At 37.0% G+C, this 144179-nt stretch overlaps 1 protein-coding gene across 1 annotated transcript; it reads right to left on the bottom strand.

Annotated features, from left to right (window-relative positions):
• Nucleotides 1-72996: 72996 nt before the first annotated feature.
• On the bottom strand, nt 72997-135732 carry LOC149775448 (nose resistant to fluoxetine protein 6-like). Its single transcript, XM_089943986.1, has 16 exons — nt 135610-135732; nt 130059-130628; nt 127289-127461; nt 120788-120887; nt 117603-117705; nt 112389-112579; nt 109923-110090; nt 107506-107599; nt 106830-106919; nt 103980-104178; nt 100305-100387; nt 96069-96170; nt 93702-93846; nt 86811-87000; nt 83006-83148; nt 72997-79574 (listed from the first exon to the last, which is right to left on the bottom strand). The coding sequence occupies exons 2-16, from the start codon at nt 130420-130422 to the stop codon at nt 79464-79466; spliced, it is 2256 nt and encodes a 751-aa protein (XP_089800112.1). The 5' UTR covers nt 130423-130628; nt 135610-135732; the 3' UTR covers nt 72997-79463.
• Between the last annotated feature and the right edge of the window lie 8447 nt (nt 135733-144179).

The raw sequence follows: 144179 nt of genomic DNA, 5'->3' as shown, positions 1-144179 counted from the left end.
ATTAGTCTCATTGTAACACATACTCTGGTCAACAAATATCGTTATTGGCAATAGAGGGAGCCCCTATATCTATAATATGCAACGTATGCCGGTTTATCGCCATGTGCTCATTGTGGCAGGACCGCTCCGGTGGCCTAGTGATTAGAGCCTCCGCCTCGGAAGCGGGAGGTCATGGGTTCGAACTCCGGCAGAGTCATACCAAAGACTTACAAAAATGGCAATAACAGCTGTCTCGCTTGGCGCTCAGCATTAAGAGGTTAGTGTTAGGACTGGTCGGCCTGGTGTCAGGATAATGTGACTAGGTGGGACATCATAATATGTGTCTGCGGAATGATGCCCCATTGCTAAACATCACTAAGCAGCAGGGAAGTTGTACAGACCAGGTGGCTCAGATAAAATTAAGCCTCCCACGCAATCTTTCTCCGTAGAAGCCTTAGATTTCAAAAATAAACCCTCCTGCGTAAATTAATCAGCGAAATTTCGACCCGGAGTGCAATTTTTAGAAACAAAAAAAAACAACAAAATTTAGGGGGGGGGGTAGTAAAATTTATGTGCGATTGCAAGGAAAGGACTGCAGATGCTAATTTTATCCCACAATAAAACAATATAGTTGAAAATAAGATGAGTCGGAAAACTAGTACAGTTGGAGAACCTCATTCTGCCAGATTAGCGCGAGAGCAATTAGCGGCATTAAAGAAGCTTATTCCGACAAAACAATTATTTAAGAGAAATGTTCGTGGTTACGAAGATGTACAACATGGAATTTTAGAAACGTCGGCAAAATGGTTGAAGCCAGTTACTAAAACAATTGAACAAACTGTATATGGTGACGAAAAATATAAGGAAGATGAGGAAGCCAGAAAACGTGGAATTTTTCGTGCGTTGAAAGGTATTGAGGAGCAATCACAAACATTACCCGATCGATTAGCAATAGCAGCAGCGGCAGCGCAACAGGGTGGACAACCTGCAATTGCCTTTAAAGTAGGTCGTAAGGGAAAAACTGAAGCAAGACCTAGAGGTAGAAAACCTGGAGTAAAAAAAAGAAAATTTGATATCGATGATTTAAGAGAAAATTTCACCGATGAGGGATGGAATATAATATCACAACCGCTATCTACGATATATAGTTTAGATCAATTTGGTCAACTTGCTGAAGATATGTTCAGTATTCGAAATGACTATTTGTCTGATATAGGAAGAGGAAGATATCCAACTCGTAAAAGTTGGTTTAGTATGTTATTTAGAATTTATGATGGAAAAACGCAAGCGAGTGAAAGGGATCCATCTTTTAGAAGATTTATGGCAGCAGCAGACGATAGATATGATCATAATAAACAAATGGCGGAAGAAAGAAAACAGCAAGAGAAAGAAAGAAAACAGCAAGAGAAAGAAAGAAAACAACAGGAGAAGAAAGAAAAAACTAAAACACGAGGAAGAAAAATAATACCACAGGAAGATATTCAACCGCAGGAAACAATAATTCAACCAGAGGAATTAGAAACTAGACCAAAACCTAAACCACGAGGAAGAAAAATAATACCACAGGAAGATATTCAACCGCAGGAACCAATAATTCAACCAGAGGAATTAGGAGCTAGACCAAAAGAGAGAATTTCACCTCAGAAAAAGGAAAGAAAATCGAAAAAGAAAAAAGATCAAAATGATGAACCGATAATTGTACCCGAATATAAATCATCACCGGCTAGTAGTGTGTTTAAAATTGATCCTAATATAACAGCGGATAATTATTTGGATACAAACTTGTTGTATTTAATCAATACCAATGAAAAACGAATTCAAATGGCTGCGGATGATTCTCTGGAAAATAAAAGATTATTTTTGCGAAAAAATATTGATGTTGATAAAGTTAAATTACTTGATTGGTATGCGATGATTTATTTTGGTAGTTTAGGAAAACCAATAAGATATTCTGATGAAGGTTTTGGGAAATTTTCATCGGATGTTGGTAATTACAGAATAGCGTTATTAAAAGGGGAAGCGAGAGCATCAAATTTAACAACACCTAAAAAGGTTAGTCCTAAAAAAGATAGTCCTAAAAAGGATATTCCTGCATCAGCATACTCCTACCTCGATCCATTACCTACAGATGTTTCTACTTTATTACAACCTCTTCCTCCTCGTCCCACTCCCCTTTCATTACCTACAGGTAAGGAAAGTTCGCCACCTAAGAGAGAGAGGGTAAGCCATTTACTTGATCCGGAAATTTCGAGAGGTATATCTGAATATTATTCAGCGTTGCATTCAGGCAGACCAATACCATTTCCATCACTTCGTCCACGAGAACCATATTCGCCACCTGAGAGGAGTGGTACTCCTGAAAAGGCTGTTATGAGCTCATATCTTACTATAAAGGATAAATATCCTAAACAAGATAGTCCTACAGGGGATTCGCCACCGAAGTCATCGTTATCAGGGTTATCGTCATCAGGGACATCTTCAACGCCGTCAGATGAAGTATTCTACGTAACGCCATTGGAATCTCCAGAACAAAAAAAAACAGGAAGTGGATATTCAGTTTGTCCCGATAGTGTTGTCAATGATGTATCTCGCCTCGAAGTATTAATCAGAGGAAAGCGAGCCGGAAATAACTCCCGTGAGATAGTCAACGAAGCATCAGATATTTGTCAGCGATTATTTCGCGGCGGTATCATTAATTCTCACATTTATAAAGAGTTTGTCGATGAACTCATCGATTAAAACAACACAATTGAAATAATATGATTGTTCATAAACATCAACGCAGACCTAATCAGGTCCGCATAGTAAACTCTCGATTGCCAGTATACAAATATATTCACGGTAATGGATTCGGCGATATCATTGGAAGTCTTGTCACGCGAGTAATACCTAAAATTGGACCAATGGTAAAACAACTAGGATTGAAAGCGATAGGAAAGATAGGTGAGACTGCTGTTTCTGGTATCGGTAATTTGGCCAGTAAAGGCTTCAACGCTATCAAAAATAAAATATTAAGTTTAGTACGTAAAAAACAACCCGTCAAATTACCCATTACCAGCGAAATGCCACCTGAAGTCAGTAAGGCCATAAATGATGCGGCAAATAAAAAAATAAATGATCTAGCGCAGGAAGTTGCTAATACAAATCTAGCGCAGAATGTTGCTAATACAAATTTAGCAAATACAAGTTTTGTTTCAGGTGATGGTCTTCGTTTTAGACGATATTATTAATAATAAATGTTCGCACAAGTGTCAAATGAAGTATTTGACATGGATGAACCAGTAGGTAGGGATACATCAGTGCGAGATTTTCAGTATTTCTCGTACGATGTAGTTGAGCCAGATTCAAGAAATCGGAAGGAAATTCAAGTCCACGATACAACAAGATATTTTCTTCCATCTGAGGCGTATATCGAATTTGTTGGTAAAATTGTTAGAACCAATGATACCAACTTTGGAGCAAATTTTAAAGTTGGATTTGTCAATAATGGTATTATGGCATTATTCAAGAATGCCACTTACATGATCGATGGAAAAGAGATTGAATCAATCACGAATAATGTTGATATAGCAACGACGATCATAGGACTAGCAAGATACTCGGATGATTTTACCAGATCAGCCGGTCCTAGTATGATGTTCGCGAAGGATAATTCTAATGAAGCTGAACATAATCGGTATAACATCGCTATACCAATGGATGCAGCTGGTGCTAATCCAGCCACTCAGATGGCTTTAATAACTGGCGTCAATGACGATTACAATCTCGGATTTGCCACACGAAAACTTATGTTGGTTGGTCCGAGTTTAAGATTTTCCTGCGCAATTCCGTTATCTCACATTTTTGGATTTTGCAGACATTTTAGAAAAGTTATTTACGGAGCAAAACATACGATATCTTTCGTTCGAGATGCCAATGATGACAGAGCCATCTGGCGAGATGCAAGTGTGGATCCCCTTGATATCGGTAAAGTTGTCCTTGAAAGAATTACCTTGTGGATGCCAGCGATAGTCCCATCGATGATCATTGAAGAAAAATTATTATCATTTATGAATCAAGGTGGAAAATCCGTTATGTCCTGGCTGACAACTATGACCGACTCCTATGATGTTAATATTAACGGAATATTTACCTGGCGAATTGCTTCACAACAAGGTTCTTCCGCACCTAGACATATCTTTGTTGCCCTTCAATCTGTAGATAGAAATGATCAACTGCATAGCCATATGATATTCGATCGATTCGAGGCGACAAACGTATCATTGAGAATAAACGGCCAACAGGAACCATCCGAGGAAATAGCCATCGATTATGTCACCAATTCCACGGCACGCGCGTATCATCGATTGTTAAGTTTCATGGGCCGCGATCAAAATATTGATACTGGATTGCAAATATCACAACTAGATTTTAATACACTCTATCCCATCTATTATTTTTCTTTGGAACATCTCGATTTGGTAAAGCAGTCGGTCGTCGATATTCATTTCAAAGCCAGAATTAACACAAGAGGAGGAAATGCAAGAGCAATTGCAGTTATTCTCAGCGATAGAACAATGATCCTGGAAGGCATCAGTGGAAGAATGAGAGTCATCGATGCACCCGTAGAAAACATGTAATAAATTCCAAATTTAGATTAAGTGATTATTAATATGCCATACGATCACGTCAGCGTAACTCTGACCCCGGGTCAGATAAAAAAACTTCAATCAGCAACAACAGCGCGGCGAGGTTTAAGTTTAACTTTGAAAAATAATCAACTTCACGGTGGACCTAACAAACTATCGTTAACTAAAAATCAACATGGACATTTCACCAGAGCCAGATCAGCAAATACTGGTGTTCGCCTGAATCTCTCAATAGGAGCAATCAGAGATATGATCAAAACTGGCGGTATTTTTCCTTTATTTGCCGCTATTCCGGGATTGATAGCTGCGGCGGCTCCCGCGATTGCAACGGCAGTAGGATTGGGTGCACTTGGAGGGATAGGTTCCGCATTAGCAAAAAAAGTTACCGGAGGAAGATATCGCAAAAAAAAGGGAGGGATATTCCCCCTTCTTGCTCCTCTTCTTCTTGCAAAAGCAATGCAGCAACGACAAGGATCCGGCCTTTATCTAAGACGACCCCCGTACGGATCCGGGTTAAGTCGAGCCTACCAGCCTCAAATTTAGATTTAATCAGTGAAGCAAAAAAAAAGAAAATAAAATTTTTCAGAGGTGTATTTATGCGAGATCAACTACCAGATAAACCGAATCGTACCGAGACAGGAATAATAAATCTTGATAAAAATTCTGGTCCTGGCACTCACTGGGTTGCTTACGCGATTAATCCTCGCGAAGTTATTTACTTCGACTCATATGGATTAGCACCGCCAAATGAATTTATCAAATATGTGTCAAAACTAAAACTTCCGGTTTGGTATTCAACGCTTCCAACACAAACATTAGCGGATCCACCAATATGCGGTCCAGAGTCAATTAATGTCCTTGATGCAATTTCAAAATCATCCAATCCTTATCGCAAAATTTTATTTGAATATACCGTAGATAAATATCATGGTTGACATTTACGGTAGATCTCTCTTCAGAAAAGAAAAAAAGGGAGCAGTCGACATCGATACATCAAAGTTTGCAACCAAGAGTGATATTAACAATCTTTTATCGCTGTCAGAGGTGGATCCTGGCGAAGTTGCTGTTTTTCAAAATACCGAAGGAAGATTACAAACCAGCAACGTCAAAATAACTGATATAATCAAGCGAGACGAATACCGCGATCACATTAGTCAGTTTACTCGCCAATCGGAGATGGTATTAAAATCTATTGCTGATATCGCCGATATTATAGCGAAGTTACCCCTGAAGGCCAATATCGCGGATGTGGAAAAATCCGACAAAGAGTTATCAGCAACGTTGCTTCTGAAGGCCGATAAAGCATTACACGACGATCTTCAGGACAGAATGACAAAAAGACTTAACAGGCTAAATAACGACCTTAAAAAACTTGACGATGCTTTAGCTAAATTTAGCAAAAAATTTGACGAGGACATAAAAACATCCAGCGATACTTCCTCCGCCACAAATGAACTAGCAAAGAAAAAAGCCGATCAAGCATCGCATGACGATCTCAGCGAGAGAATAAGAAAAATCAACGAGGATATCACTGAAATTCTTGCCGATATTACCAAAATAAATACCGCGATGGGTCAGAAAATCGATAAAACATCAATCGACGATCTCAGCGAGAAAATAAAAAAAATCAACGAGGAAATTACTAATATTCTTGCCGAAATTAACAAAGTAAATACCTCGATGGGTCAGAAACCATCAATCGACGATCTCAGCAAAAAAATCAACGAGGAAATTATTAAACTCGGCGATGTTGTTGTTCCTGAATTTACCAAGGGGATTAACGTGATGCAAGGACAAATATATGAGAAAATAAAATCCATCAACGATGAAATTAACGTGGTACGTGAATTGGCGCGTCAAAAGTTAGATATATCAACGTACGACGGAGAAATTCGAGATTTAAACACGAAACTTCTTGCTGCAACAGCAAAGATTGACCAATCCATCGATAAAACTGGTCACGCCACTGACGTAAAACAATTAGGTAGGGAAATTATCGAAACAACCACAAAAATTAACAATATCAACACAAAAATATCGTCAATGAACCTTGGAAGATTATCGCGAATTTCGATACCAACGGAGGTAGAAACAAAAAATATTGTCTGCAATGTGCCATTTGTGTTTAAGACATACAATTATGATTGGGACCCTGAAAACGGTAGTATCGGATTTTATTTCACCGTGCCAATTACCGGCATATATCGAGTATATGTTATTTCCAAGATAAAATTCAGCGTGATAATGGAACGTGGCAGTAGAATTCATGAATTCCATCCTGGATTTTTTATTATTTCGCTAGAAAAAGATGTCGGTACATCATGCCATCTAGAACCGCCAGATAGAACCACCACAGGACCGGTGGATTATTTTGTAATTTTCGAATATTTATCGGGATTGGGAACAGTTGGTATTCCAGGATAAACATGGTAATCCCGTAATTGTTATCGTAGATTAATAAATGACCGCATCTGATTACCGCTACAATCAGGCGCGATCATGGCAGGATTCGTTAAAAAAACTCCTCGACGATTATCAGATAAAAATAAAGAAATATCAGCGCAGATTAGTTACCATTGATGTTGCTGTGTACGAGGTATCTGCTGTGGTCGCTGGTGCAGGAATAATTCTATCCGCGGTAACAATGATAGCGCCAATTGTAGCAACAATAATAATCTCGTCAACAACAACAATTGCCGGTGTTTTAAATATCATCGCGAAAAAGATATCCTCGTGCACAAGTGAAAAGTTATCTTCGTACAAAAGTAAACTAACTAAGATCAGTGACGCGTACTCAAAATTATCATCGTTACTTTCGGAGAGTCTTAATGACGGTATTATATCCGATCTAGAATTTTCTTCGATTATCAGTATCTACTCGGAGATTGAACAAATGAATATTAATAATGTCCGAGCTAGCCCAGATCGTGACAAACACGACACCGCCGACAACAACGTTAATATCGTTAAGTTCAACGAAACCAGAGTTTAGCATTAATTTCTCAACACCAATCAGCGTCAACGAAATTGCATTAACACAATTGCGCGTCTACAACAGCTGGCCTAATGTTAGATCGAAATCATTCGGTAATTTGATGTCAAATAATTCACTTGTTTTTGCAAATAAAAATAAACCCGATGGAACACCTGATTGGATCGTCGTTGGTATACCAACGGGCAGTTATGAAATTGATCAGCTGAATAATGAGTTTATCACTAGAATATCAAATATAACCGGCGATGCTACTCCGGGAATAAAAATATCTGCGCATGAACCGACGTTGTCATCGATGATAGAAGTGAAATCACCGTATATTGTTGATATTTACCAATCATCGATTAGAAATATATTAGGTTGGCCCGAGGTCACACCTCTGGTAGAACCAAAAAAATCGGATGTTATTATTCCAGGTTGGTACGAGGCAGCTCTTCCAGAACTACCGGAACCAAAAAAGGAAGATTTTACAACCAACGAAGGATGGTACGGAGATATCAAACACAAACCCTTGATCCACAGCGCCATCAATCTCATGAATAATCACAAATTTAACCTAGTAATGTTCGCTTTCACTTTTATTAACGAAAGAATTCTCTCATGGCTGCCTCTTCCTAAAATCCCCCCAGATGTGAAAATCTTCGACGCTACCCACATTAACAGGATAATAACCCCCATAGACGGTATCTTGGTAAGAAGAACACTTGACGAATTTATTCAAGAACACGAATCACAATTAAATTTATTGCGCGGATCATTTCATGAATGCATCCTAAATAAATCTGGTTCATGTAGCGAAATTATAAAACACGTGAAGATTTTAAATCAACTCGCGAATGATATTGAATATTATCATGATATGTTTATTCGGGCGATAGTCGACGATATATCAATTGCCGACTATGTTCTCCCTATTAGCAAATTCGAGTTGATCAAAAACTCAGGAGAAAAACAAAAATTCATGAGAGTATTTGAATTAACCGAGGAAACACTGCCAAATTTCAAATTTCCCAATTCTGATTTTGATGCGATGAGAAAATCCGTCACTGATACCATTGATGATTTATTTCCGAAATTACATGCCGCATGGACTAAAAAAGTACATTCAGAATTGATTCTCAAACACAATAATGATCCGACTGGTGGCGGACGGCATATCTCGCCGGGTATCGTTAATATAACGGAAGTTATCGCGATTTATCTTCACGCGGATGTTGTTGAAGGTAGTTACAATGTTGATGCGTCAGAGTCAAATCAAGCCCATCAGGGTTTTATATTGTATTCATTTTCACCTAGCGCATCTCCTGGTTATTTGATAATCAAGGAACCAATGAATCCGTTTTACCTGCGATGTCATAATCGATTTTTGTCAAGAATAAATTTCAAACTAACGGATCAGAAAGGAAATTTACTTGATATACGCGGGGAAACTGTGAGTATCAATCTTTTGGTGAAATCGTGAGTGAGATTTTCAAATCTGTATCCCAGGGAAAAATGGGCGAAAAAAATAAATAAAAACCAGGGGAATGTTCAAAATTAATCTTTTTTTTTGTTTTGCAGAAATTATTCAGGAATTGGATGATTCCCTAATTTTACTTTCATCGACAAGTCTTTTCAACTGCCTGACACGCGAACTTGTAATTTTTCGTGATTCATACGCGTCTGATAAAATCAATCTAGCGTTTTCTACCAACATCGATAATTTAACAAAATCCTCGATGCGATCATCGCTGATTGTTGCAAGTGATTGATATATCGCAATTTGGATTTTCTTTATTAATTTATATTCGGACGGCAGCGTATATTTGTATTCAAGTTTTCCTTGAACAATTGTTTCAAATTCAGATCGAATTTTATTTGTGTCTAACTCCGATGGAAGATCTATCTTTTTCTTCAGATCATCAATCGCTTCAATGATGTCGTTTATTGTTTCTTCGTCCATTATATTAATTTTGTAGTATTTAATTATTCTTCGTCACTCTCCGAATTTAATATTATTCGAGTGTAGGAAAACTTGATCCACGAATTCGACCTATAAGAAAAAGTCGCATGTTGAATTCCTTCTGCTACTCGCCACACCGATGCTGAACCAATTTTATAATATTTCGCAGCTGCAGTCATCGACTCAAATACAAGTTCTTCACCAGTTTTTTGATTTACCGATTTAACCGCCTTAGCTGGTCGATATACGCCACTTATATTATTAAATCTTGAATTTTCACTCGGAGTTACCGCGCGAAGATTCAAGATTTTATTATTAAGTTTATTTCCGTCGATATGGTCAATAACCAAATTATTCTTAATGAGTCCGTGATAACACTCGAATATAAATCTGTGACATAAATAACCTGATTTTTTGAAAGTAAAAGCAAGATATCCCGAATTATTAACATTACCAACTTGTCTTTTTGTTCTGATGTGTCTAATATTACCATCCTCAGATGCTTCGTAACCTTCGATGGTTGGATGCGATTTATACTCGCATGTGATTTTCATTGTGGGAATCGTTGATTTCATTTCCATATATGATATTCTCTTTGTTTAAATCATAATTTGCTTTGAATCGATTAATGTAATCTTCTTCGCATTTTATCACTGACGAGGATCTTTTTTCATAATATCTCCGTAACTCACGATAATTTTTCCCTCCACAGGACAAACACAATCGTGTCTTTCCTCGAGTGCCAACTTGACAAACTAAACATCGTTGTGGTCCTTTACTACCTCGTCGAATCGCATATATGTGAGCGCCACAATATTCACCTCTGCAGGATTTATCGCATGATTTTGTTGATCCGACTGTTATCCATTTGCATTGCATTATATAATTTAAACATTTGTCTAAAATATAATAATGGATGCATTTGATCTTGATGAGGCAGAATATATCATTCCTGAGGTAGATCGTGCAAAGAAGGAATTCTTCGATGATGGAGCGATTCATGTTTGGTCAACTTGGAAAACTAATTCTGTTGATGCTACGATGAATTTGGAGCGAGCGAAAAAGATAATTGAGCATATAAAATCTGAACACAAGGAAGAGCGATTTATTTTCGGAATAAAATTTATCGCACAAATGCCTGATGACATTTGGATTATTCGCGATAAACGAGATCCAGTACGCGGCGGTAAGAAAAATGTTATTCTTGATAAGAATTCGAAACCAGGATTGTTATTGGGTATAGACGGTCCTTATTATGCTAAGGCGTATCCTTCTAGCGCTGTTGTTTATGGAATTTATCGGCTGAATAATAATCCTGATGTGAAAAACCTACCTACGATGAAGGAATCTCCGAAAATAAATTGCGTTGCCGAGCGAGTTATCGAACACATGAAAAACGCTCGTCGTGGATCTGGCTTGACTCAATTGAGATTGGATAAAATTAACACGTGGGCAAAGACAGTTACTGATGGCGCATCGATTGACGATGTTGCTGCGTTAAGCAAGAAACTTAAATTTCCTATCACGGTAAAAACATTATCGGGAGAAATATTATATTCATCACCGTATAGTTCTCGAGGAACACCAATCGAAATTATTGATCATAATTCACATGCGTGGACACAGTCGGTAATGATATTTCCACGAGATCGTGTTGTTAAATTTTATCCCGTTGATGGCGCAAAAGACAATTCCGATGCAATGTTTAGGTTTATCAAACTATTAGCCGCGTCTGATCCAATATCAGTCTGGTTATTTTCTAGTGAAGAAAAATACGATCAATTTATTTTGCCACGCGGAGATATTTACCGTGATGAAATATTACACAAATCGATGAGAAATATCGCGGAGAAATATTCGTCAAATCCAGATCGGTTACTAACAAATTGTTTTACTGTTCCATCTGTTGCCGCTCACGCTGCTAGAGAAAGAAATTCGTGGAAACCTACGAGGAATGAGTTTCTCAATGATATTCAACTTAGTTGTATCGAATACGGCCACGGAGGATTATGGAATACCAAGTATTATTTCGAGGATATGATTTCCGTTGACATGAGCGCGTGTTATCCTGGAAGTTTCCTTGGATATGGTGATTGTGCGGATTACTTTGCTAAATTCGGCCATCCCACCAACGAGATGACGAGAGTTGCGATTAACGGACCATTACCTGATTTTGTTATGACCGGATTCGCTCATGTTACCTCATTCGAGTTTGCTGAAAATTTGCATAAGATTTGTTATATTTGGTTTGGTCGGCATTTATCTCAGCGAAGATGGGTCCCTATAGTGCTGTTGAGATTTATGTTGGATTCGTCGATGTTAATATCATTGACGGTAAGTGAAGCGATTATATCCTATAGGAAACAAACCGAAGTGTGGTTGCCCACGGATTGTGAGAATGCGAAAGATATTGGAAGAAAAATCATTGGTAAATTTACTCAAGGAGGATCAGTTGATCATAAACACCGACACGCTAGATTATTTATTAATGATGCCGAGATGGATTTTATTATTGCCGATACGGTATCGCGTGGAATATTTTGCAATAGAGAAAATATTATTATTGATGGAGAAAAGTTGGGTATTGTGATTAGTTATCTCGATGGAGAATCGGCGCAGTATACGCATTTGCGGTCGTCAATGCTCGCCTATGTGAGTATAAATTTGCTGTCGATGATAAATAAATTTTCTGATATCGCGGTAAGAGTTGCAACGGATTCGTTTTATATCGATAAAAAATTTCAGTATAGATTGGAGAATTTAATCACCAATGGTTCATGGGGAACCTGGAGAATAAAAAACGAGGATATTCTAGATTATTGTGAGGACGCTGATGTAGAAGATTGCGATAAGTTTCATAAAGATAAATATGATGAAGTATCAACGGCCGCATCCGCATTTGATCCGATTTCACGAAATAAATTTGTATACATAAACGGTCCTGGCGGTAGTGGTAAAACAACAAGAGCGATAAATTTATTTTCAAACTCTGATATGGTTGTGTTGACTCCAACTCACAGATTAGCGCGAGAAATAAGACAACGCGGCGTTAATTCTTGCACGTATCACAGTTATTTCAAGTACAGCGGTGGATTGTGGGATTCGGCTCGAATGGGAAACAAATATATCAATAAGGTTATAATATTTGATGAAATTTGTACAATAAATTTAGTTATGTTAAAATTGTTTCTGGGTTGGCTAGAAGAAAAAAACACCGCAGTAATAATGTGCGGAGATCACGGCCAACCTGATCCTATTGATGGTGAATCTCCTCATAAATGGCTCAGAAACTTTGTTGATTATTATGAAGAAATTGACGCTGATTATAGATCTAATGATATTTTACTGACCGAGTTTAAAAAAATAATTCGGTTGCAACCTAATAAGTTTCAATGCGATGTAATGAGAAGAATAATCGACGAGACTTCGATGGATAATTTTCTAAATTTGTGGCGTCCAGATCATCTGATTGTTGCTAGTAGGAAAATTATTCGCGATGCTATTCAGGAAATGCTATTCAAACTTCATTGTGATAAATTTCCAACATTGCAGGTACCGTTGTGTTACAGGCCCATTGATACCAGGAAACAAAATATCAGTGTTACTTTACCCTGCGGAGAAGAAAAAATATTAGTTTTGAACGATATTATTTTCGTTGATATCAATCTTGTCAATGATGCGATAAACGCAGAAAGATCGCCATGGAAACTCGGATACGCAACAACGATACATTCATCGCAGGGATTGACTGTACATGGCCAGGTTTGGATCGTCGATGATAGAATTTCTTGGTCAAATTTAGTTTATCTAGCCGTGTCTCGAGTAAGAAAATTATCTCAGTTAGGTAGAATTAAATTTCACATTAACGACGATGGCGGTAATTGAGTATCCTTTGGTATTATTTGTAATTCCTCCTTGGTAAATCCTCGTTGTGGCGCTAATGAATCTAAGAAATAAATTGCTGGTCTTCCTGATGATCTTGTTACGGCTGATATTTTATGTGTCGTAACACTCCAAGTTGGATCAGTTGCTCTTTTTCTTCCTCCCTCGGCTTCTCCTTCCTTGTATAAATATCTAACCGTGACACTACCTAGCACAGGTGGAATTATGGAACTTCGCTTCAGTGGTATATTTGTTTTTGTAATTGCAATTGCAGGCTTCATTGCTATTGTTCGTGTTACTTCATTATTTAGTGCGTTAATCACGTGAGGTAATCTTGTTACCCAATCATGAGATCGTTTATCTTGAATAAATTCTCTCGCGTACTGATATCCGAATAATCTTTCTGCAAGAGTTTTATTGAATCTCTCAACGATAGCTTGATTGTGATGAACACCAACTATACCACGTCGGATTTTAACATTATTCTTCTTCATCAATGAATTAACCGCACCGAGGAATTCTCGTCCTGGATCAATCTGAAGAAGTTTCGGCCATGTTAACGGAGATCGCGAGTAAATTTTCTCAAATGCCTTTGAAACTTCTGTTGCTGTTTTATTTGATAATGGTTCTGCTTCCTTGTATCTGCTAGCAATATCAACAACCGTCAAAACATATTTGTATGTAACTCCGTCAACGGTATCGTAAGGAAGAAACATAAGATCAGCCTGATGGACTTCATTAGGGACGCTGACAGAGAAACTCGCATATGATATTTTTTTAGGTGGAGGAAGATAAATTTGCCAGGCCGCCTGCCTCGATAGCCACGATTCAGCGGTGGATTGTTTTACTTTTGCTGCCTTAGCAAGTTTAGCAATTGCTGATTTTCCTCGCCAGAATCCTCGCGGAGAATAATATATCTGCTCCATTATAATTTACCAGCACCGAGAACTAATTTACCTTTCATCGCACCCTTTACCAGCCAAGTTGCCAATTTCTCTTTAAAATTTTTGTTAGGAATTGCGTCTATTGCATGAATTAGTCTGATATCAGCGAGATGTCTTTGTTGTAAATCCCCGCTACGATACGCAAGATCGTGGTAGTAGCATGCGTTATCAATGGCGTTTACTGGTTCTTCACCAGGATTTGGTTGATCATTATCGTTGAGTCTCATATCTAGCCTTGTACCAGGTCCGCAGTAATTATATCCTGGTAGATGCTTCTCTCCGGGATATTTCGCCCAGGGAGCTCCAGGTAGATTTGTTAAGGAGGCAGCGATGTCTCCTCCGGTTCTTCTATCTTTTTTTTTACAAATCTAAACTTGATTGTCTTGCAAACTTCACATTCACCTTTGATTGCATTCCTGTTGTTGCGTGTAACGACTTCGATTGGATTTAGCGTAGCAGTTCGAGTGCGACACTTAACACAATATGAATCCATAATATTCTAATAACATGAATGTAATTGATTTTTCAGCCACAAAGAAACGCGAGCAAGTAAAACACACCGAGGCATTACCAAATTCGATTAGAATGATAATCATTGGCCCGTCGGGATCTGGAAAAACACAACTATTACTAAATTTGATAATGCGATGGCTAAAATGGGATAAATTGTATTTGATTGCGCCGTCTGTTGATGATCAGAGATGTTATCAAGTACTGAAGGAATTTAGCGATAATACTGAAAAAGGAACAATAGAATTTATAACGGATATCAATGAAACTCCATCAGTGGAAAATTTAGATGGCGATGTTAATAATCTTGTTGTTTTCGATGATGTGATGTTGGATAAACAAACTAACCCAGCTAGGATATTCTCGCGTGGCCGACACAAGAACACCGATGTGATTTACGTGACGCAGCGATATACGCAAATTCCAAAAGTGATTAGAGATAATTGTAACATTTTATCAGTGTTCAATGGCGTTGATACTCACACGCTAAGAAACATTCATCAAACTTGGTGTAACGGCGATATGGACATAAATAAATTCAAAAATTTCTTCAGTCACGCTCAGGCAACACCACACGGTTTTGTCACGATTAATCTTCATGATCCTCGTAGTAGGTATCGAGTCGGTCTTGATCAAATTTATTCATAAATTTGTAGCCTTTTCCTTGCAATCGCACATAAATTTTACTACCCCCCCCCCCAAATTTTGTTGTTTTTTTTGTTTCTAAAAATTGCACTCCGGGTCGAAATTTCGCTGATTAATTTACGCAGGAGGGTTTATTTTTGAAATCTAAGGCTTCTACGGAGAAAGATTGCGTGGGAGGCTTAATTTTATCTGAGCCACCTGGTCTGTACAACTTCCCTGCTGCTATCACTATCAACTGCCACACTGCAGACATCGTAGCGATATGACTGAAAAATTGTTAAAGCTACGTTAAAAATCCTAATCACACACACACACACACACTCTTTGTGACAGTATCTTTACTGTTATATTGTGTTTTAGCTTTTTGTCCATTATTATAGATTGTAAGGGTAGTTCGCATATAACATTTTACATACCTAACTTCTGTCCTTGGATGCAGATTACCGTAAGATAATGATCATTGTTAAACAAATTATTCACCAGGATTTAAGTTAATGACATTGTGTTTCCCTTGGAATAAAACACCTGGTCTACATTTGTCATGTAGTTTATTAAAATTGAGGGGAAAAAACTTGTTTACAACTTGTACTAGTCTGGAAATGAACTTTTGACCCACAACCTGGTCAACCTACTGTGTCGTAGCGTTTTATGCCAGTTGTTGTCGTCATAATTATTTATTCTTATTTTTTAAGTTCATTTGTGTTTAGTTTCAATTTGTGGTGAATCTTTCATTTAAATTATTCGTTGGAATTCAGAAGTGTTCATTGACTATTGGACTCGATCGCTATTTTGAAATGATTGTGAATTCTTTCAAGGGCATTCTGGATTTTATAACTATAATACATCAAAACTGTTGGCGCATTAGAATATCCAAAACTATTGGCAAATAAGCACATTCAATATTATTGGAATTCATTTGGAACACCCTATTTACGGACTTGTAATATAACTTTTAGGATTATTTGGGACTGAATTCATAACACTTTGTGTTCTAGGGAAATAAAATATGTGTTGAATTGTACTAAACTTTTGGTTTTCTTTTTCTACTACTTAGTTTAATACCATATAGTCGTTTTTTGAGCGAATACTATAAATGCATGTAAGTTAAGGAATGGATTTGTGCGTGTTTGTAATCCCGATAATGTATCCACCGAACTAAAATAAACAGAGGTTTCGATCTTTAACTTTTACAAATGTAATTATAATGACTTGTCTCTTACATGTTTTCTTACAATGTTTCACTTTTAGGTCTAGCCAGGCTATTTGGGATATGTAATCCGCATGAGAGAGTTTCGGTTATTCAGGGAAATGATTATTTTGATACGGTGCGTACAGCAACACACGAACTTGGACATAGGTAAGTTGGTTTCTGGCGTTGTCATTTCATGCATTTTTTTTAGTTCCTGAGCACATCAGCTTCCCGGAGTTGGTTTCTTGATTTCCAGACATGTAACTTTAAGAGACCGCTTAGCAATGGTTGGTGGTTTCTTCTTGGGTTTTGCCCGTTTCCCATTCCCTAAACACGAAATCAAGATACCACCGAGGCTTTCGGGAATATGTAGTATACAATCGACTTAAGATACTAAAAGTTAACAGTAAAATCGTCTCTCAGTTTCGTGGAAAATCCCCAACCCACTTATAATTATCGCTGTTCGATCAAACATTTGTTCTCTGGAAAAATTTTACGAGTCAAAACAGTAATCTGGGTATAAAGCGTGGGAGTGGATGTTCATGCTTTCACATTAATGAATGTGATAATAATATAAAAAAAAACTATATAACGGTCTTGCCAATGGAATAAAATAGTTTTGAATACTTCTAATGTAATCACTTTTATATACAGCAGTTTTAACATGCAGTTTTAGAACAATGGATACAGCCAGTTGTTTGTTTTGTAATGTGATCAATGGGATCATCTCAAAGTCCAAACGAATGAAAGTTTACTTTGTACCATCCCTCTCTCAATTACGTTAAACAAAATAATAAAAGACCAAGCCCTGTAAACTGGTATTTAAACATCCTCATTCCAGATTCATACACATGGTACGTTTAATGTTAATAAATGAAAGCTCAGAAGCGTTTTATCACAAATAAGACAGACAAATGCACAGACAAAAAAGACAAAATAAATCCCATATGCCGTCAACATAATGGCATGATATTATAAACGGAAATTTTGTTTAACAGGTCGTAACTCTTGTCTACTTCCCAAATATGAAAGAGGATTATCAAAGGAAAGACGAAATAATCTTTATAAGAACAAAGCATGGCTCATATGCTTAGATTGAAATAACAGCAAGAAATAGTAATCTGCAGAATAAACTTGGTTCAGCGATTTTTATCCTTTTTTGCATTAAACTGCAGGACTGTCCTTTTAGAGTTTGAGGGGGTCGGGTTTGAATATTTCGACACCAACTATTCACATTTCCAGCATACCTTTAACTTTTAATATTATTGTTCTATTTTGGGGTTAAAAAGTACATATTATTCCCATTTGTAATAGTTAATAAAATTAAGTAACTTGAGATAATAGAGAAGAATATTTCTGATTTGAAAATAAATCCATGGTACCCCTTTTCCACGGACAAAGTAATTGGTTTGTCTCTTACCGGACAATGTTTGGTTCTTCATATTTACAACAATGATAGAAAATGAGAAAAAAATATTTCTTTTATTTCTAAAGTTTGACTGAAATTTCTATTATAGATTTTTTTAAAACAAGTTTCTACCAGGCTGATATCAAAGAATATTAGCTGCTATTAAGGTATACAAACAACATTAATTTAAACCTGTCACATTTGAAAATGTCTTGAAAGTGTGACAACATTGAAACGAAATGGTTTTGAAGTTGTGCAGATTATGTTTCGCACCTGGCTATCATTGTAACATAATTAATATTTCTTCCAATACGTTAATAAAATTGTTGGATGGAGATATTAAAACATATTTTCTACCTGATTGTCAGCCGTCAGCAGAGTACTTGCTGCAAATACTGCTCGATTGTTTAACCAAATATGTGGGGTTTTTTAGGATCCGATTGTAATGTCAACTTAAAACTTTGTCAACTCATAAGATCCTGAAGGACATTTGCAGAGAGAGAGAGAGAGAGAGAGAGAGAGAGAGTGTGTGTGTGTTTATCTGACCATTTCATGCTAATATTATTCTATGACGGAAATCTTAACAATTTCCATGTTAAGTCAAGTTCTCAGCCACTGGGGGATAACCCCATGTCTGTGCCAAACGTATGTCTAATTTTGTTTCCTCTTTCCCCTCCAACCTATATGTAGTTATTGCCTGTGTATCTAAACAGTTTCCAAGTGATGGCCCAATAGCCTATCTCCTTCCTCATGTAATGGAAATTTGACTTATTCCTTGTCATATCCATCAATCAGTATATGCTTAGAAGGTGTAGATCTCAACCGTTTCCAATTTAGGGCAAGGGAGCAAGTTCACAACTTAAGAGCCATTACCAACGGTTTGTATTTGATATGGTGTTAGTTCTGTCTCATGTCCTGCAGACCCAAATATGGTTGTTAACTGGGGATCGCAACCGTGTTCAAGTTGTAAACCAATTAAAGCATACCATAGACCACCCCTGGGCAAAACCAGAGAGTATAACTCCAAAACCCAGCTAATATGTCATAGCTCTAGCATTAAAAAGACACTGACCAACTTTTAGATTTCCACCTACAATGCTTCAAATAGTTGGATTTTGTAGAAATATTAATCATCCATTTGAAACTACTGTGCATATTGAAGGTATATTCCCGATCTTATTCCAAAGTTTCAAGTCTGTGCCTTTAATGCTGTAGAAGATACACACATACTAAAGGAAAAACAGAAAGACGGGCAGGATGACTCAATTTCCATTTTTCTAGACAATGCACGGGGCCTACGCTAAGCTGGCATGAAATTTTTGTAGAACAATCGTTTTAAAGGTCCTTTTTGTGGCGTGACACTTTGAAAAATATAATGAATAAGGCATGTAAACTAAAACAAATTCACAAAGTATGATGCCCTGCTGAATACTTCTGTAAAGAAATGTTCAGTTAAGGAACTGTCTCTTTGCATTAAGCAATATCAATAATATTTTGTTTTGCAGATAGCATGTACTGTAGTCCAGCAACAATTAAAGATCAAAGAAAGAAAGTATATTTTACATCTTTGATTTCCATGTTCATTTCTAGTAACGATAATTTTACTCATTGTATCGAAAAGATATACATTCCTCCTTATTAATGTAAATTATAGTTGAGATTTAAATGTGATACAAGCATCTTCTTGAAGTTATGGTGCCATCACTAATATTTTGCATTAATAACCGAGCGTTATGAAAATGGCTTTGACACACCCTTTGTTCTCTCATATCAACTTACTTTCAGACATTTTCCATATTTGTTAGAAGCCTCTAGCTACACTGAATATTTTGTCCTGTCTTCCATTTTTTCTGCCTACGTTTTCTTAATCAAAATAATCCCGAGGAAAAAGGCAGAATTTCCGGAAAAACACATTCATTCTTCTGAGATGTGTGTTTATACAATCGTAATATTTACATGGAGTCGTTAGCTTCAACGGATGTTAAAATATGTAAGCTTCAACGGATGTTAAAATATGTAAACATTATTCCTGTTCGCGATTTATGGAAATATAAACCCTCATCGCCGTTAGTTCAGTTTGATTGATTTTTTTTATGGAGAAGTTAGACTTATATTAACTATGTCGATCCAAATGTTTGACATACATTATGGGGTAGAAATTTGTCTTGACAAAGACAACACCCCTTTAGAGTTTCCTGGAATTTTATATTTTTCATATTATGCATTAGTGCTCTTTAAATTTCTCCTAATGAGGCCCTTGACGGACAGCATGACTAATAATGTGATATAAGTGACGTGCTAAAGCTTTCGAACAGGCCGTTTGACACACCTTATGGTATTATATAAGTCGCAAAAGATTGACATTCCAGACAAACCGTTTGACCTACCCTAGGACATAGCATAAACCGCAACACTGACCTGCTGAGACACCTAACAGACCGTTTGACCAACAGTGTAATATAGTGTAAGCCGCAAAAATGACCTACCTTAAAGCAGTAGGTCTCTGTTAGGAAGCTCTTGGGACTGACATCTCGAAATACTATGTGACCTTACTGTTTACGAAAAACTGGACTAAACTTATATCATAATATATATTTGTCATGTGAAATCTAATGCTTGCTTGCATAACAACACCTTGAAATATTAATTGGGCATCAGTGGATTGGGAATTATTAGCTAGTCTTCATCCATCATATGTTTATGTGTATATATATATATATATGTGTGTGTGTGTGTGTGTGTGTGCCTGTGTGCGTGCGTGCGTGCGTGTGTGTGTGTGTGTGTGTGTGTGTGTGTCCTGATGGACTTAAGTTTAACCGACCCTAAAATATAGCATAAGCTTAAGTAGCTATCTAACCAGGATACTGGGGCCCCGAGTGGCCGAGTGGTCTAAAGCGCTCTCCGTTACGGATCACTGCCATCTCACCTCTGTCCGCGTAGGTTCGAGTCTCGGATTCGGCCAATGTGGGTATGTGAGAAAGCTTGCCAGTAGCTTCTCGAGGGTCGGTGGTTCTTTCCGGGGATTTCCCGAGTTCTTCCTCCACCACTAAAACTGGCATCCATGTATAGCCTATCGTGTGCTGAAAAATTGGCGTTAAACCCTACAACAACAACAACAACAACCAGGATACTGACAGACCTCTTGACCAGCCCTGTAATTTTTTACAAGTGTCTGTAGCGATTTCTACCGATGACCCTAACATACCGATTGACCGACTCTGCACATGTACAAACAAACCTGCATTTAGGTGAACAATTCCGACTTACAGGATTATTCGACTTGTTAGAGGTCCATTGAATCCCTTTATATCTTTTGAAACATGCCTCTTTGGCATTTGGCAGCAAGATGGTTTATATTGTAAATGTCGTTAAAAAAGAAAACTGTAACAATCTTTGAACTTGAATATCAACAAAAATTAAATGAAGAAATTCAGACGTCTTCTTCAGCCATGACATGGAGTACACAAAATAAGTTGCTTTTCAAATTAACAGACTGTGGTGGTAAAACACCGTTTAAATTCATGTGCTAAAATGGGAAATTATCTGTTTAAACTGGTCGATGCATGGATAATTCTTCACAAGAATACAAGAAAGGTGCTTTGTGATACTAATAGTACATACATGCATGCATACATGCATGCACGCACGCACGCACGCGCGCGCACACACGCACGCACGCACGCACGCACACACATACACACACATACATACATACATACATACATACATACATGCATTTTGTCTATATAAGCTGTACTGTATCTGATTTAGAGTCATGTGCCTTGCATGCTTCCTATTTCCAGTCTTGGAGCAGATCATGACGGTGAAGGCTTCTCTATAGCTTGTCCTGCTGAGGATTTATTTATAATGTCTGAAGATGTTCCTCTATTCGACCCAGGACAGACATACACTGCGAACCCATGGATGTTTTCTAACTGCTCCGTGATGACTTTCAAAAGGGCACTGAAACTCAGGTATGTACAATACATTTCGAGACATATAACATCACGAACTTGCCTTGATTTCTTAGTCAGATCTGCAATCATATCTGGGTACTTTGGGACTCACGAATCGGATTAGTTATTGGCGACTTATCAAATGTGATTCAATTGTGATTGTGTATGACGTTTCTATCACTATTGGAATTATCATTTATGAAGGTGTGTGTAATGTGAGAAACCAATGGTATGTTTTGTTTATTTTTACCTCTCCTTTTATAGCTTTGTTAGATTGTTTTACTCTTTGGCTTGGAAAGGCTTACTCATTAGTCATACAAATATGAAGCTAAAAAAAACATGGAAGTAGGAGAAAGAATGGGCTTCAGGCCAAATTCACGCATGATTTGCTGATTATTTATGTATCAAAACAGTTGCGTGTAAAAAAAATATCGTATGTTTATCGGTATAAGCGACAAAAGACCTTTTTCTGTATGTAATTTATATGATTCATACAATTTTCTGAAGGTGATTGGGTATGTGCGATTAACATATGTCAACGTAAGAAGTCCATTTCCTTTTTCAGAAAATGTGTGAACAATCCGGGTATTTACTTCAACAAAGAGCAATGGACAAAATATACGAAGAAACTGCCAGGAGAGCGGTATAACCCCGATGAGCAATGCAAGTTCATTAGAGGACCCACATCTTCCTTTTGTGGAGTAAGTTTATTGTGTGTGTGTGTGTGTGTGTGTGTGTGTGTGCGTTTGTCTGTGTTAGCGTGAGCTCTTTCCCTTCTTACAAAAGGGTATGCACGTTCAATTGACTTTCTTCCGTTTTATTTCTTTACAAGTCTGCTTCATAGGAGACTGTTCTAAGGGCATTTTATTACAAGGAAGTATATCTGAACGATACATAACAGGGTTGTATCTGTGGGATTAAAGAGGACCCATTGATACCCGTACAGTACTGAATAGAATGTCATTTTACAATGGTAACTGTAAAACGAAATCTAAAAAAATATAAACTAAATAAAATTTATGTAATCTTCAGGAAGATAAAATCTTTCCCAATAGCTGCAAGCATATCTAATACAAACAGGTAAGGTTCTTACCAATATAATAGCAATATAACATAAAGGTAGGAAAGTTCAATTTTCACACACACACACACACACACACACACACACATATATATATATATATATATATATATATATATATATATATATATATATATATATATATATATATATATATATGACTATCATACTGGTTAAATAATGTTTAATTCGTACTCTACAGAGATTCGATCCCAGGCACACACCGTCTTGCATGCGCGCACCAGCTCATATTACATCATGACTAAGCATACATCAACAAAAAATAATGTTACTGAGTCGATATAATCCAACTCGTGAGTAGCAGACACACTCGCATGTATATTACTGAGTCGATGTAATCCACACTCGTGAGTTGAAGACACACTAGCATATATATGCCTTCATGCATCCGAGATACTACTTTTCGATCGCCCACAGAAAAATAACTATTCACTATCCTCCTTACTCTTGATGACTGTTGCTTGTACATCAGCTTAACATTACCACACGATAAAGGTACCACAGCCTGCATGGATGCATGGGTTATTTGACCCGATCCTTGCACGCATGCGTAATATTTGGTCAAACGTTTAGCAATTTTGCATTCAACAACCAACGCATCCTGCAAATTATTGGAACGGCATTGAGCGCTAAAATGACAACTTCGAATGTCAATATTTTCATTGGAAGACCCGAGGAAAGAATCCACTACTAGGTACCATATTAACCCCGAAGCTGTTTCTAATTCAATCACCACAGAATTAAAATGGATCAAACGGACAAAACTTTCAAAATAGTTTTTATTTACCAAATAATTTTGTTCCTATGAAAAGTAACGACATAGTCTTTAAACAGGTGCAGGGTCTTATTTGGTATTCAGTCTACCTTACTAGAGTAGAATATATAAATTGAACATACTTTTAAACCATCTAACACCCCCAGTATCTAATGCCAATACAAACCGTCCCGGGCACGTGGCACAAAATCTTCCTTATGTCCTGTGCGTTCGAATCAATTTCATCTGGATACCTGTGATATGTGACTCAGAAAGCTCAGGGTGCGCCTTATTCGGCGATGATATGGAAAGAGATAATCTGACCAGGGGATTAACATATCTGCATTCCTCTATAGAGAAGCCTTCTTGAAATACTTAACCAAGAAACCAATCAGCGCACCAACTTTGCAGTTACTTTCCACCCGTTGTTATCAATCTTGGAACAGATCCTTCCGTAGCAATAGCATCAAATCGAATTGACAGAACGTGTGAAGGGCATATTTCAAGAAATTCCAATGACTGTACCGTGGACCAAAATATCTCACGGAACATCTGGTACATGTAAAAGATTCAACCAAGACAAAAAAAATTCTGGCACGTCCTGCTGCAAAGACAAACTTAAAGTTACGAACATATATATGTTCGAGAGCAAATCGTTCAAAGGTGGGACGACATGACTTAGGCTTACTATTAGTTTGATGTTTTTGTTAGGAAGTCGACTCAAAAATGTAATATGCCATCCCCAATCCACACCCATTCCCAGCATGCCACACCTGTGCCACTTAATGTATTGGTGAAACCGTAGATTTGAGAAAAACAAAAGAATAACAACAAAAGCCACATTTGCAACAAATTCAAAGCGAACCTCACCTACCACATCAACTCAGCTGGGTATTCAGTTGATTCCGCTAACATGCTACTACTGAAGCTAACTCGTGGTGGACCAATCTAAAACGCACAGATAAGAAGTGACTATGGATACTAGAATTAAAAACTCAAAGAGAATTAGGCTTAAATGAAACAACTTGATCAGAAAAGTAACTCATTCTAAAATATATTTTGCTATTCATTGACATTTATGTCTTAGTTCTGTTTACAGGAACCGATATAATTATTATGTGTATCTAAATGCCCCCTTACCACAAAATAATTGCAAAGCGACCTACATTGCGTTTTGATAGCTTCGATAATTCTTTCGAGGTTAACACCTGACAATGTCGATTTACTGTCACGCCAATATCAAAATACTCGATGACGGTATTGATATATGTTAAGATCACACCCTTACAACAACAAAAGGTCGTTGTGACATACATTTCACATTTGGGTGTTCAGGTAAATGTTTAGGGCTTGGTTTCATTGTTAGTATATCATGGATAGTACTGTTGTGCTTGAAATCGTGAATCTTAGCGATGTGCTTTGTCGTGATGAGTGCTGGAATCGTATCATACAAGAATGTCAACATGACTTACATTGCATGTTGTATTGCTTACGTTAAATTTGTGTCTTTAGATCGTTATAACATAGATTGTTTGAAGTAATCGTGTACATCCCGTGCTGTATTGCTTGGATTAATTCCTTGTGTTAAGCTGGTCACAAATTAGCTGGAATCTTGAAATCTATTTGATTTAGTGTGCCTTGCTAAGTGTTTTTGGTATCATCTTAAAATTATGTAAGCTATATGATTGCCGATCTCTCTCTTAGTACTGCGACCATACAAGAACGGTCAACTGGATCTACTTTCATAATTTGCTTGTTTATGTTAGGATTTCAAGAATCATATAACTTAAGAGGGCACCTTTACATGAGCGTTACTCTTTTATGTCATTAGAAAGTTCATATAACCTATATTTTACGCCACACTGATTCGGGTTAAAAATTTATATTCATTTAGCAGGCAGAGTGCAAACCATAATCTTCAAATGGACACTCTTTAGTTTTTGTAACAGCGAAGCTGGTAACTCCTTTAAACAAGGGCGTGCACGAATACCCTGCGATGTTTTCCACAGTCTCAGCTATATAACTGCAAAACCATTTTGCTTCTTTTGGGCAACTTTGACGTTTTTCTGCTGAAGTATCCGCGTCTTTGATCCTTAATATGCGCTCTCTGTACGAGAAGCATATTATTCATTTCAAGGACAAGTTATTTATCATTAGTAGATTGGTCATGGTACGTGTTTCAGAAAACTGTACGAAAAGCAACATGTAGAAAGGACCTCTAATAAACACATCATTGATTTTATGAAGCATTCTTTAGTTTGAGATACTGGAGCTGGTTGGTAAAATGAGGGAAGATAACTGTGTTCCTGTACTCCCTCTCCGTCCAAGGCAACATTTAAAATTTAATTCCTTGGCACATGGTAAGGTTCTCCTTACCGCACCTTTAAATATATTTAATGTATTTACTATACTAACATAATCAAGCTGAGTTTGTACGAAGGAAGATGTACCACTGTTACAATTACAATATTTATTGAATCATATTTATTTCTTTTAATGAAACATAATATTTGTTGTTCAGAACTCTTGTGTCTTCAATTTATTGGAAAAATAACTGTGCCTCATTGCAATAAATGTACTCCTTCTATCACTGTTTCTCTATCAGTAACTTTTGCATTAAACGTTAATATGTCGTTATTGAATATACACATTGGTACCTGTAATACGTACAATGTTGTCATGCATTTCATACATCTGGTCTGAGTAACAAAGAATGACGTAAAGTGAAGTAATGAATTATACATCTGACCATTATATTTGAAAAAGCTACCTTATGTAGGTCAGATTTGTATTAAATTTATTGCATCTTTTTGTAAATTCTAAGTGATTCAGAATGAGTGTACGTTTCTACTGTTGTAACTTCTTGTCATGTTTAGCTAAAGTTTCTCACCAACATTAATATATATATATATATATATATATATATATATATATATATATATATATATATATATATATATATTGCAAGCTTTTATCATTTCTTCTCTTGATTGTCTTGTCCGTTATCATTTTTGTTTCTCTATCTTCGCTCGAAGCAATTGTTGGTAAAGTGTTTGCAGTTGTCCAAGAGTTCCTCTTAGCACTAGATTCTGCTAACTTTAATGGATGCGTACTCTTCTGGCAAATTGCTCAATAGCTCACATTCAAGGATATACGAGGGAATATATGGAATTCTTAACTTTCTGTTTGGCATGTCTAGCCTAGGTTAGTACTTAATATAATAGTCTTGGTGTACGTGAACCCATAACTGGTGTGATGCATTTAATTAACAATATGAACACAGAGAAGAAATTATGTATCAAGGACCTAATTACTGTAGTGCTGCTTCGTAATTTGAAAACATAACATTTACACTCCTGTACAGATTTATGATATCCATCACGCCATCAACACTTATCAGGGGCTATTCGTTGAACGAAACGTAACAGAAGACGCACGCCGACTAAAACAGTCGTTGTTGGAAATCGTATCTGGTTCATCAGTTTCGAAGACATGTGCAAATACAACAGGATTAAAATGTTTGGTATAGAATGGCAGGCTAGTTATGTCATATACTTCGAGCTAATCGTCTACTTTTTATCTTTCAAGGCTTTGTCTGAAAAGATTTGTCTCTACATGCAGTGTATAGATCCCAAAACTAAAAAATGCGATCCGATACCTGTCAGTGCACATAGTGGAACCAGATGCGGCTCAATAAATATGGTAAAATATCTCACCTCTCTCACTTAGTATGGATTTCTTTCAAAGTTTTAACAGGCTATGTAATGAGTTGGCATTTTGTAACCAAAGGATATGCCGTAAGCAAAATAATTATTTTTATATTGTGTATAATAATATATTAGCAGGATCGATACGAAAACCGTTTAGTGTGCTCTACAGTGATTCATACTATGTTCAACCTTAAATGAATTTTTTCGGGAGCAACATTTATATCCTTGCAAATCAATCAATTTAAGAAACAATGGATTGCTATGACAGAATAAATCTTCATCGTTCTCATTTTATCTTACAAACCTATAAGAACCATGTTTCTTTTTGTAGTGGTGCATAAAAGGAAGGTGTGTGCCAAAAATGTCAAGATAGGTAAGTACATTTCCTTAGACAAGAACCACAGTGTCACTTTAGATCGCATGGGAAACACGAGATCATACGGACGGTCTAATCTTACAATGACCTCGCAGAGTCAGCCTCCGCATTGTGTCCTTTGGCAAGGCATTTGAGCTATTGCCAGTGCACATATAACCCTTCAGGCATTGATGCTCTTTTAAGCAATAAACCAAAAAAAGTAATAATCATGAGTTATTTCGTCATAAAGCTGTACCAAGTAACTTTTCAATAAAAGAAATGTTATAATGCATTGTTGATGCGATTGTATATGCGATGATGAGTACGATTATAGCAACGATGAAGATAATTAGTATTCAGTGCGATTGGCTATTTAAAAAGATTGAAATGAATGTTCGTCCATTTAGTTTAAGAATAAAATGTCGATCATTCACAACAGACCTTGTATTTTTCAGATCAAACTCGAGGTGTGTCACACACAGCCAAGTATGAAAACCGACAAGCTACAGAACTTCAGCGCTGCTTGTATCGATATGAAAACAGTATGTTCGGAAACTACGCCACGTATCAAAGAACGTTTCGGAATCATATGACTAATGAACTTGAGTAGTATTGTATATTACTTTTGTAAAAATATTTATATTTTCCATATATGATATAATGTTATCTAGAAAATATATATGTAAATACTTTTTCCTTTTCTATTCTCTATTTCATCTATTCTTTATTACCTTCCTTCCGTTTGTATTTTCCTTGCATCGTACACTGAATAAAACTAATCGTTTAGAATAATATACACGCTTTCTAGTGATTCAAATATTGTACCCAAATACATGTATTACATGAATGTATCATCTATCTTTACTTAAATTAAAATATACTATCTTGCCCGATGCAGGTGTCTTATATGTGGTCTTTAAAGGCTTGATCTAACGTAATGGGCATTTGCCCAAAACGGCTGTGATGGGCATTTGTCGCAATGAGGCCGGCTTGTCGTATCAGAAGTTAATTTTCGAGGAGACCAAAAGCTTTTGGATATTTTCCCTCTATTGTTTCCTGATTTGTGCAATTTCTAAATAAGACGAAATCGTGAGAAATTGGTTTAAGTTTAGATAATATGACGAAACTATTGAAATGGTTTTGGTCTTAAATAAAACAAACATCATGTAAATTACTGTTATATGTTTAGTGCTTGGAGGTAATTTTTTTCCTTTAAATTTATATTTGCCGTACATAGCAAATGACCATCTATGTAACATATTTTCCAAAAAATATAAAATTGAAACATTTACGTTTTGAGGAGAAATTAAGGTTGTCCTTTGGGTATAATGTATATGTAAATATACTATTTCAAATTAAATTAAAATTCCTTTTTAAAGGCATGATTCTTTATGATGATTTCTAAAATATTTTATCCTGTCCGGTATGTTCAGATTAGCACAATGGTTGATGTAAATGAACACTTTTGGCTTAACGGGCTCGAATCCCTTCGGAGTTCATTTATGCTTTTCAAAATTGTCATAAGAATACCAGCAAACCTTTACCGATCCGGTGGCCTAGTGGTTAGAGCGTCCGCCTCGAATGCGGGATGTCGTGGGTTCGATCCCTGGCTGAGTCATACCAAAGACTTACAAAAATGGTACTAACAGCTACCTCGCTTGACGATCAGCATTAAGAGGTTAGTGTTAGGACTGGTCGGACTGATGTCAGGATAATGTGACTGGGTGGGACATCATGCTACATGTCTGCAACATGATGCCCCAGTGCTGGACATCACTATAAACTGCCACAATGCAGACATCGTAGCAATATGACTGAAAAATTGTTAAAGCTACGTTAAAAAAAAAAAATCCAAAAATCCAGTAAACCTTTCGTTGAAAAAATAGATAATTATTTGTGTTTCAGCATGTTGTCTTTTTTATCTCAACAGCAGATTGTATAAATAATATAATTATGAAAACTGTATATGTTTATGCTTGAAAGCATAACACGTGTGCAGCCTTGTTACACGTTATTCCGAAGTGGTATAAACACACCTAAAATGTGTGTGTGTGTGTGTGTGTGTGTGTGTGTGTGATTTTCTGTCATAGCTCTGATAACTGCACAAGCAGGATACATATCATCGGGGACTTCATTTTCAATAGTTTAACATTTCGATTCAAAATAGGAGTATAAGTTATAGGTGGATTAACCTTGAACGTATCTCCAGCTTTCCCAAATTTCAACATTTAGTTCATCAAGGTAGATCCAGATATTAATTATTTCGTTAACTCTTCACATCACTATTAATTAGATTTGTTAAATCTTCAACTAACATGAGGTGTCTGAAGTTATCGTAAACTACACCAACCTTTTCTTACTGAGCACCACATATTAAATAGTTGCTCTGTTTCACTTGCAAGTACGATTTTGGTTTGTCAAGTTTCCTTTTTGCAGTTCCTATACCTTTGTCGACATGCCTCAGGTACCAACTCATAACTATTCAAGATACATTCGTTTAATACATCATAATCAGCACGTTGTTATTCCAAAAGTGACGCGTAGATTTAACTTGCTTCGCCAACAACTAGACTTTGTAAAACAAAGTCCAATGCTGTGTTCGCCATATAAGCTGAAAGTCGAACATGTGTGTAAATTAATGGACCATCATGCATCTATTGCAAGTTCTAATTGTTGTATTATATACTGTACTTAATTTTCTTCAATGTGTCTCTCTTCTTGCTTTTCATTTTCCTCTCTCTTTTTTTTTTTGCATCTACGTATCCTCTTTTTCTCTCCGAATTTTTTTTTGTATCTTCTCTCTTCTCTCTCTGCGTTTTTATCTACATTTGCTTCTCTGCTTCCACACTGAAACTTTTACAACAATCAATTATCTGTGAAGTTTAACCTATGTTATTTCCAATTCCATGTCGGTTTTTAACTGTAACTCACTTAATTTGCTATCCAGACAAGAGAAAGTCTTACCTATGTAACCATTCTCATCCAAACCTTCCTTTTCTACTAAAAACTGAATCAAACTATTATTGATCTTTTTTTTTTTTTTTGATGATTGTACTTTAGAAAAGTTTAAATCTCTGGCAAGCTTAACAATTCGTCCTTTTCATAGGCTCTAACCATCCCTGGGTAGGTACCAAACTTCACTACATTAGGTAACATTACAAATGCTTTCAGGTTTCATACAGATTTCTCCCTCTCAATTTTCTGTGGTTTCTTCATGAGCCCTCAATATTCACTGCTTACTCTTTGGCTTCAAAGCTTTGGTCAGTCAACAATAGATACCGACTATGTACTTCCAAGCCAAAGTCATCATCGACAGTGAACATAGGTTATACAACATCCCACTGAGTACATGGTCCCATCATGCAAGCTACTACTAAAATCACACATCCAAATTTCATCCACGTCCAGCCACATTCGACGGACGAACAGCGCTACAGCTGCCAAACATAGCCAAGCAGAAACAGTCATATATTCACAGCCAATCACACTGCCAAACAGCTGCAAGATAGAGACTAATGACTAGTTAAAGTGCAATCTAAAGCCAGAGAGTTTAAGTTATCGGTTTTTACATTGCAAACATTTTGCTCGTAGCGAATGGGGTGATCATAAGGCATTGTTTTGAAATAAGGAGGGCGGAAATAGACAACTGCCGGCCACATATGCACACGGGAACGAAGCCCATGCATATTTCAGTGTAGATATAATTCATATATATTTGGTATATACATTTTCGTGACAAGCAGATCAAACCTAAAAAAAACCTCTTCAGCTGTCATCGATCGTGAGGTCAATCCTAAAGAAACTTTTAATCGTCATTCGTGCTTTAAGCGTAGCATAATTTGGCTTGGTGATCACTATGTTTTCACCTTTACGACCGTTTTCTGTCATCAAACTATTACTTTCCTCAGCAACATCAACAACTTTGTATGCTCCAGGATTTATCGTTCGCTGCATTGCAGTACCGTTAGCGCAAATGAAAGACAAACATTCTTCCATTATATACATAATGACTGTGTCGCGATAACTCTATATGTGTGTTATTGTGATAATAAAGTGACTGTTGCTTCCAAATTCTGACTTAGAAGAAAAGAACAAAATTGTATTCTGCGTTATTAACGAGGTTTTCTCGAAGCAGTTGATCTAGTATTTCTATGAGCTCATTATCAAGTTTAGTTTCATCGTTGCCAGCTTGTTTGCTGCGAACATCCAACTTCTAATGCATAAGAAGCCCATTTACCCTTTTGTAGTGTTTCATTTCTGTGCACTTCATTTTTGTTTCTAAGAGATGTTTAATTTATCTAGGTATTGATATTGACAACGAAGTTATTCATTTAGAGGAAACATGTATTGGTGAGGCCTTTGATGAGGTCACTTTATTTCCTCGTTTGGATCAATCAAATGGTATTTATCAAAGTGATCCTCTTTTAACTACTCATTCTCTTTATTCTAATCAGGACGACAAACGGTAATCATATGCGGTCGAACATAAAAAGATCACAAGATTTCCTTTTTGTTTAAGAGGGCTATTATGGAAACTGAATCCAAAGATATACCTGTTTGTTATTTAGTTGACAATAATCCAAAGAAGTACACGTTTGTTATTTAGTTGAAAATGTGGTCCTTGTGGGAAAATGGAGACCAAGTCAGGTACCTGCAAGAGACGAGTGGTTAGTAAACCAATTTTTAGTTCTTCTTAAGATATCAAGACACGAAAGTTTTAGTCTAACCCATGATATTCTTTATGCTGTTCGTTTAGGGATCAATGAAACTTATAAAAATATATTGAATCACTTTTATTGCCCAAAGATTAAAAGTGATTTATGTAAATACTGGAGATCTTGTCACACTTGTCAAATGGTAGGAAAACCGAATTAGTACATACCTAAGGCTTTTGCAATCTATATTGCGTTTGACAATCCATTAAGAAGAATAATAGCTGACTGTGTCGGTCCCTTATCAAGTCAGGCAGCCAATACTTGTTAACCATAATAGGTGCGTCTACAGGATTCCCAAAAGGTAATTTCTTGGAGGAATATTAAAACTAAAACTATTGTAAAAGCTTCGAAAAAATTATTTTTGCTCAGTTTGGTCAGTCTAAATCAATCCAATCTGATCAAGGGTCAAATTTTATATCTGGAATACTCCATCCATTTATGCATGAATCTGGCATCCAATAGAATTATTCTACCTATAAACATGAAAGTCAAAGGGCTTTAGAAAGATTTCATCAAACTTTAAATATGATTCAGTCATATTGTTTTCATATTGTACAATATCGGGACGGATGTGTTTATTTACTGATTTTTGCTATAAGGGAATCAGTTCGTGAATAAGTAGGAACTAGTTTTTGGACATACGGTGTGTGGACCATTGAATCTGTTGAATGAGAAACTTCTTTCAAATGAAGATACAGAAATTAATCTTCTTGATCATGTTTTTAATTATAAATACAAGTTATGAAAATCTTGTGAGGTTAAAAGACCTAATCTGCACTCTACTCAGTCGGAAATTCAATCATGATATAACACAAATACAACGAAAGGAGTTTTCAGACTGGTGATATGGTTGTGGCTCTCTTGCCTACATAACCAGTTCCCCTTTAGATTAAGTACTATGGTCCTTATAAAGTATAAACGAAAGTGATTTACATTATATCACCAATAATCCTAATAAACAAAAACAAAATTAACTTAAACGAGCATGTTGACAAAGATAGCTAGATTAATCATGCAATCAATTTAGTTATACCTGTCCCACACAGTGATGATTTAAGAGATGGAATGTAATCGGATTGTGTTGACATCTTTTGAGTGACCATTCTTCGTAACTCAGACATTATGACTAATCTGGACCAGAAAATGTCAGATCTGCAGCAACAAGATAAGAAAGAACTACTTGTTTCCAAATTTTCCTGAAAGAACAAATAACTCTATCGTGACGCTGAAATTGTAAATTCCACACCTGTGAAACAGCATCCCTACATGATTAACCCTCTGAACAGGAATGTTTGAGAAAAGACATTCAATATATGCTGGAGAATGATTTCATAAACAAGTACAAGTGACTGGAGTTCACCATGTATACTTATTCCGAAACCAAATTATACTTTCCGCATTTTGACTGATGGTGAAAAGTGTAACTAAACCAGATTCAGTTCTTTTCTCATGAATCGATTACTACATTGTTAAAATTGGAATCGCAATGTCACCAGATTTGACTTTCTGAAAGGAATCTATGAAATTCCGCTGACAGAAAGGGCAAAAGGAAATTTAGGCATGCGTGAATCTAGATGGACTTTATCAATATAAAGTGATTCCGTTTGGGATGGAAGGTTCAACTTGTACTTTTAGACTGTTAATAAGCATGATATACATCTGGTCTAGATACTTACATCGATGTCATCGTCTAGAATGAGACCTGAAAACATCACGCAGAGCAATTCATAAATTCTTTGACAGCCTTACTAATGCAAATTTGAGGAATAATTTATCTAATAGTGAGTTTTGTCATACCTGTGTTACTTTTCTAGGACATATCGTTGGGCATGGACAAGTTATACGAATAGTTGCTAAGGTCAGGGCTATATCTGAATCCCCTGTGCCTAGCAGTAAAAAGCAAGTGGTGCGAATTTTAGGTATGACTGGATACTATCGGAATTTATTTTCCAATTCTGCAATAATTTCTGAAACGCTGACTTACTTTCATAGGCATGATGGAAAAAAATCAGAAATGATTACGGTAGAGTATGATGTGGCAGGAATACAATATTGACATTAGGTACGTTAAGGAAAGATCAACTTTAATAGCAGATGCACTTTCACGTATATAGTAATATATTGTTTCACGTATACTTCATGTCATTTATGCGATTTCACCTGATGTAATTTATCTATCCCTTGTATTAATAGTAAAAAGATCCCTCAAAGTTTATTACCTAACTGTCCTGCAATATTGATATTTGTTAATTCGGTAAACAATTAATGCATAGTTAAAACGTTCTCTATCCCCCCCCCCCCCCCAATTTACCTGGCGTAACTGACGTAGTCCAGGTTGTATATTTTTAGTAACAACCTTTTTAATTAACATTTCTTTCTGTAAACATTAAGATGTTTCTAGAAAGTCATTCTCCATTAGGTAATAGTTTTTTGGGGGGTTCGAAAATGATACCTGACGTCAAATAGTGGACTACAGAACTTTGTCACTAGCAAGATTATTCGTTCGTGCTTTTACATCCGAGCAGAATCAAGTTATTATTGTGCACAGTATTTGATTTGGAATTATTCAAACCATTTCCTCTCTAGAAATACAAAAGTGCTCTGATCACATTCTTGGAAATAGAGACCTGAATTTACATTGAAATTTCAAATAAGGAGGTCTTCTTGGATTGTATTATTGTATCCCAAAAACGGAATGTTGACATATCAACGATTTAAGTTTGATTTCAACTAATGTTAATCCAGACTTTTGTATTAGGACTTGTGTCTGCAATAATAATATTATTTGGGGATTTAATCATCGATACCATAAGTTCTTTTCTATAGTTTCACTTTGTTTTCTCGAGAGAAAATCGCTTTTTTTGTTAAATTTTAGAAGGATTGGTAATGTTCACTCTTTTCTATTACATTATTTTATAAGAACATGGAATCGTAATGAAAGGCACATATATTTGATTCCGACAGTGGTTCTGAACCATTAGCCTATGTTGCCATTTACTAGAGCTGAGCTAGTCGCCTTGAATGCAGGTTTTCTATGGTGCTGATTAGTTTTTACATTTATGTTGGATATTCACATGGTGACCCACCAGGCTGCAAGTCATACACTTCGAAGTCTTGTTAAAGTGAGAAAAGACATGATAGAGCGCCGGTTGATGTTGCAAATACTTTTCACAGCGGTTTCTGTGACTGAAGACATGTTATATAGTGCTATGCTCTGCTCTGGGACCTGCCTGTTCTTCGGCAATGATGTTCTCTGCTTGGGGCTTCATTCTTTTGAAGATGATATTTGGGTGACTGATGAGGCTGATTGATAGATATTTCTTCGACGGTTGTGGGTTCCCTTTCTAAGAAGGAATGATAATCATAACTGGATTCATGGGTTGGGCAATTCTTCTATTTGTCAGATTTAGTTGAAGACTGTTGTGAGGACATCTATCATGGATTTTTCTCTTGCTTGAGTAAGTTCTGCTGGTATATTGTCTACCCCAGCTGACTTCCCTTTCTTTAGTGAAAACATAAGAACCAGATTGACTACATCATGGGAAGGTATCACCCCCAGTCAAGCGTTACCATTTCCACCACGTAGCTGCTCTACGTACCTACGTATAATTTCAGCATTATATCCTAGTGTTTATAATGTTACACATTGAATTATATAGAAAGCATTTGCATAAATTTTTCTTTTCAATAATCCGACATATGTAATCATCCATGCCAAGTCAATACATTTCAGACATGTAATCTGCATATTTATGGACATTGATAAAATCATGTTTGCTGCAGGTAACATTGCATAAACATGGCAGCGTCGGTGCCACGAGAATAATCACGCGCAATCAAGTCAATGTAAGTGTTGTATAAAAAGAAAACAACACAAAACAACTCGCGTTGCGGAGAATATATGTATCATATGATAAACTTTTGCCAGGTAGATATAATTGCGGAGTATTTTTCTTGACAGTGTAATCCACTCCTAGGTTTTGTTTATGATGTCGCAGTCTACTTTAGTGTCCTTATCGCCATCTATGACTTCCACTGGTGTTATGTTATCTACCTTAAATATCGTAAACGTTTTTATTTCGCTAATAAGTGCCTCATCAAATTCCTCCTAAATCTTATGCCTGGAATGGATTTAGCGTGCAAACGATCATTTTGTCGTAATTAAGCCAGAAATAAGTATATTTGTCTTGTTTTGACCATAAAAACCAACAGTCATGCAGCGATAACCTGGAAGCAAACACTATTTCTCGATTATACGAGATCGTTTGAGTGGTAATTTATGATCCTCATTTTTATACAATATAGTTATTGAGCGTCCTTACAGGTTTTGGCACACCAATTGATTGTGGTGACATTAGCAGAACAACATCAGGTATCTCATTTGATCGGATTAATAAGCGCATGCTAAAAGTTGTTGATGTCATGCCCGAAATTGTAAACGTATCCTCAAACAAAATCACAAATTTCACCTCCCCAACGTATAAAAACGACAAAGCCAACAAAAGATAGTGTAGACATATTCTTTCGCAAGCGTTCCCGTTACTGATGTTCCATCCAGTCTCCCAAATGCAAACATGTTTACAAATCATGAAATGTTTTGCATTCACATCTATTGGCAATCAAAATTTGGAAATGCCTCCGCCAGGATAGTCATTGAAAGAGTGTACCATGTTTGATAACATTTAATATTTAAAGAACATTGAAACCACTTCAAATGACCAAGTGGTAAACAAATGTGGCGAGAAAAGGATTTACTAAAACCGAATCATGCTTTTTACGTGAACAACTTAAATATATTCGACTTGACCAGACACGAGTAATTAATCTCTGTTAAGCTATTTTGCATATAAGGGGCACCGTATTGCCTTGGTCTAAGTTACTTCATATTTTAGTGCTTCATGATGGCTTGTAAAAAAAAGTGATGTATGTCTAAGATTTGCGGAATCGCTATTGATTTTTACAAGCTATGATTTGCGAAGTCGTATGTTGACTTTGCCGAAGATGAGCCAGCAAAACTACTTTGCGCTTCAACTAATGTAATGAAGCTACCGTTCAGATCTACAAGGGTGAGTATTCCATTAATTTGTATTTTGTTTCTAATTCGAGAGCTGCGGAACACAGACCAAAAGGCGGTAACTATCTCACTATATAAGTGTTTTTCAACGACAAGGGTTCGATTTTACTAGATAAAAAAATAAAGGTACTGATAAACAATATGATTGATAACTTGCGTGCATCTATTGTTGACGTGACTGTCAAATCTAAACAAATCAAGATCAAACAATTTCAAACAAATGAAGAAGACGAAGACCACGAAGCTAACTATAGGTGTCAGGATCATCTTGTCAAGAAAAATATTTTTGAGACATATCCACTAGAAATAAAATCGTTAAACGTAATTTTGTGAGGCAGTAGGCTGCATTTTGATGCAGTATATATAATATTGCAAGCAAACTCATGTCCCGAAAATTAGGAGATGAACCAGAGCCGCCAGAGCAAACTAAACCAGAGAAGCCGCATGGACAACTAAAGGAAACTCTGTCAGATCAAACAACATACATCGATAAACAAAACACGGAGTAGTATTATCGCATCATAGAATACAAGTATCACTACCTATATTGCAAGCACAAGATTGCCACTGATCTTCAGCACATTGAAATGATAACAAACGAAACAAAATGATCTTGCATTTTTAGCGATAACAGAGATCAAATAACTGGTGAATATTTTGATAATCCAGAAATCACCTATGCTGACACGGGTAAGCATATTAACAACCGCCTGCTTGATGTGACGCCATACGAGGACTGTTTGCAGAAATTACGCCCTCTGCATTATCCGATTCTGAATAAAATGGAAATGGTAAAGCTAGCGGAGGCGCTTTACCATATTGTCAGGCATGTAAGAGTACGAAAATATGACGCTAGTTTTCTTTCTTCTTCATCTATCGTTGCTAAAGATAAGCTTTAATTTCTTGAAAATGTAGACATTTATACGATGGACGTCTCAGAAATTCCATCTTGCTACTTTGCTAGCGCACCAGACTTCGCAAACAAACAGCATTTAGAAGCCAAAGCGAAATTGCCTTTTCTATAACGTATAGCCACACATCGAAACTTAACTCACGTCAATCTCAGCCAGAGGAGATGACTGACTAATGTTATTTCACACGACAAAGGAAATCATAGGGTACAAATATTATAACGTTTCATGAGCAAAATCGCAAGCGGGGCTATTGTTTCAAACAATGTTATTACATTAACATCAGTTGTGTTTTTTTCTGACGAAAGTCTCTTTTGCGCTAACGGCATCTGCTGTAGCTCCTAGTAGCGTTATGTTGAATCAGTTTTTGTTATATTTAGCGCTTGAACTGCAATGCAGATCGGTTTATCAAAGCTTGAGACCAACATCCAGAGCAGAAACGCTCTGTGTTCGTACGCCTACATAACGTACCACGATTTACCGCTTAGTAAACGAACAGTTCTTTGCCTCTAATATTCGCTGTTGAGGGTGGTATTTTCAACGATAAAATCCAATTTCGCTTAGTTGATAACTAATCGTTGAGATTGCGGGTTTCGCAAAGAGATTTCCCCACGGTGTATCAGTCTTACTATTATTCACTAAAGCGTCTAGATTTATTCAAACAGTCTACGGTTGATATGCATTTCTAACATCGTTAGGCAGCATTACCAGCTAGTGTAAATGTGTAAAGATAAAAACAAACCGACGTTGACCGACCAACAAAACAATCACTTCAGCGAAACCAAACGCGACAATACTGGAGTGGAGTTAAAATTGTCTGATGTCGGATGTGAAAGCTATTTCAAGCAACGGTGAAACATATCCTTTTCAAGCAGCACTTTCAGCGTTAATATCCGTTGCAGCACCCGCTGTGGCAAAATCAGCAGCGTTATGTGCGGTTGGAACCAAAGCTGTAATGACACTTTAAAGGCATCCGAGCATGGAGTGATTGGACAAGGTCTTGGATTCGGACTGACAACAAATTACCTACAAACAGGCTTGTTCCTGTAGAAGTTGTTGTATTTCAGAATCGATTTGGACAATTAAAAACAATTATTATCAGGTGGAAAGGTGTTGTCTCCCGAATAATTGGATCGACCGCTGGGAATCTTCCAGTGATCAATAAGTTGGACAATTTAAAAATTCATGGGTGTCCCTGCAATCAATACGCGATGAGAGAAGAGCAGTAGCATTTCATATACATGGTATAAATTAACGGGCAAATTTATCAGAACAAAAACAAAACTGTATTTTTAGATGCACCAGGTGGTGACGACGACGCAGCTTCGAAACGATATATTGAGGTTGCAATAACTTGTATCGACAACAAAACTGATAAATTTACAATCGAATACATTAACAATTGACAGGACATGTACCCGATTGAGTAACTATTTGCCTTACCAGGATATGTACGCAGATGACTATTTTTGAAAATGGCCGTGGTCGGTAATAACGTTGCTGTTATCCACATGTAAGTTAATGATCTGGCCGGTGTAAAACAAATTAAGTACAAATGTGCGATCAGACGTTGACGCAATCAACACGATCCCAGGTCGATCTCAGATGTGATAGCGGTGCTACAGGTGAACATTTATCAAACACTTAACACTCGGCGACATTTGACAGAGGAATACTGGACATCAGCAATAACATACTTAAAATGCTCACGAACACTGACGGCACTGTCTACGAATTAGCAGCTGCATCTACATGGACCAGTGTTTCAACTCTATGGTCCTAAAATAAGTAATAGATAAATCAAAATCAATAAGTTTTGTAAAACTTAACAAATGTGTGTTTGTGGATTGGATTTTTAACGTAGATTTAACAATTTTTCAGTCACATCGCTAAGATATCTGCGGTGTGGTAATTTACAGTGATGTCTAACACTGGTGCATCATGCCGCAGACATGAAGCATGATTTCACACCCAATCACATTATCCTGACACTAGGCTGAATATTTCCAACATCGTAGAAGATGACACATGATTTAAACCATCCGATGGAAACTAAATTAATTCTTCTAAGATACCAAGTGACAGATTTCTCCTACGTAAGCATCTATTTATAAAGCATATGAAATGTTTACGTTCTCTAATATCTTTAAATACAACATATGCACGTAGGCCAAATCCAGCTATAGACAATCACTAAAATTACAGTCATGTATAAAAATTACAAACCTTTGACAAAATCATGTACCAGGAGTTACAAAAACATATATATTCGTAATACTAGCATGGATAAAACATACAGCTCAACTCGTACGACATTGTTCGATACGATCCCGTATATCTTTGTTTATTTAGAAATGATGCAGAATTTGGTTTGAATCAGTTTGTACTGCCAACGGAGGATTGCCAGCTTGATTAATAATTTTAAACGTTTAATCTCGGACACCACGAAATATACGTCGAAAGAATCGCTGATCGACGAGTTAGCGAACAACTATTTCACTGCTGCGTCGCATTTCGCACAACAAAAACTACAAATGGAAACCAACTCCGAACTGCTTTTACTAAGATACTTAGCAGCCAATACGATCATGGCGGATTAAGCTATACCCCGTATGATGCCAATGATATAGTGTAATTGACAAGGTGGCATGTTACACAACCAGTGTTCTACAATATGGAGAGTGAGGAAAGTGTTACAAACAATTTGTATATCTCACTCATGAACTCTAACGTCCATCTATCATTGGTATACTACCCGAATTCGATATAGCTGGATTCAGCGATATCTGTGCGTTTTAGGTTTTGCCGCAGTGTCCATCCGGTTATCACGGCTTGGTTTGGATGTCATTTTAATGCACCGCTAGCAACCAGCATGTACGGTTTCTACCGGTACTGTGGCAATTTATGCTTTATAAAAATATACTGATCAGGTTGACGATCGGCGAGGCCATCATCGTATATCAACCTCAGAATAAGTCTGGTTATCCAAACCTGAACCTTGAGCTATTAACAGCAAAATATCCTTTACCGAAGACACGTGACGAAAATAATCAGGCTATTTACCGCTGGAACTATATCAGATTGTAAACGTCGTTCGCAACGATTAGTTATCAACTAAGAGAAATTGGATTTTATCGTTGAAAATACCCTCAACAGCGAATATGCGGAACAAAGAACTGTAAGTTTACCAAGTGGTGAATCGCTTGGTCATATTTTCGAATATTACGATGGTTTATCGCCGCGATGCACTCACTTACAAAAAGTAATGCTCGCATATGTGAGCATAAATTTCTTATCGATAATTAATCGATTCCAATCAGAAACGGTCCGAGTTGCAGCTGATTTGTTTTATGTTAGCAAAACGCATTTGCTATAACTGATGACCTGAATTGACAATCTTTCTGTAACGAAATCGCTCTTGTGTGCAAGCACAAATCGCTGGTAATGTTAATGGTCATAAATGCTATAACTTACCTGATCCTGTAACTGCTCCAAATTCAATTACTCCATACATGCATTGGAGAATTAATCAAGAACAAATACTGCTTGACAAAAAAGCGCAGATGACTGTGCGGTGGATACATATTTTTATAATAGCGGTCATGCCGCAATATCAGCCGTACTGTCAATATTCCATCCTTTATAACGACAAAACCTTGTTTGTCTGAACCGCGCTGGAAGTTCTGGTAGAACAACAATGGCAATAAAATTGTTAAACGGGTTTGTCAGCGTTTTTGTGTTGACTCCCAAGTGGGGTGGAATGGGATGCGCTACAGTCGCCTAGTGGTCTCTTGAAACATATGGCCTGACCAATTTGACATCGCTGACAGGCTGTCTGTGCGCCATTTTTCAAGGGGTCGTTCGCGAGGAGCTGCCTGATACTGAGTCAATTTTCAGCTCGGTGAGATTCTCGTCAAACTTACAGAAGTGGTTGTATATGTTCATTTGTGACTTCCTCAGGCGTAATCAGCTTTAATCCTGTTCAATTGGAACGGGCTTATCTTGTTGAGGAGAACATTCTCTACCCTGTGGCAACTATAGCATGCTTAAGCTCTTTTCTTCAGGAGATACTAGAGGTATATGCCACTTCGGTGGTCCACCTTAAGTATGGCCGTCCTCACACCGATGGCATTCTTGATATTAGTGCTGTCGGCCCAAAGGATTGTGTACATTTTGGCTCGAAGCCCCGAACGCGGTAATCGGGTACAGTTGCATTCACCCTTGAACCTTGCTATGAAATTCTTGTTAGCGTGACTAAGAAGGGAGTGTCCAATTCGGAATTTGATCTTGTCCTACCTCTTTGTCCATTTTCCGGTACATGTCCTCCATATTCAAGAATAATAGCTGGCTGTCGTTGTTGGTTACAGGAAATCCGGCTTTTAACAATGAGCAATGCTTCACCGGGTTGTAATTAAAGTAATAGACCAACAAGATTAAGACGTCGAGAACCACCTGCATGGTTTTCTTGAAGCGAACTTCGTTGAATGGATAGCGACAATGTTGTCGTAAAATATTAACAGGGTATTGAGCACTGTGTCAGCAAATAGGGCAACAGAGTATGTCATCATCGTTATCGAGCCGAATAAGGTGAAAACGAATGCACTTCCGATTTTCTAAAAGAATGATGTTTTCAGACTTTTAATGAAGTCCTTATTTCGGAAGTTGTAAATATCACTAGAAATAAAAGTTCAACGTAAGGACCTTGTGAAAACTCTTTGATACAGGTTTAAGATCTATTCGGCAAAGTCTGGAAAAGTCGAAGAAAGATTATTTCACGTCCTCTTGTAATCTTACTAAATTGGGGCATTGAAAAAGTAATCCCTAATATGCACTTCGTACAGCTCCAATGAGTTAGGCATAAATTAGGGATGTAAATGTCGGTGTCATGAGTTCATTATAAGTCATAATGGATGAAAGCCACTTGTTTCTGTTTCTTCTTGTACAGATCTTCCTTCACGTCTTCCTCCCGTTCATTCTCATATTTATGAATGTAGCATTGATATCCAAAGGCTACGGTCTGGTCACAGAACGCATTGCCCTTTCCTGGACAATCGGGTACCTTGGAGTTATTGATTCTAATAAGATGACCACAAGTGGAACACAATCTCAGTCATTAACAGCCAATATTCTGCTGTTCGTCTTGTTTCATGTAATTTTGTTCATTACACGGAACATACAAAAGTTCGCTTACAAAAATAGCAATAAATTCGTTACTTTTCTTCGATAATGAATCGTATCGACTCTAAACAATCATTGCATCTCTCCGAAGTGAACGTGTTGGTCACAAGTGGTAAAACCTTGGTCACGTTTCTTACAATGATAATTGTGTCCGAAAAATCATGTGATGCTAATAATGGTATGGAAATGCTCTTAATAATGATAAAAGTGAATGCATTTTCCGTTTGGAAAATCGAATCCTCAAACACAAGAGCTCCTCGATGTACTTGATGATACACATTCAACATATAGCATGGAGCCAAGACATGTTGAATTTTTTGTTATTTCATGAATGCCACATGCTTTTTGTTTAAATATATATGCCTGCTGTAACATGCGTTCTGCTGTTCTTTGCTATTTGTCCGAGTATTGAATGTTCTCATATTCTGTTTTCAATTCTGCAGTTTCATTCCAATCAGCATACGTTCGCCCACGGCGATGATTCGGATTAAGTAGCACATCTGGTCCTAGCACTTATTGATTTTAGAATATACTGCATTTGAAAAATTTAAGTTCGTTCACCAATAACACTTTTCTGCTCCTGCTACCCTTAGGAGGTGAAACGTCCGCCATGTGAAGTGTAACTTTTCCATCGACTATGTTAAACTCCTCACTGGATTCTTGAAAGGGCTTAATATTGTCGATAAATTTGGATGGTGCTAATTCTGCCGGTGTACTAAACTGGATCTATAAGAGAGACTTCAACCTGTTGTGATGGCATTTTCGTTTCAGTGTCTTTAACAAGATATCATACAAATTGATTGTGGAAAGTTCTACTTTCTTGGGTGGCACTTCGGACTTGAAATCTGTAGATTTCACCGTGTACGTATAAGCCGTGGTTCTAGATATTGTGGAAGCCCGTTTTGGGGTTTCTCGAATGTGATAATAATTTCTGGAGCTACCAAACGCATTTCATTTTGATGAGTCTAGAATATCTTGTGCTAGCTGTAGAAGCTGATGGTGTTGATTCAGGCTCTCTGATGATTTTAAAATCGCTAGCAGATCCATGGGCTAACACTTCAGCTAGCGAATAGGGCGGCATGAAAAATCTTGCTTGAGTTTCTCACTGGAATAGTGTGGTCGTTTCATCTTGATTCCAAGCTTCAGTATGACAATGGGTTTGTATACGTACTCCCTTTACATAATCTGAGTTTCGTACCCTAAAAGTAATTACACTTTATTTAGCTCCACGTGAAGATGATGTAGTCAAAACAAAACCTCCTTCAGTAGGAGATTTGCAGAGAATCATTAGACAATAAACTGCATAGTAGACTCCTTCACACAAGATAAATATAAAGATGCTTGCCATATATGTCACGAGAAGAGACTTTCGACTCCAGATTGCCTACAGCCTTAACAGAAAAGAAAGTAGGAGAAAAGAGAGACAGTGGTACAACTACATGTTATCAATGTCAGAAAAAAGACATCGGTATTCATAATATCTAAATAAAATAGAGAACAAGCAGGAGAAGAAAGGAGAAGTGTAGCAGGGGGATAATTCTTTGGAGAAAGAATAATAACCCATCCCCGACAAGAAAATGGAAGAAATCAAGAAAACTAGAAGAAACAGTTGAAGACAAAGAACCAAACCCATGTCTGTAAAGAAGTTAACAACAGAAACAAAACAGACAGACAGACAATGAGAAAAAGAAAGAAGATAATGAACGCTTGTGATGTGTGGTGAGATTTTCATTGTGATTCATGGAAAAGAATATAACAAAGAAAACATAAGTGTTCTTAGTCTTGATTCTTTAATACTATGAAGACATTACCTGAACATGCTCTCGTATACGCACACCAGTCAATCATGGGAGAAAGTATCTTGAGGCAGTCATGAAAATATTTACTCTGAGAAGTGGTTGACCTTAGAAATGGATCCTTGGGTGGGGTCTTTTTCTTAACTCACGGACTTGATTTCATCAACTTTATTTGTCTCAAGCCGTTGTCATGACCAAGTCTCACTCCATCTCCCTCTGCTACTGTTCCTACTTTGGTAGTCATAGTATTAACTGCTGCTACCTGCATCTCGTGCATACAGTGATGGAAGGCTAGGAAAGCTTGGCAAGTGAATGCCTCTCTCTCTTGGACAAAGATAACTTAACCCTGCCAATATGTAGTTTAGCACATAAAATGTTTTGCTTTTCCTCTCTTACTGCTGTTCTCTTTCATACTTCAAAAGTTATTTACTTACCTCTTCTTTTCGTTGTCTTCATTCCTTTTCTTGCTCTTGTTCAAAAAAACTATTTGTTCAGCTTCTTTCCGCCGTTGTAAAAGATCTCTAATTCTTCCTTGTCTCTCTTTCAAATATCCTCTACCAAAGGCAAATATCGAGAAGGTAGTAAAGGTAATACTACTGGCACCAGCAGAAGTTATTTTGAGGATTATATCAAGTCAGCTAAATCCATATTTACTTCATCTTTTTCTGGAAGCAATAAAGTTGCATCCAAAGCGGAATAATATTTCTCCTAGTATCCACAGCAGGTACACCCCAGCAAATGAGCTGCATGGTTTCAAGTTTACTTAAACAAAGTTGCAATGATCAACTGCGTACGAAAGCATTCTCCCATTGTTCTTTCTGTAATTAATACCAATCAAGAAGTAAACCATTGTGGCTAGCGTAGAGGCATAAACGCTATTTTTGGGGATGCTGTTTAACTCCGACTATCTCATGTATGTTATTATAATGTGCATATATATATATATATATATATATATATATATATATATATATATATATATATATATATACAAACACACACACACACACAACATATACATATATATACCAGAATTACAGATACAGCAACATAAAAGAAAACCGTTTATGTGAGGAGGTTAGGTTCTGTGAAGTTGGTTTTGCCTCGTGGACCGCGTGAAAAGAAGACCAGTCAGATGCCACTTTTGTTAACTTACTTTGGTTAATACACCCAACGGCCCTTTTAAGGGCCAACCACATCTTTACAAATCAGATATACTACTCAATCGTTTATTTTTCTGTTTTGTGTTAGCCTTTGTTTCTTTCTTTGTCAATGTATATATATATATATATATATATATATATATATATATATATATATATATATATAACTGAGATCATTAACGACTGTGGGCAATGAAATCAAATGCTATAAAATATTTTGTAATTATTACCCATTGTTTACCCATGACATTATGTATTATCAAATGGCGAATCTTAACTAACGGTGTACTGGCACCCAAACACTTAGTTATGCCAACATATGATCACCGAATCGAACACAAATTTACATAAATTTGATTTCAACACACTGTACAAAGTATGAATCGCCGAATTATCAATGATTAAACTGATCTGTATTATAGCTAGGGCCCTGTTTATTAGTTGCCATTTTCTCCCCCTACTCTCCCAGAAATGCCCCATACGGCTTGCGTCTCTGATCGCCTCTGTCAACTAAACTGCAGCTCCTGCCCTTCGCGAGTGGCTTAGCTTCGATGTTCGGAGGACCATGTTTCCACTAACAGGAGAAGGGGTGAAGGTGGGCAACTGGCGCCTTAAAACCACTCGCCGCGGGTAGATGGGACTCATAAATCTTGGATGGTAGCTCATCTAAGAGAAGTAAAACTCCGATTCCAAACAACTGCTGTCTTGCGGCTATACGCACTCAAGGGAAAGGATAAGGAAGTAAACCCCGACAGAAAATCCGGAGGAGTCCTAAGGTGGTCTGACATTTACTTCAAAATCATTCCGGCAACTCCTGCGACGCCGTCGGTGCCATGCTGTATCGGTATCCGTCGTTCCTTTGGGTCCACTAGCTGCATGGAGAGAAGGGGATCTTCTGCATGGGCAAAAGCTGATTATCCATACCACCCTGCAAAGGCTTCATAGCTCCAATGGAGAGGAGACTTAAGCGTCGTCGTACGGCGTCGGCACAACACGGGAAGTAGAAGTTTACCGATTCTAAGTCAAAGCTCGACTGGCTTAGAGCTTGGCGCCATGGGTTACTTCTGACGGTGGGAAATATCATATCAAGCTGGGCAGCTCCCAGTCAGTAAGGTGCTGACAGCCATGGCCTGCCTGCTTCACTGGGTGCGTGGAGCTTAGAGAACCATCTCGACAAGTGGGCTACAAACTGTGAAACTGGAAAGACTCAAAGAGGAAATAAGAAGACTGCAGCTCTTCGTTTGGCAAGCTGGAACATCAGGACCATGTGTTCTGGATTGACCGCTGATCTACAGCAGATCGACGACGCACGGAAGACTGCCGTCATTGATAGAGAACTCTCCAGACTGAACATCGAGATTGCCTGCCTCCAGGAGACCAGACTGGCTGAATGCGGCACCATCTGCGAAGCCAACTACACCTTCTTTTGGCAAGGGAATAACTGGGATGAACATAGTCAGTACGGTGTCGGCTTTGCTGTAAAGAACACGCTAGTCGCCTTCATTGAACCTGGGTCATCAGGTACTGATATAATCCTTGCCCTCCGGCTGCCAACATCCTCAGGCCCAGTCAGCATCTTCAGCGTGTAAGCCACAACCATCTGTTCCACACGCTAGGAGAAAGACAAGTTCTATGAGGCTCTGGATCAGGTAATATCCAGTATCCCCAACTTTGAAGGCCTCTACTTGCTAGGCGACTTCAATGCTAGAGTGGGAGCTGACCACGAAGCCTGGTCCACTTGTCTCGGCTCTCACTGAAGGGGCAAGATCAACGAGAATGGTCAGCAACTGCTGCAGATGTTCTGCTCCTACAGCCTATGAGTGACCAATTCTTTCTTCAAATGCAAGGAAATTCAGTAGGTGTCATGGAGACACCCACACTCACGCCACTGGCACCAGCTAGACCTCGTCAAAACAGTCGTGCGGAACTGGCCAGTGTCCTCCTCGTTCGCAGCTACCACAGTGCCGACTGCGACATGGACCATTCCCTCATGGCCAGCAAGGTGCTAATAATACCCAAGAAGCTGCACCACGTCAAGAAGAAGGGTCGTCCACGCATCAACACCTGCGGTGCAAGCAACCCAGAGAAAGCACAGCAGTTTATCAACAAACTGTAGAAAGCTCTCACCAAAACGACAGTTGATCGCACCATCGACTCCGAGTGGTCCCACCTCCGTGACTCTGTGTACAATGCAAGAGGAATGTATGAGGTTGTCAAGAAGGCAACAGCTCACACACACACACACACACACACACACACACACACACACATGCACACACACACACACACCTCCAAAGCCGCTTCCCTCATGCCCAGGACGGGCGAAGTCATCACCGACATGGGGAAAACAACTCCAGCGATGGGTCGAGCACTATCTCGAGCTGTATGCAACCGAAAACATCGTCATCGACACCACCCTGGACGCCATCCCAGACCTGCCAGTCATGGAGGAACTAAACAATCCGCCCACGCTGGAAGAGCTCGAAAAGCCATCGATTGCCTTGCGTGCGGAAAGGTTCCTGCAAGCGACGCCATTCCACCTGAAGTCCTCAAGAGCGGGAAATCAGCACTGCTCCAGCCCCTACACATACTCTTCTGCCTCTGCTGGGAACAAGGACACATTCCCCAGGACATGCGTGACGCCAACATCGTCACATTGAACAAGAACAAATAAAACCGTATTGACTGCAACAACTACCGGGGCATCTCCCTCCTCAGCATCATCGGAAAGTCTTTTGCCCGTATTGCCTTGGCGCGTTTGCAGACACTAGCCTCCCGCATCTACCCAGAGTCCCAGTGTGACATTCTAGCTAACATGTCAACTGTAGACATGATCTTCTCACTACTCCAGCTGGAGGAGAAGTGTCGCGAGCAGTAGATGCCCCTCTACATCGCTTTCATAAACCTGATGAAGGCGTTTGACCTGGTCAGTCGGGTTGGATTCTTCTGACTCCTGCAGAAGGTCGGCAGACCCCCACAACTGCTCGCTGCCGAGGAAGACCGGAACATAAACCAAGCTGAACGAGTGCTAGAAAGAAGGAGAAACAACAACTTACTTTGGAGCTACACCATCGTCTCCGGTAGACGGACGGATGCCAAGATATATATATATATATATATATATATATATATATATATATATATATATATATATATATATATATAGAATTCTGCAAAGCCGAAGGTACAGTATGATTGCCTAACTAACATAAATTCGTTTGTCAGTGGTAAGGGTTGTGCACAATCCACCTTGCAATACATTTTGAAATTGTTACATGCACGGTTTATCTTACATGGCTGATCTGGCGTTCAATACAGGTGTTCAATCTGAGATTCGGTATCGTACCCTCCGTATCGCACACCCAAATTATCGCACACCCAGCCTGGAACTAATTGTACAACTTGAACTATTCAATAATAGTCCACTTTTAAAACATATGGAATATATTACTGGTACCTTCGAAATCATTTGTAAAAATATTGGCATGTTTTTCTTCTTAAGAATTGCAGTCGTATTGGTGAAAATACCCCTTTTCTTGATGGGGAAAATGGATGAATACCGAATGGGCGATGCTCATTGTTTTTTGCATTTCACGGTATCTACACCCAGAAATTATATTTAGTTGATGTCGACACTGAAGTGTTTGACCGACTGTTTAACAATGTGTTCTCAGATGAAGCTGGTGAGCGAAGTGGCATTTAAAGCGTGTGTGTGTGTGTGTGTGTGTGTGTGTGTGTGTGTGAGAGAGAGAGAGAGAGAGAGCAGGTTCTTTGCTACTAAAAATGTTATATATTTTAAAAATCGAGACAAAGTATGCATGACCCAGAGAATCATGTAAAGATTCAAGGCATGGCTAGAGAAATGGCCTGTGTTTGGAGAAATCATTACCCAGTGTGTTTTGATTCCCTACAGATATTCCACAATGTAAATCACTTCAAATAACAAACGTAGCAAAACTGCATTTCAACTTGGTCTGTGGAATTATATTTTAAGAAGACAGTTTAAGGAGAGGGTTTTGTCTATTAAAATTACAGAGGCATATAATTTGTTTAGTAGATATAAGGATAAAACTGACAAACACTGCAACATAAATGTAGATGTATCACATAGAGCAGCAGATGTTGTGATGGTGAGGCAAGGGCAAAGTTTGAAGAATTGCGTCTTATTACAATGGTGTTGAGAGTTGAGAGTCTTGCTATACTGGGGCACAAATAGAGGTAACTGTATGGTTATTTCTTAAATTATTGATACTGTTCATTTAGAAAAGAAATAGAAGCAAATTATTATTAAAAATGTAGTCAGCATGTTAGACATTCACAAAATCTTACATAAAAATATATACTCAACATTTTAAGTCCAATGCATCAATAATTCCGTGTATCAAATGAAAACATAACAATACAGAATTTAGATTGCTGTCAAGTAATGAGCTTTCTGGATAAAACTGAATGTATTTAGTTACTGTTAGTCTGTTAAATGTGCCCTGAAATTTGCTTGAAAGTAGAGTGTCAGTCAGTAAGAAATGTGCAAAAAACGTGTTACTTACTGGTCCAAAACCTACGATGCAATTGCGAAGTAAGGACAAAATCCGTTTGCCAGTTACTGCAGATTAAATCATTTCATATGCCACTTACAACAGTTTTAAAAACTGATAGCAAAAGACAAGATGATCACGCAAATTTTAAGTATATATCTAAGCTAACCCCTGTTATGTACGGAGGCATCATTCGTGAAACGACAAATACATGACTCATTTTATCAAAGTACACATTTTTAAAATATTTAATAAATGAATAAAAAGAGGACATGTAACAAATACAAAACCACGTGTTTTGTTCCGATTCGAGGGAAAGAAGTATTTTGATACGGTGTAGGAACATTCGCCTTTGCTTTATGTCCTCGATATTCCTATGCCGTATCAAATTCGCCCTTGCTGCCAGTCCTGAACAGAACAAATATGTAGTTATATATATATATATATATATATATATATATATATATATATATGGAAAAACTCATTCTAGCTTAGTTCGCTTATTTCTTATTGCCTAATCAACAAATCCTCAGTGCTTGCATGGCATCAACTGTAACCAAGCAAAATGAGTGCTGATCAATAACTGCATTAGCTTATCAAAACTGTTCTTCATCATGGTTGTCAAACTGTGCAAATTGTGTCACGCGTATGTTACTTGCACCACAACGAAGGACAAGCATATATGTGAGCAAATTAACCGTATTTTATTATAGAATTTCTTTTATATCTGGTTTCACTTGTTCCCACAAAATCCTGCTCATCCTATGACACCATATTCTGCCTCTCCATCTTTTCAGTGAAGATAATGTCAATAGGGTCTAATGTCCGCACGTAAAAATATAGTCTTGTTTGTGCTGAGTGTCATGTATATTTATTTTTTTAAGTCTTGGTACATGATTTGTACTTAAAAATATTTAAATATTGTACTCAACAGCTATAAACTGTATATATTATCTATATCAGATATTTCCTAAATGACCTTAGTCTCTTAAGAGCATAAAATGGCATAGTTTATATCAATATTTGCTTATGTATGTGTTGAATATTACTAATAATAATCTAAATAATAAGACTTTATTACAATCTTGGGTTAGATTTTGCTTGGTTTCGATGTTCTAGATGAATTCAGTAACCTTTTTGTTGGATGGGCTAAGTCACATGAATAGGCAAGTTCGATATAAATTACAGTAAGATCTGTCACATGGGGTATGATGGGAACTATAGTCGTAATAGGTGTTTATATAATCAGAAAAATGAGCAGTCAGATTCATTCATATTTTTGAAGTCATCTTCATTTCTTGTGTACCTGTTGCAAGTCAACAGACGTGTATTATGTTGTACTTAGATAGTATTATAAAATGGAAAGTACTCATCATTTCAATAATAATATTATTCTGAAACTGTTGTGAATTATTTAAGGGAGTTCTATACAACACCATCTTGACAACATCTAGACTAGTACATTTCCGGTCTTGAAATTTATACGAACATATCGTTCTTTAAATTTCATGAAACTTTGTCAGGATTATTTAGATTCACTTCAAAATACTTCAAGTTACTCTTACATTATCATTCACATCACGCGAAACCTCAATAAGTTTAGCTAGTGAGTGAAAGGTCACTCTTGTCAAATAAAATATATAGAAAATATTGACAAGTAATCCAAATAAGTAGTAAAATAATTTAAAGAGGTAGACTACATACGTGAAAGCTGAAACATGTTTCCAAAGTCATAAGAGACTGGTGTGTGTGTGTGATTTTGATTTTTAACTAGCTTTAACCATTTTTCAGTCATATCGCTATAATGTCTGCAGTTTAACAGTTTATAGTGATGTCTAGCACTAGGGCATCATGCCGCAGACATGTAGCATGATGTCCCACCCAGTAACATTATCCTGACACCAGGCCGACCAGTCCTAACACTAACCTCTTATTGCTGAGCACCAAGCAAGTTAGCTGTTAGCACCATTATTGTAGTTGTTGTTGTTGTTGTTGTGAGTAGTGAAAGGGGTGAGATTAGCGTCAATGGGAATTAGCATTAAAAACACCCCCTGGGCGAGATTAGCGTCAATGGAAATTTAACATTAACCACCCTGGGCGAGATTAGCGTCAATGGAAATTTAACATGGACAAAAAAACCTGGGTAAGATTAGCGTCAATGGAATTTAACATTGGAGAAAGGAAAAAAAAGGAAATATTGAGATTAGCGTCAAAGGCATTCGAACAATGGAAAAAATATCGATTCTAGGGACAAAGGCAATTGAACATGGGGAATAGAGTTTGGGTCTGTCTAGGGACAAGGGGAATTGAACATGGGAATAGAGTTTGGGTTTGTCTAGGGACAAAGGGGAATTGAACATGTTAGAAAAAAAAAAGACTACTTTAGGGACAAGGGGAATTGAACATGGGATTGTTGTTTTTTTTTAAAAAAATTTTATAAAGGGGTAGGCAATTGAAAAGTCATTCTCTTTTCGAGAAATATGGCTGGCCCTGAAAAGGGCCTTTGGTTTCTTCTTCTTCTTCTTCTTCTTCTTCTTCTGCTTCTAATTTCTTCTTTTTCTCCACTAACTTCTTATTTTCTCAGCTACACTCTTTTTCTTCTTTTTTTTCTCCTCCTCTTCTTTCTTCTCTTCCTCCTCCTCTTCTTTCTTCCTCTTCTCATTTTCTTCTTCTTTTTCAATTTTTTCATTCCATTTTCTTATTCTTATCCTTTCCTCTTCATACTCCTTCTCCTCCTTTATTTCCTTCATCACACCACTTATCATGTCCTTTGCTTTTCTTAAGCTGTTAATCTCCACTTTTACTCTTGAAATTTATCGAGGTGGTTCGAAGCCATCTTCTCTGTAGAATGGTTTGAACGACGAATACTGTGGGTTCTTATACGAAAAGCGTAGACGTGAAGGAAAACATCCCCCTAAAACATAAAATTGATATTACCTAGATCATGACCTAACATCGTGCGGACGTGAAAGAAAACATCCCCTACTTTTCTCATTTCATGTAATATACTATCCACATAAGTGAAGCAACAATAAACTAACCCCAAATCTACTATTTACACACGCAAATCATTAAAACAAACCCAAATCTACTATCCACACAATCGTACGTGAGCTGTTACAAAACCCTAACTATACTCTCCACATACGCTAAGAAACAATAAACAAAATCCATAATCTACTATCCACACAATCGTACGTGAGCGGTTACAAAACCCAAACTATACTCTTCACATACGCTAAGAAACAATAAAGAAACCCATAATCTACCATTCACACAAACTTACGTGAGCAGTTACAAACACAAACACACAAACACATACACTCGCACTATGAAAAAAGAGTTAGTGTTTATATTCACACTACTCTACCTACACACACACACACACACACACACACACACATTGGCAAATTGATGGTCATTTCTTTTCTAGAGTATTGGGTAGCCCTGTTTTTTTTGGAACTTCATGGACACCTGGTTAATGGTGGCACCTTCCAGGCCTGGCGCCACATACACATCTTGTTCCCCAGTTGCTTTTTACTTTTTTGGGGGAGAGAGCAGAGGCAGGATATGTGGCTTCAGAATCCCAATTTTCGGTTTCTGGGATTCTGAAATTTCTTCTTCTTTTCTCCTTTTCCTCCTCCTCTTCTTTGTATCTTCTCTCCTCCTCTTCTTTGTATCTTCTCTCCTCTTCTTTGTATCTTCTTTCCTCCTCTTCTTTGTATCTTCTCTCCTCCTCTTCTTTATTTCTTGTTTCCTCCTCCTCTCTCATCCTTCCTTCTTCCACAATGGCCTCCGCGGCCAGTTCGTTCAACAGGCGCCTGGCATATTCCAGATGAACATGAAGTTCCAACAGTTTCGCCAGTCTCGTGTTCATTCTGGTGTTGATCAATCAACAAGGGTAGCTGGACTGCCGAACGAGTTTCAATTTATACTAAAACTGCGGACGTGAAGGAAAACATCCCCCTATAAAACATAAAATTGATCTTACCTAGATCATGACCAAAAAACAACGCGCGGACCTAAAAGAAACACTCACTCACTTTTTTATACTACCCATTCCTATTCTAAAAATTTTTTTCATTAATCACTCCAATATACTATTCACATACGCAAAGCAATTCAATCAAACCCCCCAAATCTACTCTCCCCACACCTCAAACAGCCAAAAAAAAACATGATCTTAATCTACTATCCACACCAACGTACGTGAGATGTTACAAACACAAACACACAAACACATACCCTCACACTATAAAAAAGAGTTAGTGTTTATATTCACACTACTCTACCTACACACATTGGCAAATTGATTGTTATTTCTTTTCTAGAGTATTGGGGTAGCCCTGAAAAGGGCTGTTTTTTTTTTTTTTTTGTTTTTTTTTTTTTTTTTTGTTTGCTATGGCAATCTTTTAGTTTCTAAGAATGCGATGTCCTCTGAGGATAGACTTTCTGGCGATAGGTCTGCTTCTTCGGAAAGAAAAGAAGAACTCTTTGGTGTCGATACGACAATCGACAAAGCCTTTCTCAGGTTCAGGTTCCTGCTGCTGTTGCTGCTGCTGTTGTTGTTGTTGCTGCTGTCTCTAAGTCTGTACTTCTCTGTCCATTCTTCTTTCTCGCTGTTCACTTCTTCTCTGAAGAGTTCTTCTTTCAAGTCTTCAGTGACTTTTAGCATTCTCACATTCTCTATCTCTTCTGGCTTCGGTATCAGACTGTGTCTGACCCTATGCAAATTCACGTAGGCTTCGTTTAGCTTAGCTAGTTTGGAGCACATCTTCGTAGGAGGATGAGTCGACAATGGATGGTTAGACTGGAAACAACCCGGTTCTTAAAGTCAAAGCGCGGACGTGAAGGAAAACATCCCTCCACGGTTTTCGAGCCGCAATGTTCAATGAGTGTCATGAGAGGGATAGTAAGAAGTCAAAGAGCATGAATCAAACATTCTTATAGCCAAACAAATCACAAAGGCATTTTTTTCAAAACACATCATTGTTTATTCAAAAATCACTTAACAATAACCAACAACTCTAAAAAAATTTTAACAATAATCCAACAATATAACATCAAACATTTTTTTCAATTTACACTCTACTTTAAACAGGGTTGGCAAAGTTGTGAATGAAATTGTGATTTCCACTGTTGCAAGTCATTGAGTCATGGATGGACACTACGTTTCCTAGCTTAAGACAACAAAATAAGCATACTAGTCAAAAAATCAACGATTTACTTTCTCATCGTTTCAAGAAAAATCACGATCAAAATAAGTCACTAAATGTTCTTTTGCTGATAATAAGTGATCAATTTCGATCTCGACTTTCTCTTTGAATTTATCAAAGAGGGTTTTGATGTAATGGATGTCTCGAGTCGTTAATGGAGGACAGAAATGTTCACGCAAGTCTTTATACCACCAACGTAACACGTCTTTTTTAAACAGACTCCAAGCTTCGTCCAGATATTCGTTGAATTTTTCTTCTTGACTGATGTTTTGACATCCATAGTAATCATGCTTCATCCATGTCGTAATTGTGTCTGCCAGGTATGTAGCACAGTAGGAGACCAATTGCTGTTCTTGTTCTGGCCATCTCGACTTGATCACGATGTCCTTTTCGTCTTTGTGTTGGGATTCTCCTTCCACGATCTCCTCACATTCCATCTTCAAAGCTTCTCCACTAGGTAAAGAGGGATAACAGTCTTCCATGGCTTCTAGTAATCTAGAATGACTTCTCTCAAACTGTTGATTTCTATGGTATTATCGAATTCTGCATACAGGATGACGTTCAACGTTACATCATCATCACCGATTCTGTTTCCGAACTGAATTTCCACACGAATCTGGCCGGATTTTATAGGGTGGAAATGTCCCTCGTCGCTGCCTTGGTCTGGAGTGAAATCAAAAGCCCACAAAGCATAGCCTCCGTCATAATCGTCGTACGTAATGCCGTGACTGGTGTTGGTTCCTAACTGTCCCGTGGCTTCGTACAAGGACAAGTACGATCTCAAGTAATTCTTCTTCTCAAAGTCAGGTTCGAAAGGTCGGGTACACAAGGTCTTGCCATCGCGACTGACTTCAATCTTGGACACGTTGAAGTGATGAAAGTTGAAAGGATTTTTAGTGATAGCTCCGTTGAAGGTTTCATTCGAGACCATACCAAGGATCAAACGTTTGGGTAGCTGTCCTTGGAACAGATGATTTTCGACCATGGATCGCTGTCCCCTAGGAATGGTGAAAGTTTTCACTTCTACGCGTCGGATCGGATACTTGGCGGTCGTTCTGCTCAACGTCTGACTGATGTCGTTACCTACTTTAGGTAACACTTCCACACGACGTACGTAGAGTCTGGCTTCTTGGATTTTGGTTTTGTACTCGCCAGCATCAGCCAATAAATGGAAAGCGGTACTGCTCCAATTCAGTCTCAGGCGGACATCCACCCCGTTCAGCAAATATTTTTCTTGCAACCACATGTCCAAATGCAAACGATCCATCAGTTCTAAACTTTGGTTGGGTCCTATGATTCTCTTTCTTCGTTCTACAAATCCCTCATTGGTGGTTGTTTTTGATTTGGGGTCAGCTTCAAGACCTGTTTTATCAAATTCGCCCGCTTCGTCAGGTTCCCATAGCACGCAGGCATTGAGATGAGTGTTCTTGGCGTCTATTCCGTACGTCAAGAGATTTTCCAGGTAGGCACGGTAAGGGTAAGTATCCATGCTCCTGCTTACCAGTTTGTTGTTCAAGTACAAGTCCACTGAGCTGAACAAGGAATGCATGAAATTGTTGACGGGAGCTACTGGCTCATTGTCTATAGCATTTCCATCCTTATCTAGAACTTTGACTTTCAGGTACAAGTAACTGCTATTCAGATCGATGTAATCTTCGGGCTGTCCCTTGATTTCAAACTCGATGGGAGCGGAATCGGTCAATGAGGAGACGGGATGAAATTCCACCCATTGGGATTCTTGCATGGTCATCATGGTGGGGGGCATGGCAAACAGATCCAGTTCCGTCTTGGAACAGGCGCAAGACTCTCGGTGCATCATTTTTTTGTTGCAGTGTCTCAATAATCGAAAACGTCTAAGTCTCGAACGGTTCTTCTTTTCTTGGCCTTTCTAGCTTGAAGTCTGGTGAAAGGGTGTTTTCTTCGTCGTCTCTTTCTGCCTTGTCCTTGCTGAATGCTTGACTCGGTAGCGTGCAGGGCATTTATAGGTGTGTCTTGTCGGCCCAAAAGGTCTTTACCCGTTTGCAGCAAGACATTTTTGCCTGCCCTCATGAAGGCTTCTTTAGGGTTTTGTTTGTCGATGATGACATTTTGGAGAAATTCTTTGCCTTGTGTCAGTGCCGCATCTTTCAAGGCGTGCAATCCGCGTGTCACCATCGGTTTCAACACCGGGGCCACCGAACGAAAGGCCGATTTTAACATATCTCCTAAACCGTGTCCTCGCTGTCGTGCAACCCATCGATACACTGGATACATGACTTACGAATCGTGAGAGAACCGTTTTCGAAAATGGAGTTTCACCGTGACTTTTCCTTTGGAGAATGCAATATTTTGTCCCAAATCTCCTTTTATAGCAATGTTGACCGTGTCCAAATACGACTTGCTGACAGGCAAATAATGAGGATGCACAAATTCCCGGTGGACGTGATAGGTGTTTCCACCTTCCTGGTCACTGGTCGTGGTACTATTGACTTTGAAAGGAATGACACGCAGTAACGGTACAGAGGTGTGTCCCACCACGTTATACTCCACCACATCGGAGTACACGAACATCAAATTCAGTCCTTGGTTCAGTTCTACAGGGAATCGAAAAAACTTGTAAAATTCCCTATTGCTGTTGATCTTCGGTTTAAAATTTGGAGCCATTTTTGTGTCTCCACCTAAAATATCAAACAAGTCACGATTAAAACTAATGGACAACGTTTGGGTATCCTGAAATTTCATCAGTAAGCGACAAGCCACTTTATGGTACTCCAGGGTGACACTTTTTTGACTCTGTTCAGGGCTTTGCCAAAGGCGAACTCGGACCTGGAAGTAATGGTGTCCACCAAATGTTGGCCACTAAAATAAAACCCTGCCGGAATTTTCAAGGTGTAGATATTGAAGGGTGAATTGTTGGATGGTCTTGTGTCCCCTGAAAACCCGATGTCATTCATGGCTTCTTGTAATTGTTGGTTCAGGATTTCGACCTCAAAAGTGTTTTGCTTTTCGGTATGTTTTGGATTTGTGTAGGATGAATCATTTCTACTAAAGTCACTTCCCAATGGGCTTCGTGATCTAACTGGATGGCTTGAGGTAATTTAGCCGTGTAACAGCACAACGTGTTGTGGGGAAACACCTCCATGGAACTGTCACTGGGTAAGGTTAAGTAAAATTGGTTTTGGTGACTCATAATTCCAGAGTTCTGTGGCTGTCCGAGGGGTTAGTGGATGTCAGAGGCGCGTCTTCGCCCAAAATGGGGTTCTGGTTGTGGTTGTTGTTGGAGTGGTGACTGGCACTGGCACTGGACACAAGGTTTCCGTGGTTCCCGTTCGAGAAGAATTTCAGGGAGAGATTGGGAAGCAGGTAACCGATGCAACTGCTCAATAAAATGGTCCACAATTGTTTGTCTCCTTGTTGCAAACTCAAATTGGCAATGGCTGCCCCGATGACACAATACACCACGAAGATTTGGCAGAAAAAGACGATTTACGTTTTAGGCACACGTTCTCCACACCACACCCACAAGGGTTGTTTTTGTAAATCTTGCACAGAAGAACTAGGTGAAGGAGGAGTGGTCGACGTAGCTGCGTCTGTGTGAAAGGGCATGATGGTCACTTCTTTTTATAGTCGATGACTTTTGAAGCGTCGATCCAAGAATCAAAACTGGGCGGATATCCTTTCCAACGTACTTTGACTTCTTAGACACGTCGTTTGCCCACTTTACGGGTTCTGCGTTCGAGAATGCTTTCGATGTCGTACACGTCGTCTTCTTTTTTGGTCACACGTTGTAACTCGGGCAAATAAAACGCTCCTTTGAGCACTTCTCCGTTCATGTCTTCCAATTTATAGACGGCAGGATGACGGCCATGCACTCGTCCAGTGACGCGAAACAATTCGGTCGTCCAGTTAGGTAAGTAACCTTTGTCGAAAGTGCGTTTGGTTTTGCCAATGCGCACCCAATCTCCTACGGCCAACTCTCCACTTTTCTTGGGGACAGCCCTCGTCGGGGACGTACCGAACAGACGCTCAAACACCAACACTTCGTTGTCGGGAGTCACGTCTTGCGGGGCACGTCCGATGCTTCGATGGTAAGACTGGTTGTACGCTTGCACCAGGTACGGTAAGATGTCGATGTACTTCAGAGTGTGGTGATGCGTAAAATATTTCCACATGCGTTCTTTCAAAGTGCGTTGAAAACGTTCTACGATGCTGGCTTTGGTTTCGGGATTCTCGGTGGTAAAAAAATGAATGTCACGTTTCTTTAATTCTTTTTGGAAAGCTTGGTACAGAAATTCGGTGCCTTTGTCCGTTTGCCATCGAAGAGAGTGACGACCGCTTTGTTTCAACACCCGTTGCAGGCCTCGCACTAACTCGCTGTTTGATTTGGAAGTCAAGGGCACGACCCAGGCAAATTTGGAAAAGACGTCGATGACACAAAACAAATATTTGTAACCACGATTGTAGCTGGCCAAATGAGAGACATCGGCTAAATCGGCTTGCCATTGATGATCGATGCCTTCCACTCGGGTGCGACTTCTGGCACACTTGCGTCGAATGGGTTTGTGTAAAGTGTAGGTAGCTTGTTCTTGTAACCATCGTTGCACTTGAGGTAAACGGAGACTTTTCAGTTGCGTTTTGGCAGCACGATACAATTTTTGAACTCCTGCGTAACCTGCAGGATGAGAGGGATCGTAGTAAATGCTGGCTAAGACTTTTTCCATTTTTTTTTTGTGTTTGTGTGTTAATAAGACACCCACTCTTGGACGATGCTACTCTTTTTCTCTTGGGGTACTTTCTTGGATTGCAATGCTTTGCGTGTGCGACCGGCAATAGGTGTTGAAGAGGAGGATGTCTGAGCGGGGGATATCGGTTCTTGTTTCACTTCTGTCTTCACTTCTGTCTTCACTTTCTTTTTCTCTTGTGATGAAGAAGGGGTGGCCATCATCTTTTTAATCCATCCAATTCTGGAGGTAGGTGGTGTTGTTAACTTGCGTACTTTTTCTGGTGGAGTTTGAAACCCTTCTTCTTCTTCTTCTCCTTTTTGTGTCTTGGTCACTGGTAGTGATGGGACTGGTACTGGTGATGGTGCTGGACTTTTCATCAAGGTCTTAAAATCTTTCAGAGTGGGTAGAGCTGTTTCGTCTAAAGCTTTCTGGTGAAAGAGTTGCAGTCGTTGCAAGAGTTGACCGTACTTTTGCGATTTTTCTGTTTCGGACAAATCTTGGCTATCCATTAAGGACTGCAATTCGTGTTGTAACTGGGACATCTCGCTCAAATGGGGATTGGGAGGTAAATGCGGGGTGCGTTGTTCTTGCCACCGATGGTATTCCATCCATCGTTTGTAAGGCATTAAAGCTAGTTTTTGTCCTTCCATAGGGTTGTCAGGGGTCAATTCTGAGATCTTGGGACTTCCGAGGGCCTTTTTATCTTGCTCCCACCAGTCCTCCCAACATGGTTCCCAAGACTCCTTTCAGTATGGGGCCTAACAAGAGAGGCAAAATGCCTCCACGCTGGGTAACATCTTCTTCTTTTGACGAATGGGAATTTTCTTTTGAACCATTTGGCGAAGAACGTGACGATGTTTGCTTAAGCATTGTTTCTGGTGTTTGGACAAAGGGATCGTGCCTTTCAAAACGTTCAAACAACATTCGCACACGGTATCGATGACCTCTTTGGGGGCCGATTGAATGAGTTTTTTTCGTAGAGGTGGAGAAGCTTTGGACAGGACAGATAACATGTCCCCATGTTTGACTAAACGTGGTGGTATTCCTTTTCTTTTCTTTCCTTGGGGTTTTCTGGAGGGTGGCATCTTTGAGTCTTCAGGAGCACCAAAAAAACACTGATACCCCCGACTTGGTCACATGTCTTTTTTATACTGGAACGCGTCGCCACTGATTGTCTTTACGGCGTATCAGTTTGAGGACAGGCATGACACGTCGTGGAGGGGTACGCAACGGACTAAATCGAGCCAGTTCTTGCTTGGACAAATCCAGTAAACTTTGTAACATACCCGATCTTTCATGGACTTTGATTTTAGGAGAAGGTACTTTGTGAGCAGCAGCCACTGCCACTAAATTGGAGGGTCCTGCCACTGGGGAAGTTCTTTTTGGGGTCATCAACGGAGAAGTTCTTGGTGTGATCAACGTCTCCAAGTACTCTTCAGTTCTTGGTGTCATCAACGGAGAAGTGGATGAACGTGAGGCTGCCGGAGATGCGGTCACCGCCGTGGCAGGTCGTGGTTTGTGAGTGTAAGGTTGCGTCCTGGCCGAAGTGCCTCTCTTGCGACTAGTTTTCTTCTGTGGACTTTTCTTTTTCTGGGGGCTTCTTTTCTTTTCTCGGGGTGGTGTCTGGTAAGAGGAGGGTCCCGCCACTGGAGAAGTTCTTCTTGGGGACCTGGTCTTTTTCTTTTTCTTCTTGGGGCTTCGTTGGACTTTTTTCTTGGGGATAACTTTGGGGGCATTAGGATCCCATCTTAAGAGTGAGCGAATGATGACCCCTCCTAGAGTACCACTCCCTCCAGGTTTCAAAATGATTTGTTTTTTGGTTTGAGTGTCGATGCGGGGATCGGCCAGTTGGACCAAAGCGACTTTGTTTCGATCGAAAAAGCGTTTGGTTTGATGAGGAATCTGAATGATTCCTTGGAGTATTTGACGTGCCGTCACCGTGAACCATCGTAAGACTTCTTTGAGACTAGCTTCTAAGACACGAGCTCGTGTTTGTGGATTTTTTTCTCGACTGATGCCATACAAGGCACGAATAAATTTGACGGGAAGATGCGACTGAAGGAACGTCATGTTCGCACTGTGGGTGAGACAGACGAAAAAGGGTCTGAGGTTTTTATAGATTTTTTTATGTGGAGTGAAATGAAGTCGAGGACGGAGACGTGTACAGGACAGGCCCTCCGTCTTGGCACCAGTGGTGAAACAAGTGGGTACGAAATCGCAAATCCTCGGGGGTCGTAGGTTTCAAATCGACGAGTAAATAGGCGTGTGGAGTTTGAGTGGCATCGTCGTACGCCTGAGTCAGCCAAGGCGTTCCTAACTGTTTGGCTAAGACTTGCACTTGCGATTTATCTCGAGGGTTTTTAAACAAGACCACGTAATGCGCATTGAGACTGATGGTGCGATGGGCTTCACTTTGTTGAAACAAATTTTGGGTGATGTAAACGACACTGGCATTACGGTGATGCCCTTTGCGCGTAAACCACAGTTTAATTTCTTCTTCGTCTTCTCCTAACATGTCGTCGAAAATGACCAAATGGGTTTGACGGGAGTCAGAGACGATGCCGTCGTCTTCTTTAGGAATGCCTTCCACAAACACGATGGAATCACCTTGACTTTCTCGCAAGAGGCTGTACGCCGATTGCCACTCTTTGTAACACCACACGATCCGCTGAGGTGGCCGATCGATCAAATGATGTTTATGTTCGATCAAACGTTTGACGAATTCGGTTTTGCCTGAACCGCTATGTCCAGCAATGAGCATGTTAAAGGGATGGCGAAGATACAAAGCCTCCCAAATGGCACGATCTAAGTGTTCGTCGATGCCTTTGACAGTGGAGGAAGAGGGAGCAGAGACAGCAGAGGTAGCCATAGTGTGAGAAATGTCACTTGTGACACGAAAACAAACAAGACAAGAGTTTATATACTTTTTTCAGAACACGTTTATTGAATGTTTTAAACATGAATACGAAAGACAAAAATACATAAAAGCCAAAGGCTTAAGTATAAGGATAAAAGGCACATGATAACCATTAACGTGGAATAAACACAAGTGTCTGTACAACATGTTCTGGGTAATGTTCTAACCAGTTCTATAGTAGGGGGTAAGGTCACACAAGTGTCCTCCCGAAAGGGCCTTTCAGGCCTGTCCACGACAGTCCCGTCCTGGGTGACGGGTTCTTCTGGCACCGTCACTAACACAGGTTGAAAAGTCGCAAGGCGCACAATCGCATTCCACTTCAGAAGCCCCACACTTGAATTGTGCCTGTCTAAACTTGTTTTGTGTCTCTCTGAAAGTATTCATCTTGTTCGCTCGGTCTTGGTAGTCACAATGAACTATCGATCTTGCCTAGGGTTCCTTTTTATATACAGACCAATACCGACGTGTCCATACGGTAAGGTGAAATGATTGGGAAGTCGCACTCGCTTCTGGTACACGATTTTATAGACTTTTTCCAAGGGTCGACTGACGATGTGGTGAGTGGGTAAACGTACAATTTTGTTCGGTTGATAGGTGGTTACTTTAAAGTTTGCATCCTCTCCCGATTGCAAGGCTTCTTTCAATACCCCAAAGTTCACCACACGACTGGTACGATAATTCAGAGTCAATCCTTTCACTTTACACGTCGTGTGCAATTCTCCTTGTGGGTCCCGGTATTCGTAGCCGTAATTTTTGGGACCACCACTGACGAAACTTAGAATCTTGTCGTCGGGATGTTCGTCTGTCCAGGCTCCTAAACGGTCTCCTTCGATGTCAGGGTGCTGTTGACTCGGGTGATGGATGTAAATGCAACTGTCCGTGTCAAAGTACAGGACACGTTCCCCTAACAGTTCTAAAGCTTCGTACAATTTTAAGCGAGCATGAGCTGTCACGTAAGCCGCAATGATGACATTTCCAAAGGGGTAGCCTTGTACAAAGTCCAGATCTTCTTCGTAATTGACCAAGATCAAATCCTCGCGAACGACGTCCACGTGTTTCATGTATTTGGTTTTGTCGTGAATCATCTGAAAGTAGCGGGAAGGTTCTGTCAAATATTCCGTCTTGGGTAAACACGGTCATTGTGCCATTTTACCCCACAAGCAATTTAACATCACTTTGGCCAACGACCGCCTGCCTTCGTTTTTCTCGATGTGGTCTAAAGAGATGCCTTCTTGTTCATAGTATTTCTCTTTGAATGTCTTTTCGTCTTCGGAAGTGTAACACCAGGAAAGATAGCCGCTGGCTTCTTGCTTCAGTTTCAAAAAGGCATCCACGTAGTCGGCCAAAATGCCTTTCTGACTGGGGTCATCCTTGTGGTATTGTTGTGTCTTGGGAAAGTGGCAAATTTCGTACACTTCTAACAGTTGGTATCCCATGTCCAGAGCTTTGAACAATTCTACGCTGACCCAGGTTCCCGTCAAGGCACGTTCTTCCTGGGTGTGCTGACAAGGTTGGTCTTGGTTGCACGTTTCGGCACAAGTACGACACAATGGAAACATCAGTTTGCCTTGACAATGGTGAGGTAAGACGGATGGTATAGGTTCGCGGGAGGCAAAACTTTACACTTGATCAAGCCTTCGTATTGTCGAATGTTTTTCAGGTCGATGTGTTCCGTGAACAATTGTGGGTACCCTGCAGGAAAGGGACAATATTTGCACACGTAAGGATACAACGAACACATGTCCAAGTATTTGATTTCTTCTCATTTCTCTTCGTCGGCTTGGTACAGCAAACAGGTGGCATTGGTCCTTCCTCCGTACAAACTATCCCTCGGGTTGAGGGGGTCCATCAGCTTGTAACTTTCCACGGCACGTTTAAACTCGGGATCGGTTTTCATACGGTGATCGTACTCGTGTTCCCACATTTCCACCACTTGGTATCCTTGCTGTTCTAACTTTAGGCGTCACTAACAAGTGTTCTGGTACAAGTCTTCCATGGTTCGTTGTAAAAACTGATTTTTAGTGCTACGATCAGGGCAACAGACGGGACATCCGTGAAATAAGCAACCGTTAAACTCGTACACGATCTTGGGGTTTTCTAGGTCCCAGCCATCTACCGAATACGTTCCGATGGTCTTTTCGCCTCCTCCGTTGCGGGCATGCTGAATCCATTTGTCTTCCTTGTCGCACAAGTAATGTAACCAACGTAGGGCTTTGACCGAGTATTGACGTTTGACATAGTGGGTCGTTTGAGGACTGATGACAGCCACGGTGTTTTCAGGCATGAATGGTTGTCGATACACTAAGGAACACGCTTTGGCAAAGGTGCAAGCTTCTTTCAAAGGATCGACCCCTCCGTGTTCCATGAACAGTTCTCGAAATTTTCCACAGCAACGCCGTAAAATGTCCACGTCGGAACGACAATACTTTAGCATTTCTTCCTGAAAGTCGAAAGGGTCGGAGGCGTGAGTCTGGTACCAAGCGTAGAAAGCTTCTCGTTGTTCGGTACGCATGTTGTCGGGGTCGTAATAGTGAGCCTCAGGCAAATGGGGTAGAACGGCGTGTTGATTGGCTTCCGTATTGAAAAAGTGTGGAAAGTACCCTTTAGCCATTTCTGTCATTCCAAACGTTTTAGGCATTCGACTCAAAGGCATGGCCAAATAGCTCATCGAATCTTTAAACTGCACTTGTCCCACTTGCGTGAAAATGATTTTGGCTCCGTTCAAAGTGACTTTAGGACGTTCGGTGCCTTGTTCCGTATAGTATCTGAGAAGAAACTGTCCATCGTATCCGGAGAAATTGTGAGCCATCACTGTGGCATGACGATGACAATCTCCGTAACGTTCGATGTCCTCTTGTCTCCATGTCTTGTCGATGGGATCTAAGACCCATTGGGCAAAATCGGCTAACGTGTTCGGTCCTCGAAAGATTTTTTCACGCCCTCCGGGAATCTTGCTGCAGTGAGGGCAATGACTGAAGATAGGTTCTTGAATGCACTTCTCGCACGCTCGATGAGCCACGCAGAAATTAGGAATGTGAATGCCAGTCTCTTGCATGCATTCGAAATCGAAAAAGATGAAATTGCCTTTCTTCTTGTGACCGTCCTCTTTCTCTGGTGGGGGTTGGTATTTTTGCACGTAGCATTGGTGTTTCAAGTCCACGATGTGGTGACAAATGTGACATTTTTTCTTTCCTGAACATACGTGTGCCTTGGCATTATTGGTACGCAGGCCTTGTCGACACGTAGGGCACAGTCTCAGCAGTTGACAAGCACATTTCTGCTGTGAACCTTGCGTCTTCAGATGTTGTTGGTAACAGGCAGGGCTGACAAACGTGCGCAGACAAGCAGGACAATGTACTCTTTCTTGTCCTTCGCTCAGACAGGGTGGAGAGGCCAAACATCCTGGGCATTTCCATCCGCAATGTTTGTGTTGCTCTCGATTGTTATAGCCATAGTCACATTTCTCACAGTAATAACTGTATCCCAGGAATCCAGTGATAGTGGTAAAGGTATCGAAATGGTCATCGTGATAATGGACATGAATGTATTTTCCGTCCTTAAAGTCTTTCCCTCGAAACAACAGAGGCCCACGCACTTCTTGAGGGTGCACTTTCAAGGTGTAGCGTGGAGCTAGGACATCTTGCAATTTTTGCATTTCAGGAATGCCACAGGGTGTGTCTTTGGACAGGCCAGCTTATTTCAACAGGAGTTCTGCTTCGTTTCGTTGTTTGGCTCGGTCCGATTGTTAAATAGTTTTCCAGGCTCTTTTCCATTCTGCCGTGTCGTTCTTGTTGGCATAGGTTCGTCCCACCACGATGGCTCGGGCTAAGCACATCTGGTCTTGAGGGTTGTTAATTTGGACGAGACTCTTTTCGGTGCTGCGAAGGTCGTTCACCAATAACACCTTATTGCGTTGTCCGGTCCCTTGAGGAGGAGAGACGTGGGCCATTTTCAGTGTGGCTTTACCATCGGTGATGTCAAACTGGTCATTAGATTGTTGTACGTGTTGAATCTTGTCCATGACTTTGGAAGGAGTTAGTTCTGCGGATCTGCTAAACTCGATCCAAACGGGATTTCAAGCTGTCGTGATCTATGGATAGTGTTGTCAAGCGATCGTCTTCTTTGGGTTGACATTGTCGCTTAAGTGCGGTGAGCAAAGAATCCCACATCTCGGTGATAAACCCTTCTGCTTTCTCCAATGGTACGTCGGACTTGAAATCTTTAAACTTCACTGTGTAGGTGTAAGCCGTGGTTCTAAATTTTCTAGAGGAGCGCTTTTCCGTCTCTCGAATGGAATAGTACTTTTCAGGGTTAACTAAGGGTGGTGAACTTTGTTCAGAGGGTTCGGATTCTGGTTCACTCATGTCCTCTTCAAAATCACTGGCATGAATTTGTGCCAAGACTTCAGCTCTGGTACGAGGCGATAGATCACGTTTCTGCCTCTTACTTTCTTCTTCTTCTTTCTTCTCGAATGAATAGGATCGTTTCATCTTGAGTGCAAAACGTCAAATGACTCAAGTTTAAACACCATAGACTAATTTATAGTCATGACAAACCAGCGTATATAAAAAGGGTGTGTGTCTTGTCCTTTCACTATTCATTTCACTCTCAAACCGAGCACAACGATGGAAGAGACTACCAGATGGAACGTTTCATCAGAGCTTTGCGAGGGGTCATTAGAAAATTCTCTTCAGACCAGCCGACGGACTACTCTCCTTCCTTTCGAGATAAAAGTCAAGATACTTGCTATATCTGTCAGAAGAAAGGGCATTGGTCATCAGAGTGTCCAGACCGTCAAAAAAGAACAAAAACCGGGGCTAGAAAAGACAAAAGTCAAGATACCTGTTATTATTGTCAAGAAAAAGGACATTGGTCTCCAGATTGCCCAAAAAAGAAACAAGAGGAGTCGGAAGAAAAGAGGGATTCTTCAGAAGAAGAGAGAGATTCTTCAGAGGAAGAAAGCAGCCAGGTTAAGAAAAAGAAACAGGAGAAGAAAAGAAGAAGGGAAGAAAGTGAGGAGGAAGAGGAGGAAAAGACTGTGACGGTGAAGAAATTGAAAAAAAGAGAGAGTAAAAAAAAAGAAACAGAAGAAGTGAATGTAATTTATAAAGTGTTCTGTTGTGAATTGTGAATTGGATTGTAACTATGGAGAAAAGAATACATTAATTATATAAGGTAAGTGTCTTTGAGTTTTGATTTTAAAATAAGAAGCTACACTAACGCACTCATACACAGACATGTACTATAAGGGTAAAATATTTTTTTTATTTTGTTGTTGATTTTTAAGTTAATGGCAAATTGAAAGGCTATCTCTTTTCGAGAGAAGTGGGTGGCCCTGAAAAGGGCCTTTTTTTGGTGTAGGGTTGAGTTTAAGCAATCAACTTTAACTGCCTTAAGCCTTTGCCACGGCCGAGGCCTACTTCTGATGATGATGATTGGGTTGAAATCACTAAGGGTGGTACGATAGGCTTAGTCACAGGGTTGGCGTGTTTAGCTCGGGAAGGTCGTATTCTCTTCGGTCGTGATAAAGAAGTCTGATACATTTGTTTCAGACTTCTTAACTCCGCTAAAATGTCCAACAGTACCGTAGCCGTTTGATTTTCACCCTCTTGTTTCTTTGCTGCTACTTCTTCTTCTTGTTTTTTTCTTACCTCTTCTTGTTGCTGTTGCTGTTGCTGTAGGAGAAAAGCTTGTTCCGCTTCCTTTTGTCGTTGCATAAATTTCTCCAATTCTTCTTTCTGTCTCTGTCTAAAATTCTCCACTTGCGGTAATGAAGAATGAGACGAAGGTTCCGGAACAAATTCTTGTGAGGTAAGAAAATCCACAAAATCCCAATGTACCTCTTCTGAAAGTAAGTCCGGGTTCCCCTGGGCGGTCTCCACTGCTGGTGCACCCCAATGGATCGTTTTCTGAGTTTCCGTCATGTTGAATCACTGTCGCATAGATTCACAGCACACAGGCGCTAGCGAATCTATATAGACCACATGACGTCACAGACTGCTCTCTTCGGATTGGATGCGGACTGACTGAATTTTGTAACGCGTGTTCGGATTGGTGAATGAACTCAATCCGTTTCAATCCTTCCTCTACCTATAAATAAGCGCAGTTCACTGCATTGATTCACCTGTTCTCGTCGCCTCACGATGTGGACCACAGTTGAATCATCCACCCTTGTGTCTTCCATGATGTTTAGGACGGACATGCTCATGTATGTCCGGTTCAAGTGGACTGTTGTTGATAGGACAGATACTAGTCTATGGATGAGAAGAGTTTACATAGAAAGACAAGGATGCCTCAAGAGGGTACTTGTGTATGGACCTGCAGTTAGAAGGAGTTTAAGAAGAAGAAGATGTGACAGATGCCGTCTATGTTAATATTAATATTAACATAAACCCAAAGGCCCTTTTCATGGCCAGCCATATTTCTCGAAAAGAGAATGACTTTTCAATTGCCTACCCCTTTATAAAATTTAAAAAAAAAAACAAAAACAATCCCATGTTCAATTCCCCTTGTCCCTAAAGTAGTCTTTTTTTTCCTAACATGTTCAATTCCCCTTTGTCCCTAGACAAACCCACACTTTATTCCCATGTTCAATTCCCCTTGTCACTAGACAGACCCAAACTCTATTCCCCATGTTCAATTGCCTTTGTCCCTAGAATCGATATTTTCTTTTTTCATTGTTCGAATGCCTTTGACGCTAATCTCAATATTTCCTTTTTTTTCCTTTCTCCAATGTTAAATTCCATTGACCCTAATCTTACCCAGGGTTTTTTGCCCATGTTAAATTTCCATTGATGCTAATCTCGCCCAGGGTGGTTAATGTTAAATTTCCATTGACGCTAATCTCGCCCAGGGGGTGCTTTTAATGCTAATTCCCATTGACGCTAATCTCACCCCTTTCACTACTGTTGTGGGGTTTAACGCCATTTTTCAGCACACGATAGGCTATGCATGGTGGCCAGTATTAGTGGTGGAGGAAGAACCCGGGAAATCCCCGGAAAGAACCACCGCCCCTCGAGAAGCTACTGGCAAGCTTTCTCACATACCCACATTAGCCGAATTCCAGACTCGAACCCACGCAGACAGAGATGAGATGGCAGTGATCGGTAACGGACAGCGCTTTAGACCACTCGGGGCCCCACCATTATTGTAAGTTTTTGGTATGACTTCACTGGGCATCGAACCCACGACCTCCCACATCCGAGGCGGACACTTTAACCACTAGGCCACCCGAGCGGTCATAAAGAACTGGTAAGCATCACTGTGTGTTTTAAGTAGTGCTCAGACACCATTACCCATATATTCATTTCTTCGTTAAGATCCACTACGACAACATTAAAAGTACCGTTACAAATTGGTTTACGTATGTTGCTAGGGTTTTGAATATGCCCCACTATACTGGTAAAATAGAGCTAGCAACCATATAGTTCTTACCAGGAACCTGTTATGAATATGAACGTTATTTTAATGAGTCTTCAAGACCAAAGATGTGCAAGAAAGGACTCTTTCCGACTTGGGGAGTTTTTGGTTTAATATGCTAACCATGCTTTAGACTGAGAAACTGAAAATCTAGTTTAATTTACTGTTTCCAAAATAAATTGCACGTTTGCTTTGTTATTTTTAAATGGTCAATCCAATAGCGAAGAACTGATGAACAATAATGATAAATAAATTAATTGACAATTAACCTGACGTGCTAGACAGACAGTCGCCAACGCCTTAATCATTTGGAATAAAATTGGACTGAGGCTGTTAGGAAACAGCCCAAATACTCGTGCTATTTCATTTTTTCTCTCAATAGCTTCCAACAATTCATCTGACTGGGGATAAGCTCATTTTAAAGGTCGGTTCAAGAAATCTTCCTGGACCTGTGCATTTCACTCGACAATGTTCCCAATATCCATATGTTTTGATTACTCTGCAAGAATATTTCTAGCCGACTATAAATGTTATGGAGAATCTATAAAAGGACAATAAGTCATTGCGTGATGCCTCCGGAGGAGAGGTCGGTGAACACTTGCGTGTTGAAATTCGTGGCGATGGGTAGTCTATACAGAAACAAATCCACGTACTTACCTTGACCCTCATCTTTTGTTGTGAGTAAATCGTTGTTAGACAGATAAACTCCGTTAGGGTCACATACCATAATTGGTCTTAGCTATTTGTTATCATATAATAAATACTTTCTGTTCAAGATACACACACACACACACACACACACACACACACACATATATATATATATATATATATATATATATATATATATATATATATATATATATCCATGGATTTCAGGTCTTGCAACTGCAAACAAAAAATATATCGACATTATGAGAAGACAATTAGTCAAAAGAGTTTGACACTTTGAAATTATCCACATACCCACCAGATTGGAGTTTATTAAACACCTATTTAAGACCAGACAAATCACACCTTAACGTACAAATATTTATGTAGCATAAGAAGCAGCAAACAGTCAATTTAAGATGTAGATTTTCTTTACAAGCCTAGCATATTGCAAATTTTATATCAACTTATATCAGAAGCTAATATCTACATTATGGTGGGGGGTTTTTGTGGTCAATTGATGATATTTTTAACAATATAAAAGCCCCTTGTGGTCACTTCTTAAATTAATCAAATTCTGCTTCTCAATCTTTAGGAAGTTGCTGCTTACGTTTTTAATTAGGTTTTAGTAACGGTGGAAATATTATAAAGTCAGTTAGCATTATGCTACGATTCTATGGTCTTAAACGAAGTAAGGGATAGAAGTAAAACCAACAAGATTTATAGCTTTCAACAAGAATTTATTTCTATAGAATGTAAAATCACAAAATTCTAAAGATTACATCACAAGTTCTAAAGCAATTATAGTCTTGAATGTGCTGATGTACCACCATTATTAAATAGCTTGATGAACCATCAGTTCTGAAATATCACGACGATATAATCCAAAACGTATTTGAATGAATTCACAACAATCCCCAAAAAGTGTTCAAGTCTGAAAAGTTACTGAGCACTTTGTAATGCCAACGAAATAACTCAAATAAATAAAACATCTCAAATTATATCTGACTACAAATAAAAGTAATTTCATACTAATATTAAATAGGATTTAATACTTTTTTTGTTCTTTAGTATCCAATATAAAACAAGACACAATAATATGACCAGGATAAGGGTAATTTTCCGATCAATTTCCTAAAAATGTGCATTCTAGTATTTTTTCATGCCATGTGGCATGCTAAAGTCAGCCGAGAGAAATTACTGCAAACGTGATGTGTTCATCCTAAGTTAATGACTTGCATGCATCTCATTCATTTAGACTTCCGTAGCACAAATGTAGTATTTGCCTTGGTATAATCTTGATTGTCTGCCTTTCATTTCGACAACTTTAATGAAACTTCTTTGGTGAATCTGGGCATAAGCTAAAATGATTTCAGCTCAGTGATTATGCAATTGCTTTGGTGATACAAGCTTTTAGGTACTTTTACACGTAAATGTCACACTATAGTGTTTCAGTGATCAAGAGATACCGGTGCTTAAGTTTTTATTCAACTATATAATATATTGTCTCATTTGAAAACTGGAATTTCTCTGTTCATGTTGTTGTTGGATAATGCATTTTTTTCAGCTCATAAGTTGTATATGGCGGCTTGTACAATGGTAGAAGAAACACTAAAGGAAAGAACTCGGGAAGAACAACAATCCATAGCTGCCCAGCTTTCTCACATACTAACACAGGCCAGGCCCGAGACAAGAACCCATGCAGGCAGAGTTGAGATGGCAATGATCAGAAATGGTGAGAGCGTTTGACCACTTGGTCACCAGGGGACACAGAATCAGACTACAGTGATTGTAATTTCGTAATATGAGGTTACAACTTGGAATAATTCTGCCAAATCACAATGGAATGGCTGGCATCTCTGTTTCTAAGCAATTCATTCTACTTATATCTTGGGCTAATATCAAAGAATTCTATATATGGGTCTACGCAGTAATCTGCTATAGCATTGTGAGATGGCAAATCATGTTCTACAGGGTGGTTTAATATACTGTTATAAGAGAGCTGATCTGGGTCTACAAAGTGACAAGGATATCTGGGCCTACACAGTCATATCCCATAGCATGATGAGATTGCCTATTTGTCTACACAGAGATCTGCTATACCATGTTGTGGTGGCACATCTGGGTCCACACAGCAATCTGCTTTGTCAGTATGATATATCATGCCTGGGCAAACACATTGGCTTGCTATACCTTATGACATGCTAGATATGGGCTTTAATGGTGATCTTCTATACCATTCTGACATAGCAGATCTGGGTCTACACTGTGACATAGCAGATCTGGGTCTACACTGTGTATGATTAAAATAATCTGCTCTATGCAAAATTAAACACAATACGAAGAGATGCAGCAAAGTACACAACTCTGTATAAAAAAAACGTTCAAATCCATTAATAATATTGATATGACCTTGGCATTACGTGACCTTGGCAGTTCCAGCTGGTATGATGCATTGACTTTTGTGATATCAACTTAATTTGAAGATTTTTAAAAAACACAGCTGGTCGACTGAATATTTTGTCTTTCATTAACTCTTTTTTTATGAAATTCATATATGTTTTATCCTGTTATTCATCAAGAAAAAATAAAGATCATACAAATGCACAGTTTGATAAGTTCACTGGCAAAAGACTTAGAACCTTCGCTATCAAACAATTTCCTTTATGCCTTGGTAGATGTTCATACTTCAAACGTTATGCATGATACATTTACTGACAACACCTTAGTCATTCCTACACTCACTGAAATATCATATAACAAATGATTTTATACACTATTTACTGCATACAATTACATAATCTTAATCCATGAAATAATGTCATATATACATCTAAGATATGTGCCAAGGGAATGTCATAAAACTTTGAGTGTATGATATGTCTAGAAAATAGAAATTTAGAATGACATTTCTTTGTTTAAACATTTTAAAATTTATTCATATCAGCATATTTCCTCAGACTGATGAAAAAGTGAAGAAAAATTTAAATTCATACTTAAAGCATCCCATTTAATAGAAAAGGTAGATTTAACTAAAATAAGTGAATCTTTAACTGTGAGCTTCTTTCCATCAGCAACATGTAGAACATTATCTCAGATAATTTGGCATAATGTTTTCACAGCTGTTGATTTATGAACAGATGAAAATTCAGAACCCAAAACAGGAAACCTTATCAAATCACCATTTTATTTGCATTTTATTCAATTGATGTTTTCAATTTACTTCTCTTGACGATTTTTGTATTAATCGTCTCAGAAAGTATATGGATTTCATCCATCGTATAGTATTATCCATTTAAAACAGGAATGAAATGCCTACACTGATGTCAGTTTTCAGTTTTACAGAGTGTTAAGGAGAGTAAACTATTGCTTTTGTATTCTGTCTTATCTAACGTTTACTTTACTGAAATAGTAAATGCAATACAGTGCAAATGACAGAGATGAATGTGCATACATTAACATATAATTTCATCTGGAATTAGTGTAAAATTGTAGTCGAAGTGTATTTGCCAGAAAATTTATTTCATATTTTATTCCAAAAAAACTATACAGCTGCCACTACTGTTAATGATATCCTCACATCCATGGCTGTTGCAGTTTAGTTATGTTTGTTTTTGTTTTATTTTTGTGAAGTCCACCTCAGAAAGAACAAAGCCTCAAGGCATGTAAATGCTGAAAATGCATATGTCAGTATAAATAATTTGATTACGAATTAACACTTGAAAATATTTTAGACTGTGGATATGAAGCAGCAGCTTCAAAGACATAGATTTTTAAATTCATTCCTGAAATGCATTTTCGTATATTATTATGCGTTGTGCATGCATGCTCTCCGTTTTCTAATTCATTTGTTGTTTCTTTTCATTCATTCATTTTTAACTTTATTTCAGATCATCTGTATTAAATCTGCATTTATTCACCTGTTTTTAATCATTCTGTAATATGTTTGCATTATATATTGATTTCACTGTCAACTAACCTTTTTAGTGTCTGTAGCAATGCATACATAAAAATAGAAATATATTTCAAACTTAATACTTTAGAGTTAATATAGGGTGGTGTTTAATTCAATATAATCGTTGTGTAATATACACGTTGGAAATTCATATCAGATTATAGCAAATGTAGCCACTAGGAGATACAGAACACTTAAAAATTGTGTTTCATATCATTAAAACAAAATTACCTATTTCGTCATTGATCAGTACAGCCAGATGAATATATCTCCTCCCACTAAGTATTACAATGTTCTATATATATTTTAATATTTTCTGTTTACAATTACTCCACATGTAAACTGCTACAAATGTTGGTTATAAACTAAAATATGCAATACAACATAGTTAAAACTAATTTTAAAATCAAATTTTCAATGATGAAAATTGCTCCCAATTTGTCGGACAGGCAGACCCAAACACTTCAAGAAAATCTCATTGAGGACACAATTATAAGACGGTTTTCTTCTGGCTGGTTATACTTTAAGACCATGCTATTAATAGACATTAAAGTCAAATAGAAATAAAGTAGGTTTTAAAATGTATACATACAGTACAGTTAGGGTCAAAAATAATGTGAAATGTATTATGCCAACAGGACATGTGGTCAAAGAACGATGCAATATGGACAGATGGACCAAAAGACTTCCTGGTGATAGCTATGGTTTACATTAGCTTATATCTACCTCAGGAAAAATATTCAAAGCAAATAGTGTACAGTAAGTGCAACATTATGTACCCATATTTTGGGTTCAACCCAGGAGTCACATACTGACACTTTAGAAACATGGGCAATGTTCCACTTCCTCATTTGCAAATTAATATATTTACAACTGGTGCTTTTAGTTTTCAAAATGGGATGAAATCTAGTAAATTCTTTCAATCTGAGATGTAATTTAATGCTTTTCTCTATCTTTAGTGGTAATTGTCATATCTGACAGTGGATTGACATCATGTATATAAGCTTGAAATCCCTTCATGAAAGGATTTTTTTCCCCTTCAATCTAGTCAAATTATGTCCAGTGAAGGCACTTGAAGGCCAGGTTTAGAAACAGTAGTCTTATTTGATGGAAGTCTATCCATGTCATCAGCATAAAATTGTAAGACCTTCATGGAAGCTTTCTGACCTTGTCCAATTTTTACCAGCAATGTTTTTGATGTTGTTGCATAAACTCTAATTTGTACCCGTTTGAAAACTCTTCATGCCAGGATGCATTCTGTTGAATGTGGTATAATTCACATTACTAGCAGTTGCTCAAAGCTTTGTCATATATATTTGTAACAGTGACCATATTTGATGATATCAACTTCAAAGCTCTTTATGCTACGATACAAACTTTGAATTATTTGTTTTAATTGGGAGAAACTATTTAAAGGTTTTTATTTTTAGTAATGGTGGCAACATTTGAAGATGGATTGGCATCAATTGTACAAAATTAAAAACCCTTCGTGTCAGGGTACTTTCTGTCAGATTTTGGTCCAATTCTGTTCAGATTTTAATAAAACTGAAGTCACATAACAAAACAAGAAAGAAATTCAGGTTTAGTAATGATGGACATACTTGATCAGAGATTCTATTTAGAGTCAAGTCTACTAAAATCAGTAAAAATGGATTATTTACCTATGTGCCAAATGAACCATAATGGAAAATATGTCCCAAATATAGGAAAATCAGATCTATTTAAAACATTTTAAAACTAAATTGTGAACATTCCCATCGGATTCATGATGACTGGCATCCCAGAAATTTGGCATCTATATTTCTTCAAAGGGATTAATATCTGAGTAAAATAAATATTAGAAACGAAAGCCCTGAAATTTGAAACACTGAAACAGTTAATTTGACCAAATGAACATTTTTTTGTCTGCATTAATCTGCATTGTGTTCCATCTACATTATACTGATAGACACGATCAGGCATCTAACACCTTGCAGTTTGTATGGTCTCAGAAATGCACTCAGGTTTTAAATTTATTGCTTTCATCCATCATTTTCCTTTCTTCAGATTCATTTGGAATCAAATAGAAATGCATTTACTGAAGTTAAGCATTCCATTTTTGAGTATGTTAAACTGAAAGAAATGTAACTTCTGTATCCTGTCCTGCTGAAATAATAAATACATAAAATGCAAGAGACAGCACTGAGTTTATAATAAATTAAAAATCTACCTGATATAATTGTAAATATCTAAAGTATTTGACAAAATTTATTTTCATTTTGTTTCAATCAAGGAGACACAGTCACTGCTAACGATCTCATCACATCAAATGTGCTTGTTTTTTTTTATGTTTTCCTTGACAAAAAGAATGTCTTGTAAATGCTGAAACACTTTTCACTTGCTGTGAAGAATTTGATCCTACTTTATTGTTTTAAAGGTTTTGTTTTAAACCATGGAAATTTAGCTGATTTTGAAATCTATTATATTTAGTTTTTATTTATCATTCATCATTCTGCACTGTGCATTTCTTCTCTCAACTGAATATATTCATCATTTTATTTGACTTTATTCTCTATTTCATTTCAACTGAGGTTATTCTGAATTAAATTTACATTTATTATCCTTTGATTTTGCATTCATTCTGTATTCCATTTGCATTCTATTATCATTGTACCTGTACAATTATCTATTTCATTGTCTGCAACAATACATAAAAAATATATAAAAATAATAAAATCAATAATTTCTTTAAAAAGAAACAATGGTGGTCAAAAAAATGTTCAAATACAAAATATTAAAAAATCCTCTTGTAATATAAGTGTAATCACCACAAACTACATAAACATTTAAGTTGGTGAAGTATATAATTTCTAAACCAACTTGCCTTCATTTTCAAATTGATTAGTCTTTCCATAGGCAGGTGTCTCAACCCATTAGTTAGCCTGCTGCTTCAAATACATTTAATGTTTCTACAACTATCGCTCATGTAAACTGTTAAAAATGTTACATCCTAAACTAGGATACTCATAAAAACTGAATGAAAATGTTTTAAGTTGAATTATAAATTGAGAAAATCAGATTGGTGGTGTGAGGACTTCAGATCCAAAAGCTTCAAAAGAAAACTTTCATTAGAGATGTGATCATGTAATGGCTTGCATCTGGCCAGTAATTGTAATGGTCTATGCTTGGAATACATTTTAATCTGAATGATATACAGGATGTGACAGCGGTAAACTCCACTTGATCCAGATCTCATCGGCCCAGAATTAACTTTTCAAGTTGCAGCATTGGTGCTTCAACCATCATGGATACCACAAACGCCACAGCATAGGCAGCCATAAGGTTGGCCATGTAATAGTAGATCTGTCAGAAAAGAAATGAAAACAAAGTGACTTCAGTAGTTTATATTAGGATGTACAATTCACTTAAAAAGATTTAGCTGATATATTCTCATCTTGCAAGCCTAAACCAGAATAAGGCAATAAAGCTGAAAAAGATCAAATACTGAGGAAGACAACAAAATTTTACCACTAAAAAAAGTGTTCCCCAGAATGTGACATCTCACCTGTGAAACAAGCTTTGACACATACACAATATATCTGAATGGTGACAATTATGCACAGATTCTTTAGGTAATAAATATTTCACGCTTGAGAAAAAAGTATTATTTCTCACCATCTGCTGTATCCCAGCTAGGCAATAAGTTAACCTTGATTGGTCACAAATTTTAAACCAAACAAAATAGCAATGTCAATAATATTTTTCACAATTTTTCAAAAAGGTTACTTACTATATAATCCTACTTCTAACAGTTGAGGGGCCCCAGGTGGCCGATTGGTCTAAAGCACTCATTGTTACTGATCACTGTCATCTCAACTCTGTCTGCATGGGTTCAAGTCTCAGGCTCGGCCAATGTGGGTATGTGAGAAAGCTTGCCAATAGCTTCTTGTAGGTCGGTGGTTCTTTCCAGGGTTTTCCCCAGTTCTTCCTCCACCATTTATACTGGCCGCCATGTATAGCCTATCTTGTGCTGAAAAATGGTGTTAAACTATAACAAAAACAATCTCACAGTTGATGCAGACCTGCCAAAGCTAAACAAAACCTTTACACCAAGGCAATCAATGTTTATCTGCAAGTTAGACTAATTTTCAATCATGTTTAATAAAAGTACATGCTGCAATAGTCAATTTGGGAAGCAGGCATTTAAAAAATTCAAGAGATAATATTATGTTCAAGTAAAATCTTTCCCAAGTAAACTTAGAATTTAATGACCTCCAGTTCACTTTCTGAAACACTGCAGTTCCAAACAAAAAGGAGATCAATTATTCTTGCCACTGTGAACTATTTTCAAATCAACATTACATGATGTCCATAAAATGAAATTGTTGTCTTCCTGCTTTCTTTCCAAGCACAGCCAAGTATCCGAAAATTTATTGATAACTGTTCAACTTTTTAAGAGGTTGCTTGTTCTTTTCACAAGAAATGTCTTCATTTGTTTCATGTTTCTAGATAAAGCTATAGCAAAAAAGACTAAGTTTGATCATGCAGGTATTTTGAGCCTGAAAGTCATTGTCAAGTCTGATTACCTGACCAGCTCCACTGTATCAAATATGAACACCAGGATGTAGACAAAATCTGGACAAGTCAATATCCATATCTGACCACAATGATCATATTCTTCATTGTTTTGTTATTCCTTCAAAAAGTCTATAATGTAAGGATCATTTCAGTAAGACTTACAGTCAAACTGTAAGTGAAGGCAGATCTGCTGATGCAATTGAGACTGCAAATTCAACATTACTTTTCTGAAATTTCTTGTTATAATATTTGACAGAAATGGTCAAACTAATTTAAATATACATAACCTCCTACAACACCAACAATCTTGACCTCTGACCCATGAATCCCTTATAATCGGTCAAGTTACCCATTTCACTTAATATATGAATTATCACATTTAATGAAGACACGGTCATTCGAAAAATTAACTTCATTTCACAAAATATATTTGATGTTCATCAGTTGGATTGATGAGCAGATGGAGAGAGACATTGTGACTGATGTGTGGAAACTCCTGTGACATTATCCAAAGGCATGATAAAAATGTACTTTGGGGTGGGTGGGAATAATTTAATTTTAATAAATTAATACTAATGTACCATTATTGCATTTCTTATAATTGCATGTTGCAAAGTGCCACATCCATCCGACATGATTATGCATGATCATACATAAATCCTATCTCCTATCAACACGGAACGTTCTAGAGCTGAGAACAAAACCTGCATCGAAGCCGACATTCTGTTTTACTATGCCCTTTGTTTTCATCCTGCCAACAGGGCATCAATGCATGGTGGGATTAGGAATTGTTATAACAGTGGCAGTTAAGTACTGTATTAAAATTAATTTTACTCTTCTAAAAATACATTTTAGTAGTAGTAATATGTTACTTATCACTACTGCTTTGCAAACTTTGTCAGTTAGGTGGGAGGCTCACGGCCTCAGAAAACTGGTTTTATTGATTGCTACACTTACGCTTAAGCTAGTAGTATTCACTACTATCAGCTAGTACAATTTTGAGCTACATGATGTGTCATTGCAAATGGGCCCAATAGAAAAATGCCTTTGCTCTGGTGAAGGAAATATGAGAAGGTAGAAACCAGCATTCTTGAAAGTGGTTCTCATCACATCATCACATCAAAAGAAACTGCAAGATCATTGCTATCCCTTTTCAGGAGGCACAAGCTGTTCTTTGCCTTCACTACACCACTGATTTGAAAAGGATGCTCTCATGTCAAGCCAATGTGTGCACATTCCAGTGTTTTTCCTACCCTGGAGGAATCCTGGCATTGAGAACAAACATTAGGTAGGTATTTACCCTAGCACTGGTACTACACAGTGGTAGATAATTTACTCAGCAACACCAAATCTAGCATACCTAGCACGGTGCCATCCTTTGTTTCAAAAACCCTTTGAAATAAAAAAATGAATGTGAAAAAAACACTCAGATGTAGTAATTAACAGATTCAATGTGATAATTAATTTCATTCTTAACAATGCAGGGCACAGTCTGTTGTTGTAGATTTGTCTGTATACTTGTACATAAGATATATATGATCTTTTATTGTTTACAGTGCTTTAACTTTATGTCTATATTTTAATTTAGATGTATGGACTATGTAGTCTGAAACAAAAAGTTCTTATCTTATTTGGATGACTATGGGGACTAACACTTCAACAAACAAAAAATCTTTTGAGAATCCAATATCAAAGCAATATCCTCTAACAGAATACAAGTAGTCTGATCACATACTACAGGAATAAAAAAACAGAATTGTGAACAGGATGTGGCAGGCATCAGACTGGGACCTGGTTTTGTTCTCAGTTCTAGAAGACTTCATTCTAGTATGGGGAAGGAATCAGGTATGAACACGTCTGATCATACAGCTTGGATTTGAGACTTGATGTCCCTGAAAGGTAAGCAATACAACAGCGGTAGGTAATGTATTACTGCTATTAAATGCAAATTTACATAAACAGGTGCCAGGTAAGCTTTTTAAATTTTCACATATGGTGCTATTGGGTAAGAAATAATATGTGCAGTACTTGATGCGAACAGGAGATAAGGCCAAAGGACAACACATGACTCAATCAATAGACCTTGTGATGGATGTAACAGACACCACAGGAAATACAATTTCAATTTACAGAAAATAACAAGATCTCCCCCCCCCCCAAACAAAACCATATAAGGTTTTACAAATGTTCAAATTAGAATAAAGAAACTACTTTACCAATGTCAGATCTGTGAAATGTATGGGAAGTCTTAAATTGAGGTAGAAAACGTAGATCATAACTGGGTGAACCAAGTAAGCTGCAAAGGTCAGTCTACCCAGGGGTGCCCAGATCTTCCATGACAAAATCTGATTCACTGGTCCTGAATGAGAGAGAATACAAATTAGTAAAATATGGATGACAATGTAAGTATCAACAGATTTATGTCCCTTGTTGTATTCAAGTTGGATTTTAGTTTAGTAAGAATTGCAAATTGCTTAAATATTCAACTTTTAATTTTTTTAAGACTATTGTTGAATAAAAAGAAATGTATTAACAAGACATTGTTTCTCAAAGAATACTTACCCAGTCTCAATAATGTAATGAAAATACCTTCAATCACCTCCCAAATTCAGCCCTCCCAGAAAGATGAAAACAGATATTGCAGAACAATATTTGCTATGCTCCCTAGGATGTTCTTCAGCTTGAGAGAAACACAGAGGATGCTTGCATTTGCAGGGAGGGGTAGGATGACTTCCTTCATAATGTGATCAGGTAGCATTAATTAACCATAATTTATTATATAAATTTGCTTTATCCATTAAACACATTACCTCATCACACCCTGTAGGACTCATAATTAGGGTGTTACCTTTACAATAAAAGGTTCCCAGGGTGAGTTCAGTGAAAGCTATAAATATCATGCCTGAAACAATACAATGGTGTAATAATCAAGGTCTGGTGACCATCTAGGTGCCTGACAGGGCCCTTACAAGATTCAACTTGCCTTACCGCAAAGGCAAATCTTGTAGGTAAAAAACTGGAAAAAAGTTGACTGCATAAACCGGCCAAATGCCTTGAAAATATTCAGTGACAGAATATTCAGTGACAGGGGCAAGCATCATCACACCTAAGAGACAAAGGAGGGAGCTAGCCAACTGAGGAACAGTGGTTAGCACAATGGAATGAGATCATTGACTTTACACTTGCCTGCACCATCTTCCTTCAATGACAAAGGCAGGTAATTTGAAGTGATTCACTTCTTGCAATATGTATAGTTAAAAAGTCTCATAATGTGAAAACCCACAAAAACATGGCCATATCGAAAGATCACTCTGCGTGCTGCAACTGCCGCAGTCTTCTCTACAGGACACTGAGCCTGCCTCGCATATGACGGAACTGAATGGATCAGTGCAGACATGCCTACCCTAAAAGTAATGTTTCTGGGCTCTTTTCCACAACATGTTCTTGGTTTAGACCAAGGCTATCTTTCAATCTCCTATTAGATGTTTCCTCAAATGAATCACTTAAGTTTCATTTGGATGCCATTTATAAGCACTCGGAAGTCTTCTGATGTGATCAAAATATGCTATGCAATACGGAACAGTAGGGATCGCCTCCAAGGAAATTCAACTGTCCATTATGATTAATCTGGTTTACTGACCATCCTCTGTGTTACCCTTCATATAGCGGAATATGAGAAGCAGAGAACCAGACAATTATATCATCAATTACTTAAGTTCAGTGTCCTTTATTCACCTTCTTTCCAATGAAGTTTTGAATATTATTACTTGTCACATCAGATTTTTTTTTAAGATTATGATATAATATCTGAACATAATAAATAATCAAATTAGTTCAGAAGCTGAAGCAACTGTAACTTAGCAGAATATAACAACTACCATATTTGGGTTCATTCACATTTCACAAATTTCTGGAACACCCACAATCCATTACATCATAGTATTCTGGTTTGATGAATTGAAAATCAGCCCATGTTCAGGAAGTAATCTAGAAAACAGAGATCACTGAAGTGAAATGAAATTACTTGCATGTGCACTGACTATCATTTTTTATGCAGGTCTTCTTTAGCTTTAAATTTTCCATGCTGCCTTTTCCAGGATGTGCAATTGATCTCCGTATTTCCGGAACACAGTGATCATTAAACTGATTTTTGGAACAAATATGGAGGAAACTGGATGGTAGGCATTTATGTCAATGGTATTAGAAACACTATTATATATAATGCCTGTCATGAAGTTTCATAATGTGCTATGTGAAAGTTACCCCAACCAAGAAAGGAGAGTGGGGAAAGGATTCATATCTCAAATCATGCCTCTGCACGACATTGTCCACGTATGCTGCCACTGATGTGGTAGAAGCTGTTCTGAAAGTAATGATAATGATACAGTCCAAGGTTTTTGTAATGCCCATAGGCTAAGACTGAAGCTGAATGAGGGTGCATGGAATTTATGCACTGTCCTAAATTAACTGAAATGAAGATCCTTCTGAGAAGCCAGGTGGATGGTAATATGAATGTGAAGTCAAAATTAATCACATACTCTTCCAGTTTCATGGAAAGTCATGACTGTTTAGTTTTGGTGACTGTGACCTTCTAATGAGGGGGCCCCAAGTGACTGAACGCGCTGTCCGTTACGGATCACTTCCATCTCACCTCTGTCTGCATGGGTTCGAGTCTTGGATTCAGCCAATGTGGGTATGTGAGAAAGCTTGCCAGTAGCTTCTCGTGGGTCGGTGGTTCTTTCCGGGGTTTTCTCGGGTTCTTCCTCCATCATTAATACTGGCCACCATGTATAGCCTGTCGTGTGCTGAAAAATGGCATTAAACCCTACAACAACAACAACAACAACTGTCTCCAGCCTGAACCTCAGTGTGTCAATGAACTTTTTAATGAACTTGAGTCTATAACCTCTCAAAGCTTTCCCTTTACCAAGAAAAGCCCTAGAGTAAAAGCCTGCTGAGTTTGGTTTGTAAACTGCCTCCAGTGTCAACTTGGAGATAAGCAGCTTGATCTCCTTTTGCAAAATATGACCCTTCTGAGTTTTGTTAGGAGCACAAAATGAAAATAATGTTACCATACAATGTAACAGTACTAATATGGTAAAACACCACCAACTTTACAAATGGGTGACTGAGAAAGGCTGATAAAATCAAATGGATTATGTAAGGTATAAATGGCAGATTTTATACAGAGACACAATAAAGCCTGAGTTAAAGAACGTCTGGTATATGGGTAGAAAACAAGCTGTAGGAAGGGGATGTAATTATATAGCATCAAAGATGAATTATTTCCCTTAGATGCAACCTTTAAAATCTGGTTTGGTTTTGTGGGTTTAATGCCATTTTGCAGCACATGATAAGCTCTCTATGGCAGCCGTTATATTTGATGAAGTAGAGCCTGGGAAGAATCACCAATCCACAAGAAACTACTGACAACCTTACTCACATACCCATAATGGCCAAGACAAGACTAGAACCCACGCAGATAGAGGCAATATGATAGTGATCTGTAAAGGCAAGCAATTGGCCCCCAGTGGCCTCCCTTTAAAGTCTGTATGATATATACATATTGAAAATGAATTCTTGTCTTCCTGTGAGGGATTGATTCAGGATGTATTGGAAGTTATTTTCCTAAAGTTAATGTGATTAGGTCATGTATTCAAAACAGAAATAAGACATTTGACATTTTAATTTTCTATGAACAATTGACACTTTCTCATTGCAGATTAAAAATCTAACACTGATTAACTTTAACAACAAGACTGTTATATGAGTATAATCACATGGTCCCAGTGACATGTACAGTGAACAAACAAGATCAGTTATGCATTTGTTGTATCAATTATTTATTCAAAGAAATTCACTGTTCATTAGGATATAGTGCATACAGAACATGCATGAGATAATACAACCAATATACATACACTCAATAACTGCTTTCTGAGTGAATCCATCCATCCAGACAGACAGACAGACAGAAAGAAAGAAAAAAGTCTTTGTCATATTTTATTTCTGTTCTCTTACCTCCATGCCCTGAAGCACATGCTATAACCAGCCATGCAAGACAAACTCCCCACACTGTGCGAGAGACAGAAGTGTAGAGCATGCTGACACCAACAGGCATGGCCACGTTATCATGATTGTAGTGATATGGCCCATAGATTACTGCCAGTGCTGAGGTAATTGCTACAATCCAGCCAATTGTTACTATCGCCTACATTAGAAAGAACAAACAGAAAGATGAATGAGTCAAATAGGTCTTTGCTGTAAAACACTAATACTTTTGTCAACAATATAAAGACTGGTATGGAGAACATATGAAAGTCATTCTTGCTTGAAAATTAGGCCAAAGTAGTCAGCCTTTTTGGTTATTACTCTCTGTCAGAAGCATCCAGACAACAATTGTCTGGAGTGCACATGAAATACTGTCAAAGAATCTAAAGAATGTAAGTCATGGTGATCTAATTTTGGTACAGCTAAGTTATCCTATTTGAGATTTAATCACATGGCAAGTTCCTGAGTGTCGATAGGATCCAAGATAGTGGACAGCTGAGAAGACAAATGTCACTCAACATGACAATCAACAGTTTTCTTAAGCACTATATGACTGAGAAAAATAAAACAATAGGTTGAAAATAAAACAAGCAGAGTAACCAGTAAAATATGTTTCTTCAATAAAACTTACCCAATCTTTTTACCTAAAGAGAACTACTACCACCTCACAAATCCAGCCCTCCCTGGTTGATACTCGTGAGCTAAAGAATTGAAGGTCATCTGCCCACTTAGGTGGCAGTTAGATAGGGTGCTTTTCCCTTGAGACAGGGACTGGCATCTAATCCTGCAAAATCGCATGTTACTAATCGAGAAGATGCCACATGCTCTATATGGATGCTAATGCAGGTAGACTGGGAGGGTCATATGTATTACAAAACATATTTATAAACAAATTTGGTTTCTTCTTCAAATACATTCCCCAATCATAATAACTTATGAGAACAGGTAAGACATACATCTCTTACCCCATAGAGACCATCTCCAGTCCCCTAAGGTATATGAGACAGCATCTAGACTGGAAAATAGACTCCATATGTCGGGGAGTGGCTTTAAATTGTAAATATTTTCTCTCCTGAATCCAGCAAAGTTATAAATCCATGTCTTTATGAAGCTGTCACATGACACAGAAAAGTAATATTTTGCACCCCAGGTAAAGGTTCCACCAGATCAAGTTGAGCCTTTTCGAATAAGAGATCGGTTAAATAAAAACTGGTGAAGAGTATTCAGATCTCAATCCCATGGCACAGATAATAACACTTAAGAGAACAATTTCACTCATGTGCAATATCTGTGGCAACTGTCCAAACTTTAAGAGCTGAGATGTGAAGCAAATTCATTGGTGTGGGGTTACTTCTGATATACAGAACAGACAGCCCACTTTCTCCAGGTGAAAAGTATCTGTGTTGAAATACTGTCCTGTCCCTCTTTGAAGGTAAGAGGCATTATCTCCCTCCACACAATGGGTCAGTCTTCCTTAAATATCCCTACAAAACTCACACTGGGTGCAGTAGATGACCTTCAAATGAAGTATTCAGAGTAGACAGGAATTTATCAGCACCTGATTACCCATGAATGGCACCATGTTCTTGGCAATGAAAGCAGGAGGCATCATGATTGATACTAACCCATCTTTTCAGAACTGCTGTACAAACTGTTTGTTCTGAAGGGCATACTTTAGTAAGATCCAGATGTGCAGGTTCAGTAACTTCAGGCTGGGATGAAACACCTACCGTCATGGTTGCTTCAAGCAGATGAGTGGATATCTAGATTCCTGGCATTTCTGTTGTGAGACTTATTAAGTTGATCCAATATTTAACATTTCAGTGGAGTAATATGGGTGGGGAGACATTCCAATTCCTTTGCTTCTTGTATCGCCTTCAGGACCTGATATGTTGGAAAAGGGATATATACATCTGGCTGTTCCAATCTATAGAAAAAGCATTGATTATCCAGGCCTTCTGAATTCAGGACAGGTGAGAAAAAGGTTGGGATTTTGGCAGTCCACCTTGTCACCAATATTTCATTCATAGTTTGAGCTCAAAGATCATCAATAAGTGAAAAGAAAATGATGAAGAGGCCATTCTGTTTGCATTAGGTCATTCTTGCAGGACAATAAATTCAGCTATAAATTGGCCAGCCTAGGATATGTCAAACTTGGACATGGATTTGTCACTGAGGACATCACTTCAGAAAATTCCAAGCAAGAACACAAGTGTGTGGGGACCTGGCTGTTTGGTATAAGTCCCCACTGCGACAGTGGAGTTGTTGGACAGAATGGGAAATTCCCATGTATGTTTTCCAGCCACCAATGAGAAACTTTCAAAATGTTTTTCATCTCGAGAATGTTGATATGTGAATAATGATCCTGAGTGAACCACACTCCTCTGGCATCCCAAAGTAATATCAGACATGCTCCCCCAGTCATCTCTGTTTGCATCCATACCAATTGTGATTACTGGAGGTTGTACTTGCAGATATGTCCCTGATGCGAGTCCAGGGTGGTTTCCCTGTCTTTGAGATGTCACCTCATTTTGGACAGATTGTGAGAGTTGGTCCAATGGTCAAAGATTTGCTTCATTTGGACCACATAATCATTTAAATGAGAACTGAAAAAGGCAACCTATGACTAAAATCCAGCAGCAAAAGAAATCTCTAGCAGATCGGCTTTTCCATATAGGCAAGGAATCTAACACTGTATTTATTCAATTATGTTTTGAATGGAAACAAAGTCATTTTACTTGAATATGGAAAGAATATTGATTTCCAGATATAGTTGACAACAATCTTGAAATGGTATGATATCAGAGATGTCCTTGTTGACAAGGAGACTGAGAATAAGAAGTAGGATAACGTGATATCATCTCTTGCTCCAAAATATAATTAGCCCACTGTTTTCTAGCCTGTTATTTGTGTAGGTGAAACACAGGACTTCTGGAAGCCATGTGAGTGGGGATGTGAAGTTACATCTCTTGCAAGACCATTATGATTGCATAGTTGTCCTCAATGTATAGAATTTTGAACATGTTGCTGCTTTTCATTGTGAATCCAAGACCATAAAAAAGTTGATAGAATGTGCTTAGGTTGACAAATCTAGGGATGCTTGCTGCATTTGTAGCTGAAGGAACTCTGAGCAAAGGTTGAGGAGGTGCCCTGGACGTGAAGCCGAATCCCCTGTAAACTACCTGTCAGTTACAGATTTCATCATGGTAAATCTTCCCCATTTGGCAATGAAAGTTTTGAGCATTACCCCTGCTGGAATCAATCTGTGACAAGTGATGAGGCAAGAAGGTAAGTCATTTGTGATAGGGAGGGTCTTATGGAAACTATGCCACAAAATGCTGGCCTTCTCTTTGCCTCTTTCCACTTAATTCAGGAGAAGTGTGATTTTCAACAGCTGCTGTAAATTTGGTAGGACTGCTTCCCATGTGGCTTGTGCTCTAGGGGTGTCGTTGCAACCTTTTGTTGATTGCCTTATAAATCCCTCATCTGTAGTTATAAGTAATGGAAAGAGAGTATCCTTGGCAGCTTGTCACAAATTCCATCAACCTGATCAATAAAGAACAGATTAGATGATTGAGGTTAAAATTGTACCTGAACCTATAATGTTCTTTAAGAAAGGTAGATTTAGATAGCACTGCAGCTTGTTCTACCTTTTGTAAGTTCATAGCTGCTGTAACAGGCATGACCATAGTAGGTTAGGCTTCTATGTTTATGATGCAGGCCTTTCTATAAATATTCACCCATAAATGTCTGGTTTGATTCAGAGTTGTGGAAGATAAGCTGTGTTCCACTTATTTAAAGATTACCATGGACATTAGATGCAATGTTTATCCCACGCTCATCTCATGACCTTACAAATTAACCGATGGATATCCAGATGGAAAACAAGTATGTGGGGCTGGAAGAAATGCCAACAACAATTTGAGGGAAGGCATATTTGAGGAAACAATGCCTGTAAATGCTTGGGATTCGTAATTGACAATGTAAGTAGACCCAAAATGTCGATAACTTTTTCAGATTGTGGAAGCAATTGAAGTAGATTCCTCTGATACTGGAACTGCAGACTCAGCAGGTGATGTAGAGGAATGAGAAGGACTGAAATCTGATGAGAGTGGGGAGAAAACTTCTTCAGTCCAAAACTGTATGGCAGAGATCACTCAGCATATTAAGATTTAATAGCAACAAGAGAATCTGGAGGCCAGTTTTCATCATTTTAGGATTACGGTAGTGAAATTGATATGTCTTATGCTAAATGTGAAGTAGTTGGTGAAGAATGTCCAGAATGATGGTTCAAAACATTTGTAGCATATTATGAGTTAGATCCTGTTACTTCCAAGGTGTTGCTAAGTAGATGCTCCCTTTGGGTGGCAGAGGCTTGAGGAAAGGTGAAGATACATCTCTTGCAAACTGAGTCACCAAATGGTCAGATGGCAGTGTCTAGAGGTACTAAGCAGGTTAGACTGATAAACTGGACATCATCTGCAAGAAGAGCCTAGCAGCACTCTGCAAGTTACACTGATCCATGACAGTGCATGTACAGACTGGACATCATGCACAGGAAGTGACTAGTAGCACTATGCAGGTTAGACTGATCCATGTATAACCGAGTTCTTGGGTACTGATGCATTATGCTAGGCATCATATACAGGAAGTTCCAAGTGGCATGATGTGATTTGTTAAACTGGACAAGATTGTCTTGTGGCTGATGTTGTGATCAATTGTAGTCATGGACCATTGTGATCAGAGTTTTATGGCTGGCATGACATTGTCCAGATGTTGCGGTTGGGATGGGGTATGGGTTTTTGGTCCATGTAGCTGGTCCATGTTTTCTTTATATGCAAGATCAGAACTGAGGCTGTTGTTGCAATCCATCTGGTTCCTCAGTAAATGATATGGTTTTAAGCCCATGCATGCAAGCTGATGATGTTTTGTCCCTCAAGCTACACTTCAGCACATGTATTCAAGGACAACCAGAGAAAACTACACATGCAAAGTCAGAATTGTCTCACCCACAGTCTAAATCCAAGACAAAATAGAGCAGACATTATATACAGGTAGGGCGGTACACATCCTGCTTTATGAACTTAGAAGTGTCCATTTCAGAGGTACACACTAGGATAAATATCTGTAAAACATTGAACACGGCCTGTACATGTAGAGAATTAGAACACCGTTATTAATACTTATGCAGTGGGCACTAAATAATCAATTATAGTATTAAGTTACCCATTGGCAGGCCAATTTTTGACTGCTCATTCAAGCAGAATCTCTGAATAGTCGCTTATAGTACCAACATGGATGAGCTTGGTGCTATGAGTAAATTATGTATAGAAATCTGACCATGGCTGAAGCTATACAGTAATAAAAATGAGTGTTCTATAGTACCCACAAAACCTGTACATAAAAAGGTATTGAAGCAACATTATTAATACTTAAAATGTAGATACTATCAATCCATTATGAGACAATGTTACCTGTAGGAATGGCCCGACAATGTTTGATACATGTAAAATCAGTAAAGTATCGCATATACGACTATGAAGTGGACATTAAGACAATATAGAAAACTTACTTGTATGTATCCAGATGTAGCTGAAATTATACAGCAATATTAAATGAGTTTTCTATATCATGCACCAGACCTGCACTTATTGATACCATTATAGCAATGTGAGGGAATGCTATCATGACTCATGCAGGTATGTACCAAAGGCACTTATGTGTGTGAAGATAGTAAAGTGATAACAATGAAAAATTAGAAACTTTGTTGCCAATGATAGACAGAACATAAAAGTTTGAAATTTAAAGATCAAGTATACATCCATTCCCAAATAAAACTCCTAAATTGTTTTAAGACAAAAAAAAAACTTCCAAACTGCTTATATGAATTTTCTAAGGTCCCCCTGTCTGTAGAGAGTATGCTACTCAACACGAGTGGAAGTAGTAACCGATGATTTCACGAGACTTGGCACCAATTCTGGTACCAAGGGGACATCACTCTAACTGCAACCCAGGTGGACAGATCACTTTTAGCTTTTTAGGTAAAATGTTTTAGCCTAGGAGGGCTGAATTTGCAAAGAATTATTAGTTCTCCTAAGGTATTATGAATGGGTAATGTATTTGAAGAAGAAAAGATTAGGGACCTCTTAAAGTGTCCCAGTGCATCATTAAATATAAATATTTAATATTCATTCCTCTTTTGTAATCATTCCACACTGTAAAACCCAAATCATACTGCCATTTCTCTCATGCTCGATGTATCATTCTCTCTCACTCCAAACTGAATCATGCTATCCTATACTATGGATACACTTTTGTAAAAGAAATAAAATCAGTCCACTGAATGTTTTTTACCAAAGATCAGAATGCTGAGTGAGCATGGGGAGAAAGTACATGTCACAAACTGAAAGCAATACATTTAAACAATTTTCATTGACTGCGACCTCAGTCCTACGATAAAAGGTACTAGAAAGCAGTTCACAGAATAAATTATTTTAGCATCATATTTATTACATCAAAAGTGAGAAGAAAACCCATGAAGTGGTTTAAGGAAGCAAAAGATCTTTATCCATAACCATAACACATTATTTTTTATTGTGAACTAAAGTCCAAGGTCATGAGGGGATTGTGCATGTTATGACATTAATTATCATAGCTTCATAATGGTTCATACCAAGTATAAGGTGAATCTACAAAGGGATTTAGAAAATAAATGAACTTTAGCAACATGTTGACATTCCCTCCAGCAGAAAACTGACTGCTGTGTCTCACCTAAAACATGGACTTGACATAAATGAAAAATGGGCTCATCATCTCATAAATATGGTATTACTCATATCATAATACTGCAATTCTCTTCACCTTATTCATCCGAAGATGACACTGAGTTTTGTACAGTAGATAACCAGTCAGGGTTCCCACCAGATAGACTCCCATCCTGGCATAGGGCCGCTGATACATAGGACCACTCACAGCCATGGGATCATCTGTATGTTTTGTTGGGACACTGAAATTTGCAATAACAATAAGTCGACAAAATCCATGCAATGTCTTCAGGTTTCCAAACAAGATATGTACATTTTGTTCCCACAGTAATATAATTCATTATCAATTTCAAAAAACCTTAAAAATATATGGAATTCTGTTAAAATGTTATGTATAATAAGGATACAATTCAAAACAATGATTAACTTATCCTACACACATTTACAGTAATGTTTTTATTAAATTTCTGTGTAAGAGTGTGTGATTTGGATTTTTAACATAGTTTTAACAATTTTTCAGTCATATCATTATGATGTCTGCAGTGTGGCAGTTTATAGTGATATCTAGCACTGGGCTATCATGACACAGACATGTAGCATGATGTCCCGCCCAGTCACATTATCCTGACACCAGGCTGACCAGTCGTAATACTAACCTCTCAATGCTGAGTGCCTAGCAAGGCAGCTGCTAGTACCATTTGTATAAGCCTTTATATGACTCGGCTGGGGTTCAAACCCACAACCTCCCACATCCTAGGTGGATGCTCTAATTACAAAGACCAGTGGAATGGTCCATTAAATTTGTTAATCCAATTGTAATCCCAATACAAATTTCTTGATGAGAGTATGCTTTATTAGTAAATGAATGTAATGACAAACTACCATTCAATATTAAATACTGCCACAAGTACCAGAACAAAAGATACAAAAAAGTACAAACGGCTTGGAGGGATGAAGCTGTATTAATTTGCAAAATATGGAAACACAACTCCCGAGATATTTTTCTTTACAACCTAAATAAGCTTTACAAAATTATTCTAATTGTTATATTCTTTATATTTCACTAGAGAATTTATATTAGCATTTGTGATTTCCTTATATATAAAAAAAAAACATTTTCTACTATTGTTTCATAAATTACTATCTGTGGAACGATACACAAGGGACATAACTACTACAATATCTAATCATTTAGTACTTAAATTTAACTGGTTCCCTCTAACATAAAAAACTGACCTCTAAGGACAGCAGAGCATAACAATGTTACTAATTTTTAAGAAAATAGTCAGTTACCATGATTAGTAATACAAAAGTATACCTGGTTAAAAAGAATGGACATTATGCCACAGACATGCAAAGACTGAAACTGTTCCAAGATGGCAAAGCTTTCTTTATACTTCTGTGTTTCCAGGTTCAAGCCTGGAACATGGCAAGGGTTAGCACTCACTCATCAGTTTTCTGATTTCCTCAAGTGTAAATACCACCTCCAAATAAAATTCTGACCAATCAATTTTATCAGCCTAAATAGTTATTTTAAGTGGATATAAGGTCACACATCTATTATATTTAACTGACATGCTGGAATGTTAAATGAAAGGTCTATATTATCAATCTTATTTGCTGGTGTTAAATGAGAGGTCTGTATTAATGTTGTAAAGCGCTTAGAGCTTCTAAAGGTTAGGCACTATACAAAGTCCTCATTATTATTATTATTATTATTCATCTGATTTGCTGGTGTGTTAAATGAAAAGTCTATATGGTTCATACGATACACTGGTGTGTTAAAAGAAAGGTCTATATTGCTCATACGATACACAGGTGTGTTAAATGAAAGGTCTATATTGTTCATACGATACACTGGTGTGTTAAATGAAAGGTCTATATTGTTCATACGATACACTGGTGGGTTAAATGAAGAGTCTGTATTGTTCATCTGATATGCTGGTGTGTTAAACAATAGGTCTGTATTATTCATCTGATTTGCTGGTGTGTTAAATGAAAGGTCAATATTGTTCATACGATACACAGGTGTGTTGAATGAAAGGTCTATATTGTTCATACGATACACAGGTGTGTTAAATGAAAAGTCTATATTGTTCATACTATACACTGGTGTGTTACATGAAAGGTCTATATTGTTCATACGATACACTGGTGTGTTAAATGCAAGGTCTATATTGTTCATATGATACACTGGTGTGTTAAATGAAAGGTATTGTTCATACGATACACTAGTGTGTTAAATGAAGAGTCTATATTATTCATCTGATATGCTGGTGTGTTAAATGAAAAGTCTATAGTATTCATCTGATTTGCTGGTGTGTTAAATGAAGAGTCTATATTGTCCATATGATATGATGTAGAAATATGTGATGGGTCTATGTTACTGATGTGATTGCTAATTGCCAATCAGATTGTTAGAATATGAAAAATTCAATAATATAAAAGTATTTTGGCTACTTACTCCAATAAGCCAGATATTTCATAATAGGAAACAAGAAAAACTCTAATTCCTATACACAGAAGTATAAGGCTTGAGGTAACTGCTATGCCAAGTTTCTTCCACCTTAAAAGACAATAGATCAAAAGATTAATTAAAAACAACCTCATTAAAATAATAAAATAGAGACAAACAGTCACACATACAATATTATTTTTAAAAATGATATCATTAAGATTTAATACAATTTTATATAGTGCCTTGGTGTTAAGGCCATTAGGATACATACATACTCATAACCTATAAATCCAGTAACTTTCTTTTATTAGTCCATTCATCTCTCCATACACAATTTCTACTGGCATGAAAGAAAAATCGAGTAAAGTGTGATTGTTTGTATTAGAATGTATTGAAACATTAGAGGAGAACTGAGGATCTCTATAATTTCTTCTGTAAAGGAAGTGGTTTAATTTTAAAGGTTGTAAAACACTATCAATAAATTTGGATAGGTTTTCAGTATAAAAATTACAACCTGATATAATGGGTCATCCTGGATAATTTTAAGGTAAGCTATAGTCAGGATTTTTATGAGTTTTGGGTAAAATCAATATTTTTTATCCTGTAATATATATAAAATTGTTATGATAATGCATATCATTTATGATGTTACATCAATAATGTAACTGTTATTTAAAACATAAAGACATCAACTGTTTCTTTCAAAACATTTTGTGCCTGAAGAAGCATAGAGTAAATGCAAATTTACTAGTAGTACAGAATTACTGGATGTTTTTTTTTTATATCCCAATTAAAAATAACATAAATTCCACATTAATCTTGGAAACTGTGTCTTGTGAAGTACAGAGTAGTCTAAGTCTCTGACAGCCTCTGTCAATATGCGACCTCAAAACCAACTGTCTACTGAAGAGTCTCAATTTTGCCACCCCCAAAATAAAGTAGCATTTACCTTCATATTCATGTATTTTGTAGGCAAAGGTCCATGGCAATCTGAGTTGCTGAGGTCAACAGCTTGGATTTTTTCTTACTGTCAGCTTATTCCTATTTTACTTAACTCATTTAGTCTCTTTGTTGATGTTTACCGATGCCCCACTTGTATCCCATTTAATAACAGTTTTGATGTCAGAGACAACAGTGGCATGGGCAAACTCTATCCGACTAAGACTATTTTAGTGAGGTCACACACAGTGATTACCTGACATAATGATAAATAATTAGGCTAATGACCTCTGCAAGACATCTTTCCATGACCCTTGATTATAAAATAATGGCCAGCCAACATTTTCCCATGTTTAGGGCAATACAATTTGGATTTTTCAATTAGTAATTGGCTGTGACAACACCTGTCAGCAAAGCATTGTCACAGATTCAGACTATGTGGTGAAGGACTTTGAAAACTCAATGAACAAAAGGCAGAAAATGTAATTAGAAGTTTTGGTCACTTCTAGAAATTCAAGGTAGCCAAGATTAGAATGCTATCTTTTAGGACTAAGTAAGTCCTTTGAGTTGAATGATTAATTGATATCTGGCTTATCAGAATTTCGATGTTACTATAAAACATGACCCACCAACTAAGATGATAGATAGATAGATAGATAACTCCAATAATTATATGAAGAACTTATTAATAAATTTGAATTCACAAAAACTTCAATTTTTGATGAATTCAAGTTATAACATTGTGTGAAAGGTTATAATCTTCATTTATAAACAATCTTCTTAAAAGAAATCTTTATGATAATACCCTTTGCTTAACTTTAGTATTTATCGTCTATTTCCATTGTTAATGCAATTTCTTATTTATTGCCTTTGATAGAAGGACAGAATTAACTGTTCATATCAAACTCATGAACTTGTTGGCTATAAAAAGTTTTTATGCTTTTTATACTTAAATTAACCCTTTACCTCACAGAACATAGTGACAAAGTGCAGTACGCTATAAACAGAACACCTGTTACCTAGCCGACCGTATACCCATAGGCATGCCTGTGATTTGTTAAGCAATGTAGTGGTGTTAGGTTTAACAGCAGTTTTAACCATTTTACGTTTTAGGTAGACAGCTATTATATGTGGAAAAATTTAAGAGTAAAGTCCAATTGTTATAGCTGTGTAACTATTTTTCACAGAAGAATATTTTATGTGCTTTAAAATCGAGAGAACTTGTTCACCGTAACGTCAGTGAGGCCACGTGACCGACCATAGCTGCCATTTCCCATACTCGAAATTTACATGTTTTTCGTCTGCATCTACATCACTAAGTCATCTGAATTTGATAATCAATAAAAACTAATTGCTGCTTACATAAATATCAGAGCCTTTACCTAAGTTATTGAATCTTTCGTGGTTGTGATTCTAATTGTGAAAACTTCGTAAGTACTGATTGAAATCCTGCCTGTGAACTGTTAAGCAATGTAGTGTATCTTACGTTTAACATCAATTTTAACCATTTTACATTTTTGGTACACATATATGTGGAAAAATTTTATGAGTAAAGTCCGATTGTTATAGCTGTGTAATTATTTTTCACAGAATAATTTTTTTATGTGCTTCAAAATCGAGAGAGAATTCATTCACCGTCACGTCAGCGAGGCCGCGTGACCAACCGTAACTGCCATTTCCGATACTCGGAATTTACAAGGTTTTCGTGTTTGTCTACATCACTAAGTCATCTGAATTTGATAATTTATAGAAACTAATTGCTGCCTACATCAATATTAGAGACTTACCTAATTTATTGAATCTTTCGTGGTTGTTATTCTAATCATGAAAACATCGTACGTACTGAATGAAATCCGCGGCTGCCATTTTGGAGAGTGGAGATTATGACCCAGTTACTTTAAATAGCAGATATCGACCAGTGCATGAATAGCGACCACGTGATCTGATGTAATTGTCATTCGCAGAAATGAATGTAGTATCTAATAGGTGGGTTCTCCCCGAAGGTGGCGCTACGAAAACTAGCTCAAAATGGCTGATGTTTACAGCAGGCGTCAAACGGCGCTTCCCCGCGAATCTTGTAAAGGCGTCAAAAGGCGCTTCCATGCGAATGGAGTAGAGGCATCCAAAGACGCTTGTATGAGGTAAAGGGTTAAATGGTCATGTGACTGGTCATTTTAGATCAAAGTCTGGGCAACAGAAATACAGAGACTTTATCAGGACATGGGAGATAATTGCTCAAATTTAGTAAAACTACAATGATTCTGTAAAAACTCTAATGGACTAAAACAAATCTAAAACATCCTTTTGGGCAATTTCATGAAATCTGTATGAAATCTTGCTCCATCTTTGATGTTTTACTGGTCCCATATTGTTTACCACTCAGTGCAGTAACAGACCTGCCAACCCTGACTAGTCTGTCTCAGTAAGACAGTTGGATTTTTTCCATAAGACTGACCAGTTTTCAGTAAGGTGCAACAAAATATCAATAACTGCTACTGTAAAACTGGAAAACATAATTAAAAGTTTGACGCATTGACGATAAACATAATGTTCAACTGAAAAGTTTGTAAAGTGCACGTTGACTTTATTTACCACTAGTACAGTTGCACAAAAACCCTTTGCAGCTCAATGGCTTGTTGCTATCTCTCAACTTGACATAATTCTTGGAAATTCTTTTCCATTTCACATGACAACAGCAATCATATCTCCCACCATGATACATGCTCAAATTGGCATGTGGTCTCCAATAAACATAATGGTGTCCTCTCCAGCTTTTGATTACAAGAATCTGAATACTTCTTTTTATTTTCTATGTTGATTATTAACTTTTTACTAGAAGCTTATTTTCCCTTTCATCTTAAACATGCATCACTTTCTGGATGCCATTTTTCAAAATTATAATCAACAGTTTGATCATGCAGATGCTTCTTATGAACAAATAGGTGCAGTTAAAAGCATCTGAAGTGCTGCTGTAAAGTTCGTCTGGTTTGCTGACTAATTTCACTAATTCTAAGATGAAACCCAGATCCAAATAAAACATGGATGAACCAATTATCCAGATTATTTGGCAATGATCATTTTTCCGTACTTTTTGCTAGTATGCCTTAAGTCCATATTTTATGGGTAATTTTCATAAGACTTATGGCAAAATCATAAGAGTTGGCCGGTCTGCAGTAACATGGTGAGATCATCTAGGTTAGTCAGGTCCTAATAGCAAATCAAGCACATGTAAATATGCAATGTTCATGGGAAATAATTCTTTTTAAAAAGTGGAATATATATACTAATTCCTGAATAGCTTACTTGTACAGAAGAAATATACAGATGGGGCTGAGGAAGATATAGAACTGCATGTCATTGGCCAAATACCAGGACCAGCCAGCACACTGGAAATATAAAGAGTCCAATGTATGAATCTGCCATTCACTGGAACTGAATCTATGATGTTACAATTTACTATACATTTTAGTGATTACAAACTTGAAGGTACAAGTCCTGACTTGACAATTGCTTATGTGCCTTCTAAAAGTGCATTTTGTGTACCTAATCTTGCTTGCTCAACCAAGGTGTAAATGACAACCACTTCAAACCTGCACTTAAAGTAGTTTGGGGTACATTTCACAATGAACTAATCATAATAAATGTTTAGTTATGAATGATGTCATGTTGTTGTTGTAGGGCAAGCTTTCTCACAGAAACATGTTAGCTGAGCCTAAGACTCAAACCCACGCAGGCAGAGGTGAGATGGCAGTGATCCGTAGTGGTGAGCACTTTAGACCACTTGGCCACTCTGGGCCCCAAATGATGTCATCATCACATGCATAAATATAATGGAAATGGACCCCTCTATCAACATAAAACACTCCACACTCTGGAGGTGCATTAATTATTTTAATATGATCAAGCTGAATTAGGCACATGTAAGACTGATTTGCCCACAAAACTAAGTGATTACAAAGCATTTTTACCTATGGATTGTGATAAGTTAAAAATAATATTGATGTTTTATGAGAGTTTTAGCATCTGCTTACTCAGCATTGGCCTGTGCTGACTGTATCAGCATATAAAATTTGCCAACATTAGCCTGTGAAAATAAAGTAAAACCTGCACCCCTTGTGAATTGGTTACATTAACCAGATACATTTTGATCCCATCCCTTAGCATATCTTCAGATACATTTTCATCCCATCCCTTAGCATATCTTCAGATACATTTTCATCCCATCCCTTAGCATATCTTCAGATACATTTTCATCCCATCCCTTAGCATATCTTCAGATACATTTTCATCCCATCCCTTAGCATATCTTCAGATACATTTTCATCCCATCCCTTAGCATATCTTCAGATACATTTTCATCCCATCCCTTAGCATATCTTCAGATACATTTTCATCCCATCCCTTAGCATATCTTCAGATACATTTTCATCCCATCCCTTAGCATATCTTCAGATACATTTTCATCCCATCCCTTAGCATATCTTCAGATACATTTTCATCCCATCCCTTAGCATATCTTCAGATACATTTTCATCCCATCCCTTAGCATATCTTCAGATACATTTTGATCCCATCCCTTAGCATATCTTCAGATACATTTTCATCCCATCCCTTAGCATGTCTTCAGATACATTTTCATCCCATCCCTTAGCATATCTTCCGATACATTTTCATCCCATCCCTTAGCATATCTTCAGATACATTTTCATCCCATCCCTTAGCATATCTTCAGATACATTTTCATCCCATCCATTGAGTAAATTCTGACATCACTGAGATTATGAAGTCATAATATGCATGACATCAAAAATGATCTAAGGCTCATATATTAAGAAATGTATCTTAAAACATTCTTTCTGGCAGATATAAATTACAAGAATACTTTGTTCTCATTAAAAAAAAACAGATCACTCATAAAACCTCACAGTGCCGTCAAATGCCCCAAAACATGAAACAACTCCTTTCCATTTCCAAGGTTTGATGGAACTGAGACACGTGTGTGTGGTAATGGATATTTTTTTTATGTAAGCTGTAAACAAGAGAAAGTGTTTCTCTTTAAATAAGAAATGTGTTAATATTATATTTAACATGGTATATGATAACCCGTGATGAATCACCATTTTAAGTTATGTCCTCTTTGCTGTTTTGTACCGCAGAAACTGGGATATGCAACATCCTTGTATTAGTCACTTTGAAGATCACAGTCAATTTAAACCAGTTTCTCTTTTTTAGTAGCCGTTGTGGCTCAGTGTGTTAAGGCACTGAACTCCTGACCAGAAGGGTATAGGTTCTATTCACACAAATGAATGAACAGGACTGGCTACTGTGTCTTTGAGCAAGGTACTCTACCCTAATTGCCTTGGCAAACTATAACTTTTTAAGTGTTGATGTGTGTAAAAAGAGAAAACAACTAAAGTAACACATAAAATTGATGTACATTAAAACTTCACTAAAAGCCCATTCATTATATCAATTAATTCAAATATTTTCATGGTTCCCCACTTTATTATGTATTAGTGAAATTACATACATAATATACTTCATTATAAGGGGGTCTTACTATAAGGTGTTATAATCAATGTCTCCTATTATCAGGTTTGTAATGGTTGTACAAAGACAGGTAACATTATTTCTCATATAATGCAGGTATGCATAATAGATTTCAAGAAATGGATTTTGTGTTACCATTGCTATTTAATTAAGTTCACCTGGATTTAATTTGTGGTTGATAATGACCAATTATAATGTAATTTCACCTCATTAAGTACCTGTATTTTGTTATGTTATAACAACTTGTATCATTATGACATTCCCTTACTGTGACAAACAATACCTCATTACAATGTGACTTCACTAATAACATTGTACACTTTAACATTCTCAAGAACCATGCTATAATAGACGATACATTGTAATAAAATATTACAAACTAAATTTATCTTAAACACTTCTATTTCATAACTCTTCATTAAGTTAAAATATAATAACAAATAAACTGAACTACATCTGAACGTATGCATACAACATTTATCCCTACTGAAAAACCATGATTGGAAAGAACTTTGTTTTACTTTATACTGAAAGAAATTATTAAACATTTAAAAACAGATAACAACCATGAAGACTTCTCAACAAAGAACTCACCTGGACTAGAAATCTGTGCATAGGGAAAAGATGCCCCAACACAAAGCCTGCAACTGACCTGAAACTTAAGGTGTCCAGGTTGCCCAGTTTGACCAGTATTACACAATTTAACTTGCCCAAAAATAAACATCCTATTCAACTAGGTATTCTAAAATATCAAGTCAATGTCTAGACTTAAATCTGATTGCATGATAAGTTCTTTACCAGGACACATTCTGTTTTCCTTCTAACACCATTTGCAAGTAATTACAAGCATAGACAATTCTACATTGCCTGGTGCTCATTAGTAGTAACAAATGCCCAAATCAAATCAAATGAAAACCAACAGAAAGTATAGACTTTCAGTAAGGGCTGTTCCAGTAAAAAATACATGGGACCCAGGGAAGACACTTTTAATATAGAATAGTCACCCATAGATGTATTTAGAATTTTATATTGTTTTCATATGAACTCTTTGGGTAATCTAAGTACCCTAGCATATATTTTTCAAAAAGTGCCTTTCCTGGGTACCATGCATGTTTATATGGAATATCCCTAAGAAAAGTTCACAACAGTCTCGACATAATATCCTTTTCATTAAAGAGAAACACAGGTCAGTCAACTTATTGGTAAATTCGTACAGATACTGGAAATTTTCACTCACTATTTTTGTATTGGGCAAGTGAATTTTCAACCCCATGTGATAGTTGAACAAACAGAACAATACATGCACAATTAGTTGTGTTGGGGCTTAAAAATATTAAGAAAACAAATGTAGAGGAAAATAATATCAAGGTTATAGTGCATGCAACAATGATTCGCAAACTCACATTTGCAACCATAGTTTTTACTTACAATCTGAGACAGATCTCCATAATGAGGGTAGAAGTTGTTGATGTAGATAAGATTTGCCCACCATGAATTTGTACATTCATTAATTGTCTGTGTCAGGGCAGAATTCGGCTGGTTCACCAGAGACTGATATGGACCAGATATCATGAGTGGAAATAAAGTTCCAAATATCATCACCACAATGGCATATAGTGGAGTCAATCTGCAAGAGAAAAATTACCCAGCAACAAAACTGCTACAAATATTTTCCATTACAGGAATAATGATAAACAGAAGCTATCACTTATACATGGAGACAGAGAAATTCAAGCCCCAAGGGATACAATTTTACTTCAATCTGGATATAAGCAGTTACATCATGAGGATTCTTTAAAGATATATAGACCGATATCTCATAACTGTGGTCTTATCCAACATATGCCAGACGTTTCAGACGTGTTTCATCATAAAAATTTGCTTGCAGAGGAGGTGGAGATATTTTCCAACAAGCTAATTTTTAAATCAGAGGCAAGAGTTTGAACTGCATAAACAATACCTGATAGTTGTCCTGAATGAAAAGGTCTTATCAGACATGTATTCAAATTCTATTCAACTCTACAAGGGTCCAAGAGTGACGTAACATACTGGGATTAAAATCTGAAGACTCAAGATTCTATATTTTTTATATTTAATAATGTGACAAAAGATGGAATAAAATTCCTGCCAAAAGATGTATAATGTGTGCTCTAAATATCTTAGAGATTTTACATTCTTAAAAAGACTTAAAATATTTGGAATTCAAAATTATTGCAGTCTTGAGAGTGAGTTCAGTTTTCAAAAAAACATAATTAACGGATCTGTTAATGAACTTCAAAAACATACCTAAAGCAAACCCTCCCTCAAAACCCATGGTTTGAATGGATTAATAAATTTCTTCAGCTTGCATGAGATCATGCTGAGTATTATTATGCAACAAAAAACTGCAAAGTTGGATATGATACCTATAGTGAATCTGTGTCAATGAAATTTAGAATTCAAGTATATTATTAAAAAAATCCATAAAATTATTTGACACTTACTTTATTTTATGGAAAGTTACAGATTGCCAAAATGTTCAAACTTCTTGCTTGAGCTTGAAATTGTCCTCAGAAGGTAAATTTGACAATATGGGAACATTTCTGCCTGAATACAGTCATAAAGTGTGTGAACATACCAGTAGATATTGGATACACTGAGAATATGGAACAGTTCTGCCTGTATATATTAATCAATGGTGTGCACATACCAGTAGATATGAGAACAGTTCTGCTTGTAAATAATCATAAAATGTGTACACATACCAGTAGAGCTGGGGTATACTGAATTTAGGGTGCAAAGATCTATTCTTATTATATGCTCATTTTTTTCTCCGTTAACTCTGAATTGTCAGAATTGTTCAGTATTTTACGATACTGAACTCGCACGTGACTTCATATTGCACTCATAAAGGAACTACTTCTTATTGTAAACAAACAATAGACGCTGATGCCAGCACTTTTTGTAAACAAATCATGTACACACACATAGTAGGCGGTTTATGTCTTAGTTGATTACATTTGTTTCTGAAATGAACTAAAGCAGATGTTTCGTGGACTACCACATACCAGCTGCTTTGCTACATTCCACAATAACGTTTTTGATACAATGTTTCGGATTTAGGCAGGAGATGCCAGATTTCATAAAACTGCTGGGTACCTACAAATAACATGCAAATGACAAGGCATAAACTGTCTTCTTTAGTTGATAATAAGAATGGCAAATAATATACTCAGTTTTACATCCTGAATTTCATTTCTTAGTTCTGCAAATCCGAATTACATGAGCCATGTCATGGGTTCTCAAGCTTGATTAAACATTTTGAAATTGTACTGTAATTTTGACTATATTCCAAGTGCAATTACATCCTCCTTACTGCACTCAACATGAAATAAACATTAAATTCCATAGCGTCTTTTTGATAATTGCAATGGAAAGACTTAATATTTTTCCCACATTATGATTTCAAATATTCAATGACAGAACAGAAACACACTTGCAGATGTCAACACACCTCTCCCTCGCTATTTCAATCCGATGTATTTCATGTAGAATTTACACAGATGAAACCAGTCCATAATCACGAAATTTCATAGAATCGACAAAAATACCAAAATCTAATCATTCCAGATCAAATGGAAAAGTTGTTGCAATGCACATTCAATCACAATATGAATCTATATTTCAATTTTAATTAGACCAGAATGCCATTTTCTTTCAAAAGTTATGTCTAGCACGCGACTAAGTTCAAATTTATCTGGGCAGAGTTATGTGCGCATTAATAATGTTGTTGTGTAATGATGACTCTGCGCTAGTATTTAGTTTGGAAAATGGCATACATTCAGTTACTTTGTTTCTTGTGGTGTATTTTGTTTATATAATTAAGCCTTAGGTCGAATAAGAAAAATGAGCATATAATAAAAAGGTTACTGCATTTGTATTGGAAAATATGAACTCGTTTTTGTCGGATGGATAAACTGCACTCCCACGGTCATGCAGTATTCCATCCAAAAATCTTGTTCATATTTTCCCATACAAAAGCAATAACCTATAAATACTGTTCACTGTAGACACAAATAGCTAAATACTGTACACTGCATGCACTGATCTCTGCAAAATGTACATTGTATGCACTGATCTCTGCATAATGTACACTGTAAACATAGATCTCTTCATACCATTCAACTACACATTGCACATTATTAGCTTTCTTCATGCTGCACATTGTATGCACAGATATATGACTAATCTCAAAACTATATTTAAAATGTACAATTAACAAATCTATGTAAAGCATACCTCCAGTATCTATGCAGGAAATAGTAGGCCCAGTTCATTTTTCCCCTGTCTGTCCAGCTCTTGAGGGTCAAATATGTCACAAGAAGACCACTAAATGAATAAAAAATAATAAAACTAGCTGCAGTAGAAAGCAAAGAAAAGATTACCCATTAATATAGTCAAAGATAATCTTTTATTGTGGAATAAAAACAGCAAGTTTAAAGTCAAAATTCTTAATTCTAAAAACAAGTAATGGATCAGAAAAGAATATAAATTCTTAATGAATCAAAAATTGGAATTAGAGTAACATTTCTTCAGAGAACAATGTTGATTTAATTAAATGTACAGAAAAATAAGACATCTTCACAGGGATAACATATTTTTTTTTTAATCCTGCAAGTAACTTCATGGATCATACTTTTTAGTTTTATAATAATGACCAGGGTGAGGGATGAGTAAATAATTAAACTGGCTTTCAATTTCTTGGATTTTCTAACTAAAAACAATTAACAAAATTTAAACCCCAGCAAAATTTTGTGACTTTACAGTTTAATCAACCGGTCAACTGAAATGCTACACAAATGTATTAAATTTAACAATGGTTAAAGTATAAATATTAGTAAGCCAATAAGAACAGGCATATACAATGTGCATATTTATACAACTGATTTCCTATCAAGCTTCAAGATCAACTCACCTTAGGAAAAAGAAAGAGTCCACCGAAAATGTGCCATTTGCAATAGGTTGGAATGTAAACCTAGTCATGATTTTGGCAGCATCAAGCAAATTGTCTGAAAGAATTTTTTTTTAACAGAAAATAACATTTTCAACAAATACCTCTTTAGAAGATGTAAAAATTATCCATTTAAAAAATAACTAATTATGTTTTTCAGTGTGAATTCATTTCAAGGAATAACCAGAATCGAGTAAAACGAAAAATATCTATAGTACAGACTTGACTTAATGTTCATAAAAGCAGTAATTATGCCATATCCGTTTGAAAGCAACTCTTACAGGTTAACTCCCCTTTCAACCCACTAGGTAGCACCATTATACCCCGTTTAAACCAGTTTTTTACTTGAGTAAGACCTGAAAGGATGCCTGCATTGTCGGGAATGGTGGGAGGAATTATTTGCAATGTAATCAGGAAAGTATTATTGGAGAGACAAAATTTACTAAACACTTTGCTTTTTCCATCAAATACATTACCTGATCACATTACATCTGGAGAATAGGCAAGAGAAAGAGGAAATGCTGATCACCCTACCTATACCTGTGTGACCTAGAAGGAGAATGATTGCGCAAATAAAATGATGTACCTAATGTTAGCTAAGCACAATGAGAGACAACTGTTTTATACATATACAAGGGAGATCTCTGCAGAGAGGGATCCTGCACTTGATTATCTTGTTACCATCAAAAATTTCCCAGGCAAGTCCAGCAAAAACGGAGAATTCATGTCTGGGTCTAAGGCTGTGATTTTATATATTTATATATGAATATAACTCTTTCACAAGGATGTACCAGTTAGTCATTGGTCAGAATGGTGTACAAAAGAGAATATATCATTTGCTGTCCAGCAGGCTTGTACAGTGTGTTTAGTACAGACTGTCCATCCATACTGCATTGGTATGGACCATCTATCTGTACTGTATCCATCCACACCATGCTGGTACAATCAAAAATGTTCAAATCTGGCTTGTCTTTTTAATATTTGCATGCATGGGCTGAGTACAGGTTTGCAAGCTTGTTGTGAGCCTCATATTTCACTGTTGTGGTCCTAGGCTTATCCCCTGTGAGATTACAATTATATAAACACCATTTTTACTTATTGGCATATTGACATCAAAGTCTTAATGATCATATGAAATTCTAAGGCCTCATTGTAATAGCCTGTGCCTTCTATTACACTGATACTGATTCTGTGTCTGCATTCGCGGGCTGAGAGGGAATCTCCACACCGCCCACGAGACAAATCATGGCTTCTACTTTATTCATGGATACAGTATGTCCTGGCACTCTTTCTACATTGCCAGTGGGGGTGGAGGGTGGAGAAAGCATCTAGACATCACCCATTAGATAAATCTACCATTCTATAATATTCATGGATACAATATGTTCTTGTGCTATTCTGCATCTTAAGGGGGAAAGGGAGAAGGTATCTTGACTTCACCCATAATACTACTCTGCATTTCTGCTATATTCATGCATAAAGTATGTTCTAGTGCTGTGTTTGCATCTGCAATGTGGGGGGGAAAGGACATCTTCCCATCCCCCATGTGAATCATCAACATTGTTTGTACATGAGGTGCATGTTACAAATCTAGCTATGATGCAGCATGCCCTTGAGCTGCTTTTTCAAAATGTTGAACCAAGTAAAATTACAGTTTGTGCACTTGGCTGTCATCTCTGCAATGAAGAAGTGGTACAAACACGTGCATGATACAAGTAATATATATAAACTGAAATAATGTAGAGAGCATTAATGAAACGACACTGAAGTGTAATACTTTAAAATTACAGCACCTGAAAATTTCTCCAGTGAAATCAAATGTTACCAATCAAAATCAGATGTGGCAATAATGAATGGTACAATAACTGCAAAAATAAGACTAAATCACAGGAATTCACAAATGGTAAATGCAACATATAAAACAACATTTTGACATATTATACCACTGACAATGAAAGATAGATGATATGAAATTTAAGCACAAGATGTAATGAATTCTATGGAGGACATATTTACAGCATGAATGCAGAAGTAAAAACTTGTCAAAATTAGGTATAACAGCAGCAAACTGGTGGGTAGAAAGGGGAGTTAACCTGTAAGAGTTGCTTCCCTTGGTCTATATGTTGTATATTTTTCTGTTGTATTTAGGAGGGCTAGATTCAGAGGTAACAGAAAGTTATCCTAATGTAATGTGATCAGGTAATGTATTTGATGGAAAGAAACAACAGCTCTGTGAGCTAGTCTTTTAGATGGTCCTTTGTATTCCAGTGATACACAAAACTTGTCTATGTCAATGTCTAAACAGCAGTTAATTTAACCTGGATTCCTGAAAAGTAGACTGTGCCCCATATACAGGGAGGTAATTAATCTGCTGTACATACCACAGAAGGTTGCAAAAACGTATGTATGTCCCTGTATGACCCACCACATGCTGATTACACGAATCCCATTCAGACAGGCAAGTGGTCCAACAGCTGTTTTTGTGTCTACAAGCTTCTCTGCGTTACTAATGATGGAGAAGCACTTAAAAAAGGAAACTATCCACCTAACTGAAATGGAAAGGTGAAAATTAATTCATAAGCAATTATATATGAAAAGCAACTTTGATGGCTTGTTTCTGCAGATCACATCACCTTCTATGAAACATAATTCACACTTTTGTCCCCACCCTTACAAAATGGCTAATAGGGGTCATTGCCACAAGTACTTACACAATAAACCCTGTTTGTGTTAAGTCCACTTTTTCTTTCAATACTGTATAAATAATACTATCATACAGGTTAGAGAATTTTTAATTCATACTCTACAGAAATTTGAATCCATAGGAATCCAGAATGACTGTGTAGACAGATGAGAATTAATTACTAGGTCGTCATGCACATAACACCGATTAAGTAGAATCATATTTTGTTGATGTGTGCTTTGTCGTAATGGAATATGGGCTGGTGTGTGCAGGCAAGGCGATGGGTGCCATTTAACCATGGACCTGAGTTCCAATCTTTGCAGAGTACGAATTAAAAATTCTCTAACCTGTATGATAGTATTATTTGTATTAAATATTAATTCTGCCTACTGTTATCAAGCATTCTTCTATAGAATCCAGGGAGAGCACTTTCTGTTCTGTCTGGTGTATATTTATAATTCTCTCTCTCTCTGGGGCCCCGAGTAGCCGAGTGGTCTAAAGCGCTCTCCATTACAGATCACTGCCATCTCACCTCTGTCTGCATGGGTTCGAGTCTATGATTCGGCCAATGTGGTTATGTGAGAAAGCTTGCCAGTTGGTTCTCGTGGGTCAGTGGTTCTTCCCGGGTTCTTCCTCCACCATTAACACTGGCCGCCATGCATAGCCTATGGTGTGCTGAAAAATGGTGTTAAACCCCACAACAACAACAAGAACTCTCTCTCTCTATCTATCTGTCTATCTATCTATATATATATATATATATATATATATATATATATATATATATATATATATATATATATATATATATAAAGTCTCATCAAATACAAAATGATTTGATAAATGGAAATTTATCTATTTACTTATTTTGAATAAAGAGCAGAATCACAATTTTACATCTAATCATATCTTAGTAAAGTAATGAGTAAAGTGAAGACAGAAATTGGCTTTTTATTCTTTATTCAAATTCACTTTGTTCTTGACATAAATGTCATTGATAGAGTGCAACTGCCAATAGTGCACACAATTCCATGCCTTAAAAAAAATGTTCCAGTGTTTTTGTAATCTTTATTATGTATTACAGCTTTCATTACTTCAAAATGGATCTTGAAAATAGTATGAGAACAAATGTGCAACTAGGGCAAATTATTAACCAGCACAAAAAACTTTTTTCAAATATCATTTGTTGAGAAAAAACATAGAAGTTCCTGCTTGATGCAGACAGTATGTAAATGCACACTGCAGCTAAGCAATTTTTGTGATGTATACGCTTCATTATGGACAGGGTGGGTAGATATTCAAGACATTTCAAACCAAATTTTTTCTACATTATGCCCATGCGTCTTTATGTATCCAAAGTTAGGCCACTGATAAATAAAACAAAATATGTTACTGCTGTAGAGTTTTGTACAGGCAAAGCTATGAAACTGACATCAGCCATTGTCGGGTTTATGCTGTTTGGGTCTCTCCCATCTGTTTGTTTAGTGTGCCAACTTGAGGAGAGAATACAATAAAATCAACGAAAGGTGCCATGAAACCCCTAAAGGGTTACAATAAACTCTGTGATGAACTTAACACTAGTTTAAGTGATTTCCACTAGACTGGATGGAAAGTCCACCAGATTAAGTGGACTTCAACTACTCATATTGGGCACTTAATCCCCTGCCTTTTTGTCTATGTCCAATGGACTCAGTAGACCATCCGTAAAACGCAATGCATGTACTGAATAATTATGCAAATATTTATAAACACTTTTCTAACACCTCAGACAAAATACAAAAGAGTAATACAGGCCAATAGCATGAAATATTTGTTTTACATCCTTTTTTCATACACTGGGGCCACTTTTGCTAATTTCCAAGAATCTGGAAATCTTTAAAGATTTTACAAGAACTGTTACAAATGGTACACTGTGGATACTAAATTGATCACATCATTCTTTTAAATAGCATGGGATAGAATAAATCTGGACCACATCCCCTTGAATGATTTAAACCGAGGTGTTACTGCAAATGTTACATGCTGCAAACTATGATATCGGTCTACTTACATAAAAGCATAGCAGTAATCTATTAAATTTAAATTTGAGGTTATCATGCTTGCACCTAAAGCATTCAATGTGACGTTTTATTTAAAAAGAACTACTCAAACATTTTTTTTTAACCTTTTGCCACAGCTTGGCTATTGGTATTGTCAGGGTTCACTGTATAAAGTAGCTGTGTCGTGTCCCGGTCAAGAATATAAGTGCTTCTATCTGGATTGGGGTCACTGGTCTCTGTTGGTAGCTTCCCAATCTTGAGAAAATCCAAACACGTTCCTACCAGTGCAAGAAACACAAACACTCCACACACTGCCCTGAAATTGAACAGAGGCAGCATACAAAGAACAAACAAAATTTGAGCAGCAAATTTGATGACATTACATATTTGAAGATCCGTTATACTGTATTTAAAAAGCTAATGGAGCCTATCCACAGCCCAGATTGCTGATCTGAATGATGCAGATATCTAGGCTGACAATACCATAGTAAATACTTCTTTCCTGTACATGCTTTAAAGGGAAGAACAAAATTAATGTGGCTTCATTTTTCTATATGGGGTACCAATTTTCATGATGTGCTAATTTTTGTGGATATCATTGTTGCACCAAACCATGAATTTAAAGATCCAATGAAACACGAGTCATTTGTAATGAAGAGATCACCCACTTTTCACAGATACATTCCAAATGAAAAATGAACTTACAGCTATTTGCTGCATCAACTTTATTAATGAAGTAAAATAATATTTTTGACATGTCACTAATTTATTGTAACCATTTGTGAAGAAAGAAAATTACAAAAGAATAATAAGCACTATATCTTGTTCTGATACATAGTATACAGTATCCAGTAAATCAGAGTTCCATTTACTACCCAAATCGATGTGTCCGGAGATCAGCAAAGATAGAGACAGAAAAAAAGTATAAACTATTTATTTAAAAAATTTATTATTAAAAAATAAATAAAGGAATTATAAAATGATCCATGAATGCTATAATTAATACTTATTTATATAGTCCCATTATTCAGGTGAAACTGCTGTTGAAAAAGCTGACATTAAATAATTGTACTTTAATACTTTATTTTCTACAATTCTCATTGATTTGAAATTTAAGTACAGTCCATCTGAATAAATAACCTACATAATGCATATACATAGTCCATCTGAATAAATAACCTACATAATGCATAGATATAGTCCATCTGAATAAATAACCTACATAATGCATAGATATAGTCCATCTGAATAAATAACCTACATAATGCATATACATAGTCCATCTGAATAAATAACCTACATAATGCATATACATAGTCCATCTGAATAAATAACCTACATAATGCATAGATATAGTCCATCTGAATAAATAACCTACATAATGCATAGATATAGTCCATCTGAATAAATAACCAACATAATGCATAGATATAGTCCATCTGAATAAATAACCTACATAATGCATAGATATAGTCCATCTAAATAAATAACCTACATAATGCATATAGTCCATCTGAATAAATAACCTACATAATACATAGATACAGTCCATCTGAATAAATAACCTACATAATGCATATACATAGTCCATCTGAATAAATAACCTACATAATGCATATACATAGTCCATCTGAATAAATAACCTACATAATGCATATACATAGTCCATCTGAATAAATAACCTACATAATGCATATACATAGTCCATCTGAATAAATAACCTACATAATGCATAGATATAGTCCATCTGAATAAATAACCTACATAATGCATAGATATAGTCCATCTGAATAAATAACCTACATAATGCATAGATATAGTCCATCTGAATAAATAACCTACATAATGCATAGATATAGTCCATCTAAATAAATAACCTACATAATGCATATAGTCCATCTGAATAAATAACCTACATAATACATAGATACAGTCCATCTGAATAAATAACCTACATAATGCATATAGTCCATCTGAATAAATAACCTACATAATGCATAGATATAGTCCATTTGAATAAATAACCTACATAATGCATAGATATAGTCCATCTGAATAAATAACCTACATAATGCATATAGTCCATCTGAATAAATAACCTACATAATGTATATAGTCCATCTGAATAAAAAACCTACATAATACATACAGTCCATCTGAATAAATAACCTACATAATGCATAGATATAGTCCATCTGAATAAATAACCAACATAATGCATAGATATAGTCCATTTGAATAAATAACCTACACAATGCATAGATATAGTCCATCTGAATAAATAACCTACATAATGCATAGATATAGTCCATCTGAATAAATAACCTACATAATGCATAGATATAGTCCATCTGAAAAAATAACTGCATAATGCATAGATATAGTCCATCTGAAAAAATAATTGCATAATGCATAGATACAGTCCATCTGAAAAAATAACCTGCATAATGCGTAGATATAGTCCATCTAATAAACAGCCTACATAATGCATATAGTCCATCTGAATAAATAACCTACATAATGCACAGATAACTGCATTAATTACTGGAAGCAAACTTTCTTGCTTTGATTCAAATCCTTCTAAAAATGCATTGTGCTTTATTCATAGTTTAAATTCAAATGAAAAGCAAGACTATAAAACACTAGGACTAATTAAATAATATGCATAAACTCTATCTTTTTAATAAAGTTCACACTTTACACTAATTTTCAGACAAAACCACAAAATAAATATTGTGTCAATCAAGTCTTCTGATATACACAAGCATTCATTATTTAAATAATCTGAAATTGCAGCATTATACTAGAACCACTTTCTCAAAGCCTGGGATAATTAGGTCCAAGTCTCAGATATTTTATCACAAGTGCAATTAGCAATTTAGCATGAATGAGCTTAAGTGTTCATGTTTCAACGTTCACTGATAAATAATAATTCATCCAGACTGTTGATATATCACAAGTTAATAGTTTGATTTTTTTTTATTTCATGTTCTTTGCACTTACTCAGATTTGTCATATGTGTTCATTATACCACCACTCCTCCATACACACACACACACACACACACACATATAAATATATATATATATTGTTATGACTCCTGGTCTTAAACTATGAAAAAGAAACAAGTGAAACCAACCAGTTTAGTAAAATCAACTAATAATTTATCTCTCTAATATTCTTGAATGTAATGATTTATCACAATGATACAAACCAGAATGTCTTTCAACGAGTTCTCAATAATCCCCAAGTAGTGTTTAAGTCCAAATATTCAACAAGCACTCTGTAATTCTAATGATTACTTTAAACAAATAATCCTTCAAGAATTATATCAGAACACACTTTAAACTCTGATCATAGATTCGCAGAGGCAGATATAAAACAGAAATGAATAATTGTTTACCAAATATTCATGTGTACAAATATCCTCTTGACCTACAATGCAACAGTTTGTTTTGGAAAATCAACATTTGCAGTTTGAAAATTCCACTAACACTTGAACTCAGCATCTTGTTTGCTAATTAAATCATTACAAAAATCAGGTAGGCATAAACTTTATACACAAATCTCAGCCACAACCATAACAAAACTCAGTTACACACAATATAAATTAAATATACATATAGAATCTTCCTCAAATAATGGAAATGATGCAAAAAAAGAAGACTATCTTGATTCAAAGCTTTTAATGAAAATGTGAAGGATGTAAAAGAGGTTTTAATATTAATAAAACTGGTCAATTTTGTGTAAAATTTACAGTCTGCAACAAAACATGAAAATACTCAAAAACTCCACCAAATAGTCTCTTTCTTTTTCTCTCTATCTTGCATGCATACACAGAATGGTGAAATACCAAAATTAGGGAGTAAACTACTCAATTTGCTACATTTTAATATCAGGGCTTTTCTAAAAGCAAAACAATTATGAGCATGACTCATACTGGGATAGACAGATTTTGAAAATTCATGGTTGCCCAGAAAAATGCTGTACTTATAATTATTCATAATCTATTTTCATTTATATAGATAAAACTAATTCATTTATATAGATAAAACTAATTGCACACAATACATGTAACTTAACACAAAAGACAGACATTCATTTGCAGGTCTTGTGTCTACAGGGTTCATAGTAATGGGCTGGAAGCAGATGTGCCAACTCCTATGATTTTGCTGTAAGTCTTGCAAAAATTACCCTTTAAATACGGACTTACAGCATACTAACAAAAACTACAGAAAAATTATTGTTGCCAAAAAATCCAGATAATTGGTTCTTCCGTGTTTTATTTGGATCCGGGTTTCATCTTAGAATTAGTGAAATTAGTCAGGGAACCAAACTAACTTTACAGCAGCACCCCAGACACTTTAAACTGCAACTATTTGTTCATGCGAAGCATCTGCATGATCAAACTGCTGATCACAGAATTTTTAAAAATGGTGTCCAGAAAGCGATGAATGTTTAAGGCGAAAGGGAAAATAAGCTTCTACAAAAGTGTTAATAATCAACACAGAAAATAAAAAGGAGTATTCAGATTCTTGTGAATAAAAGCTGGAAAGTAAACAATTACGTTTATTGGACATCACGTGCCAATTTGAGTATGACTTGTGGTGGTAGATATGATTGCCGTCGTAATGTGAAATGGAGAAAAAAAATCCACGAATTATGTCAAGCTGGGAGACTGCAACAAGCCATTGAGCTGCATATGGGTTGGAACTAGAGTTTGTGCAACTGTACTAGTGGTAAAGTCTATGCATACTTTATAAACATATCATTTGAACATGTTTATCGTTGATGCATCAAACTTTTAATTACGTTTTCCAGCTTTACATTTATTTTAGCAGTTATTGAAATTTTGTTACACCCTACTGAAAACTGGTCAATCTTACAGAAAAAAATTCAACTGCCTTACTTATACGGACTCATCAGGGTTGGCAGGTCTGTGGAAGTAGTGACTTTGATTACTTTATCAGATAATGAGTAGTTGACACATGTTGATTATTGTTGACTATTTTACTAAACAATCATCGAATACTCAACTATGGAATTATATGAATCAAATGCAGGTAAATACACTTTAGGAACCCAGTGAAGAAATTTAATGGTCAAATGTTTGTCACTGGAAAATATACAAATATCAATACACTTTTTAACAAGTCCATTTTTTAAAATACTTTTGGTTGATCAAACAGGCTTTCTTGTTGAAAAAAAAAAAGAACAGCATTAAGTTTTAGTTGTCATGGGCTTCCAGGCAAATTAATTTCTACCCTTGAACATACAGGATATATGATGATAAATAACTCCTGAGATTTCCTACCAATATCAATGACACCAGTACTCACAATGCAGCTTTGGCTCCTGAAGTATATGTCTGTGGTAGTGTAGCCTCCACATCTACAGCTGTCAGTGTTATGTAGATATATGTATGAAGATATGGAAATACCACTGTGTAAGGAAATGAAAGAATTCCACTGAGCCTCTCCCTTATATTATCATTATCTGATCATTCAAATCACTTATAACTTACTTATGAGGTGAACATGGGTATGGGCACAAAAAAAGACTTATTTTGGCTTGCAATTAAAAATGTGTGATCAAATTAATGATATAGATATTGTTAAATTTATCACTGCAAATTTAGATTATTAATAAGCAGAAATATGAAGTAGATATCATGAAATTAAAAACTGTTTAATTGGCATACATTTTAAAAGATTTCTTTTCAAACCAAGATTTATTCTAAATAAATAACACAATATACAATGAAAAATCAAACAAAACAAATGTAGAAAATATTCTTCTGATGGCAACATGGTCAAACATAAACACCAGTTAAAGTCTTGTCAAGTGAAATTAGTGTCTAAATATTAATATTTAATTTGGTTTCAATGCAATCATTGTGATATGCCCTCATTGATTCAAACACACCAACAGTCAATTGACTGTAAGAACAATACCCAAGTGCTTTCATGTGATCCTAATTACTATAAGTGTTTACTCAGTGGCTTTCTTTTGACAACTGTTGAGAACTTGATGGACCTTTAGGATGACGACACGAAAAAATTTACAAATTAATTGACACTACCAATTAAAACAAATGCAAACTGTCATCTCAATATCATTCATGTGTAGGGTCAACTAAATTTCTTGTCAAATCACATACCATAGACAAACTCCGAAGTATTTGCATCCAGTTAATGTCAAATGTACTTCAAAGTTGGAGTCTGAAGAAGCAATAAAGAGATACCAGTCATTGTAGTTGTAATGTTGTAATGGGGTTTAACGCCATTTTTCAGCACAAGATAGGCTTTGTATGGCGCCCAGTATTAATGGTGGAGGAAGAACCTGGTAAAACCTTGGAAAGAACCAACCACCCATGAGAAGCTACCGGCAAGCTTTCTCACATACCCACATTAGCCGAGCCTGAGACTGAGAAACCAGTCATAAATTTTACATGTTGGTTTTGTTTATTTTAATATTTATTATTCAAAATTTAGTGTAGTACTTCAAAAAAAAAAATCTTTCATAAGTTCTGATAAAAGAGAAAAATGTTTGACCTAACTCTCATTCTTCAAGTAAATTTTTGGGCTGGTGATCTGAATGTAGTGTTTCTGACCCATACAACTGCCATGTGCAATTTTAATTGTACTAACAATATGTATTATCGACAAAAAAAAGCATTGATTGAGATTTGAAATTCCTATCTTCAGGAATTAACCGGTACAAACATATTTTTGTCTATGGTTAAGGTGGTGTAATTAACCAGTACATATTCTTGTCTGTGGTTAAGGTGGTGTAATTAACCAGTACAAACATATTCTTGTCTGTGGTTAAGGTGGTGTAATTAACCAGCACAAACATATTCTTGTCTGTGGTTAAGGTGATGTAATTAACCAGCACAAACATATTCTTGTCTGTGGTTAAGGTGGTGTAATTAACCAGTACAAACATATTCTTGTCTGTGGTTAAGGTGGTGCCATTAACCAGTACAAACATATTCTTGTCTGTGGTTAAGGTGGTGCCATTAACCAGTACAAACATATTCTTGTCTGTGGTTAAGGTGGTGTAATTAACCAGTACAAACATATTCTTGTCTCTGGTTAAGGTGGTGTAATTAGCCAGTACAAACATATTCTTGTCTGTGGTTAAGATGGTATAATTAACCAGTACAAACATATTCTTGTCTGTGATTAAGGTGGTGTAATTAACCAGTACAAACATATTCTTGTATGTGGTTAAGGTGGTGCAATTAACCAGTACAAACATATTCTTGTCTCTGGTTAAGGTGGTGTAATTAGCCAGTACAAACATATTCTTGTCTGTGGTTAAGATGGTATAATTAACCAGTACAAACATATTCTTGTCTGTGATTAAGGTGGTGTAATTAACCAGTACAAACATATTCTTGTATGTGGTTAAGGTGGTGCAATTAACCAGTACAAACATATTCTTGTCTGTGGTTAAGGTGGTATAATTAACCAGTACAAACATATTCTTGTCTGTGGTTAAGGTGGTGTAATTAACCAATACAAACATATTCTTGTCTGTGGTTAAGTTGGTGTAATTAACCAGTACAAACATATTCTTGTCTGTGGTTAAGGTGGCATAATTAACCAGTACAAACATATTCTTGTCTGTGGTTAAGGTGGCATACAAATGTGATTCAAGGTATGAAGCTGATTTTCATTATTGTTTGCTTATGTTTATTATTCCTGTGTTCTGCTTCACAAAACTGTTAGTACAACATGTCAAAAGATTCATATACTAAAGCTCTCTCATAAATATATTGGCTTTAACTCACTTCTTCAGGTCATATATATATATATATATATATATATATATATATATATATATATATATATATATATATTAAATTATAATTCTATTGCATGAATGAAAGTTGTAAGTACTTCACCTCCACAATGTTAACCAAAACTTGAGTCTCAGTCAGAATAATATGCCCTGTCCTATGCTGTATCTGACACTTATATATAATGCACTCATGATTTATCGAGGGATGGGTTTGAATTAATTGTGACAGTTGTTGAAAATTTATAAAATGTGTCAAAAAAGAAGATAACAGTTTGGGTTTGAGGATTAAAGAATGCTAATTACGACTTTCATGTTAAAAATGTTTTACTCCTAAAGCTCAATTTATGGCACTAAAATGATATTCCATGTTGTGGCATCCTCAAATACAATACTCTAGTCCCGTCATGGAAATCCTAAGCATATATATTTCACTGAACTTAAATCTGAGGTCCATAAAGAACAAACATTTATGAAACATTTTCTGATACATTTTAACAATCATCAAAGAAAAGTTACAGCTCTTAAAATCTAAGTATAATCGAATGTTACCTATGGGGGACAAATTTACCCTCAATCTCCAAACAATGAAAAGAAACTCAGCATCCCATGCAGGAACTACTGGAATTTTTGTAAAGAAACTTAAGTTACATGTATTTGGTTTCCACATTTGAGACTGCCAAAGCAAAGAGAACTTAACTTAAGAATCTACTCTTACCATAATTCAGAAACAACTGAACTTCTTCATTGGAACAGGAACTTGGCATACAAATCCCAGTTACCAGAGGATAATACCTTCCTCCACCAACAGGAAATGGCTGGTGAAAAAATAAAAATAATATATATATATATATATATATAGAGAGAGAGAGAGAGAGAGAGAGAGAGAGAGAGAGAGGGTTATAAATATATACTAGACAGAACGGAAGGTGCTATCCCTGGATTCTATAGAAGAATGCTTGATAATAGATGGCAGATTTAATGTTTAAATACAAATAAAATACTATCACACAGGTTAGAAAAGTTTTAATTTGTACTCTATGGAGATTCAAACACTGTGTGTGTGTGTGTGTGTGTGTGAAGGTTTTGTAAACAATCAAATCAATGTTCACAATCATATTAAAAATATTCCTATCCAATAGTAACTGGCTAGATCTTAATTCAAGAACAGGGAGGTGCTTACTCATAAACACAAATCCCCTCATGAATAGGAACACATTTGGAACAGCTGCCAACAATCTAAATAATGGTTTGGAAGTCTAATGCCAAGCAAATCATTACAAGCACAACCTGGCTGGTCCAAGATATTAAGTGTATCAAATGGATACCTGAAAATACATAAGTCACACAAGGATGGAAATTAGGTTACTGAGACCAACTTTTGGTATTAGTGAGTTGAGTTACTCTCCTAAAGATGCATCTGCAAATCAACTATCAACACAAAATGAGCTGTAACCAGTTATGTCAGTCTATTTATAACATATATTAATAAGTACCAACTTTAACTTTTATTAACACAAGGATCTTGTTTCAACTGATATTAAGCTAAATTTGTTTCAACACATGTATTTTCACATTTCATATTATACTGACTTTGTTTCAACACATGCATTTGTAATTTTGACATCACACCCATTTCATTTCAACACATGCAAGTTTACTTTTGTGTAATTTTACACAGTTTGATCAACTGTTACCAGCTGGGAATCTTGTAATTTAAAAAAAAAGGTATATAGTACTGGACATAGATGATCAGCAAATAAATATAATCTACTTTGATTTGCATACTAATAACACAATATTACAAACAATTCTGAATAGTTGTTACTTCAGCCAATTGTAAAGACTGTTGATTAGCCTATAGTTCACACCAGCTGTTTTACTTTAGGCATGGTTGAGATCTTTGTCTAAAGCATTAGCAAACCTCCTAGCTGTGGCCTGTTTTGAGTAATTTTTATTTTATACGGTTCATTTGCATATAAAAATGAAATCTGAAACCCAAAATTTGTTTCAGTTTTCAGAGCTGAGAGGTTACAGTAACTTTGCAGAATAAGTTTTATTTAAATTAAAGAAAACATTCTGGACCAGAACATGGTTCGGATTTCAACAGTATCATGCTTTAGTGTTCTTTTGGTCATGAAAGGTTTTGCTGTATATATGTGAAATAGTGACAGATATTAAAGGTGTAACAAATGAAAGGTTGAAGCTACAGAACACAAACAAAGAAAAATACTCAGTCACAAAATTATAAAAGTTGGGTCACAGTGACATTATTTTGACATGGCTGAATTACTCTACCTGACATGCATCCACATGATAATTTTCATGGGTGACCCTGTCACCTCCAAAGCCATTAAAATGAAACCCCACCATCATTAACATATATACATTTCCAAACTTTTAACAGAATGGAGAAACCATCTTTCAATGATTACCCACTTTACTGTTACAACAACCCTCTTTTCCACAATGAAAGAAAATCCTTAAAATTCATGCTGTCTAACCCAACAAAAGACCTATACAAAATCAGAGATAATTCCCATACCATATTTACTGTGCATATTAGGGCACAATAAAATAATTAGTCATGAAACTTCTTTTCACCAAAGTTATGTGTCCCAAGACTTAAAGAAACTAAATAAATTTGTGCTGAATTTGCATACTCTCCACCCTGCACATTACAATAACATAAACAAAACAGTTATTTGATAATAAAGTGAAAGAAACGAACTTTATATTGTTATCATATATTCCTCTTTGTTCATCATGAGATATTTATTAAAGAAAAAATATATATATCCATGAACTCTATATATGCTGTGTTTAATTGTACTTCAAGGCTTGAATATGTTATCAGACTGAGAATAGGCGAAAGAGAGAAAGAAGAGGGGGGAGAAAAATATCAACTGATTACTTGAGGCACCTGCCATTTATGCGTGACAAGGTATAAGGTGCAAATTAGCCAAGAGTATTATATTTAGGTTAAATTTATAGCAGTATCTTGCAAATAGTGTGTGTGTGATTTTGATTTTTAACGTAGCTTTAATAATTTTCCAGTCATATTGCTACGATCCTGCAGCATGGCAGTTTATATGAGTGTAAAATGACAATATTTTTGCTAGCATGGGTTACAAAAAGTATTATTAATTAAAAGCAAGTTATTGCTGTGTATACTATTTACCCTGCAATCCCTGTTTGTATAAATTATGATCACAGATGTCAAGGAAATAGAAGCCTGATAGGTGAATACATACAACGGGTAAAGATGCAATAAACTCATTGTTTGAACTTACCGAAAAATGTTTTATTGCAAAGCAAGTCAACCTTGGAAGACAACTTTGGATTCTTTCAAGCATGCCAATTTGTTTTTAAATAGCAAGTTGGCAGACAAAGGGAAGCCATCTTTGGTTCTCTCGCATCTGCTGGGATGCTCTAGTCACCTCTGGTTTTGTTACTATTGTAATTCATTTGAGGAAATAATTCTGGCTGAATCAACCGCTCTGGTGGTCTTGTGGTTGAAGTGTCTGCCTAACATGTGGGAGGTCACAGGTTGAAACCCTGGCCAAGCCATATTAAGGACTTATAAAAATGGTACTAACAGCTGCCTCGCTTGGCGCTCTATATTAAAAGGGTAGTGTTATGATTGATCAGCCTGGTTTGAGGATAATGTGACTGGGTGGGACATCATGCTACATGTCTGTGACATTAGGCCTCAGTGCTAGACATTACTATAAAATGCCACAATGCATACATTGTAGCAATATGACTGAAACATTGTTAAAGCTATGTTAGAAATCCAAATCACACACATGCTTAAACACTCAGGTCGAATCACTTGTTCAACTGATATTCATCATATCCTGACAACACTTGCTCTGGGACACTGGTCCACTGCTGAGGAGTTAGCCTTCTGAAGTGAGGGGTTCGGGATTACTGGGCTACATAAAATTTGTCTCTTGGATACCCCATTTCCTAACCTATGTTAATGACTGTGGAATAGGAGGTTAGAACATTAACTCATGCTTGATATACGAGGCTGGCTTTGTGACATGGACATGTAGATTTTTGAACCCCTTTCCATGAAATGGAGGTTATCAGAAGCAACCATGGAAATGGAAAGTGAGTGGTGAGCATGCATATTAAGTGTGTGAATCATGCACAAGACTTGATTCAAAGGTATATTTGTTGATGGAGGTCCTAACAGAGATGTAGGCCATAATCACAGAACCAATTGCTAGGATGTTGTGAACCAGTAGTTTGTGTCAAGTTATGATTTTCAGTCCACGTGTATATAGGCTGGTTACAACTTTCCCACGCCAGCCATGTCTCTGTCAATGACTTGGACTAGTGACATGCCTTTTGAAAATGGCCATTTTTCAGCACACAATAGACTATACATGGCAGCCCGTATTAATGGTAGAGGAAGAACCTGGGAAAACCCCAGAAAGAACCACCGACCCATGAGAAGCTACTGGCAAGCTTTCTCACATTCCCACTTTGGGTGAATCCAGACTCGAACCCACGCAGACAGAGGTGAGATGGCAGTGATCCATAATGGAGAGCGCTTTAGACCACTCTGCCAATTGGGGCCTCCAAAGGGTGTAGTACTTATCAATCAATGTACAGCAGTATTATATATCTGATAAATCACCATGAGCTCAATGCAAACCTTAAAGCCATTAAAATGTTAACACAGGCTACAATGACCTTTTGTTGTAACAGCATGGTACTAAAACAGATGTATACAATCACCAAGTTTAATGATTCTGGAATAAATAGTGCTTGAGACTGATAGCAGGGCAGTGAAGCATAAAATATGTGTCACCATGACATACTTTTGTGATCAAGGTGTAGTATCCATCAAGATATATTCTCTCACCAGATTTCATGACTCTACAGTATACGTACAGGTTCTAAAACCGACAAACCACAAAACATAATCTAAGCATTTAAAATGAGAATTGTAGGTCATAGTGACATTTTTCATGGTATAGGAATGGTACAAATGTATCTAATTTGATAATTTAATAATTTAGTTTGATGATTCTAGCATCAAAAGAGCTTGAGAAATATACTTTAAACAAAACAATTTCACTATATCAGCAATGCATGAAATACATACATACATACATTCATACATACATACATACATACATACATACATAGGAAAATTAAACTGATTTAGTCTGAGCAGCCTCCTGTGATGGTAGTAGCAATTATGCTTGAAAAGCTGGTATTCAGGTTGATGATTAACAAGTATGGGAGTTCAGTCATGTTGGGACACTCATCTCAATACATTCAGTCTGAATGCCTGCACAAGGTAATTGGGAATGGGAAATTTCTATAGATAGTAACGGGAAGTGGTACAACCTGGCCTGCAAAACTTTGGGTAAAACTTAAAAATCCACCCCTTCCTCAAAATGTGCATCAGTGTAATCCATTACCTTCAATTATACAAGGTATAAGAACTAGCTTTAAGTGATCCTGTTACTTAGAATGTTACTAATCAAAGGACATCATAACTTAAGCAATCAGTATACATTAAGAACTCAAGCAATTGCCAAACAGTTATGTAAGTGTCAGGAAGAAAGTAAATGTAACTTGTATTAGCATTACAAGATTCTGGGAATTTCAATGGAATGTCTTAATGTTTTCCACTTACTACCCTAGCATTGAAGTGTTTCAAAATGTGAGTAATTATTCCCTTTTGACACAAATGGGGGATCTTTTTTTTAACAAAGATTACTATCTTTTTGGAATAAGAAGATAAAGAGAAATTTTTAAATAATCTTACACAGAACAAAAAGGACAAAACAATAAACACAAGCTGACACATACATATATGTAAACATGAGTCAAATCAACATGTTAAACGTAAAGTTCAGAGATACAGGCAATCCTGCAGGCACGTAGATTATTTAATTGCAATCAGTCTTTGAAACATATCAAATACTTTTGAAAAAAAGCATTGAGTCTTTTGGGTATTTTGTTTACAAGCAGAAGAAAAAAATCTTATATCACTGATATAAGTGTTAAAATATGTGACAATTTAACAAATACAAAGTCTTGAAGAATGGTCTATGACCATTATTGGGCAAGAATTCCTTATTTGACTGTTTACAACAGAAATATATTTGTTATAACCCATGTAAATGGCAACTAAATTTACTAGCCACTGTAGCTGTAGTTTTCATCTTTCAAAGTGAGTACTGCAAACTTATTACACTTGAGCATTACAGACTCATTGCCCAAACTCTAATCTGCTTATCTGAGATAAAGTAATTGTTATATGGATCATTGACGCCCCAGTCATGTAACCTTAATTGAAAAATAAAATATCAGCCAGAGTAAAACCATAAAGTTTTTACTTCAATTAATACGTAACTGCCATGACATCAAAAAGATATTTTCGGCAGGATACTAAAAGGGGAAAGATCACAGTCCAATCTGAAGAGCATATTAAATTTTGTCAGAAAATGTTAACAACCCAACCTGACACAAGTCTTTTTAAATAAACCTCAAATTAAATTTCAATATATGAAGGTCTTCAAAATTTTCTAGCAGAAATGAAAGCCACAACAACTGAATATCATGGAGGCATAAGTGTATGACAGTCCTCTCCATTAGATTATAATGGAAACCCTTTTTGAAATCAAAAGGTAGCATCATAGCGAGCGTGGTCTCATAATGGGGGGGGGGTAGCTAATCACCAAGGGTATTTCTCTTTCAATGAGGGCCAGTGGGGGCCCAGAGTGGCCGAGTGGTCCAAAACACTCTCCATTACAGATCACTGCCATCTCACCTCTGTCTGCATGGGTTCGAGCCTAGGATTTGGCTAATGTGGGTATGTGAGAAAGCTTGCCAGTAGCTTCTCGTGGGTCGGTGGTTCCTTTCAGGGTTTTCCCAGGTTCTTCCTCCACCATTAATACTGGCCACTATGTATTGCCTGTCATGTACTGAAAAATGGCATTAAAAACAACAACAACAATGAGGGCCAGCATGTGAAGGTGATGAAACTACATACGCATTTAATGCAAACATTTTATGCTACAACATAAATTTTACAGGCCCCTGATTTCATTCAATTCTTTCAATCGTTCATAAAATCTACACTACTGATGCTACAAAGAACAAGATTGTTTCTATTTCTTCTATTTCAGTTGTGCATGTACATGTATAATGACCCACACACACACACAGGCTAACAGACAACACTTACTGCTTTCCCATCAATGTATACAGCCACACTAAAATACTGTCCTTGGATCTGTTTACTGCCTGTTGCATTTTCCAGGACAGGTGAGAGGATCTCCATACACTCTTCAAAAGCCCCCGGCCAGAACCACTTGCCCAGTAAAATCCCACTGGGAAGCTTGGAAGAAGCATCAAACACTGGAAATTTGAGAATTACATCATTTGAAACATCCAATCTATTTCATTTATATGTGAAGGCTTTGCCAAGTAAAATCCACTGGGAAGCTTGGAAGAAGCATCAAACACTGGAAATTTGAGAATTACATCATTTGAAACATCCAATCTATTTCATTTATATGCAAAGGGCTTTGCCCAGTAAAATCCACTGGGAAGCTTGGAAGAAGCATCAAACACTGGAAATTTGTGAATTACATCATTTGAAACATCCAATCAATTTCATTTATATGTAAAGGCTTCTTAAATTTTTGAAACCTTGGGATAACCACAACTCCTGGATAAACAGATTTCATTCTAAATGACCTCAAATACTGTTAGGTCATTTATTTTTGTAATATCAAATTATTGTCGTTTTTGGAAGAATTACATTTTTGTTAATATTCAAATTCATAGATTCCAGGAATTCAAGGTAAGACCATTTCTTCTGTTTCACTGCTGAGTTTGGAAACCATCTCTGATATTTCTCAGCAAAAACATGATTTTCAGATTAGCTGCTGTGGTAGCCATAGTTAGATGCAAGACTGGCACTGTTTTCATTTACAACCAAATGGGCATCATTAGAAATCATTTGGTGAAAATCCCACGTGAATTACATACATTTGGAAGGAGTAGTGAAACAAAATTTTCAAGATGGCCATCATGGTGGCCATGATTAATGTCAGATCAGAATCATTTTCATTTAGTCCTAAAGAGATCCGATAATTAGTCTTCCACTGAAAATGCCACATCGACAAGACCTTCCATTTAGGATGAGTAGCAAAATAACAATATTTTCATGCTGGTGCCCATGGTGTCCAGCCTGGATATCAGAACAGCACCATTTTTATATAAGACCAGACTGACATCATAAGAAGCAAAACAAAACCCCATGAAAACTTGACCTGCCATTTAAAGAGTACTGATAACATGATTTTCAAGATAGGAGCCACAGGGGCCGTACTGTATGTCAGATAAACACCTTTTTTGTCCAACTAGACATTACAAAAAGACTTTTAGTGAAATCCAACATAGATCTAACCATCTAACTTTTAGTGAAATTCAACATCGATCTAACCATCTAACTTTTAGTGAAATCCAACATCGATCTAACCATCTAACTTTTAGTGAAATCCAACATCTATCTAACCATCTAACTTTTAGTGAAATCCAACATCGATCTAACCATCTAACTTTTAGTGAAATCCAACATCGATCTAACCATCTAACTTTTAGTGAAATCCAACATCGATCTAACTAGAAGGAGAAGTAATAACAAGCATGTTATAGCTATCATATTTTTGTCTGGACCAACTAGACATCATAAGTAGTCTTCGATTGAAAACTCCATATTAATTAATCTTTCCATATTACTTGTAGTTGTAATAACAAGATTTTGCAGAGAACTATTGTGGCAGTCATACTGGATGTCAAAGCAGCACAATTTTCATTAAAGATCGACCATACACCAAAGAAAATCTTTTGGTGAAAACCCCTTGTTGACATGCCTTACCATTCTGGAGGATTTGAAATAACATGATTTTAAAGATGGCCACTTTGGTGATAATACTGGATATCAGAGAAGCACCATTTTTCATTTCAGATTAAGTAGACACCATAAGAAGTTGTCTGGTGAAAATCCATCTCAGTACAACTTTCTGTTCCAGTGAGATACCAATAGCAAGATTTTCAAAATGGCTACTAAGATGGCCATACTGTGCAACACACCAGTACCATTTTAATTTATGACTAATTAGACATAAGAAATCTTTTAGTGAAAACCCCATGTTTATAAAGTCACCCATTCAGCAGTTATATGACTTTCAGTTCAGGAGGAGGACTGCTAGATATCAATAATGGACATCAGATTGGCATCATTTCGCCTATCACCAAATTGACATCACAAGAAGCATAAAAACCCATGTCAATATGACCTTCTATTTAAGAATGTTACTAATAAGATTTTTAAGATAGCAGCCATGGTGGTCATACTAAATGCCATATAAAGACCTTTTTCACTAATTAAATATCAAAGACGGCTTTTGGTGAGAACCCAATCTTGATATAACCATCTACCTAGAAGCAAAGCAATAACAATACTGTCATGTTTATTATATCAGCACCATTTTCATTTGGACCAAATATACATCATAAGAAGTCTTCCAATGAAAACTCTATATCGAAACCGACAATGAACAAGGACAGGGGCGTTACAACCTGCCACAAATTTGGGACAATCTGTTAACATCATTCACCATTTTACTGAGTGATGTTAACAGTCAGTAGAGATTAAATCAGTCTGCTGATGAAGTCCAAAGCGTGAGAATGACAGCTTCGGGTTAGCTTTTTCTGTGCTGTTTGTGTATGTAACTGAATGGCTAAAACATTGTCAAACAGATCAATTATTCCTTATAATGGACATGTAATGACCTCGAAATCAGTTCTTTCACACTTTGATACAACTACATGCACACTAAAAGAGGACACATCATCTTACAAGAAAAGACAGAAAGAAAGAAAATGATGAAAAAGACAAGTAAGCAGATAGAATGGTTGACAGACATAGTGAAAATAAAACTTGCTCTGGTAGGCATATGTCGCTGAAGCATTTCGATTTGTAAGGTCTGCAATGAACCTCTGTACATCAGCAGCACAATATGATGACGTCTCACTGGACAGACTGTGATTCCTTGGAATATGTTCTACCGATGCTGCAGCAATAAAAGATTTTGTAACCAGTCCATCTTTAATTTCATTCAGTAGGATCTGAGTGTCATATGGAATTTTTGAATACTTTGACATAGGAATCTGAACAGGAATCCCAATGTAAGTCAAATCCAATACATCACGATGCTCAAGGTTATGTTCTGATGCATTCCCACAACCAAACATAATCATGACAATGCACGCAATAGCCAAAATGTGATATCTCAGTTCTGACAACATGCTTGAGTTCAATAGTTTTTTTGAAAATTATCTGATTTTTATTTTTTAAATTTGAAGTTAAGAGTGATAATGTTTCAGTTTAAAGTTTTATAAAAATTATTCATAGAAAATAGTTGTGTTAATCAGATCTAATAGGTCAAAATGATCCACAATAATTCGTGAAACTTCCTTTGATCCTTCTGTTTGGTGTGGAGACGTGATATATGCTGTAAGAAAAAAAGTACAATTAAAATTTCATGCCTCTTAAATTTGAGCTTGCATGCATAATACATGTACAAATGTAAAGTATAAGTTTGTAGCTGGATAATCCCAAATGTATAATATTGTAAGTCATTTGTATTACAATTTAGGCTACACATGTATGGCTTAGTAAATTTACAACCTCTAAATGTTTATAAAATCTCGAAACATGTAAATGAAAATATATGTGGATGTCACTGACACATGAACTACCTGTTCCAGTATATATTTACATGAGGATAATTTTAGTAGAATGTTTCTATTCATGCTTTTAAAGTTAATTCTTTTCTTAAAGTATGTATCAATGACTTTCACATATGATGTTACATTACTAGGAAGATAGCAGAAATTAACAACTGGTTACAGGGCATTTAGGTTTGGTAAACATAATGCAGCCTTAGTTATCAGGTAACTAAAGAAATATATGTATTAATTTTCTGAAAGAAATCGCATATACCTAAATTTAAAATATATTTGTAAGCATGTTCAAATGCATTATCCTCCTGTCACACAAATCAACTCCGAATCGCTTCTCTGTATGTGCCATTGTGTGGTACATCTACATTTTAGGCAGATTAATTTAACATTTGAAGATGTTATTTTACTTGTACATCTATTGTAATGCTTTACCCAAGAAAATACATTTGCCACAGTGGAAAATAAAACCCAGGACACAATTACAAGAAAATAAAACTTTAAGAAACAAATGCATGCTAATATTGCAAGCCTCTTATTCAGAATTCATGTCAATATTGGAGAGTACATGTTTAATCCTTTTCTAGTGACAGAACCTCTTTCCACAGTACACCACAGCAAAACAAGAAGCTTGTAACTACAAGTTCCCCACAGCTGACAACCCATCCATCAACTCCTTTCTGGATCATAATCAATGGGTCCCAACCCAAATCCACTGTATATTATTATTTGAAATTTTAATATGACATTACATATTATATTCAGTCAAGATATAATTACTAAATGTCACTTAAATGACTCTGTACATATGACTTTTCACAAACCACCACCCCAAAGAACTTTGAGAAAATGGCCATAACAGTATACCCTTTTTGACTATGGTTATCCCACTGACAACCCATACAGGATAAAAATTGGCTGTCACTCATTCTCTCATCCTAACAGGACAAAAATTGGCTGCCACTCATCTTGACAGGTTAAAGACTGGATCTGTCACGGAAGACTTTACAACTTACTCATCCCTGAACAAGTTGCAGGTTCATACCTTCCAAATAAATCAACATATGTTCCACCCTTTACAAGCACCAAAGTTCAACAGCGCTTCACAGCAAGCATACATCAATTATCAACAGCTATTTTGACAGTGTACAGCATGTTGCCAAGAAAGACGATTTTTTTAAATACTTTTTTTTACACATGCACCCAGCAGAAACTTAATATCAAAATGGGTTCATATTATACTTATAGTGAAGATACCATGTTTAAAACTCTTGATCTATGGTCCCTTACATAAATATATAATATAAGACAAGGTTTCCAAACTAAATCTACAAACTGCTTGTTTAACACACAGTCCTCGATTCCATAATGGTTGTATCATTTACACTTAGGGATCTCAAATATGCAGACCAAGGGCTGCATGTGTTCCACCAAGCTATATCCTGTGGCATGTAAAATGACTGGCATCACAAAGTGACCAAAATGCCTTCACATTGCCCTCAGGGTGGTTTGAGTTTGAGACTGCTGATGTACCGTGACACTTTTCCATAATCAAACACAGACACTTGATTCTGTGGAAACTAATGTGTACACTCACCATATAACATGTTATATGGTGTGTACACATTAGTTTCCACAGAATCAAGTCAGCCTGTGTAATCAAAGGTTCATTTTAATGTGGAGAAAGTTTTCTCCTCAGTGATTTATCACACATCTGTATGAGTTAGATATAGGATAAGTTAAGAGTTAGAGAATGTCAAAATGTGTTGATTTTTCATCTGGTCAGTGTTAGTTTTGTCCAAACTCACTGACAGTTTCAAGATTGTCCTGTTTCACAAACAAGGTCTCAAGCCAAATGAAAATAAAAGAAGATGTGTAACATGTAATTACTTTTCATAAGAAAAATATTGCAAAAATACCTTCGAAACTTTTATTTTAAGTGACTGTGCTGATTCATACCAACTTTCACACTCAATGTATCCCACAATAATGGATTTAAAAAACATATAGAAGTAGAAACATGAAGCAGGAGTGGCATCGAGAGATGGGGAATACGTCATGATAGTATATTCCAAGAGAATCAGTTTAAAGGTGTTACTCAGCTATAACTGCAGGAAATCTTTTTTTTTAAATCTAAATCATCCACAGACTTATTCACACAAAGGAAAAGCCCAAACAGCAGATGCCCCAACTTCGAGGAGGTAATAAAGATAAATCAAAATGTATACATGTGTATATTTTGCATGTACTACCTCCAGACATGGTGCAATAGGCACACTGTACAGACTGTAAATATTAGGAAACAAATTGTATTACATGAAAATACTGCATACATATGTAAATACACATTCTTATATAAATACACATACATATATAAATATACATACTTATATAAATACATATACATATGTAAATACACACACATATTTAAATACACATACATATATATATATATATATATACACAAATGTATACTACAAATACATAAGTAAATTTTCACATTATGTACAATAGTGTAAGAGAAAAGTGTATTTGTTCAGTTTAAATGTTAAGCCTCTTAGCCACACCCAATCAAATGCTTTTGATGAATTGTAAAATACAAGAATGTTCATGGCAACTGTTCAAGTGACTTTGATATACATACATGTACTATATGATCTGAATGATATCTAAAGGAAATTAAACAAGGATACCCAAATGTTTGCTTGGAGGGAGAACTTTTTTTTTAAAACAAGCCAAATTAGATTTTTTTTATCAGAACATCTTTTAGTGAGTGCTAAAAAAGCTTTGACTGAACACACTGATGCAGAACAGATCACTCTATCATGATTATGAAAATAAATTTCCAAAGGGAAAATGTTTTTGGAAGTTGAATTATTCTTTATATATAGAAGCAGAATATTTACAGTTAGTTTAAACTGTAGATGATGTAGAATAATAAGTGGAAAACTCACTTGAGACTGATGAATGTCAAATAATACTTGTGATATATGATCAGTTATTTTTCTAAACATTAGAAATAAGGGGTAAAACTATTTCTTTTGTCACATATTGGAAAAAAAGAGAACTTTAAAAATGAAGCAGTTATTAGAAGAAACTATGGAATTAGGCAAAGATTGTGAAACTTTACAAAATTTACCTGAACTGAACAGGAAAATGAAAGAGTTCATGGGATGCAAGAGGAACAAATTGAAAGGGCATACAGTCTAGAGCTAAATAAGCTGACGAAGGAGAAAAGATTAAAGTAGTTCTGCACACTTGAGAAAAGATATTAGGTTAGTAAAATGGTACCTACAGACAATGGGTCACAAACAACAACGCAAAAGGAAATTTTGCAAGAAACTATGAATTATTTTGAGCTCAGTATTCGAAACTTGACTCCATCAATTTAAATGAGCTTTTTCATAATGTGAATGTGAATATTCCAGAAATCAAGAACTTGGAGAAACTATCATTAGAAAGACCTATATCTTGTGAAGAAGCATTCAGATTATTGATATGGCAGACAATAAAAGTCAGGTTAGGGTTACAGTACATGTGCTATTAATAGACTTTGAGAAGGCATTTAATTCTGTTGCTTGGTCCTACATTAAAAATGTCTTTTCTTTCTTCACATTTAGGAGTGTCTATTACAAACTGGTTATCAACTTTTCATAATAATAATAAATCATTTGTTGCTGTAAATAGGTACATCTCTTCTTCGATTAACATGCAAAGAGTATGTAGAAAGATGACCCCTTTTCTCCATGTATATTTATCCTTTGTGCAGAGATACTGACACACAAGGTGAGAGGAAGTTAAAGGAGTACAAATTAATAATAGGGAATATTTAATCTCAATAAGCAAATGATACCTTTATATCATGAGGTTTGCATAAAACTAAAATTGCCTTCTACATCCATCCTTAGCATCACCATGAAAAATATTATAATAAAAATTAACAGAAGTATTAAAGGATACCTTGATTACACAACTTACAACTACATCAATAAAATCCAAACACCAATTTTATCCTATTACATGAAGAGTAATACACTGATAATTACAAGTATAGTAATATTTATCTTCATATATCACATTTTAAACAAGATTTAAGCAGCTTTAGCTTAGTAGAAAAATACAAAGCTTTAAGTATTTTGAAGGCAAACATTTCTAAAGTTGACGGCTTACATAAATGTGCTTTAATATAGCAAGTTGTCTATAGAAAAAAGTTTTGATCGTATATCAAGTAAAGACCATGCAAGGTTGATATAACCATGTTCCATAAATTAATACATACAAAAAAGAATTTGCTTCTCTCTCTCTCTCTCTCTCTCTCTCTCTCTCTATCCAAATTTTGTAAATGGGTGAATCCTGGGCTCCAACCATAGCACCACTACCTGTGTGTCTGGGATAAGTATGTATTGCCCCACCACCATCGTCCACCCTATTCTGCCAGAAGCCGCGATCACACGCCCATAAATCCTGCTCTGTCACATTAATAGCATTACTATGCATTAAACAGTCTAGGAAACGGCTTGAAGTGTGAAGTGATACATGTACGGCATACTTTGTCAAAGCAGCTATAATTGTTGAATGTTTCTGATTACAACGAGAGAGAGAGAGAGAGAGAGAGAGAGAGAGAGAGGGAGATCCATAACCCCATTGCATAGGGGCCCAATTATCCTAGCTAAGCCAATGACCCCATTCTACTACACGACATGCTTATTAAAACTGCCTTAGGGCTAGCCTACTCCTTGGGGAATACATTACCGTGTATTAAAAACAATTTCATCCCATCGGCTACAGCAGTAAATAGTCTTCTTTCGTCACATAAAGTAACGTTAAAGCATATCGAGGTCTACGTGCTTATTCGCGTCTGAAACAACACACTGACTCGTGACTATGTATATATTATTAATAGTCATGTTCTATGCCTATTTTTAATACCTGTGAACTTGGTCATGTGATGCATTTAAATAGATATTTTGTGATAAGATTTGAGACATAATATTAATACAGGTAAACCAATATCTAGGCAATCCCGATTTTTCAATGTTCTGAACATTAACCGTTATAAGAAACTCGTGGACGAAATGTTATCGATTGCTATGGACGTACTAAACTGGAGAACATCGGGTCAAATTATAATGGTTGGAATGTTTTTCAGTACGCACCGTCCTTTTTTTTAATTTTTTTTTGTGACATCACAGCGCGCGGCATTCAATCTGGTTGTACTTGATTACATCTTTAAGGACAATAAACGTGAGAAATCGTTGGAAGTAATCTCGTAATCCGTTACAAAACGTGCAGCAACTTGGTCATGACACCATTCATAATGCCACACTAAGCAGCTTTAAATACGAAATCATTTACTTTCGTCCTTATAGTTTCTTTCACACAGCATCGCAAATTTTATCCTATCTGTAACCACAGGAGTCTGACGTTTTATCAATAAAGTACGGCGAAATCTCGAAAAACATAAAATCACCTTATCGGTTATATAAATGAACACTTATATAACTGATAAGGTGATTTCATGTTGTCAGAGATTTCGCCGTACTTTATTAGTAAATCGTCAGACTCGTGTGCTGTAACTCTGCAAATTTTCAGATTAGCGTCAAAAGTAGGGTAATCTGGTCATATTCAGACCACAGAGGTCGTTGACATGAGATCGACAATTGTGTACCTGAAAACGATACTGGATTTAGTCAATTCGGATTCTTGCAACAAGTTTCATTATTCAAAAAGCATATAATTTGAGTTCTTACTGAAAAGTGATTTTATTATGATTATACTGTATATGCTGGGTTTAAATCCGACTGTGTTGTGGTTTATTCCGACCTCTGATATTTGGAATTCCGACCACCATATATGGACCGTACATATATAAATTTCATCTATAAAATACAAATATTTTGTTTATCTTAACAGATTCAAAAGTTTTAAATTGTTTTTATTTTATTTTTCAGATAGAGAGATAGCAGATAGAAAGCGATATTGTTTTTTTAGATAATTGTGGATGTTGTTATATCGATAATTGTGAAGAGAAGTAAAAAAAATGTTTAGATTTATAACTTTAATTTTTTATTTATTGTTTTTATATACATATTTGTTCCTGGGTTTTTTTTTTTGGGGGGGGGGTGTCTTTCTTCAAAGTTCAATACAAACTAATCATAATTCTACATTTTCTTTAAGCTTGTGTTATTGGTCGGAATTGCCCTCTTATGATAAAGAACCTGGGGTAAATCAGACCACTATACAGAACATTGCATTATATTGTTATTTGTCATAAAACTGGCTCAGTTTTTACTTTTTTAGCGAGACAAAGCATAATTTTAAAGCTACGATGGCATAATTATTATGTTATTAAAAGCTATACAAATCCTGGATGATTAACGCCTGATTAGAAAAATAATTTATTATGAATGCCGTTTCTGAACTCGCGCGGAAGAGAGAATACTGAGGTGAAACTTCATTTTGTCACGCACCTGGAAAAATCTTTACTAATTTGCATACGCATGTGCACAAACAAAAACAAAAAACAAGCAAGTAATTGAATATCTTTGTTATAAACAACAGGGCGTACAAACACGGTCGGAATTACCCTACTAGTCGGAATATGACTATGTTACCCTACTAATTTCGTTTCACAAGAAGTATTTAAACGAATGAAATACTTTTAGCTACATTTAGTGACGCTGATCTGAACGATTATTGAGTTACAGATAGGATAAAATTCGCATTGCAAAGCCTATGTGGAAAAGACTCAGTACAAGATACATGTACGTAGCACCACTAGAGAGATAGATAGATATAAACCACTATGTCGGTCAATTCTGCGAGTCGGGCAATTCTGCGCAACGATACGTCATTTCTGTCAACATTGGATCACGTGCTATTTTGGGTAAAAAAATTTATTTGGCATCAAGAAAGAACGATCGTACTTTAATTAGGAAAAGTCATATTCATAAAGTGCACAAAAATATCCCAAATTTCGACTCAAAATGCATAAGAAAATGTGAGTTCTAATGTTAACATGACACACTCCGTGACCTTCTTGAACCTGTAACCCAGAAAATCCCATTTGCTATGTATCTGTTAGATTCATACAAATAAATAAATTATATCAAAGATGGAATTTTATATCTTAAAAAAAAAAGTATGCATATGCATCCAAATTTCCAACTGTGCTAGAAGTTCCACACGTACAAAATCGTCTGCTACCAACATTTCATCTTGCCGTTAGAACGAGATTGTCAAGAAATTCTCCGGCGTATAGTCTGTTTCAAAATTACTTAGTGACTTTCCCCATCAACGAGACGTTGTAAACACATTACATCCTATTCATTGTTGTTTCTCTTCCACATAATAGCTTAATTTTTATAAAGCGTCGAACTTTACTACTGTTTTAACAAGATCAGTTAGTTTGTTTAATATCTCTTGCCATTTATTGGCATTGTTACGTTGAAATTTGTAAAACTAGCTATAAATCTGACCTAATTACTCGACTGAACTGCTAACAGTAACAGTCCACAGTAATGTAACTCATTTCTATAGCCTGATGGATAAATATTACATCTTTTCAAAGCTGTGCGCAGAATAGGCCAATATATCACGAGTCATGAAAACGGGATGGGGGGAATCCCGTGTGTCCAAAATTAATATCAATCTGAACTGAATATTCTGATGACAATTGCCTCTTTTCAAATGGTAAACATCGCAGTATTTTATTTTCGTCAATTGGTCGAATTCGGTATGCGTTTTGCTTCAATATTGGAGACAGAAACCTTACGTGCGCAGAAATGCCCGACAGCATTGTACCAGCATGTCGGCCAATTCTGCGCGTCGGGTAATTCTGCGCAACGATACGTCATTTCTGTAAACATTGGATCACGTGCTATTCTGGGTCGAAAATCCTTTTGCATCAAGAAAGAACGATTAATTAAGAAAAGTGATATTCATAAAGTGTACAAAAATATCCCACATTTGGACTTAAAAAGGAATATGAAAATATGATTTATAAATGTCAACTTGAAGACCCACTCCATTAAATTCTTAAATCTGTAACCTAGAACATCATATTTACTATGTATCTTTTAGAATCATACAAAAAAATACATTATATAAAAGACTGAAATGTCAAGTAAAAAATTCTGCATCTTAATCCAAGTTTCCAATTTTGTAAGAAGTTGTCCTACCCGTACAATATCGCCTGCCACCCAACGTCTCAACTTCCCGCTAGAAGACAGGCGTTCGTTAAAAAGAAAATTAGGAGTCTAACCTGTAACAGTAGTATATAGGGATACCCTAGCGACAATGGGACTTAGCATTAAAAACACCCCTGGGACTGTCTAGCGACAATGGAAAATTAACATTAACCACCCTGGGACTGTCTAGCGACTATGTAAATTTAACATGGACGAAAAATCGTGGGACTGTCTAGCGACAAGGGAAATTAACATGGGAAATAGAGTTTGAGACTGTTGAGCGACAAGGGGAAATGAACATGGGAATAAATCGTGGGACTGTTGAGCGACAATGGGAAATTAACATGGGATTTTTTTTTTTTAAATAAAAAATAAAAAAAAGGGTGGGCAATGGAAAGTCAATCTTTTTTCGAGACCTATGAGTGGCCCTGAAAAGGACCTTTGGGTTTCTTCTTCTTCTTCTATTTCCTCCACTTCTTCATCCATTCCCTTATCTTGCCTAATAATCCTTTCTTCTTCTTTTTTATATCTGACTCTGGTAACCAGTCAGGATGACCCAACTCTCTAAACTTGGTCTGTATCTTCATCCAATTGTTGTTAAGTCTCTCAAACTCTTCCTTTTTCTTTTTTATTTCCTCATCTTTTCTTTCTTCCCTCCATCTCTCTTTAATCTTCTCTACTTCTTCCTCCATTACTTTTCTCATCAGATCTTCCCCTTTCTTCATCTTGTCCAACCCCCATTTTACATTCCTCCACTCTGTCCAGTACAATATCTTTTCTAGGAAGCACCGGACTTGGATGACATGATCCAGTACTTCCTTCAAACTTCCCACTCTGAAGTAAGGTGGGTTAATGAAGCCTCTTGACTTATTGACTTCTTCTTCTATCATCCCTGCTATGATATCTCTTGCTGTCTTTAGGCCTTGAACTTGACTGGTTACTAAGTCTTTCATATCTCCATGCCTCCATTCCTCTTCTGTTCTTCCAACAACATATTCTACATCCATTGTCCAAAAATAGATGTCTCTCAATAGATTAAATAAACCTAATACTTGAGTCATTTTGTCTCAGTTATTCCTTAGAATGGTGCAACGACGAACTTTGAGGTTTCTTATAGTGAAAGCGCGGACGTGATGGAAAACATCCCCCAAAACAAAATTGATATTACCCAGATTATCACTTAAAACGCGCGGACGTGAAGGAAAACATCCCCTACTTTTCTCATTTCATATGATCTACTATTCACGTACGTGAAACAGCAATAAACAATCCCCAAATCTACTATCCACACACGCAAAGCATTAAAATGAAACCCTAATCTACTATTCACACTAACCAACTTAAGCTCTTACATAGCCCAATAATCTACTATCCACACTAACCTACGTGAGCGCTTACAAACACACACACACACACACACATAAAAAACACACACTCACACAAATAAAAAGAGACAGTGTTTATGTTCACACTACTCTACATACACACACACACACACACACACAATGGCAAATTGATTACTATTTCTTTTCTAAAGGTTTGGGTAGCCCTGAAAAGAGCTGTTTGTTTTTTAACTCCAGGACACCTGGTTAATGCTGGCACCTTCCTGGTCTGGCATCACACACACACATCTTCTACTCCAATCTTTCCAGTTGACTCGTTTGACTGGGAGCGCAGAGGGAGGATGATTAGCTTCATCACCCCAATCCTCTGTCTCTGGTATCTTGTAAGCCATCCTCTCTCCTATTTTCTTTTCCTCCTCTTCCTTTTGTCTTCTCTCCTCCTCTTCTTTCTTTATCCTTGCCTCTTCTACTATGGCCTCCGCGGCCAGTTCATTTACTATGCGCCTGGCATATGCCTGACTTCTTTGACACGTCGTTTGCCCACTTTACGGGTTCTGCGTTCGAGAATGCTTTCGATGTCGTACACGTCGTCTTCTTTTTTGGTGACACGTTGTAACTCGGGCAAATAAAACGTTCCTTTGAGCACTTCTCCGTTCATGTCTTCCAATTTATAGACGGCAGGATGACGGCCATGCACTCGTTCAGTGACACGAAACAATTCGGTCGTCCAGTTAGGTAAGTAACCTTTGTCAAAAGTGCGTTTGGTTTTGCCAATGCGCACCCAATCTCCTACGACCAACATTCCACTTTTCTTGGGGACAGCCCTCGTCAGGGACGTACCAAATAGGCGCTCAAACACCAGTACTTCGTTGTCGGGAGTCACTTCTTGCGGGGCACGTCCAATGCTTCGATGGTAAGATTGGTTGTACGCTTGCACCAGGTGCGGTAAGATGTCGATGTACTTCAGAGTGTGGTGATGCGTAAAATATTTCCACATGCATTCTTTCAAAGTGCGTTGAAAACTTTCCACGATGCTGGCTTAGGTTTCGGGATTCTCGGTGGTAAAAAAATGAATGTCACGTTTCTTTAATTCTTTTTGGAAAGTTTGGTTCAGAAATTCGGTACCTTTGTCCGTTTGCCATCGAAGAGGGTGACGACCGCTTTGTTTCAACAGCTGTTGCAGGGCTCGCACTAACTCGCTGCTCGATTTGAAAGTCAAGGGCACGACCCAGGCAAATTTGGAAAAGACGTCGATGACACAAAACAAATATTTGTAGCCACGATTGTAGCTAGCCAAATGAGAGACATCGGCTAAATCGGCTTGCCATTGATGATCGATGCCTTCCACTCGGGTGCGACTTCTGGCAAACTTGCGTCGAATGGGTTTGTGTAAAGTGTAGGTAGCTTGTTCTTGTAACCATCGTTGCACTTGAGGTAAACGGAGACTTTTCAGTCGCATTTTGGCAGCACGATACAATTTTTGAACTCCTGCGTAACCTGCAGGATGGGAGGGATCGTAGTAAATGCTGGCTAAGACTTTTTCCATTTTTTTTTGTGTTTGTTTGTGTGTTAATAAGTCACCCACTCTTTGGTGATGCTGCTTTGGGTGGGTCGAAAGGGTGGTTTAGAAACGGATTTACGTGTCCGATGGGCTACGGGAGTAGAAGTCGAAGGTAGTGGTGGTGGAGGTGGCAATGGAATGGCTTTGGTCTTCTTTTCTTTTTTCACTTCTGGTTTCCCTTCTTTCTTTTTCACTTCTGTCGAAGGAGGAGCGGACATCATCTTTTTAACCCAAGCTTTCATTTCTTCTCCTTGGGGTGTGGGGGACGGGGTCAACAAGGATGCTGCAATCTTACTCGAAATGGGAGCTGCTGACGGTGTTTGAAACACTTCTCGCATCTCTTCTTCCTCAGGTCTTCGTGGGGTAGCATCTCTGGTGACCCCTGGGGATGGTAGTAGTGGTGGTGGTGGTGGTGGTGGTGGTAGTGATGATGGTGCTGGACTTTTTATCAAGGTCTTAAAATCTTTCAGAGTGGGTAGAGCTGTTTCCTCTAAAGCTTTCTGATGAAAGAGTTGCAGTCGTTGCAAGAGTTGACCGTACTTTTGCGATTTTTCTGTTTCGGACAAATCTTGGCGATCCATCAAGGACTGCAATTCATGTTGTAACTGGGACATCTCGCTCAAATTGGGATTGGGAGGTAAATGCGGGGTGCGTTGTTCTTGCCAACGATGGTATTTCATCCATCGTTTGTAAGGCACTAAAGCTAGTTTTCGTCATTCCATGGGGTTTTCAGGGGTCGATTCTGAGATCTTGGGACTTCCGAGGGCCTTTTTATCTTGCTCCCACCAGTCCTCCCAACATGGTTCCCAAAACTCCTGTCAGTAAGGGACCTAACAAGAGGGGTAAAATACCTCCACGTTGGACCAACATCTTCTTCTTTTGACGAATGGGAAATTTCTTTTGAACCATTTGGCGAAGAACGTGACGATGTTTGCCTAAGCATTGTTTCTGGTGTTTGGACAAAGGGATCGTGCCTTTCAAGACGTTCAAACAACATTCGCACACGGTATCGATGACCTCTTTGGAGGCTGATTGAATGAGTTTTTTTCGTAGAGGTGGAGAAACTTTGGACAGGACAGATAACATGTCCCCATGTTTGACTAAACGAGGAGGCAGTCCTTTTCTTTTCTTTCCTTTGGGTTGTTTAGAAGGGGGATGTTTTCTGGAGGGTGACATCTTTGAGTCTACAGCACCAAAAACACTGATACCCCGACTTGGTCACAGGCCTTTATTATACTGGAACGCGTCGCCACTGATTGTCTTTACGTCGTATCAACTTCAGGACTGGCATGACACGTCGTGCAGGGGTACGCAACGGACTAAATCGAGCCAGTTCTTGCTTGGACAAATCCAGTAAACTTTGTAATATGCCCGATCTTTCTTGAACTTTGATTTTGGGAGCAGGTACTTTGTGAGCAGCAGCCACTGTCACTAAATTGGAGGGTCCTGCCACTGGGGAAGTTCTTAGGGGCATCAACGGAGAAGTTCTTGGTGTGATCAACGTCTCCAAGTACTCTTCAGTTCTTGGTGTCATCAACGGGGAAGTGGATGAACGTGAGGCTGCCGGAGACGCAGTCACCGCCGTGGCAGGTCGTGGTTTGCGAGTGTAAGGTTGCGTCCTGGCCGAAGTGCCTCTCTTGCGACTAGTTTTCTTCTGTTGACTTTTCTTTTTCTGGGGACTTTTTCTCTGTTTCTTTTTCTGGGGGCTTCTTTTCTTTTTCCGGGGTGGTGTCTGGTAAGAGGAGGGTCCCGCCACTGGAGAAGTTCTCCTTGGGGACCTGGTCTTTTTCTTCTTCTTGGAGCTTCGTTGGACTTTTTTCTTGGGGAGAAGTTTGGGGGCATTAGGATCCCATCTTAAGAGAGAGCGAATGATGACCCCTCCTAGAGTACCGCTCCCTCCAGGTTTCAAAATGATTTGTTTTTTGGTTTGAGTGTCGATGCGGGGATCGGCCAGTTGGGTCAAAGCGACTTTGTTTCGATCAAAAAAGCGTTTGGTTTGATGAGGAATCTGAATGATTCCTTGGAGTAATTGACGTGCCGTCACCGTGAACCATCGTAAGACTTCTTTGAGACTAGCTTCTAAGACACGAGCTCGTACTTGTGGATTTTTTTCTGGACTGATGCCATACAAGGTACGAATCAATTTGACGGGAAGATGCGACTGAAGGGACGTCATGTTGACGTTGTGTGAGACAGACGAAAAGGGTCTGAGGTTTTTATAGATTTTTT

Source organism: Sinohyriopsis cumingii, chromosome 19 (genome assembly GCF_028554795.1).
Source record: "Sinohyriopsis cumingii isolate HCF-2022 chromosome 19, ASM2855479v2, whole genome shotgun sequence".
NCBI lineage: Eukaryota > Metazoa > Mollusca > Bivalvia > Unionida > Unionidae > Sinohyriopsis > Sinohyriopsis cumingii.
This window is presented reverse-complemented; position numbering and strand designations above follow the sequence as displayed.

Excerpts from the sequence above, each read along its gene's own strand:
- LOC149775448 (XM_089943986.1), bottom strand. The coding sequence starts at position 130,422 with ATGTTGTCAGAACTGAGATATCACATTTTGGCTATTGCGTGCATTGTC. Across the intron at positions 112,580-117,602 it reads TCAGGAGCCAAAGCTGCATT|GGCAGTGTGTGGAGTGTTTG; the intron begins GTGAGTACTGGT and ends GTTCAATTTCAG. Across the intron at positions 107,600-109,922 it reads CGTTTTTGCAACCTTCTGTG|ACAATTTGCTTGATGCTGCC; the intron begins GTATGTACAGCA and ends AAATTCTTTCAG.